Here is a 108,922-nt window from a genome sequence, read left to right on the forward strand (position 1 = left end):
CGCTGGGCTCCAGCTCGTTGTTATTCACAGTTAGATAATGTCGCTTTTTTACAGGCACGGGCTTCACATGAGTCAAACAGCCTGGGGCGGCGTGTGTGTGTGTGTGTGTGTGTGTGTGTGTGTGTGTGTGTGTGTGTGTGTGTGTGTGTGTGTGTGTGTGTGTGTGTGTGTGTGTGTGTGTGTGTGATCCACTATTCTTCTCTGTCTGAGGACATCTGTGTAACACTTTCTAATGAGGCTACATGACTAAGTCATATGCTAATGCAGCGCTACATGTGCAGCTTAGGAGGAATCCATGCAGGAATAATGCAGGAGAGAACTGTGCTTTCTTTTCTGAGTCAAAAGCGCTGCACTTTATTAGAATATGCAATGTAGGGCTCAACCCTTCCCTCTCGTAGTTTAAATACTTTTCACAACAACAGCCTTTTATTTGGGAAAGCGGTGGCTGAATAGATGAATAAATGGAGAACTGTACTGGGTTCTACTGTAATGAATGATTGAATCATTCTCTGTGCGAAATGAGGAAACATTGTTATATAAGTCTCAATACATGCAGGTCAAATACAGTTAAACAGTCACTCTATGAATGAATGAATGGAAGAGGTCTGTTCTTGTCCTACATCTTTAGATTTTTGATTTAGGTAATAGGGCCCCCCCCCCCCCCCCCCGCCCTCCCTCCTCACCATGTCCTCCATTTGAGCCGCCGCGGGCTGAGGATCAGCGAGGGAGCGAGCCATCAGCATCACAGCCCATTTCTGAGATGTAGGATAAAAAGTCAAAAAGGATCCGCGTTCAAGTCAACTTGCTCTGTTCTGGTGGAAGGAGGCCTCATTATTTTCATCGAGTGAGTGTGTGAGTGGAGGGCGGGGGGAGCGGAGGGGGGGGATGTGGGGGTGGGGGGATGGGGGGGGGATGAAAATTGATAGAGGACACAGTTTATCTAATGTCCCAAACAAAATCAAGGAAGTGTAAAATATCAACTTCAAAACTCGTTTGTGTGACTTGTTGTCACGCCACGGCATGATGGAGAGTGTGTGTGTGTGTGTGTGTGTGTGTGTGTGTGTGTGTGTGTGTGTGTGTGTGTGGTAGGGGTTATCAGGAGATTAACTGCGGTGGGAAATGATCAACGGCAGTTAACCGACACTCTGGATAACACGGTGAAGCATGTTTGCATACATTGACATGAGTGTGTGATGGTTTCATTTATATGACGCCCAGAGGCAAAAAGAAAGTAGGCTGGTGTCAAATTACAACAACATGCTCATTCGTGTGAATAGCCTGAGCACAGATCAAAGTTTTGTCAAAGGGTTTGAGTTTGAGCGGATAGAGAGACATCGCTGCCAAATTCACACGAAACACCGCGAGCCGCCGCTTCCTGATCAGACTCTGAACTCTGAGGGTTTTTTTTGGTGTTTCAGTTGCTCACAAAGCTCAAGTTGTACAACTTATCGGTGTCAAGTTCCTGGTGAAGCTGAACGTGGGATCATGTGTCACAAACGGCCAACGTAGCAGTGCAACGCATGATGGGATCGATCCACTGACTGAATTGGACGGTGTATCAGTGGAATATATTTAGGGTGCTTTCACAACAGGACAGTCTGGTCCTCGCTTCCATTGGAGGCGGTCGACGAGAGTTTTCATACCTTTGGTTTGTGTTTACGCTGCATTTCAAGAGCCGATCAAACAACTGCCTGGATAACGCCATGCAACAGCTGCTGGTTTGGGGGCGCTACCGCCTGAAACAAACACTGACCAGAGGGGAAACAAGTATGACAATGTAGGAACACGGATCATCGGTTGGTCCGGAGCGACAGAAGAATCCTGACTATTTAGCTGGCCAGTGGCTAAAGGGGCTAATTAGCATGTTGCTAACAGGAAGCCACAAGCAACTGTGATGTACAGTCTTCAGTGTTCAATATGTCAATGGGCACCTTCCTCACTGCTTCTTTCTCGCCACTCGATGTCGACCTGCTAAACTTGTTCTTTCTGCTTCGTTGGATTCGCGCTGTTAGCTTGGGTTGTTTACTAGCCAAAACGCACTGCGTCACATCCTCTCGCTCCGTCTGCTGGAATAGTCCCTGACATCTTCACATTGGCCCTGAACCAGACCTCAGTTCCCTTGTTTGATCGGGATCAGCGTTCACACCTGACCAAACAAAACGGACTTTCCCTGAAAGTCCCTGAATTGCACTCAGTTCTGGATCAAACAGGTCTGGTGTGAACGCGCCACCATCTCCACGTCAACGTGATTGTTCAGTGTTCAGGGGAACCGGATAGGCTGATCGCTCAGATTGTATAAAGCCGTGACTGAACCTATTTCATCTCTTTGAGTCACAAATGAAATCATAGAAATAAAACCAGAGGACTGTTTTAATTGAACACAATCGTTTCTTATGTGAATTTGAACACTGAACCATTCAAAAGGTATTTTAAGGAGTGCCCTGTAGGTAACAATGTGCTTTGTTACTTTCCACTGTCAGAAATAGACTAATCCTGAAAAGAAACAAGGAGCGTACAGAACGAACCAGGCTTTATTTAACCCATGACTCATTAGAAACCCCCAGGTTATCTCTGCCTGTAGATTGAACTCCTCACTGAACACTGTCACTCAATAACTGTTTATTGGAATACTATTTCATTGTATACCTACTGTCGTCACCAACAGCAGATTTTTAAATTAAAATGATTTAAGTCTTCATCCTAGAGACATGAACTTTTCTCTCTTTTAAATACTTTTTTGAGCTTGTGCTGATCATTTGTCCAAGATTGATAAAAGTGAGAAACAATACTGTGAAAATCCTTACAACAGAACTTCCTGGAGTCCTCGTTGTTCTGGTTTTATTTTGTAGTTGTAGTTCCTGACTGGTTTGTGTTCATGCGTCCCCTGTCTATCCTAATCCTTTATGTTTGGTTGTCCCTCTCACTGATTACCCCCGATTGTTGCCGGCTGTGCCTTGTCGTCTCCCTGCTTTCAGCCACAGGCTCGTCAGTTGTCGGTTCGTCTGTGATTTCATTTTCTGTTAACGCTCATCAGTGTTCTTCGTTGTCCTGCGTCCTTGCATCTCTTATTCCCCCTGGGATGTTTATTTCATAGGTTGTTACTTTAGGTTCAACTTTAGTGAAGTTTTTTGTTGCTTTGTATTTCCTCTCTGCAGCCTGCAGACTTCTGACTGGTATGATTTACAGGATTCGCCTCTCCTTCTCGTCACAGTGTGGTCATCGCCAGTCAAATGTACTTTTTGTCTTGCTGTAATTTAGGGAAGCTTTGAGTTTGCTAGTTCCTACTGGAACAAGACCATCGTTAGAAATATTGATAGAATACTCCGTCATTCTATATTTCTTGATGAAGTCAAGAAACCATAACATAGTAAAATCTGCAAAGTATTTGTCTATTCTATTCGTATAACTTTTGGGCTAGGCATTTGTTGACAAATACAGTCTTTCTCAAGACAAATGATTTGATGATGAGTCCTTTTCCTTTGTCCTAGTATTTTTTTTAAATCACTCTTTAGTGTAATTTGACCTCGTGTGCGTCGTCACTCTGATAGCTTATTGTCATCATGAGTATGTTTTGTCTCACAGCGTCTCCTGGTCTCAGTCCATCATATTCCTGCATCAAGGCGAGAGGTTCATGATGAATCCAGCAGTGGTTGCAGCTTGTGATTGGTTGGGTTAGGGTTAGGGTTAGGCTGGAGGTTCACTCACTGCATTTCCTTCACGGTGCACTGGGGGAGCCAACAGCGTTGTGTTGTGTTGGTGCTGTTGCCTGATGACAGGAAGTTTGTAGGTTTGATTCCTTTCTCTGTAGCGTTTGCACATTTTTCTCTTATGTCTGATGGTTTTTCTCCTCCGGGTCCAAAGGCATGCATTTCAGGCTAATTGGTCATTCTAAGGCAACGTGCACACTGCAGGTCTTGAAGCTCAATTAAAGTATTTTGCTGGGATCTGATTTTGTTTGCGTGATCGTCCTCACTACATTCTAAACACGACCTATCAGACTGCATTGGGAAGCTGATTGGAACTCAGACGTTATTAGACTCCAGGGCGCATGCGCAGAAGACGGCGTGGCATCTCAGCATGCTGTTTACAGAATTAAATATGGATGCCATGCCAGGGTTGTCAGATCTCACTCAATGTTTTCAGCCCCCCACACCACGTAAAAACAGAAAAATATCGACAAAAACCAGCCCAAATCTCAGCCTCTGTAGGAATCATGTTAAAGACTTAAAACTGTTATATGTGTTACACTGAGGAACACGATGGGCTAACTCATCTCCTGTGAAACATATTTATTTATACAGTAATGTCATTATTTGACCAATGACATTACCGTATTGACATTTATCAACATATATCACAATTCTGAACAAAATCGCAATACATATTCTACTCTATAAACAAATACCTTGATGAACTACAAATGCACTCTTAGAACCCTTTTAACCATTGTCCTTTATTACTGTGTTCTCCTTTTGACGTTTACTTTAATGAACTCTTACTGTTTTACTCTAATCCTATTCTATTCACCTTCAATGAAATAAACCTAACGCATTTGAACTAGGGATGCTCGATATTGGCTTTTCTACCGATATCCGATATTCCGATATTGTCCAACTCTTCATTTCCGATACCGATATCACCGATACCGATATATGCTGGCTTTTTACATCAAAACTGTTCGGTAACAACAACATAAAATATCTCCTACTGTGGAATTAACACATTATGCCTAATTTTATTGTGACGCCCCACTGGATGCATATGTGAATCAAACATGGCTTTCCAAATGTACATACTGAGAAAAATAAGAGAACAACAATTTAAATTATGGAAAAAAGTGCCATATTTATTTAGTGTTAGAGAGAAACCTCAACAACAAACTCAACAACACCACAGACAATATAAAAAAAAAGGAAGAGGCATATCTTCAGTCCATTAGTTGTAAACAGTCAATGAATGAATAACTGGCCGATATTATCGGACATCCCTAATTTGAACCCTTTCGCTGATTTCCAGTGAAAAACATGCATCTTTAACCTAAAGTACAGGTGCAAAATACAGACTTTCATCACAGCCTAATCACAGGATTAGCACTGATATAGAACCACATGTCTGCTGTTTAACTTACACTTTGCTCTGTAGTTCAATTTACACACACTCACCTCCTGATCTGACACATTTACTCCGCTTCACTTAAGTTCTGGCCGCAAATTCCTGCTTCAACAGAAGTTATATGCATCAGGGTTCAATTTCATAGTACGCACAAAAAAACCTTATTTTGCCCTCTGTTAGAACATATTACACCTTTAAAGGTATATTTACCAACAGAAAGTGATCTTAAACATAAAAACAAAATGGTAGGGAAACTATTTTCACATATTAAACTTAATCACAGTGCCACATACACTATGTGTAAAAAAGATGTCTGAAGCTCACTAATGCACTAAATTAACTTTTAACATTATGGTGGCTCTGTTTCCTCCGGCGCTTATTCATGACGTCAGTGCCATATCCATGACGAGACATGTTTGTGACTGGATCGTTCAGACGGCGACATGTTGAACGACTTCAGACACATGTACTGAATCGGTACCACAGATGATGGAGGCCTGGGCCTGGTGGGGAAACATCAGATTCACACATTCATAAAACAGATGGGTTCTGAGTCACTTGTGAGCAGAAAATTGTTCTTGGGTATGAATGTACAGTGTTGCTCCTCCAATATGTGGCTCATCATGAATCAGCACAGAATATCCACCAGACTGTTGCTCCTGGTCTGAGTCGTACCAGCATGGAGTAGATTTACAACTTCAAACTCAAAAACACTGGGACACAGTCAAATATCAACAAATCACAGAATGAAAGGGAAATATTAATGACTTAAAGCTTGTCATCCTGAGAACAGTGCCTGCTAACGGCCATGCAAAGTGGTCAACATGTAACTGAAACTTGCTTTTTAAAGCGGCGACACACTGTGATTTTGAGCCATTTCCAACCTTCAGTCAAGATCAGTGGTCCAACGCAGCTAGTAGAGGCTAACAAGTATTTACATTAAGCTCCCAAGAGGACCTCTTCCTTCTGAGCCAGGTACAGACACATAAATACCACAACAGCGAGGCCTCCGGTCATCTTATTCAATATTCTTATGCAATGATACAGACTCACGTTGTCGTAAGCTGCGATTCAGTCTTCTTTTCGTCGTACAATCTGCCCTCAGCAAACTTCATGTCGTGGCCTGAACATTAGATCTGTGTGGTACAGTGTGACAGGATGAGACGTTAGATTCTTAAAATCCTACAGCCTTTACAGGCGGGGCCTTTTTACTGGATTGTTCTTTAGTATCAGTACTTTTACTTGGAATTATATAGAATTTAAGTACGTATTCAACTCTAATCCAGACCTCAACTCTGGCACAATCACAGTTCATAGGAAGCCCCACAATGACCTGTTTACTCTCTACAGGGAGTCCAGTGACGGACTCTGAGCCGTTGCGTGTTCACTGTTCGCTCACGTCTCCCCTGGTCAGTGGCTGCAGCTTTTTTCTGTCCTGTCATACATTCCTCAGCAGGGAGTTGGAGTCCGGCAGTATTGTCCTTCTAGTCCCTGCGGATTACAGCCCGCTGCTGATTAGTTACATTCCCTCTCGTATCATCACATTCCCCCCTTTGACTATAAAGTGAAGCTAATCTCTTCATGCTCACCACTTCAAAAGCCAGAGGGAAGAGGAAGGGAGGGAGCGAGGGAACCGGAGCAAGAGAAAGGCAAGCCAAGTGAGAGCTGTTTAACTGTAACATGTGCTTTTATCAACTTGCAGCCAATGAACTTGGATTAAATTCTCAAAAAAAATAAAGAAATCACATAGCAAGGCAAGGAAACCAAAACGAGAAGAAATCCTGAACAACCTGAGTAAAATATAGTGAGGAGATGGAAACTAGCCAAAGGAGGCATGGAAGAAAAAAGGTGAGACTGAGTGTGGAGTAAAAGGTGAGGAATGACCAAAAGAAGACTCCAACAGACAGATTTAGAAAACACAAGACTTTATTCATCAAACGACCACAGAATGGCAGCAGATTGGAGAAAAGTAACTAAAATACACATTTATATGACCTTCTCATATGTTCTTGCACTGAGGGAGGAAACCAGAGCTTAAAGTCCTCACAGAGGCCCTGAAGAGGAGCTGGGTGACATAACAATATTTATGATACGGTGGCCCCTCCTTTATCGTGGGGGTTACGTTCTAAAAATAACCAGCAATAAGCAGAAACCGTGAAGTAGTTAACTTTTTTTTTTTTTACAAGTATTATTTATGTTTTAAGGCTGTAAAACTCCTCACCACTTTATACACTTTTCTCAGACAGGAATGAACATTTCCTCACATTTCTCTCTTGTTTAAACACTCCCAAAGGTCAAACCTTGCTAGCTTTTAAAACATAAACACACCTCTGCCTTTTGGCTGCGACCACAGTAGTCTGTGTCGGTGCAGAACAAAACATACAGCACTTCAGAGTCGCACTGTTGTCGATCAGACATTGATGTATATGCAATATATATATATGTATATGCAAGTCCAACGCATTCGCGTTCATGAGACACGGCATAGAGATCGATTGACAAGAGTCTACAGTCCTTTAGCCAATCAGGACGCAGAACACTGGGCGTTCATACGCTGTAAAAAAAAAAAAAGTAGGCAAAATTACACACAAAAAAATCCACGAAAGGTGAACCGCATTATAGTGAGGGACGACTGTATATCAAGATTATTCTTGAATTTGGTAGTGAAAAGCACAATATCGTCTTAACTGATATTGCTTTTTGCCTTAACATTTTTTATTTTAAAAGCTGCTTAGTTTTAAGATGGGCCCCACCTGAGTCCATGGCCACGCTCTTATTTAATTCATGGCCCCGCCCCTACTTGAACTAGTGGCCCCGCCCTAACCTGAGCTCATGGCCCCGCCCTAACCTGAGCTCATGGGATCAGTGCTGAACTTTGTGGTAAAACTTTATTGAGAGAAACATTTTGAGTTTATATCACTTAACAGTATTTTGGGGAAATAAACTGAGATGTGAATTTGGAGCCAACGTGAGGCTGATTAACAGGAGTGATCGACTCCAAATATTCCTTTCTTAAGAATCACAATACAAATCATAATAAAATGCATAGTTATTGAAGGTGTAACTATAGATGTATTATTATTATTATGTAGCAGTAAATATTTCACATTTGTATGGTCTCCACACAAACGAATAGAAGTTCCAGACCTTTCAACTTCTTGTTTTAGCCATTCTTTCATCGAAATGCTTTGTTAATGGATTGTTTTCCTCCTGCAAATACCAGCCCAAAGGTTTGCATTTGAATCAGGTCTAAATTATCCACAGACATGTTAAAACAATCCATTTTCCCCATACAAGCATTTTACAACCGTTCCCAAAACATCTCAGCATCTTCAGACTTCCTCATTAATTTGATGTTGATGATGAACATGATGTTGCCTCCACCAACATCATGTTCTGTGCTCGTTGTAACTTGGTGTCCTGAAACGACACACTGATCTGTAACATCCTGTGAGCTTCCACTGCCATTCATTTTCTCTTAAATGTTCTTTTGTCATCTTGATAAAAGCAGCCGGGGCACAGTACAGAGTGAATACATTACTCTGTGGCTGAACAACATTGTAGTTATCACACATTTAGGAAGATTTCTATGACGTCTTTTTTTTCTGGCACTGTGCACTGAAGTGACCGGAAGGTTTTCAACAGTTATAATAACGTCAGTGACAGTGAAAGGAAATAATCACCTCACAGTCAGACTGTTGACACTCAATGGAGATAATGGAACTCTGGGTGGGAGAAGAAACTCCAGACAACACTGCAAATGTTTTAACCTATATTTGGATATTTTGCCCTGCAGTGACTCAGACTCCTCAGATACACTCTGGTACTGGTATTTTTAGATTCTTCTAGCACGTCCTGACCTCATGTTGTTTGTACATTGACACCAAGGCAGCATGGCAGGTATGAAGAGAAGCGACAAAAACATGAGCTCAGGAAGGAAGGATCTGCGTTTGGTCTGACGAATGTATCAGATGTTCACTGGAGACAAACCACCTTCATCAGTAATCGTATTTATACTAATCATCAGAGGGTAAACAAAAGCTTTGAAGGCTTTGAGTGGCTGATATAGACCCTTTTCATATGACTTCACTCAACTTCCGCTTTCTCATGAAGCAGAGTATGGTCGGCTGGTCGCACCCTTTTAATGTGGAAATGCGGAACGTCAGACAGCGTTGAGCAAAACTTAACGTGAGTTCTAAAGGTACTGTTGGTGATCGTTATTGTTCTGTAGCGCAGCTTTATCCTCCTCTCAATACTTTGTAAGAACATGATTTACAGTCGGTCTGATGTTTGTCATTCTCAATAATATTGAAGAATCTCCAAACTGTTGACGTCGCTTGTCCTTTATTGTCTACCTGCTGCTGATGTTGCTGACCGATGACGTCACGTTGTATCAGGGATCTTTTAGGGGTAACCTTGATACCCGATACTGGTACTGGTATTGGTTTGTCTCTTCATAAATATGACATTTATCGGTTTTTCTTTTAGGACTGATTCTAAAAAGCCACAAGTGTATAAAGCAAGGTCTTTAAATTTCATACTGTGAACGTCCATGGATGAGCTGCAGGTCCACAAGTATCCATTCTATCTTAAAAGTTTTCATTATCATAAGACAGTTCTGACAGTGGAGAATAGTGTGTGTGTGTGTGTGTGTGTGTGTGTGTGTGTGTGTGTGTGTGTGTGTGTGTGTGTGTGTGTGTGTGTGTGTGTGTGTGTGTGTGTGTGTGTGTGTGTGTGTGTGTAACATGCAGAAATGATATTTCCCATGGCAGTCTTGTGTCTGTCAGTGTGTCCTTGTCAGGAAGAGAAGTCACACACTCTCTGAGCAGAGTTACAGCCACCAGGCTTCAACAGTGTTTTCACAGCGGCTGCCGGCAGCATCACACACACACACACACACACACACACACACACACACACACACACACACACACACACACACACACACACACACACACACACACACACACACACACACACACACACACACACACACACACACACACACTCCCTTTTCCCTCCTGATTTCCGACTCAACTTTCCCTCCTTTAATGTGAAGCTGCAGGGTCCACACACGTTTCAGTTAAAAACAGTTGATCTTAATATGAAAAATCAAGTCATTGATGATAAAAGTTTTGTTTGGCAGGGAGCATGAAGACATGTCATATTCATGTTACCTGGTTCTGCTCCTGTTCTTTGGGTCACTCAGGGCAGGAATGTGCTTGTGTTTGTTCTGACAGTGCCAGTGTGATTTCTCCGTCTCTCCATCCTTCACTCCCATCCAGGCCCGTTTCACACCCCGCAGCTTCGTCTGCACCGCACACAGCTTTCATCATGCTTCCACTGCCTCCTCTCATCCCTTTGTCTTACAGTCACATTCTGTCGTGGCGCGTTGCACTGAGCGCTGCAGGAAACCTCAGGAAGCAGCTGCAAAACATCTCCAAAGTGCATTTTTACTCATTTTGGCTCCGCGTCCCCACAAATAAGACTCACAGCTTTGTTTCCACTCCTGATCATGTGATCGCAGCTCCAGTGTGCTACTGAATTGTTCTGGATGGCAAAGCTTCTCTGTTCTGACAGATTCTTTTGACCAGGGGATTTTAAAATGTTGGCACCCGAGAGCTGGAGGTGAGCCGGCAGTAAACGACCTCAGGTTCCGTTTCACTACAGACTTCACGACAGTCGATCACGTTGCTCTTTTAAATAGACCCAACAGCTGGTGGCCTGACTGCCACTGCTTTCAAATCGTTCAGCTCATAGATGGAAAATTCCTTGTAAGTATTGATAATTATATATCTGTCTGAAGTCCATGAAATGAAATGTTTTGTCCCCCCAAGGCTTGATCCTGGGCCCATTGCTTTTTAACTTTAATATTACCAAGAGACATCGGATCAACATTCGCAGTCATGCAGATGACACATCGCTGTATGTTTCCACGGATCCTGACAACTGATATTCATTCTAACTGAATCTTAAGTATCAAAACCTGAATTTTAGAGAATCCTTCACAGTTCACCCAGAATTAGCAGTTTCAGTCATCAGTTTATGAGGCTATCCTCAGTGCTCAGCCTTTATAATGCCATTTATTTGGTGTGCATCCAATAACTATTGAACAATCCATCTTTGATCTTGCTTACCCTGTTCAGCGTTGCGGGACACTGGAGCCAATTCCAGCATACTGTGGGCGGGGGCAGCATTCACCCGGACAGAACCCAAGGCTGTAACAGGGCAATTTTATTCAACAGTCACATTTGATTAATATGTCACTTTTAATGCAGGTTAATCCCATTCAAAGGAGTCATATTAGGCAAAGTTTACTTCTAGTGGTTCTCCAGCAGTACTAATCGTCTCCAGACCTGGAACGACACCCAGAGGTGAAGAAAGAGTGTCCTCTCTCTCCCTGGCTTGTTCCAGGTTTTAAAAAGTGCGTTGCTCCAACCAAACAATCAGAAATCAAACCCTATATAGTGTCATCAGGGGTTTAGCCAATCACTATCAAGGTAGGCTCCTCCCTTTGACTCCTCCCACAATCAGGTAGCTCTGCTCTGGCACATGGCACCACGAGAGGAAGTACTTCCTCCTCTTCCCATAGATGGGCGTGTGTGGGCGGAGCCAGTCCAGCTCACACAGACACAGCAGATTCTGAATGTAGCTCCTATGATCCAATATTCTAATGGAGGAGAATCAAGGAGGAGCTGGATTTGGGGCAATACATTTTCAAAACAATGTTTTTGGACAAACGAGACCATATGAAAGTGTTGAAAAGCTGAAGAATATGACTTCTTTAAATGAGTTCAGTTCAAATGAAGTGATTATGAGTATAACAACTTCAATTGCAAGGGTTTAATCTATTTTAGTTTTATTTATACAACACCAAAAGCAATATATTCTGGTACATCTGCTTAGAAAAGCTTGAACAATCATAGAAGTAATATGTGTAAAACGCTCTAATTTAATAAATACAAACAGAAAGAATGACCAAAGAAATTCTTGTTAAAGTGGATTACACCATTGCTCATTTTATTTCTACCCAGATAAGCAAGACATTGATTATAATAGAAACTAATGAATGATCAAAGCTAATGTGCAGATATTGTGATGTAAGTGGGCGGGTTTTCACCTCTCATTGTATCACTGCTGTCCCTTTCATTAACCCTGGACTGACCCATTTCTTCTCCGGGACCTATTACAGGAAGACATTCTTTCTGGCGTAGAAGAGCTGCAGATGCAAATGTTAGCGATGCTCCAGACGTTACTATTCTTATCCCTATTAACACATCTTCTAAAGAGTGACTGTGTACCTTCAGACACTTCATATTTCTGAAGCTTTGTACAACTCCGTTATCATGTCTCTTCTCGGAGGATCCACTTTCAGTCCGTGTCAGCCAACCACTGAGCAGCACTGCTTGTCGTTCAGCATCAGCCTCATTCCCTGCTGCATCTGGAGCCGCTGATCACAGAGACGAATGTGTTTTCATCTCTCCTGTGAATCTGGACCAAACCGAATGATCTCAGCAGTCTAATACTTTCTCTCTCTCTCTTTGAGCTCAAACTGATTTTTTTATTGCAGAATTATTTGCTCCAAGAAAGCCAAGGTGATGCCTGGTTCGAGGCTGGCCCTTAACATCTGGAAGAAAAAACAAGTGCACACACATTGGTGATTAATTCATTTCCCACCACGCAGTACCAGCTCCCTCCTCCTGGGGCAGCATCCATCACACGTCATTATAAACAGTGGAAAGAAACATTCGCCAGTGTTTGTTGTCCTACTTTCCACTTTCAACAATCGTCTTTGTCCCAGAGACGTTCTTTATGGCACAGTTATGTCACGATCAACAAACCAAAGAGAGAACACAGTTTTCTAGACAACATGCAAACACGTCGGCTGTAATTCAGATTCCAAATCCTGGCCTGCTCTCTGACCACAGGACGTCCCATCTACTCTCATGTGATCAGGTTTCAGTGTGCACTGACTGAGTTGAGGTCACAGTGCTGATCACCATGTGCACGTTACAAAACTCATCTTAATGGTGTTGCAGTATTTGTTCTAATTAAATGTTGGACTGACAGCCGCAGTGCCATTGTTTAAACATGGTGACGAGTGACTCTGATCCTCACTGTTGATGACCTTTGTGAATGTTGTGGAACTTTCTTCGTCTCATAGTGGTGAGCTCCCACACACGTACTAGCACAAGTACTATAACCTTCAGTCACGTGCTGATACCGAGTATCAACTAGTACTTATTAACTACTGAAGATGTAAACCCCTTATATAGATGATATGTGACGGCTACGTGTTGCTGGGAACCTCCGTACAGCCTCTGCCTCAAGACTACACACAGTCACCAGCCTATCGATTACAGTATGCATAGCACAGCGTCTGTCTCGCCACTGCTCCTGCGTACTGCAAAGTCATGGTGTGCAATACTACAAGATTAGGTATTGATCCGAATCCAAGTAACTACAGGGCCAGTACCACCGATCCCCATACTTTTTCATGTTCAAGGGTAAGATCTCAAGGGAAAAATCCCAGAAATTACTGTTAATATTCCCTGAAATTACTGTTAATATTCCCAGAAATTACTGTTAGTATTCCCAGAAATTACTGTTAATATTCCCTGAAATTACTGTTTATATTTCCTGAAATTACTGTTAATATTCCCAGAAATTACTGTTAATATTTCCTGAAATTACTGTTAATATTCCCTGAAATTACTGTTAGTATTCCCAGAAATTACTGTTAATATTCCCTGAAATTACTGTTAATATTTCCTGAAATTACTGTTAATATTCCCTGAAATTACTGTTAATATTCCCAGAAATTACTGTTAATATTTCCAGAAATTACTGTTAATATTCCCAGGAATGGATCATTGAATTGCTAAATCTGGACAGATTTTCATGACTTTTAAGTGTTTTTATGAGTTTTCCTTTGGTTTATTTATAAGTTAAAACCGAGAACAGAATTTTGGAAAGGTTGATAGGTAAGTAGAAAATACTTGATCATAATAAAAAAACAAAAACATAACTGAATAAACAAAGTGTATAAAACTATCACTCTAGAACAAATTAGAACTCCATATTATTTCAAGCAGTGTTCAGGATGGAGCAGTATGCATACAGGACAGAAACTGAAACTATCGCTCTCATATCAGTCGACATCGATACCAAAGTAGGTATGGACATTATGGATAGTTGGTTCAGTCCGCCCACCACTACTGTAAACTACAGGCTGATGCACCGAGCTCCATGTGTGCTTCAGTTCTTGATGAGTATAATTAAATACTATTAAAAGTTAAACGTATTTTAGTGTCGGGACTCCAAACAGCCCCGTTCTGTATTAAAGGGGCCAAATCAATATCACAACAGCATAAGAATTCCCAATTACACATTTTTGTTTAACTCTAAATCATTTTCACCGTATTGACGTAAAGACTTCTGAAAATGTTATTTAATGAGTTTCCTTTCATCTTCTTTCTACTTCCCCTTTTCAAACCATGTAATAACTTCTCATTAATACTCATTAATGAAGTCCACAATTCCTCTATTTTCATTCACCCAACTTAAACAGTTCACTCAGTACTCAGTACAACGTTGACTAGTTGGCTGGTTAAATGAATGTTTCATAGTTAACTAGCTGGCTAATTGAGTGGCTGGCTGGATGAATGTCCACATCAGGAGCCAAATACCAACACAGCGCTGCCCGACACAGTAAAGAGCTGGATTCACCTCCAGGCCCCCACTGAACCAGATCTATCAGATCGGCTTTGTCAACGGGGGAGAAAGAGGAAGGAAAAAAAGGACGGGGGATTAAGGTGAAAGATGTTAAATAATGAACATGAAGCAATTACTATTATTATTATTTATTTTATACTTGAATGTAAATATTACTTCTAACAAGTGTGACCTGATTGTGCAGGACATTAATAGTGGGTCCCGGGGACGTGGGCCAGGTGATAAACTGTATGAGCCGCTGGGATCGAGAACGAAGGAGGAGAAGAAACAGACTTCTGACAAAAAGAGGGAAAAAAACATGTTCATTCATTCAGACAGGCTTTGCTTATTTACCACTTTGGACTAAAAGTAAATCAAAAACTGATTAATGGAGGTGGGAATTAAATAACTAGTATTTTTTTAATTTTCTCCCCTCATTTGAGCATAAATGTTTATACTTTTACTCTGCATGTTCTCTAAAGTGGCTCGTTGCAAACAATCACTTGAACTTCCTGTGTTTCAAAGTAAAACGTTTTAGTTATTGAAGACATCTTTCTAATAGCATTTATGGGAGGCTTTTACTTTGAAAGGATTGACAATGCTGTGTTTTTTAACTCGTTAAAGTTGCCTCCTCTGTTCCACTTTGCTTTTGTAATGTATTTCAAAGTTGTTGTGTTTTTTAATAGTTTTTTTTCAAACAACCAACAGAAAGTGAAAACAGTCATTAAATGCGCCATTGAAGAGTCTCTATGCTTTGACATAGGTTCTATCTGGAGTGTGACGTATCTGACACTGTTGTGTTCTTCACTGAAGACACTGAACGCTGAACTGGCTGATTGAATGCAGTGAGAGAGTGAGAGGTTGGTGGTGGTCGGAGGGGCTGATGGTGCAAAATGGCCGCCTCGCTTCCGTCAGTCTGCCCCGGGGCAGCTGTGGCTACAGACGTAGTTCACCACCATCCAGTATGGAGTGAATCAATATGCAATGTAAAGCGTCTTTGAGTGCCGAGAAAAGCACCATATAGAAAACCAATGCATTATTCTTATTATAATAATAATAATAATTTTTATTATTATTATTATTATTATTCAGTTTTGGCAGAGCGTCTCTTATTTGAAAGTATTGAAATATACCTAATACTATTGCACATTATGAGATCATAATTGATTTCAGCCATATATTTTGAAATAACTTAGATATTTGTTAATTACACACTTGATACTTTAATGGTCTTTGTTATTAGGCCAAAAATTCATGGTTACAAAGATATTTGAACAAATGATGAATAATAATGTGACGTATGTGACATGGAGTATGTCAGTTTCACTTTAAGAAAATGCGTTCGATCAGTGCGTTCCGATCCATACTTTTACCACCTTTGAGTAAAAGTAAGTAACTTTATAATTTTACGGTGATGTCCAGTAAGTCGTCAAACCATTAGCATGGTTACTTTATAGCTCCAACATTTTCCTGAACGGCTCAACGTGCAGATCAGTGTTTGACCTTTTCAGCAGAGGAGTCGTGGATGTGAAGTGTAACATCCACAAGAGCTCCAGTGACTTTAATCTGCTCCGAGCTGAGCGGACGAGCTCCAGGAGGGGGAGGTGGATCCTCCTCAAAGTTCACCGCTGCCCTCAAGGGTCCAGAGTTCGCTTTTGATATTCCGAGAAAACGCTTCAGACTGATGAGGCTGTGGCCAATGACGTGCATTCCACTAAATATGACCCAACGATGTGTCCCATCTCATGAACAGAACCCAGAGAGCACGTTCTATCTATCTATCTATCTACGTATCTATCTATCTATCTATCTATCTATCTATCTATCTATCTATCTATCTATCTATCTATCTATCTATCTATCTATCTATCTATCTATCTATCTATCTATCTATCTATCTACCTATCTATGTATCTATCTATATATCTCACATCCCCCTATATCACAATATATTGACTTTCTTCACTGGTTTCACATTAAAAAACATCACTTTAGTGGAATTTCTCGCATCAAAGATTAACTCACAAACGGTCATTTTCAAAGTAAAAGCTTTTTTGGTTGTTTTTATCTCCACCATTACCTTGTCAGGACCTGTTGATGGAAGAGTTTCAGTTCACGTAGTAGCTGCACTGAGTTTTAGTTTTCTTATAAGACTTCAAGCACTTGTGTTTCATCTTGCTCTTGCCTGTCCCTCTTTTATCTTGAGGGAGGGGTCATTAACTCACCAGACGACAATGAGAACAAGTGGTCAAGAGCAGGCGAGGACATGAAACTAAAGCTGAAACATGACTGAGAGAGAACCTGTTGTAGAACATGTTGAAGACTTGAGAGATATCTGCATGAAGATGGAGCCAAATGTTAAACTTCTCGTTACTTTCTGCTCCTCAGGCAACAAACATGATTCTGAAGCACAAGCCAGAAAGTCACATAATTCCCTTTAGTCTCATCCACTAACCCTTTATAGGCTTTTAATGATTACATCAAAACTAAATGAAAGATTTTCACGAAATGTCTGAGTCCTGGTCAACATCTGGCAGATGTCAGAAATCTCTGATTGCTCTTGTTGCCATGTACAAAGGGCCTGAATGGACTGAAGGCTGTTTTATGCTTGACGCATCCGCAAGGTCCGCACAGCTCCGTGTGGTCCAATTCTGTCATTTCAGCTACGACGGCCCTCCGTGCAGCCCTGTTCACGCAGACGTCAACACTCCACGCGCCTCCAAGTGTTTCTGACTACACAGACGAGGGCGTGCGGAACAAAAGGCGGTGCTGAAGAGGAGGAGGAGTGAAGACCTGGTTCACTGGGGAGGAGGGGAGCTGAGAATGTTCACCCCTTCATTTGGTTCAGGTGGCGTCACATTCACTTTAGAGACCAAACCACCTGGAAAATGTCACGCAATTACAACAGCTGCTGGTTAGGGGGCGCTGTCACCTGAAACAAACACTGACCAGAGAGGAGGAAGAGAAGATATCAATGAGAGTCTTCCTCACTACTTCTTCTTCCTCTCTACTTCTTCTTCCTCCCTTCTTCTTCTCTACTTCTTCCTCTCTACTTCTTCCTCTCTACTTCTTCCTCTCTACTTCTTCTTCCTCCCTTCTTCTTCTCTACTTCTTCCTCTCTACTTCTTCCTCTTACTTCTTCTTCTCTTCTTCTTCCTCTCTACTTCTTCCTCTCTACTTCTTCTTCTCTTCGTCTTCCTCTCTACTTCTTCCTCTCTACTTCTTCCTCTCCTCTTCTTCCTCTCTACTTCTTCTTCTCTTCGTCTTCCTCTCTACTTCTTCCTCTCTTCTTCTTCCTCTCTTCTTCTTCCTCTCTACTTCTTCCTCTCTACTTCTACCTCTCTACTTCTTCTTCTCTTCATCTTCCTCTCTTCTTCTTCCTCTCTTCTTCTTCCTCTCCTTCTTCCTCTCTTCTTCCTCTCTTCTTCCTCTCTTCTTCCTCTCCTTCTTCCTCTCTCCTTCTTCCTCTCTCCTTCTTCCTCTCTCCTTCTTCCTCTCTCCTTCTTCCTCTCTACTTCTTCCTCTCTTCTTCTTCCTCTCTTCTTCTTCTTCATTACTTCACGTCTGCCCACCAGATATTTTCTAACTTTTTCTTTGTGTCTAATTTTTCTGATTCATGTGGATCACTTTGTTTGTTCACTACCCAGAATGCATTGCACACTACGTCACCTCCTCTCACTCCGCCCACTAGAAAGAAGGTTTGTAAAAGAAGGAGACGGAGGTTTTGAAGGAGACCAGAGATCACTTGTTGACTCCGGTTCAGAGTTGGTGGGCGTTTTCACGTCGCCCAAACAAAAGTGTTTTTCCCTGAAGAGACTCTGGTCCAGACCAGACAGGACGTGAACATGACCTTATTTAACATATTTAACTGCCTCATCAGACTGTGGCACACCAACATGATGTCCAGTGTCTTGGGGAAACCAGCACCTGAACTCATGCTGCAGCATCTCTCAGGTGGAATCCTGCACTTTAGTCTACAAATATGTGTATTTTTCCTCTTTACCCACATGTTGTGAAGCCCAACGTGTTTGCCTGCTCTGTTAGGGTACCGAGAAGGAAACAGATCTGTCCATGAAGATGTGCTATGTCCTGTACGTCTTCACTCAGTGCTGTGTGACACTAACCAGATCTCACCATGCAAACTGCTGCTGCTGTGCAGGAAGCAAAACAAACATGCACACACATCACCGCTGTGCTTGTGGCTTTTATTTACACAGCCCACAGCGCAGCAGCAGCAGGGGCTGATGGGTGATTATGGCATGCTGCGCTGAACCTTCACTTTAATCCCTCCAGTGAGGAAATGAAGATGCTCTTCCAGAGTGGGTGGCACATTGAGGGAGAGATAAACCCTCACGCGTACACAAGCAACAGAGGCTGGATTGTAGGACTTATCAGAGGACTGCTCACCTGCTTCCTCAGCTTCTTGATAAGTTATTGTCTGAGATTGATTAAATCATTATCATATTCCTAGACACAGTGATGATTTGCAGGAGCTGAGGCCACATTCACACGACAAAAAAAAAAAAATGTCTCCCCGAGGTTCTCCAAAAACATTCCGTCCACACGTCACTATGAGCACAACTCAACACGAGGCTTCAGGGCATGTAGTACACATGCCAGGCCTTTAGGGGCGCTGTGACTCACCAAACACACCAAAAACACAGAAGAAGACAGGGCACATGGAAATCAAGAAGTGTAGATTCTTGCTCATAAACCTGTATATAACTCTAGTTCTACAGGTCTATGGTCCTGCTCTTCGTGCTGCTAGCGTCAGTAGCTTCTGCAGCTCCACCGGAGCTTGTCGTCCCTGGTTGTTGTGGTTATTTGATGACATCACGGACTGCGGTGAGGGAAGGGGGGGGGACTAGGTCATCTTTTTTCCACAGATGATCGTCTTTGCCATCCACACCCCGGGGGGGTTGGACGGCACGAACTGGGGTTATAGAATTTCTCCACTCTGGGACCTGTGTTAAAAAAACAAACAGTTTTCACGCTTCTAAAAACCGCCTCATGTGCACGATAGGCCAGAAACATCTGGTTTAGATGAACCGGTTTCCTGGTGTGGACGGACCCTGAGACATTATGAACCAGGTCATCCAGCTGTTGCTTGGTGACATTTTCTGTTAATATTTTTTATGAGATAATTTCGCACAGTATAAAAAGCCTTGTTAGGTTCATTAACTCATGAAGATGCAGGAAACAGGTTTGACCACTAGAGGCGCCAATATACCTGAAATGGAGACACCAGGCTTCCTTCACAGAAACAAAACCAAAGCCAAATGACATAAACTTCTCCAGGAGGCTGTACCAGGACTCTGGGTGAACACACCCAGGATGTCTCTCTGTTTCCCGGGTCGACTTCCCCCCACATTCACAATCCTGATAAGCTTTAACAGGAAGCAGGAGAACAACCAGGTACTTCAGAGTTTTCCCTTCAGGATCAGAGCGCGTTCACATGAAAGGGGCGGAGTTTGCAGCATCTAACCAATCATACAGGGAGAAACCCTGCAGAGCAGTCGAGTGTTGAATAAGAAACGATTCATTCATTGGATTATATAAACGGACTTTCACTTTATTACAGCAGAAACGTTTCAGGCTGAACTTCCTCACTGCTCTTCTTACTTTATATCTTCCATCCAGTGGTTTTGAGTTTCTCTGGTGGGAATTTGTTTTGTGTTGGAATATTAATTCATCACCGCGACAACAGAGTAGCTCTGCTTTCCATAAAGTCACGTTTCTGCAGTTGTGTCAGTTGTGACTTGTTATGAACCTCATTATAACAGATCAACCCTCGTGGAGAAAAACAGACTTGGAACAAGTCCAGAGCAAAGAATTCCTTCAAAGCCTCAGTGACCAGGATTTATTTTGTTATGTCAAAAGGATTGGTCTAAAATCCCTTTCTGCTCTCGGCTCCTTGATGCTCTGAAGCCGTGCACCAATGAGGATCTTCTAGAAATAGGCAAGGTATTTTCCAAGAGATCTGATTGGTCAGGAGGCGGAGCTCCGGAGCAGGTTAGACATTCAGAGTAAGTTATCAAGGTTATTTATCCTGGTAAGAAGTGAACAAGCATCGCGGCATATGGAGAAGAGGAAATCCAGAGTTGCAGAATAGGCGCCTGGAATATGATTTGCTGCGGCCAGTAGCAGTGATTCCTAAATGGAGCAGAGCGATTGAGGGTCGAGGATCCAGGAGGTTACAAACTAAAAGTTCCCACCATGTCAGTCACAGTCAGATCAGATGAAATGAGTTCATCCTCCCCTCATAAACTGAACACTATGTTGTCAAGTCAGCGTTATTTACATGAGAAGCATTAGCTGAAAATAGTTCAGAAATGTTTCTCCACCAGACATCAACCGGTTTTCAAATCGCCGTACATCTTGGTTAATGCAATACCAGAGTGTTTGCTTCGCGCTCAGGAAGGAGAGCCGGAGGTTTGCAGCTGGTCCTGGTTCACTGCAGCCAATGGGAAAGTTAGTGTGTCACTACTAACTTTTATCATTTTATTTCTGGTTCGTCAAGTAAATCATGAAAATACCAGGAATATATTAAATACTTACTACTTTCTTAAGTGATGAAGTACAAAAATCCCTGCTCAAAAAACCATCAAAAACAACAATAACACACAAGAAACCACTGTCACAAACAATTTCTGTTTATCTGCACAAATGTCTTTTAAACTTCACATGTTGTTTTTTTTAATAATGCTTAAAATGTGACTGTCCACACTGCAATTTCTCACTTGTGGGACTAATTATGGTTCATCTCATCTTATCTGCTCTAATCTAAAACTTTTGGCACTTTTCAGGTTTTCAACCTTTTCAAAACCACTAGATTCTAGAATAGTTATTCTTGTTCATGGAGAAAAAAACCCAACAAAAATGAATTCTTCCACAATTTTAAAATAAGGTATTTTAGAAATGTAGTTTTTCATGCAAAAAAAATAATGCATAGGGTTAGAGTTAGAGTTCTTTTTCCTTTAAAAAGCAAATCTCACAATATCAATAATTTATGTGTTTCTTTAGCAAAATAAACAGTAAAATCAAGTGAAACATTTTTAAATCTTCAAAATGTGCTTAATATAGATTAATGCAGAAAAAATGGAAAAGAATGGTAATCTAGCATTTTAAAGAAATCTATAATAATTAAACATCTAAGGGTTAAATGTAAATGAAGGAACTGAAGTTAATTATCTTTAAAATATAAAACTTCATTAATAAGAAATGGGCTGAAACTATGGCAGTAATGTGATTAACCTCAGTTTGTGTGAAGTGGTGAGTGGAGTGTTGGAGGACGAGTGTTGGAGGACGAGTGTTGGAGGACGAGTGTTGGAGGATGAGTGTTGGAGGACGAGTGTTGGAGGACGAGTTTTGGAGGACGAGTGTTTGAGGACGAGTGTTGGAGGACGAGTGTTGGAGGACGAGTGTTGACTCTTCTGAATGGATTAAGTTCACAGTCTGCCAGCTTAAATTGGAGGCAGCATGTCAGTGGTGGGGGTGGGGGTGGGGGTGGGGGTGGGGAGGGTTGACTCTGTGAGCAAAGTAATGAATCCCAGGCAATTTAAAGTGAAGTGAACTTAAGCAGGAATAGTCGGATACGGAATATTGGAGAGAGATTCAGAACTAGGTTACAGACTTTCACTGTGCAGGAGGATAAATCCAGCTCCAGCCTCAATCCACTCAGCTGGTCCTCTTTAATCCAGATCCATCTTCACTTTACATTCTGCACGCTGTGGAGGACATCCGAGCTTCTGACTGACTTCAGGTTCTGATTAGGGTTTTTTAATCATCTTGTCTTAACAAGGCAGTTTGAAGAATCTTTTCAAAAGTGGAAATCATATTTCTACAAGTGTAGGGAGTAAAAGTATAACTAAATGAAAAATTGATTGAAGTCCATCAAATAAAGCATCAAGTTGTCACCTTTGACAAGCAGATACATGATAAAAAAAAATAAAAAAACTAAACTAGCCAAAATGATAAAATGGTGAAAGAAAAGAGTGCATGGGGGTGTTTGTAGAGACTCCACCTCATGGTTTAAGATCATGATTTGTAATTTTGGTCCATGAACATAGAAAATATCTGTTTTTCTTCATGTTTCATCACAGTAACATTCAACAAAGCAGCATGTACAGATTTTAAAGTACGAATTGGATTATTTTCCATTATAAATACATCAACGCAACCCCATTTTGCTGAATTACTCCCATGAAAAAAGGAGAGATGAAAAAAGAAGCACATACTGTAAGTAATTGCATATTAATTTAAACATTGAATAAATAAAAGGAAAGAGGGAGACAGAGAGAGAGAGATGAGTGGATGTCACTACACACCATCCTGAATAAAGTTCATATATACTGTTATTGTCCCTGTAGGGATTTTCTTTTCCATTTTTAATCAGCCTGGTTCAGCATTACATGGACCGGGTGTAATTTAAGTGTGCAATGGTGAAATAAAGCTGCAGTGAGTCCATTTGAAAAGTGACCCAGTGGTACCTGGAGTGATGTAGGAAGGGACAGGACAGGATCACGGTGCAGTTTGCTGACAACAAATTCATTTGAGTTTTTAGGAAATGTTCTGCCTGTGCAGTAAGATAACATGATTTAAGGGTGGACTTGTGAAAAATGTTGATGTTGTCGATACGTCAATATGGACCACAGACCACAGTGTACACTATTTTTAAAGAAATGAACAAAAGAATTTAAAACCATATTTAAAAAGAAAAACATTTCTTTGTACATATACAGTACAAAGACTTGTCTATAAGTACACGTGTCCACATTGTAACCGGGCATGAATTTCACTGTGGAATTGTGGGTTTTTTCGTCTTTCTGTTTTTAAGAATAACGTTTTTTAAACACTTCTTCCGTGGTGGGGGACGAACTGGACTGGAGGGAAAGAGAGAGAGGGAGGGAGGGCAAGGGAATTTCTGCAAAAATCCACAAACACGGAGGATTTAGCTCTGGTCATATAATATTTGCTGATTGTGATTATGAGGAGAATTGGTTTTCTGCACATTTGCATAAAGTTTTTTTTCTTTAAATTCACATTGTTTTATTTTTCTAATGGTGATTTCTTGTACAAATAACAAAAAGTGAATACTAAAATAAATAAGTCACATACAATTGTGTATAAGTAGCACTGGCTGAATGACAAATACAGTCAGTGTCATTCACTTCCCCTTTTTCTGTTCTTGCTTTTCAACAGTATTAAGTAAAACTGAAAGCATCTCTATTTAAAGTGTGTTTCCATCCAGCTGCTCACAGATTGCCCTCATTCCAGACATCGAAGCTTCAGGACAGCTCCAAATGTCAAGACTCCCAGTGTGTCTCAGTGTTTTGTAACGCTGCAAGAAATGAGTGAAGAGAAGCCAGTTTGTCATGAGATGTTTAATGTGACGCCTCAGGAATATTCCACCTACGAACTACAGTCCGGCGGAGCGTCACTAAGACCCGGACGCTTGCATGGCAGGCGTTTTTAATTTCTCTTTGTCATTTGGGCTGATTAGGACCCGATGAGCATAAAAGCAAAGAAGGATCTTTTTACATGACGTGGTTACCGAGAAAAATGATGTCCACTTATGAGGATATCTATTTAAAATTTCAACAGAACACAATTAATTCACAATTGAGTAATGATGTGCAAAAGTCTTCACTTGGTGCCTTTACATAAACAAACAACTGTGGCCCTTTCAGCGATATGGCTCATTTGACAAACACCGTTACTGTTCTAATGTGTTCATGTCTGAACATTTCACTGACACTCCAGAATTGCTCCCTCAAAGTTTTTGCCCGTGGGAACATGTTTCCACCTACAGTATGTGTGAAAGGCTGCCTGGAAGCAGAGGAACACCTTGCATGTGACACTGCAGCCTTTCGCTCTGAAGCGCTCCTTCATGTTTACCCCCTCTGGCAGACGAGCTTTAGAGGCATGGACTGAAACGTTTGTGTCATCGTCACGCTGAGCCAAGAAGGTCACGGCCACTTCCATACGGTATTCAAGGCACTGCATGATATTGTTCTTCGGTGCCACATGCCGTGAGGTCTTTGCTGTACAGGAGCCAGCTGTTGGTCCAAACCAGATCCATGTGGTGCTTCAGCGCCCACAGTGTCCATTTCTCTGTACGGACATTAATGTCATCGTAACTCAAGACCGCCCATCTTGGAGTTGTATTCCCAGATCATACTTGGCCCCGAGACGGTCCCATGTCAGTTGTGTTCCTTGTCTCATCAATGGCAGGTGTCTTCCTGTCCTCCAGCATCATCAGCACCTAATCAACACCACTTTATTGTCAAACTACTTCACCACACCCTAATCTTTACATCCAGTGTTCACTTGTACTGAGGTTTCTCTTGTTTTGTCCGTTGGTAGCTTCTGCACTGCTGCAGTGACCTGATTCTTCATAACCGTACCCGTTATACGTCTGCTTCTTCACCATGCGCTCCACGCCTCGGGTGGATGTGACAAACCGATCACAGTGAACATTTGTATTTGGATGTAGAGTTTGAGAGAGACGATCGATCCCCAGCTGGATGTGTTGAATGGGTTCTTGCCCGTGAGGAAGCATTAGAGCAATCTGTGATTATTGTAGTCAAATCGTTATCACTATGCAGTCCTGCGGACTCCAGCCCTCACTGTCCGGCACACATTCCCCCTCATGCTCAAACTAGGCTTGATTTGCTGTTAATGGACAAAGCCTCCACTGCATGTCCCGATCTGAACAATATCCAGCATTCAGCATTAGATGTCCATCGCATTAATATCGTCTTATTTCCTGGGCCTTAGTCTTTGTGGACAGGTGTCCTCCACATGCCTGAACCAGTGTGAGGATTAATAAAAACCACCAGGATGAGTGTTTCCATGCTGCAATGTGCATGACAGCGTTAAATGTGATATGAAGGCAGTTTGGTTTTTTGTGTGTGTTTAGTTCTAATGAGTATAAACGATGTTGCCCTTAAAGGAGCCTTCACCAGAAAAGAACATGTGTATTGGTATTGGACCACTGTTAAAACTTGAGTTTTTTCATTTGAGCTCTTTGTTCAAACCAGAGATGCCCACAAGGGGGCGCAGCTCAAAATGGCAATTTTTGATTGTGCTCCTGTGTTGTTGTCAACACAGGAGCCTAAGATCACAAACCCATCTCGTCAAATTTAGCTGGTAGCAGCTAACGGCTAACCACTAACTGCTAACGGGACTCGTATATATTTTGAACCTCACGAGATTCACAAATGAGCCAGTATTTAGTTTTTAAACCTCTGGGGTGTGTTGCTCTGCTGCGTGGACGTTTGTAGACGGCTCCACGATTAGTTTTTGCATGTGAGCAAATGACTATTGCTATGCTATCGCTATCTATGATTGTCAAAATCTCACATGTAGTCTCATGAGCTCTATGTTTGATTTTTTTTTACCCCCTAAATTATAAGAATTGATTTAAAGACTGGAAGACTGGATACATGAGAATACCAGGTGCTGACTCCGTTAAGAGTCAGTAATATTTTCCTCAATAAAACAGGATGAGGCGTCATTATTAGTAATTTAAAAGTCGGCAAAGCAAACTTTGGGAAACATTAGAAACGGAAATGTTTTCTTTTCCTCCCTGTGAGTGTCTGTCCTGTATCTGCTTATGTCTCAGGCCATGTGTCCTGACTCTTTCCCTGCCTCTTTCCTCCCACTCAGATCCTGGAAACTCCCCATCCAGAGTCTCTTCTTCTTCCTCTTCTTCCACTGCGGGGGACAACGGCATAGAGCACCTCCTGCAGAAGCAGCAGCACTGCACCAGTAGCCCAGCCTGCAATCCGGAATTCCCGTCCCCACGCTCTGCCAGCACCTTGCCTCGGAGCTGTGCCTCGTCTGCCGGCGGAGACAGAGACAGAGACAGAGACAGAGACAGAGACAGAGACAGAGACAGAGACAGAGACAGAGACAGAGACAGAGACAGAGAGAGCCAGCTGGACAGCCTGATGCTGCAGCACTGTGACGTGGAGAGGAGGAAGGAGGTGCTCCTCGACCACCTGAGGCAGAAATACCCTCAGCATGCTGCTTTCCTCATGGGACACCAGGACCACAGGAAGGAGCAGGTGAGGCTGGATGTTGCTCTGGTTGCTGTCCAGACACAGAAGCTTCTGGGTTTGTGTTTTTTCGGAACGCTGCTTTCATAATTTGCTCAGACTCTATAAATCATACAAAGGTTTTTAGCACAACGTTATTTATGGTTGAACTTGTAATGAGGATGAATCAGAACTGTTCAATTAGCCCCAGTGCTTCTTACTTAATATTTCTCTTTAAAACCACGAAGAAAAGTTATATATCACTTGTCGCGGGATCACAGTAGCTGTTAATATTTTAGAATGTGTTAAACACATTTCTGGTCTCCAAATTAAAAACGGGAGCAAAATGCTATTTCTGCTATGAGCCACAACATTAAGGCCACGGGCAGGAGAGGTGCTCCGGGGAACTGCTTGGATGTGTTCCAGCTAACAATCAGCAAAAACTCCACACTGTTGTTGAAAACACTCTGGAAAAGGTTCAAACATATGAGAGACTTGGAAAGTGGAGAAATCATAGTAGACATCTGCAAATCTGCAGCTCAGCAGAGTGTGGTACTGGATCTGAGGCCGTAGGTCCAGAGACTCTAAACAAAAGACTGTAAGTCCATTATTTCCCACCTGGGTGCCAAACCCAGCTTAGATTCAGGGGCTGCCCCACACCAGCTTGCTGGTTCACCTAAATGTGCTATTTCTGGCCTGTCATCTCCATGAGGCGGTTTTAGAAGTGTGAAAACAGGTGTTTTTGAACACGAGTTGCAGAGTGGGGAAATTCGTTCGAAATCGTTTTGCTTGGTGTGGATGTGGCCTCAAACTCACACCAACTATGGGTCAATGAGTGACTGGAACTGACGCCAGCCGGAAGCCCGTGACTGTAAAAAACAAGCGAACGCCGGCTCCTCCACGCTTTCTGGATGTGACCAGCTGTTGAGAAACTCAGTTCTGAGCCGCAGACCCTGAAAAGAGGCAAAATTCAAACGTTTGAATCCACGGCCAACGAGTCTGCAGTTTCACGCTTTGCTGCCTGGGGTGCTTCGTTTGATGGCCTGTGGATCCCCGGGAGACGTCACGGCAACCAGCTGATTCTCTGCCCTCATCTGCACACGTCAAGTTCCCCCCGTCCTCCAGAAGAGACCTGCCTCTTCACCTGACTGGACTCAATGGTTCCTTCACAGTCGCTGCAGGGGGGGCCATAGAAGACCGATTTCATACGGGACCAACCGTACCAACACGAAACACGTCACCGTGGTGACGGACGCACGCGACTTCACGGAGTTAGCCTGAAGCAATTTGCTGTGCTTGTTGGTTGTCCCATTACTGAACATAGAAGGACAAACCGTATGTACATTTTAAATTAAATAAAGCAAAGTAATGTTCAGAAGAAATTCATAGCGTTGAAATGAGACGGTTTGTAACAACATCATTAAAACTATTCTGTCGATAAGCCCTCATTGACCCTTGAATCGACACAGTTCAGTTTGTGACTCAGTAGGTTTGTTCTTTTCTCAGAACGTTCCATGACATAATAGATGGATCTGTCGGTGTAACGTCCCTCGCTGACACGGTGTAGATGCACAGAGGTCGGCTGTGACTGTCCAGGCCTCCGGTCACAGAACATTTCACATTCAGCTGCTTTACATAAACTTAAAACGTCGTCTCAGACTTCTGGGACGAGATGATGAAACTGTGCGGACATTTGGTTTTCACATATTCTCAGTCCTCATCACTCTCTCAGGAAATGTTCTCCTTTACTTATATTTCTGCAGTTTTCAGCTTCCTCAACTCGACCCGAACAACTCTATTTATTTCTACTGGTTTCCCTTCGCGAAACCAGTTGCATTTTAGAGAAAAAACAAATGAATCACAACCTTTCAGGATCACAACCTTTAAGTTAGAAAAAAAACAACAACATGTTAATTAAATCAGTCTGAATCAGTTCACCAGATTCATTATGTACATCACTTTAAGTCAAGTCAAGTCAAAGTCAAGTTGATGATCAATACTACAGTATGTACAGGACATACAGAGTTTTGAAATGCCATTTTTCTCTGGCCCGTGGTGCCAGAGAACACAGTCACATAACTCACAGCAACATACATACAGTAAACATAAAAATATAAAATTAATAATGTGAAATAACATTACAAGTGAAATGTTCATCTTAACCAGTTGCTGGTTAAAAAGTATACCCAATCATCAGATTAAACCTCATTAATTGATTTTAACCTCCAGTTTCAAGCTATACAGAGCATTTCTTTCACATTTATGATGGTTTTTATATTATTATTATTAATAATAATAATAATAATAATAATAACAAGTATTACTATTATTGCTATTATTGTTGTTATCATTATTATTATTATTATTATTATTATTATTATTATTATTATTATTATTAGGGTTGTCAAAATCGATCATCTCATCTCATTAAAATGTTTTCTACAATGAAGTCATCTCAGAATGACTGGATGGACATAAAGTATTATGCACACTCAGCAGGAAGGAGTTTTCTCTTCACATTAACGTGAAGCAACGTTAGTCGGGGATTCTGCTGACGGTGCTCAGTTGCAGTCAACATTGTAAACAAGAAGCGTTCTGCTTTCCTGGTCTCACTGATCAATTCATGTAAACCCCCAGAGAACATTAAGGGGGTCCCATAAAATGTTTGCAAAGTCACAAACTGATGCAACATAAATGTTTGTGACCTCTGGTTGGCATGATCATCAGTATAGATCACCAGCATAGATCACCAGTATAGATCACCAGTATAGATCTCCAGTATAGATCACCAGCATAGATCACCAGTATAGATCACCAGTATAGATCACCAGTATAGATCACCATTATAGATCACCAGTATAGATCACCAGCATAGATCACCAGTATAGATCACCAGTATAGATCACCAGTATAGATCACCATTATAGATCACCAGTATAGATCACCAGTACAGATCACCAGCATAGATCACCAGTATAGATCACCAGTATAGATCACCAGTATAGATCACCATTATAGATCACCAGTATAGATCACCAGCATAGATCATCAGTATAGATCACCAGCATAGATCACCATTATAGATCACCAGTATAGATCACCAGTATAGATCACCAGTATAGATCACCAGTATAGATCACCAGTACAGATCACCAGCATAGATCACCAGTATAGATCACCAGTATAGATCACCAGTATAGATCACCAGTATAGATCACCAGTACAGATCACCAGCATAGATCACCAGCATAGATCACCAGCATAGATCACCAGTATAGATCACCAGTATAGATCACCAGCATAGATCACCAGTATAGATCACCAGCATAGATCACTGGTATAGATCACCAGTATAGATCACCAGCATAGATCACCAGTATAGATCACCAGCATAGATCACCAGTATAGATCACCAGTATAGATCACCAGTATAGATCACCAGCATAGATCACCAGTATAGATCACCAGTATAGATCACCAGCATAGAGCACCAGTATAGATCACCAGTATAGATCACCAGCATAGATCACCTTATAGATCACCAGCATAGATCACCAGTATAGATCACCAGCATAGATCACCAGTATAGATCACCAGCATAGATCACCAGCATAGAGCACCAGCATAGATCACCAGTACAGATCACCAGCATAGATCACCAGTGTAGATCACCAGCATAGATCACCCGAATAGATCACCAGCATAGATCACCAGTACAGATCACCAGTACAGATCACCTTATAGATCACCAGTACAGATCACCAGCATAGATCACCAGTATAGATCACCAGCATAGATCACCAGCATAGAGCACCAGTATAGATCACCAGTATAGATCACCAGCATAGATCACCTTATAGATCACCAGCATAGATCACCAGTATAGATCACCAGCATAGATCACCAACATAGATCACCAGTACAGATCACCAGCATAGATCACCAGTATAGATCACCAGCATAGATCACCAGCATAGATCACCTTATAGATCACCAGTATAGATCACCAGTATAGATCACCAGCATAGATCACCAGTATAGATCACCAGCATAGATCACCAGTACAGATCACCAGTATAGATCACCAGTATAGATCACCAGCATAGATCACCTTATAGATCACCAGTACAGATCACCAGTATAGATCACCAGTATAGATCACCAGTATAAATCACCAGCATAGATCACCAGTACAGATCACCAGTACAGATCACCTTATAGATCACCAGTACAGATCACCAGCATAGATCACCAGTATAGATCACCAGCATAGATCACCAGCATAGAGCACCAGTATAGATCACCAGTATAGATCACCAGCATAGATCACCTTATAGATCACCAGCATAGATCACCAGTATAGATCACCAGCATAGATCACCAACATAGATCACCAGTACAGATCACCAGCATAGATCACCAGTATAGATCACCAGCATAGATCACCAGCATAGAGCACCAGCATAGATCACCAGTACAGATCACCAGCATAGATCACCAGTATAGATCACCAGCATAGATCACCAGCATAGATCACCAGCATAGATCACCAGTACAGATCACCAGTACAGATCACCAGCATAGATCACCAGCATAGATCACCTTATAGATCACCAGTATAGATCACCAGTATAGATCACCAGCATAGATCACCAGTATAGATCACCAGCATAGATCACCAGTACAGATCATTAGTATAGATCACCAGTATAGATCCCCAGCATAGATCACCTTATAGATCACCAGTACAGATCACCAGTATAGATCACCAGTATAGATCACCAGTATAAATCACCAGCATAGATCACCAGTATAGATCACCAGCATAGATCGCCAGTATAGATCACCAGTATAGATCACCAGCATAGATCACCAGCATAGATCACCAGTATAGATCACCAGCATAGATCACCAGTACAGATCACCAGCATAGATCACCAGTATAGATCACCAGCATAGATCACCAGTATAGATCACCAGCATAGATCACCAGCATAGATCACCAGTACAGATCACCAGCATAGATCACCAGCATAGATCACCAGTACAGACCACCAGTATAGATCACCAGTATAGATCACCAGCATAGATCACCTTATAGATCACCAGTACAGATCACCAGTACAGATCACCAGCATAGATCACCAGCATAGAGCACCAGTATAGATCACCAGCATAGATCACCAGTATAGATCACCAGCATAGATCGCCAGTATAGATCACCAGTATAGATCACCAGCATAGATCACCAGCAAAGATCACCAGTATAGATCACCAGCATAGATCACAGCATAGATCACCAGTACAGATCGCCAGTATAGATCACCATTATAGATCACCAGCATAGATCACCTTATAGATCACCAGTACAGATCACCAGTATAGATCACCAGTATAAATCACCAGCATAGATCACCAGTATAGATCACCAGCATAGATCACCTTATAGATCACCAGCATAGATCACCAGTATAGATCACCAGTAGAGATCACCAGTATAGATCACCAGTATATATCACCAGTAGAGATCACCAGCATAGATCACCAGTAGAGATCACCAGTATAGATCACCAGTATAGATCACCAGTAGAGATCACCAGTATAGATCACCAGTATAGATCACCAGTATAGATCACCAGCATAGATCACCAGTATAGATCACCAGCATAGATCACCAGCATAGATCACCAGTATAGATCACCAGCATTGATCACCAGTATAGATCACCTGCATAGATCACCAGTATAGATCACCAGTATAGCTCACCAGTAGAGATCACCAGTAGAGATCACCAGTATAGATCACCAGTAGAGATCACCAGTATAGATCACCAGTATAGATCACCAGCATATATCACCAGTATAGATCACCAGTATAGATCACCAGTAGAGATCACCAGTATAGATCACCAGTATAGATCACCAGTAGAGATCACCAGTATAGATCACCAGTATAGATCACCAGTATAGATCACCAGCATAGATCACCAGCATAGATCACCAGTATAGATCACCAGCATTGATCACCAGTATAGATCACCTGCATAGATCACCAGCATAGATCACCAGTATAGATCACCTGCATAGATCACCAGTATAGATCACCAGTATAGATCACCAGTAGAGATCACCAGTATAGATCACCAGTATAGATCACCAGTAGAGATCACCAGTATAGATCACCAGTATAGATCACCAGCATAGATCACCAGCATAGATCACCAGTATAGATCACCAGCATTGATCACCAGTATAGATCACCTGCATAGATCACCAGCATAGATCACCAGTATAGATCACCTGCATAGATCACCAGTATAGATCACCAGTATAGATCACCAGTATAGATCACCAGTATAGATCACCAGCATAGATCACCTGCATAGATCACCAGCATAGATCACCAGTATAGATCACCTGCATAGATCACCAGTATAGATCACCAGTATAGATCACCAGCATGGCCTCTGAGACATACTGAACTCTGGACCCTGGTAGGTTCAGGTTGAAGGGGAAAAGCGATTCGAAAAACTCTGAATACATTTTTATGTGTTTTTGGCGAAAGATTTTATTCTTTCAAACAAGCCATAATCTTAAAAAATAAAAATAATCATTCAGTCCTTAAAATGAAATCTGAAACAGATTAAATCTTCTTGTCTTGTCGTCATTAAAAGCTGAGCAACAAACTTCAGCACAAGTTGAACCGGTTGTAATGTTGTCTTTTGATGAGATTGCTCAAAACATTCCTCTGATAATGATGAGAGGAGATAAAAGGACATTTCGGAGAGATTTAATCAAAATCAATGTTAAATTTGCAGTCTTACATGACTGATAAAAACACAGCAGATGAGTTGTTTATAGGTCAGATCGCTATCGGCCTAAACTCTACAAACCTTCAGGGCCTGAATGTCAACAAATGTCACTGACATGACCAGATGAACACTTATTTTAGCTCTATTATATTACGATTTGTGTCCAACACTGTTTCAAAGCAAAGGAGGAAAAGGGATTATTTTACAGTCTCACTCCATTAAAAGAAGACAAAAATATAAAAATGATAATTTCTTGACGTTTATATGGTGATTGTTCTTCACAATCTGATGGTGAAACGTCAGTAGAATTCATCAAAGCTACATGGAATTATATTCATTATTACAAAATATATAGATTTTTAACTATTAACGTGACTGATTGTATTAAGTAACTTCCTTATGTTTTTACATTTCCTACAGACTAATTATAAAACATTGTACATGAACAGTAGATACATAGAGATATTAAAGCTAGATTACACTTTCTTTTAAAAGTAACACAAATATTGTTCTGTATAATATCTTCTATTTGCGACTTTAGCTCAGTTTTTCTGTGAGTGTAGAAAAATGCTAAATACCATCATGCACAGTAATATTTCCATTAAATGAGGTCATTTCTACAAGTAAGAACTTAAATCGTTGATCTTTAAAGGAGGTTTTTTTTTTGCTTTGAATTGTAAAACATGAGATGTCAAATTTAAAACAGATTCTTATTGTTTGTTACAAAGTTAAAAGAGCTGCTCCTTGCTTCATTCTTCCATGAAGTCTGAACTCTTCATTCTGAGAAGTATTTTAATTGTTTCCTGAATGGAGTTGATTCCATGTCTGCTCTGAGCTGAGAAGAGGAAAAGAAAAGCAAAGTTCGGCTCGTCAAACCGGTAAATCCAGCAGTATTTGTCGAGGTGGAGCTGAGTTCTATCAGCAGGGGAGGAGAGGTGGAGTCTCACCGACAGTTAGCTGCCGCATGACACACACACTCAGACACACATACACATATATATATATACACACACACACACACACAGGTGAAATAGAGAGGACAGACGCCGTAGACACACACACCTACACACACACACACCTCTGGACTGTATTTCTCTTCCCAGCTGCTGGACACTGACACTCGACAGGCAGACTTGTACCTGCAGGCTCCGCCCCCTCAGGTGAGCTCGCCCTCTCTATGTGGGCAACATGATTCTGCTGAGGTGGTACACACACACACACACACACACACACACACACACACACACACACACACACACACACACACACACACACACACACTGTGGTTGGTTTTTAACCTGCTCAACTGGAAAACCTGCCCGTGTGTACACCTGGACCAACGGACCGCTCCATCACTGACTGTGTGTGTGTGTGTGTGTGTGTGTGTGTGTGTGTGTGTGTGTGTGGGTGTGTGGTGGTGGTGGTGGTGGGTCTGACTTGGTGTCTGTTTGGTGAATTGTCCACATAATTTTTTCTCCCCGGCGTTTTTAAAAAAACCATTCCGGCCACACAACACTGTGAGCATGGCGCAACACATTGTAATACATATGCCAGGCCTTGAGGGGGCAGTGTAACTCTCCTAATACACTTATAAAGGCAGAAGAAGAACATGGAACACGGAAGGAGACTCCTGCTTCTCCTCGTACCAGAGAAATCCAACATATTGCCTTATTAAACCTTCTTCCACCAGTCGCTTCTGTAGCACGATCTGGGGAATGTAGTCCGCCATTGTTGTTGTTATGTGATGTCGCGGAGCGGGAAAGGGGGTGGTGATGACATCATCTTTTCCCACACAAGTGGATCTTTGACCGTCCAGAGATCGAAGCCGAGATGGCATTTTAAAATGTCCTCCCTCTAGAAACTGTGTTAGAAAAAAGTTTTCGGGTTCCTAAAACTGCAATATTTGCAAACAGCCAAAAACGATGCATTAACAAGGAACTGTGTTCTCGTGTGGGCAGGCTCATTTTCTGTGTGTGTATTTAATCAGGCATTTGAATGAGCTTTTGTGGACCTTCAGTGAATTTGTTCCTCAGCTCTCCACATCGTGTTTTTAGCCGATGATCATCCTCCTTTGTTTTCTTCATCTCACACTCTCTGAATTCTTTCTGAAGCGCTAAACTTCTTAATTGTGCGATGTAGATCTTTCTTTGGGCGACATTTAGCTCATGCTGTCAGTTGGTTATGACAGTAATGGAGGTTGTTTTTCTGTGTAGCAGCATTCTGTTGTCATACTGTGACATCTAGTGGTCACACATGGTAACCAGTATGTTTCAATATATCAGTCGCTCTTGACCAGTCAAACAACAAGCAAAAAAGTGTGAATGATAGTCAAGAAAATATGGTATTGTCAAAAAAAACTGGTGGAGTGAGACGCAGCTCGTTTCGTGAAAAGAAAGTGAAGAAGCAGAAGGTTTAAAGGTGAACACAGTTGTGGTTGAAGCTCTTGAATCCAGTTCTGTATTCCACATGTTTACTTCTGCAACTAGGCAGTAAAAGAAGATTTAAAATGACAGACGGTTGCTATAGTGTCTCAACACTGCCACCCAATGTCCAACCGAGGCATGACTTAAATACAGATTGTGTCGCTTTAAGTTCTCTTGTATCTGGAGTTATTTTATACGTTCAGTTCATGTGATACAATAAATTCCAACATTAAACTGAGTATTTGTACCACGTGGCGACTGAACAAGACTAGAAAGAAGCCAGAAGCTGATGTTTCGGCCCAGCCTACATTCTCATCATTCTGGGCCTGCTGGCAGAATAAACTGCCTCACAAACACTAACCCTAACCCTTCCGTCCTAAAAGTGACTTGTTTCTCGTGTATGAGCGACCTGACGTCAGAGACTTAACCGCACAGAGGGAGAGAAGACTCCAGAGAGGACTCCAGAGAGGACTCAGAGAGGACTCAGAGAGGACTCCAGTGAGGACTTAAGAGAGGACGTCAGAGAGGATTCCAGAGAGGACTCCAGAGAGGACTTAAGAGAGGACTTCAGAGAGGACTCCAGAGAGGACTTAAGAGAGGAGTCCAGAGAGGACTCCAGAGAGGACTTAAGAGAGGACTTAAGAGAGGAGTCCAGAGAGGACTCCAGAGAGGACTTAAGAGAGGACTTAAGAGAGGAGTCCAGAGAGGAATCCAGAGAGGACTTAAGAGAGGACTTAAGAGAGGACTCCAGAGAGGACTCCAGAGAGGACTTAAGAGAGGACTTAAGAGAGGACTCCAGAGAGGACTTAAGAGAGGACTCCAGAGAAGAGTCCAGAGAAGAGTCCAGAGAGGACTCCAGAGAGGACTTAAGAGAGGACTTAAGAGAGGACTCCAGAGAAGAGTCCAGAGAGGACTCCAGAGAGGACTTAAGAGAGGAGTCCAGAGAGGACTCCAGAGAGGACTTAAGAGAGGACTTAAGAGAGGAGTCCAGAGAGGAATCCAGAGAGGACTTAAGAGAGGACTTAAGAGAGGACTCCAGAGAGGACTCCAGAGAGGACTTAAGAGAGGACTTAAGAGAGGACTCCAGAGAGGACTTAAGAGAGGACTCCAGAGAAGAGTCCAGAGAGGAGTCCAGAGAGGACTCCAGAGAGGACTCAAGAGAGGACTTAAGAGAGGACTTAAGAGAGGACTCCAGAGAAGAGTCCAGAGAGGAGTCCAGAGAAGAGTCCAGAGAGGAGTCCAGAGAGGACTCCAGAGAGGACTCCAGAGAGGACTTTGCTGAAAAGCTTTGTTGTTCTGCTGCTGCTCTTTGACTCACGTTAGGCTGGACTGACGTCAGACCCAGGGGACGACACTAATGTCTATCATCAGACCTTCTTTCAGACATTGTTGGAACAGTTTCCTACAATGTGATTTAGCCCACAGTGTGACAGCTGATAATAATGACAACTCACCTCTAATTTGACCAAAAAGTCTCCATTCCACTGCGTAACATTCAATCATGGATGCATGCTGTGCCCATAAAAACTGAGAAGTCTTTCCCCTCACAGGCAAAATGTCCTTTTCCCCTCCTCAAACAATATAAATAGAATATCCAGCATGAGGTAAATCTGGCCTGTCAGCTTCCCCCAGGTCTCTAATTAACACTTCTCACAGCTTATGTTGTCATTTTTAAGTCATAAAAAAAACACTTAGCAGGATTTAGCGTGTGTGTGTGTGTGCGTGCGTGCGTGCGTGCGTGCGTGCGTGCGTGCGTGCGTGTGTGTGTGTGTGTGCGTGCGTGCGTGTGTGTGTGTGAGACCAGAAGTGCCAGTTTGACTTCACATGCAGAACAATTAGATCTCTACAGAGCCGAACTGGTAAAATTAGAATCTATAAACAATCACAATTTCATTCAGTGTTTTTCCTCAAAAGCTGATAAAGTTGATGTTTACAAGCAGTAAAATGTCGTTTTTAACGATACAAAATACCACGAAATATCCCAAATCCATGTTTTCTATCTAAAACAAGTCTTTTTAGCTATAAATCAATTGACCGTTTCTTCTTTATTTGGTCGTCCAAATCTTCATTAATGTCTGAAATCGTCTTTGCAGCTCGATGTTGCAGTGAGTTTTCTGCAGCCGCTAGCATGCAGTTCCGTTTGTGCACCTTGCAGGTGACTCACTAAGAATAACAGCGTCACGCGCAAACAGGAGCGTTTAACCAGGTATTTGTGTGTTTAAAACCCTGTTTACCAGTCAGACTGAGGCATCACTCCTGTGTTTGCTTATTGACGTTCCCTGTGGAGCGATCGGCCCGAGCAACTTCATGCTTCTGTGTGCCAAACTGACATTTTTGTCCTCCATTGTCCATACAGTGAAAGTCATATCTGAATGAATGAATAAAGGTTTATTCGGTTACAAAACATTGAACAAAATGTATGTACAGCAAATTCATTTCAAACAGGGAAGGTTAACCGAGAAGGTGTCGGCTGCAGCTCATTGTTCCCACCCTACCTGACAGTCTTTGTGCTGTCGCTATTGCTCAGTTAGCTTATTCAATAAACTTTGTGGGACTTTTGTGGTTTTTACCTCGTATTATGAAGGATTATTACCACTAAAGTGTCAGATTAGATGACTTTACCTTGATTTCTCCCTCAATTTAGTTTTTCTTTTGCTCAGGCAATGGCTGAAAAGTTGGGTGTTGCTGCTGTAGCAGTTATCTGGTGTCTTAAAACCTTCTGAAATGTTGTAATATGGATATGAAGAAAATCTCCAATACAATCCAGGTCTCTTGTGTGTGGCTTACACAACCACATCCAAAGCTTCTCTAAATGTCAGATAGGTGTGTGTGTGTGTGTGTGTGTGTGTGTGTGTGTGTGTGTGTGTGTGTGTGTGTGTGTGTGTGTGTGTGTGTGTGTGTGTGTGTGTGTGTGTGTGTGTGTGTGTGTGCTGGTTTGTCCGTTCAGGGTGTGACCGGCTGCCGTCACACGTTGTGAGCTGGGATCGTCTCCAGCGCCAACACACACGTCTTAAAGAGGTCATGGCTGCTCTAACCTGTTCACGTCACATTCAAACTCGCCTGCAGCTGCTCTGATGATCCACGCACCAATCAGGATGCTGTTGGAATGGGCAGGTGACTCTCTTATACTCGTTGATCTCTTATCAGAGCAGGTTAGTTATCCAGCACAAGTTACCAGGGTAATTTATCCCGGTAAGAAGTGAACCAGTGTGGGGAACCCAGAGTTAACCCTGAAGTTACACTGAAAAGAAAGAATTCTGCTTCAGGCCTCTCATGTGTCTCTAAATGCCAATCCATGTTGAAGCTCAGTGATGTTGAACACGTACGTGTTTATTCCCTTTGTATTTCTGCCCTCCTTCTCTCCGTATTTCTCCAAAACTTAAAGAACTGTTGGTGCGACCAACCATGCAGTACCACCAGTAGCCACAGGGGACATGATTGACTGATTGAGACTCAAACAAAGAAACAAAGTTGCTTTAATTTCTGCATTGTATTTTACAACCAACTGTTTTATTCCCCTTCCTAAACATGATTACCGTCACGTCAACGGACATTATGTTTATTAACACAGTATTAGCTGCTCAGTGCTGCCCCCCTAGTGGCGGTCAAGTGCAACATCCAATGTAAAGGGTGTATGAAGGCAGTAATGAAAACGTCCTTTTCATGACTTTGGGAAAGCATAAAAGAGCCTTTCATCCTCATTTGTGCCGTCTTGTTGAATAAATGTTCTGAAGGTCCTGGAGGGGTGTTATTAGGTCCTCTGTATGAAGCCTGACCACCAGTCTCAAGAGAAGAATAAGAAAGAGAGGAAATGTATAAAGACATCCAATGTAATTTCTATTATATAACTATTATATTGCACTTGAAATTGTTTTTGAATGTGCTCACTGTTGTTTTATAAGTGAAAGTAATCAGCACAACAACCATCATCAAGCAGAGGAGCTGTCAAATACTTCAACTGCTTCTGATCTGAAACATCAGTCGTCTCTATTGTCATCGTTAAAAACAGCAAAACTAAGAGCAGTCTGTGCATGCGCCACAGCATGATTATTTAAAAAGAAATATAAAAACACTTTGATATGGAGTAAAAGCCATTTCTCAGTCAGTTTGTTCTGGCTTTTAGAAGCTTGTGGCAGAGGGGAGCTGTGGGATCGGGGTTGCAGGGTGGGATCTGTCTGAGACGAGGAGCAGTGGAAGCTGTAAAGTCCCTCTGGTTTACAGGAGGGGCAGCCAGTGATCAGCTGGGGAGAACATCTGGAGTTCTCTTCTGTCTGCTGCTGGAGAAACACACAAAGCGTCCGTCACAACTTTCTCTCTGGAGCCACAGTAACAACACCAGCACTTCCTCAGTGAGGTGCTTGTTCCTCAGAGTCCATCATGGAATAAAGTCTGTGCCGGGCCTTGTCCATGTTGGTTCTGGTCAGACCCGGCTCCAGCTCAGTACGGGGGGGGGGGGGGGCTGCATAGTATGAAAAAACTTAGGCAGCCCAATAATCTGAACCACATAGAAGAGTGATAAGACACAAGTTGCAATGACACACTGCTACAAGTAAATAGACAGATAATTATACAATTTAATAGTTTGTTTTCCCTTTGTCCATTTTATGCTGCTGTGAGTGAGATGGTGGACTTTCCACTCCTGTTGAACTGGTCTCTCAGGGGGCTTTTCCGCCTGAAAGAACCAGGTTCTAGTTCGGAGCCAGGGCCAGCGTTCGCACCAGTTCTTTGTCTTTCTTAACAGGGGCTAAACTGGTGCTACGCTGGCTCCACTTCTTTCCTGGGCCAGCAAGGAACCATTCTGGAGCCTGACACGTCATCAGGTGGGGGCGGAGTTACCGCCGGAGTGATCGCCACTTACAAGGCGGAATAAACGTCACCTGCTTCTCCGGTTCAGCCCGAGCCGGCAGATGCTCCTTGGCTTCTCCGGCTATCTGCTTCCTGCTGCCAGGATGCAGGGACGTCACAGACGGTGTAGTTTTGTTTGGGCTTGTTTCGCCATTTTCATTGTGATATCAGTGATACGTTAGAGGTCACTGAAAATATACAGCCGCCGACTACTTTAGGTGGCGGATTGATACGATTACTTCAGGTGCGTGATCATGTGGGGTCAGGTTCTCCTATTCATACAGACCCAGGACCAAGAAGCTGGAGAACCTCTCCACCAATGAACAGGAGCTGAATGTCTTTTCTCCTTGCACCACACCGATGACTGCACTGGATTGGCAATGGCTATGGCAATGTTGTCCTCTTGGATCTGTTGGACTCGTTGGCAAACCGTTGAGGGTCGAATCCAGGGAGAAGTCCAGAGGCTATGTGGATTCTGACCAGGTCCTCAAAGTACTTCATGATGATCGGTGGGAGAGCCACAGGATGATACTTTCTGAATCTGCTGCTGGTGTTATTCTTGGGATGATGATGGAGAACTTCAAGTTAAGTCAAGACCTCTATTTGTCACAAGCATAATTATACACAGTGTGACATGCAGTGAAATGTGTTTTAGCACCACATTTGCTGACGTGTTCTGATGTTGTAGTTGCAAAGCATCTATTTGGGATCAGCGCCAGTGTTGCACTGCTCAGTTCGTTGGCATAGGTCACAGCAGTCGCCACCATCACCCAAACATCTGACACTGTCTGGATTTTATTGCAGGTTGTCTTTGGTCGCAGGACCGTCACAACGTCCGCCTTTGAACCGGAGTCACAGTGCGACGTTGCATAATCGATTCAGAGCCAAAAACAATGATATCGCCACGATTTTTTCAAAATTATAATCTTTCATCTGGGATGACGGAATATTGCCCAGCTTGTAGCAGGCATTAGAAGAAAGACAGTCGGTGTTGCAGTCAATGTTTCCAAAAGTTGACATCACACTGAGACTGTTTGACTTTAACCAATGCCAGTGGGGGGCGCTCATTGACAAATGTGAGATCCACAATGAATCAGCTCTCTGTGGGCCTTTGACATTGATGTTCTCAGAAAAGTGACTTCACCATCCTCCTCAAAGGCAGGAAAAGAAAGGAAGAGAGCCCTGGAAAGGTAAAGTGTCTCTCCTGTGCTGCTGTTGTCTTAGTTCAGGATAAATCTAATTCTCACAATGACACTCATGCTATGAGTCATCTTATAAAAAGCTGCGGCGACATGGAGGATACAACTTCTCACTCACTCGCTCAGAGTGTGTGGTTCTGTCCCGGCTGGTACTTGGTACTGTGGAGCTAATGATAATTTTGTAACCGTGCCGCCACACGTGTCCAGACACGTCTGCATGTTGACAAAAGGTTGGCCGCATTCAGCTGAAGTGGCCCTCATGTTCACTGGGAGAAATCTTATCTGCGTTCATTCAGGGATCGTTCAGCTTTACCTCCGTCTGCTGTGCCTCCTCTCAATGCAGCTGTTGTGTCTTTAGAGAAACAAGTACTGGTGTTGGCTGTCTGCACGTCTCCAACAACCAACTGGCAACGGCTCCTCGTCCCTTCAGCAGAACTCAGGCTTGGTGATGCATCATTAGCGCTGAAGCTTATCTGCAGAACTTCCTTCAACCTCAGACCCACACAGTTTGTGTCTGTGTGGTCCCAACTGGACCTTCCCCCAGCAGTTCAGCATCTTTCAGTCCCTCCTCAAATTCCTGATCATGGGATTGTTGTAACCGGTGAAAATAGCTCACAATCATTCCAGAGGTGAAAGATGTTTTTAACAGATCTTTGACTAATCATCAGCGGCCCAAAAGTGCTTTGCAGATCTCATGAGAAGTTTTGCCAAACATCAAAACACTAGCAAACAAACATAACCAACAATCACATGGAGTTCTCAGTTTTAATGTTTTACAGTGGGAACACAGCAACCCTACATTTCGCAGTTATGATTGAGTTTCAGCTTTGAGTTTCATTTCCTTTTCATTTTACAATGATACAATCAGTGGTAAATAGCCACTAGAATTGACATCAGTTTGAACTGACGGCTCATCCACATGACGTCTTTAAGACGTCTCCAGGGAGGCGAGAATGAACGTTTCTTTCCTGGACTGAACGTGGACGTCCTGTCTGGACATCATATAAACTTCGAGACCAGACCTCTGGATGACGTGACACAATTAAAATAATTAATAAATAAGACAACACCACCTTGGAGTGAACCCAGACCTCTTTCATGACGGGTTTGACTCCTAACCACTAGACCAGTGCAACCGTCCTGATCGATGTTAGCTAGAGCACACATTTAGTCACAATTTTTCATTCTGGCGTCCTTGAAGACATCTTGAAGATGGAAGGAAATGACGTCTTAAAGGCGTCTTCTGGACTGCTCTTTGCTCAGTGGGTAACATCATGTGTCGCTATAGAAGCTTTGCTTCGACTTCTTCTTAAGGACTTGTATAAAAAATGGAAAACCACCAAAATGACTTTTTTTATGCAATAAATGATAGAAAGTATTTGAAAGAATTGAGCACTATCCTGGAGTTTCTGATATTGACTGGTAGAAGACATGAAGCACCCGACACTGACAGTGGGCCGGACCTTCTGCACTGTGGATTATGGACCTTGTCATTACAGTGAGTGACTCAGTGACGATATGTGCATCCACATAAACGTACTGTGTGTTTCCATGTGTAAGTAGCACATGTCCGGCAGCAGACATCGGTTTAATGGCCCTCCACCTTGACGCCTGAGCTGCTTCATCCACATCAATCCTTCACGCTTTGTCCGTCCCACACAGAGAGAAAGATATTTACACTCACATTAGGACATACGGGCAATTTAGAAACACGTATTTATCCAATCACAACCACAGTATCTTGTTCACTCGCTCATGCAATCACAAAGCTACTCACTAGGTTACACACATTTGGTCTCTCACGCGATTGGTTGTTTCTGCATCAACTGTTTTGCTCAGCAGTTCATGCAAAGAGACGACCGCAAACTTACTCAGTCACTCGTGCAACCAGTAGTTTAAGCAGTCGCTCATACATGCAGACGCTTGTTTACACACTCAGACGCTCATTTACACATGCAGACACTTATTTATGCACTCAGCTGCTCGTTTACACGTTCATTCCCTTGTTTATGCTCTCAGTTGTTTTCACACACAGTCCCTTTTTTACACACTCAGCCATTTGTTTACGCACTCATCTGCTTGTTTACACAATGATTACCTTGTTTACGTCCTCGGAGGCCTGAACTACGATGCAGGATTTACATACTCAGAATATCTCTCTGTTGTCCGGACTGACAAACCCTTATCAACTCTGGAGATCAACCCAGGCTTTTCTGAATCAGGATCAGTGGATATTTACATAAAGTGGGTGGAGTTTGCAGCATCTGACCAATCACACAGCCTGCAGAGCAGCTGACTTTAACCATGGAGTAGCAGGCCGTTATTCTTCTGAACTATGAAGAATTCAAACTCATCATCCAGGCCAAAAGCAACGCTGTTGCTGCAGAAAAATCCAGAAAGGAATACTGGAACAAAATCTGAATGTGTAACTTTGTGAGATTATGAGATTATGCAATATTAATTCATCCGACAATATAACGGAACAGCATCCTGATCATTTACTTTTTTATTGGTCAGTTTCTGTCCTTTCGTTTTGTAGGGCGTTTCCCTTTGACGTGTTTTCACTTGTAACAGGTGAGTTGACAGAGGCGACGTTTGACCTTCTTAAGTTTTGATTTATGAGCTTTAATCTGAGCAAAGAGAAAAACCTGAGGAGAGGAAGATGTCAACTGTGTGTCTGCTGAACGGTGGAAGCGACTGTGAGGAGGGAATAGAAAGGGTGCTGTATTTTGCAGAAGATGTAGCAGTGAGGAAGATGAGGATGAGGATGAGGATCAATCAGCAAGTCAACTGCGTAGAGCAGCAGCTGAGGTGGAGGAAGCCTCCGAGCATCTTTCTGTGTCACTTCTTCTGCAAGTGTAAAGACAAGTGAAAAGTGAAAGTGACAGAGAAGAGGTGGAGAGGTTGTGAGGCAAGTGAAGACAAACGTCATAGTATATATATGTTAGATTTTATTTAATGCTAAATAATAATGATAGGTTTTGTTTGAAGGGGCCTTCCTGGTCACTCAGGGACACAGTACAAACACACATTTTCACATGTACAGAGTAAAACCATTACAAGCAGTACAAGAGGCTGAGCAATTGGCGTCAGATGGAATATGCAGTTTTGAACAGGCGTGTACAAGTTGTGATTTGAAATGGTAGAGTGGATCCATATTTCTTAGATGAGTTCCAGAGCCGGGGAGCAGAGCAGCTGATGGGTGAAGCTACTTTACATTTTGCACCAAAAAAAGTGAATCCTACCATAAAAGTTAAGGTCCTTAAATATTAGCCACCGTTGATGTTACCAAAATGACAAATGACCTAAACCACAGCTGTAACATGCCGTTATTGGCATCAATGATATATGTTACTTTGCAGTTAGTATATCAACAGGGAACACAAGAATAAAAAGCAGTGACTCACTGCTGTGTAGTTCATGCCTTCAGGTTTGAGTTAAATGTCCTAAGAGGAGAGGAGGCCTGGCAGTGGAGGTCTGCAGCCGCTGGGCGTTTTTGGCCTTCTTCTGCACACCAGGTCAAATTGTCTTTGAAAGAAGTTTTACAGATAACATCATGGTCTTTGAAGCACGACCACATAGCTTATAATTGTAACTTGGATATAAGTATGTAGTCACCCTTCATTCCACTCAGCTCTCGTCCTTGTGGTTTGTGGTTTCCAGTGAACACCTGCGTGTCATGAGGTCACAAGAGTCTCAAAGGTTTTTTTCTCTATGATTCATCTCGTGTCAGCTTCATCATATGGAAGAAATGTTGTGATTCAGTCTTCAGGTTATAGGTGTGTGATTTTACAGACGTTAGTAGAGAAACTGATCATTGTGATGAAATCATTAATGTAAAATATTCTACTGCTTCAGCAGTTTTAACATTTTTTAAATGATCTGTCCCATTCACCTGTTCTTGGCCTTGACTTGCACAAAAAGGTCTTCCTTTTACTTCCACTTCAGTGAACCTCTTCGGGGTGATCACACCAGGGGCCTCATTTATAAAACTGTGTGTAGGATTGACGTCAAAATTGGCGTACGCACGAAACACAGAAAGTGCGTACGCACAAAAATATCCTGATTTATAAAACAGTGCGCACGCACGTCCTACGCCGATTTCCCTTTATAAATCACAATCCACTCTAAATGTGGCGCACCTGTGTGCGGGTCAGACCACGCCCATATTGGCCTATAAATATTCAGAGGAACGCCTCTCATGAATATTGATTCATGACTGACAGCATGCCGAAAGCAGAAAGAAAAACCAAGAAACGCAATTTGACCCAGTGTGAGGTGGAAGTTCTGGTCGGGGAGGTGGAGAAGAGGAAGGCGATATTATTTGTGGACACAGTGTTGGGTTAGGGTTAGGGTCAGTGTTGGGTTAGGGTTAGGGCTAGGGTCAGTGTTGGGGTCACCAATGCCAAAAAAGCTCTAGAGTGGCAGCATGTGGCGGATGGTGTCAATGCTGTGGCCTCAGAAGGTCGGAGTGTGGCTGAGGTGAAAAAAAAGTGGTCCGACATCAAAGTAGACACAAAAAAGCGCCTGGCGTCACACAGGCAGAGCGTCTGTTCCACGGTGGGGGGACGGGCCCTCCGGAGCTCACCCCGCTGGAGGAAACACTGGCGGGGGTCATCGGGGAATCCCTCCTGAGTGGAGTGGTGACGGAGGTGGAGGGGGACACCGCCACCTGCCCTTCAGGAGCCCGATGGAGCGCTCCACAATACTATAGATTCTAGGTCCTCTCCTCTGCGCCTTGTGGGTGAGGAAAAGGGGTGAGCAGCCACCGCTTGAGGGTTAGGGTTCTCCACTGTCGCCTGCAAGGTCGGTGAACGGGTTAAACACTCCTACAAAATTGCAAGTCTCAGGATTTCCACATTAATTCTCCGTACCTAGAAGCCACCCATCACGTACAGCCTCCAGTCTGCGCCCAACACTGCTATATGGGCTATATGATATAGGATATTACACTGCATTCATATCAGTGTAAACATAATACTGTTGTCTTACTATTGTCTTAATCATATGTTTCCCGTGTGCACTCCAGGGAGTATGTTTGTTTATTCATTGTAGAAATTAAATTTTTTTACTATCCACTTCTTGCAAATAAACTGTCCATATATGAGAGGTCATCTAACTATTTATTTTACACGATCAGTTTCACACAGTTTCTCCCGTTTCTTTCTTCTGCCATCAGTGGCGCAGTTCCTCCTTCCCCCAGTTATGTGCGTACGCATGGGTCAGAGTTGGTGTGGAGGACCGCACATTTTCCCGTCAAGTTCTCTTTTTATAAATCCCACGGTTTGCGTAGAGAGTGGCGTACACATTCTTTTGTGCGTACGCAACGTTTATAAATGAGGCCCCTGGTCCAGGATGGTTGAGAGCCGGATTCTCTCATATAGCACCTGCTTCTGACCTTACTGCTCCTCTGGATGTATATTAGAAAAATGTCAAGATGCTTAAATGGTAAAAACTGCACAGGGGAGACCGACTCCATCTTATTAAGATGGATTGTGAATGAGACGCTCTTAAGATTTGTGTTGCATAAGGCAACCCTTACAAACTGCAGGGAACTTCCCTTTCAACATCTTTTGTTTTCCGTCTCATCTTTGCAGGTCCGGAGTTCCCGGCCGTCTGAAGGCGGCCCGTGTGCGGGTGTGCTGGGCCTGGTGGAGGAGCAGGACCCTCTGGCTTCAGACATGTCTGATGGAGATGTGCTGCCTCCATCTGTTCCCTTTACCAGGGGCACTAAAGCCAGAGCCAGTCTGCCTGCAGGACGCTCCAGTGGGCAGACCAGAGACCGGCCACTGGGTACGTAGTGGTCTGCAACAAGTCCTTATGGTTGTACAATATGGAAGGTCTGACTTGCTGTAATATCATTTCATTTTCATTTTATTCTTCACAATATCATAGTTTCCAGATACATGTATCTGGATGATAGTTCCATCACGCAGTTCAAGCACTACTCACCTCGACCCGGTCCTTTTCCATCACAATACAGTACCCCCTTGGTGTGGGTGGAGTCATCATCGCAAGGCGTCCCTGGTCGGCCATCAGCTCGGAGACGTCCCAATACACTTTGTTGCGGCTCGCTCCGCCCAGCTGGTCGGCCACCAAACAAAGAAACGTCTGCACCTCATCCACCGGGTGGATTTCTGTGCATCTGTCTCTTTTCTGTTCATCTTGTTGTGATTGGGTTTTGACAATGGTTACCTCTTATGGTTGAGCCGCTCTACTGACTCATATGTGTCCTTACGCTGCGGCCAGCAGTGTCCTGTCGTCTACCATCATAGTTTGGCTCGCCTCAGTTCGCTTGGAACCGTGGTGAAGTAGGTACTAGAAAAGTACCGGGATCAGGTACTAGAAAAGTACCGGTATCAGATACTAGAAAAGTACTGGTATCAGGTACTAGAAAAGTACCTATAACAGGTACTAGAAAAGTACCGGTATCTGGTACTAGCATAATGGAAAAGACCTTCCTGAATACAATTGTCAGGAAACAATGCATGTGGTTTAAAGGCTTCTTATTCTTCCTGGGCTCCAGAATATCTGTATGAGTCCTACAAGACTCTGTGATAGCTGCTTCCTCTTTTCCATCAATAATGACTCACTGACTGAACTCACAACGTGGGGAATTTTACATTGACTCAAACAAAAGTTGAATAGTCTATGTTAAGGCTATTGATTCAATAATATAGTAAAGATTGAACTCGGGCGATGTACGTGGGATTTGTAATGTGACTTCAGATGAATAAATATGGTCAACTTTTGTGCATGTGGCCAATGCAGGCTCCTTTGTGGGTTTGACCTTGACTTCCACATGGCTGCATGCCAAATGCCCACGAGGGCTAAATGCAGCATTTATTTAGTCAATCCATGTGGTACCATCATAGGCTTCCCGATCTGGAAACATTTCCTATTATTGAGCGAACTCCGACCCATAAAGAACCCACATGGGTGAACTATTATGCAGAATTCTTGGTTAGCCCATGAGGGTCCCACGTAGACTGTTCATCTTTAGCTCATGTCCACTTTGTACCCAAGCACCCCACCAGAACACATGTGGGACCACAGTCGCATGTTTGTCCAGATGTTTCTAAAGCAATAGTCTTTCTCTTGTTCCACCAAGTTTAACCACACGCATTCACAACTGTGGTATATTACCTTGGTAATAAATCATGTTTCCATTTAATTTGAAAGAAAAATGTGTAAAAGTGGCTCATTCATATAAATGTGTGATAAACTGAACAGCCTGACTAAATTCACACCTGGTGGCCACGGGAAGAAATCAGTAGCATGAATGCACATAAGTCAAAGGCAGAAGAAATGAAGTAACAGCAAAACACCAGTTACAGTTGGTGTAAATTAGGAGCAGCAAAGTAAGTGAATCATTTGCTTTTTGCTTTACTGAATACTCTCAGTATTCAGGTCCTAGTGCTGACTTTCAGAGCCTTAAACGGTCCGGCCCCACAGGACATCCTGGACCTCTTGAAGCCGTACTCCTCTGGCCGTTCTCTTCGGTCATCTGGCCAGAACCTGCTTGTGGTCCCTAAGACCCATTATAAGACCCGAGGGGACCTGTCTTTTCAGCCTGTTGCCCCTAGACTGTGGAACACTCTGCCCCTGTCTCTGCCCCTGTCTCTGCGCCTGTCTCTGCGCCTGGAAGACTCTGTTATCTCTTTTAAAAAGGACTTGAAAACATGTTTATTTAGGAGCTTTTGGTTGATGGGTTTTTCACTAGTGTCACTTTAATTTTACACACGTATATACATTTTATATTGTTGTTTTTCCCTTTCCTCCTGTACAGCACTTTGTGATATTATCTGTGAAAAACGCTTTATTAATAAATTTTACTTACTTACTTACTCTCGTCACAATAACACAGGGTCACATGATCTAGTCTGTATGTAAGTTATGACGAGCCTCCACTGTGTGTCTGCCGGCTCAGGTGTGCTGTTCCTGCAGTACGGAGAGGAGACCAAGCAGGTGAGGATGCCTGCTGAGCTCAGCAGTGTGGACACTCTGCAGGCTCTGTTCGTCACGGCCTTCCCCCATCAGCTCACCATGAAGATGCTGCAGTCCCCCAACATGGCCATCTACACCAAAGACACCACCCGCAATGTCTACTACAACCTGGAGGACATCCGGTGAGCCGGCAGTTCCGCTGATGTACTCTATTACAAATTGAATTTCTTTTGCTGTACATCTGCAATGTGGTGCTATAAAATAGAATTTTGTGCTCAAACAGTAGATGAAGAACGATGTCAGCTAATTATTATTTTGCCAAGTTGATGACATACAAAACACCAAAAACAAAAGGCCAAATGACTTCATTTGCATATAGCATTTCAGGAATAGGACAAGTCAAAGTACTTTATATTAACAGACATAAACATCTTGAAACAGAATGAATGAGAACAGTTAAAAAAAATATACACAGTAAAGATAAATTAAAATAGAATGAAAACAGACAGAGATATTCAACAATTAGGCATAAAAAACTGTGAAACATAAAATAAAATGTTGCAGCAAACAATGGTCTTCAGTACTCAGTCAGTTTGGTACATATTCAATTAATCAAATGCAGGCCAAAGACTTTTATTCTGAAAGCTCTGAATGTGTGTATGAGTTCAACTTGGGCATTAAAAAGGTCTGCAAATGGTCTGAAAACAATGGAGCTTCAGAGAAAAGACTTTAAGGATAAAAGAAGTCCCTGCATTGGCTGAAAGGTCCGAGGGTGAAAGTTGAATTGGCATAAGTTCCTGTGTATTTTCCCTCCGGTTGTAGAAACATCACGCCGCACTCCTGTCTGAAGGCGTACCACAAAGACCCGGCACACGTCTTCAACCGCCACGCCAGGCCCGCCAACCCCGAGGGACGGGTGAGTCCATCAAACCCTCAGCTTCACAACGACACTTTGAAGTGGGTGTCAGAGCCCACTGACGAACCCTGTCTTTGGTATCGTGTAAAAATAGTTAAGGAGCTCAATTTCTTGTTATTGCAGTCGCATTTATAATATACTGCAAATAGCAAACAATGGAAGTGTTGGGATCCCCCCAATTTTTTTTTTTTAGGTTTTTTAGTTTAGAGAATTGATTTAGGTGTCAAAATGTAACAGTACATACCATACAGTACCACTAGATGTCAATGTATGACAGCAGAAAGCTGCTACAGTACAAGACAAAAACCTCCATTAATATTAGAAAAATGTCTCCAAACAGAAGAAGAAACACAGCAGAATTGGAAAAAAATTAAATAAAACGTGCATCAGAAGACAGAAAGTGGGCAGCACAAAAACTTGTGATTGTCTGAAGAAATGAAAACTAGGAAGGATAATCGTGGGTTAAAAACAGGATGGAGAGGTCTCAGGAATACGTTTAAAGGAGAATTCAAAATATAATCAAATAGAGTCGTCACCTCTGGGCATGGAAAAATAGAGGTGTCTTGTGAAAGTGTTTTTCCTTTTCACTGTGCAGTTTTTTGTTTACTTTTGATAACGATGTTGGTTATGACGCAATGTTTTTGTGTCTGTACGCTGACGATACTGCTCTTCAACATCGGGCTTGTATTGTTGTGTCCTGGCCTTTAAACAATTAATTATTGGAGGAAATGGATGTAACTCAGAGCTCAGTTCAATTTGATTTGATTTGATTTGATTTGATTTGATTTGATTTGATTTGATTTGATTTGATTTGATTTGATTTGATTTGATTTGATTTGGTTCGATACAGTTCAGTTCAGTTCAGTTCAGTTCAATTCTATTCTATTCTATTCTATTCTATTTTATTCTATTCTATTCTGTTCTTTTCTATATGCATTGCACCAGCTACAATACAATCCTTTCAAGGCACTTTTACAGAGAAAAAACAAAAATTCCACTGAATACTTTTTTAATGCCAGAAGGAAACACAAGATTCTACATTTTCTTCCTGCATCGCCCCGTCCGATGTGTCGGATGTGTCGGATGTGTCGGATGTGTCGGAAGTGGAGGATGTGGAGGATGTGGAGGATGTGGAGGATGTGGAGGATGTGGAGGATGTGGAGGATGTGGAGGAAGTGGAGGATGTGGAGGATGTGGAGGATGTGGAGGAAGTGGAGGAAGTGGAGGATGTGGAGGATGTGGAGGATGTGTAGGATGTGGAGGATGTGGAGGATGTGGAGGATGTGTAGGATGTGGAGGATGTGGAGGATGTGGAGGATGTGGAGGATGTGGAGGATGTGGAGGATGTGGAGGAAGTGGAGGATGTGGAGGATGTGGAGGATGTGGAGGATGTGTAGGATGTGTAGGATGTGTAGGATGTGTAGGATGTGGAGGATGTGGAGGAAGTGGAGGATGTGGAGGATGTGTAGGATGTGGAGGATGTGGAGGATGTGTAGGATGTGGAGGAAGTGGAGGATGTGGAGGATGTGTAGGATGTGTAGGATGTGTAGGATGTGGAGGATGTGTAGGATGTGGAGGATGTGGAGGATGTGGAGGATGTGGAGGATGTGGAGGATGTGGAGGATGTGTAGGATGTGGAGGATGTGGAGGATGTGGAGGATGTGGAGGAAGTGGAGGATGTGGAGGATGTGGAGGATGTGGAGGATGTGGAGGAAGTGGAGGATGTGGAGGATGTGGAGGATGTGGAGGATGTGGAGGATGTGGAGGATGTGGAGGATGTGGAGGATGTGTAGGATGTGGAGGATGTGTAGGATGTGGAGGATGTGGAGGATGTGTAGGATGTGGAGGATGTGGAGGATGTGTAGGATGTGGAGGAAGTGGAGGATGTGGAGGATGTGTAGGATGTGTAGGATGTGTAGGATGTGGAGGATGTGTAGGATGTGGAGGATGTGGAGGATGTGGAGGATGTGGAGGATGTGGAGGATGTGGAGGATGTGTAGGATGTGGAGGATGTGGAGGATGTGGAGGATGTGGAGGATGTGGAGGATGTGGAGGATGTGTAGGATGTGTAGGATGTGTAGGATGTGTAGGATGTGGAGGATGTGGAGGAAGTGGAGGATGTGGAGGATGTGGAGGATGTGGAGGATGTGTAGGATGTGTAGGATGTGGAAGATGTGGAGGATGTGGAGGATGTGGAGGATGTGGAGGATGTGGAGGAAGTGTAGAATGTGGAGGATGTGGAGGAAGTGTAGAATGTGGAGGATGTGTAGGATGTGGAGGATGTGGAGGATGTGGAGGATGTGGAGGATGTGGAGGATGTGGAGGATGTGGAGGATGTGGAGGATGTGGAGGATGTGTAGAATGTGGAGGATGTGGAGGAAGTGTAGAATGTGGAGGATGTGGAGGATGTGGAGGATGTGGAGGATGTGGAGGATGTGGAGGAGCAGCCACGTTGAGGCTGTGGGGGACCTGGTGAGGGTGAAGACGGGTCAGGTGGAGACGGCCTGCTGCTGTGGTGCTGCTTCAGGGAGAGAAGGAGAACTCAGACTGTGTCTCAGGACTGATGTTGATCATGTTATGAAGCGATGCATGAGGATTTTCCCTGCATGGCTGCTGGTTGATTCTGGCGTTACTGTGTGTCACCCTGCAAACTGCTGTGTTTGCTCTGCTCTCCAGCCGTCTGACTCTGCCGGGGAGAAATGTGGGGCGACAGGTTCCACAAGGCCGCAGTAAACATGTTGTGTCTCTTAAATGATGCAGTGGCCTCCGGGCCAATCAGCAACACACTTGTCTTTCACTTTTAACCTATTAGTACATGTAGCCTCTGAGCTAATCCCAGTCAAACGATTTCCTCACTCACGGTTGGGATGTGTCAGCGACGCTAAAATCACGATCGTGATCCGAGGTGAGAGGAGGTGGAAGGTTTTGACTCTAATAGATCTTGTCAGTCATGTTTTGGTTTTTTCATCCCACCTCAGGATTTAACCAGCACTAACCACATTTTTCCAGCAGTAGTTCAGTCATGTTCTCTTTGTTGATGGATCTCTAATGAAAGCAGAACACAAACACACAAACTCTGGCCCGCAGGCCTCCACATGTTGCTAATGGGCTCCTGGTGACTATCAAACAATATTTACCTACAATAGACCCTTGTATAAAAAGCATTAAATATACAGTAAGGAGACCAAAACATGAAAGTGAAAAAGAAGTTCATATTTGAACGACAGATTATACATTTGTTTAGAAATTAAAAGTTGAAAAATGTGAGTCTGTTTCACAGCTGTGGACCATAATAATAAAAATCTGCTTCATATGTTTAAGTCCCAACCCCTCAAGCCCTCTATAGACCTGACAATAATATATAACTTGGACTGAGATCATTTAAAGCTTTATAATCCAATAAGGGAAAAACTGAATCGACCTGTGTTGTATAATGTACCGGAGGGGAAACCTCCAAGTTATGTTTTTGGGACTGTTCATGAAAAGCGAAGTACCCATAGAAAACCTACATATACAGTCACCTCAGGAAGAACATATCAACACCACACCTCTACCCCTGTATCACTGTGCAGCCTGTACAATTCAGAGGATTTGTTCTTCGTAACTATTAAAGTTTTTTAACATTCTGTCTTCGTCCAGATCCAACCTGTTCACGCTCACAGAGAATAGATAGATACAATATATTTATGCAACATAGATACAACATAGTTTCCACATAATAAACTTATTCGTTAAACATTTTAGAGTTTAAAGTGTTTAGGGTAGAACGTTTAGACATGAATGATATTGTTCCTTTCATGTGGAAGTTTATCCTTTGAAAACCCGACGTGCTGCTCCGTTCCCATGTTTCCTGTATTATAGAAGAATTATAGCAAAACAAGAACAATCAGTAACTTCTGACGTCCGCCAAAGGTTGACCTGGACTCGGAAAAAGAAAAAGATGTTTCCAGATCACCTCCTAAATTTAATGGAATCTTCCATGGCCTAACATCTTTCTGTGGTGAAAGTTTCCACCATATCCTTGCAGTAGTTTTGACGTAATCTTGCTCACAGAAATACAGACAGAAAAATCAACATACTCCAATGATTTAATTTTGCTGGACGTAATAAAGTGTGTGAGTGTGCGTGTGTGTGTGTGTGTGTGTGTGTGTGTGTGTGTGTGTGTGTGTGTGTGTGTGTGTGTGCGTGTGTGTGTGTGTGTGTGTGTGTGTGTGTGTGTGTGTGTGTGTGTGTGTGTGCGTGCGTGCGTGTGTGTGTGTGTGTGTGTGTGAGGAACATGTAGTCTGCTTCCTGTGTGCAGACGATCAGAGGTCGTCCTCCTCGGCTGCTCACAGGACGACTTTGACAAAAAGCAGGCTTGGTTTTGTCCCGGTCGTCCTGATAACACTGATAACACACTTTAAAATCAGGTCCATTCACCTCTTCTGTTTATAAACGGCTTCAATCACCAGCGTGGGGCTAATTACTGTGATATGAGCTATTTGTGCCGAAGAAGGGAACTGAGACTGAGAGTTGGTTTGAGAGATAAGATGTTGACGGAGGACTTTCTCCTTCCAACCACTGACTGCTCTTTATCTTCACACACATTAATTCTCTGCTTTAGCCGGTGGAATGTCTTCTGTCTCCATGCTCCACAGGTTAAATACTTGAAGACAGATATGTTGAAATGCTTTGACATGAACGTGGATGAAAGTTCAGAAATGATCACGTTTCTTGTTGTTGTTGAACACCCTGGGTGTGTCGGTTCCGCTCCACAGCCTCCCTGAAACGCTTTTGAGTTCAGTTGTGTTAACGGTTATATAACGGCTCCCCGGGTGGGAAGATTCTTTCACGGTGCGATTCCAGTGAAGGAATCTGCGCATGCACATCTCTCCGCCCCTCCCCTCACGTTGAAAATAGTTCCTTTTGGTTAGTGGGCATGTAAACAAACATGGTGGACCCATAGTGGTTTGACTCACGGTCCGTATTCTAGTTTTATCATCCATATCAGTAGTTTTATAGTTGAGACTCTCCCCTGATAGCAGCTATACGGATGTCGGGGGCTCTCCATTTTCTTTACATTGACAGCGTATTGTTCTCTGCACACACATCTGTGTAGTTTCATTACAAAATCAAGCAACAGCGCCCTCCCGTGGCCCGGCAGACTAACTCCATCGCTGTCTCTGTATCCGCTGCTGCAGTGGAAACACTCTTTTTTTAATGGATTCGGTGTTGTCGTGTGTGTGTGTGTGTGTGTGTGTGTGTGTGTGTGTGTGTGTGTGTGTGTGTGTGTGTGTGTGTGTGTGTGTGTGTGTGTGTGTGTGTGTGTGTGTGTGTGTGTGTGTGTGTGTGTGTGTGTGTGTGTGTGTGTGTGCGTGTCCTGAGTGCAGTGAGGTTTGACTGACAGGCCGCTCTGCCTGTGGAGCTGGTTGAGACGTTACACTGCAGGCCGTGTTTCGCGCAGCTTCATGTGTTGTGACATGTCGGCTCTCTGCAGGTTCAGAGATCAACGCCCTTCTAGAATAAAGACACGAGACTTTGATTGTCACTCACTCACTCACACACACACAGACTGCTGTGCACGTCTCGTCTGCACGGCTGCGGGAATACTGACTGTGTTCATGCACAGGTGAGTGAAGAGGAGCACACACACTCCGCACACACCCCACACACACACACACAGCTGTGTGTTTTTCTGCAGGTTCCATGTGAGGAGCAGTGAAGTCCGCCTGGTGGAAATCAGCTTTATTTTGAAAAGCTGATGCACTGAGAGGTTGTCTTCTGAAATGGAGAGAAGGCAGCGTTCGCTGTTCATTGTTTTGAGTTTTTGTTTCACTTCAGCCAATAATCAACTTCACGTATTGGAATAATAGTCTAATGTGTATCTGCTTGCACTTATCATCTCAATAAGGTGTGTGTGTGAACACACACTCTCTCCTGCAGGCTTGGTTCCCTGGGCGTTGGTCTCTTCACGTCTGTTATTGACGCACCACATGGTTGTTGTTGTTGTTGTGAGCTTTCAGCTTCAGAGTCAATGATGCTTGACTTGAGGTTGACTGAAAGGAAGAGTCCAGAACTCCCTGCAGGTCTGAAGCTCATCATGACGCTGCTCCTCCTGCTCCAGTCACACTGTTTCAGTCCAGCCAGCTGAGGCTGCAGGAGGGGCTGAGGAAATGATGTCAATAGGAATAAAAAAAGGTTTATTCTTCTAAATTATTGTGTAAATTGATGGTCTATTGCTGATTGTGACATTCTGCTGAGTGTGTTTAGAACCAGAGGTTGAAGAAGCATGATGCTCGCTGGTAGAGATGAGAGGAGAATTATGAAACGTTTCTGTTGCTCAAGGACATCCTCACATGTTTGGGATCAAACTGGGAATTGAACCACCAACCTCCAGAGTTGTCCAAGCCTTTTTTTGGAAATATGACCACCTTTACTATCTTCTTTTATTTTTTTACTCACGGTCACTAAACACATGATTAAAACATTGTGCTAAATATATCTCATATATAAGTGCTGTTTTGTTCACTTTTTGTGGAAATTGTTGCAAAATGTTATTGAACTTTCTAGTGTGACCCTCAACTTAAGTATCGAATATAAATTCACGTTTCATCACCGCAGAATTAAACCTGATACACGTGACAGGAGGTCACTTTTCATTCTTTATGTCCATTTAAACCCAACCTGAGGCCTTTTGTAAATTAATATCACATTATAGGCAGAACAGTGTTTAACAAGAAAACAGCATTTCACAGAAATACAATATGACATTTTGCAGTATATATGGCAAAGTAATTGTTTTTAGTCGGTTTTATGTTTTTTCCTGTGTTTATTTCTACTGTTTTAGTTAAGTCACAAATACAAGTAAAATAAAAGCTCTGTAATTCTTCAACAAGATCCAAATTTACTTCATTGAATGACCTATGAAGGGTTAAGTTTCTGGTATTTACTGTTTTTCAGTCTCTGGCTGATTTTGACAGAACGAGTCTCTGAGAACAAACATGAAAATGTCCTCCAGCTCTTCAAGAGCCGTAACAAAGTTTACGTCTTCAGTTCTTCACAGAACTATAAATCAGACATCAGTATGAAACACGTCTGTCACATTAGTGTGTAAAAGACACAATTATCTTTACATTTGTTTCGTAAGAGTGCGTGAGAAAATAAACTGTACTGCTACAAAATTAACACTTATGTAATTTTCTCATCATTGAATTTATTCCATTCTTCAACTTCAGCCATTGTTGCAATAGGAAGCTGTTGATATTTGATGTGTGTAACGCTGCTGTCAGCACGATTCATGGTAATGGAGATAAACCGAGTTAATGAGGAGTGAACGAGGAGTAAACACAGAGTGAACGAGCAGTAAACACTGAGTGAAAACTGAGTGAACGAAGAGTAAACACTGAGTGAACGAGGAGTTAACACAGTGAACGAGTAGTGAATGAAGAGTGAACGAGGAGTAAACACTGAGTGAACGAGGAGTGAATGAAGAGTGAACGAGGAGTAAACACTGAGTGAACGAGGAGTAAACACTGAGTGAAACACTGAGTGAGTGAGTGAGTGAGTGAGTGAGTGAGTGAGTGAAGAGTGAATGACTCAACGAGGAGTGAACGAGGAGTGAGTGAAGAGTGAAGGAGGAGTGAATGAAGAATGAACAACGACTAAACAAGGAGTGAAGGAGGAGTGAATGAAGAGTGAACGAGGAGTGAATGAGGAGTGAGTGAAGAGTGAAGGAGGAGTAAATGAAGAGTGAGTGAAGAGTGAAGGAGGAGTAAATGAAGAGTGAAGGAGGAGTAAATGAAGAGTGAATGAGGAGTAAATGAGGAGTGAGTGAAGAGTGAAGGAGGAGTAAATGAAGAGTGAATGAGGAGTAAATGAGGAGTGAATGAAGAGTGAATGAAGAGTAAATGAGGAGTGAGTGAAGAGTGAAGGAGGAGTGAGTGAAGAGTGAAGGAGGAGTGAATGAAGAGTGAATGAGGAGTGAATGAGGAGTGAGTGAAGGAGTGAGTGAGGAGTGAAGGAGCGGTTGACTGGCGTGTTTGAGGATCTGCAGCTTCTTGTGTTTGTTGACTGAAGGAATGAACGATGTTTTCTGAGGCTTTGATTCATGTCGTGTTCCGACAGGCCACAATATTCCTCCACTCATCACCATGACTCATGTGCTTCAATGTTTTGAGGATTAATTTGTATTCCTGTGTGACGACAGTGACATTTGGCTTTAATGTTTGAATTCAACTGAAAAGAAAAACAAGACTTTTCAACGTATCGTGAGGTGTTTTGTCTTCATTGGTTCTGTTTTGACATTTTGTGGAACTGATTTGATGGAGGAGCATTGTAATTCTGATGTGGTTGATTAGAGCCACACACACACACACACACACACACACACACACACACACACACACACACACACACACACACACACACACACACACACACACACTAAGTAGCAGGCTCGTTCAGATGAACAGCGTCAGTATTTCTATCAGTGAAATATCTGACAATACTACGGAACCTTATTGTGTGACTCATAAAGTGAAGGAGCAGATTTCAGAAGTTCATGCTGAGCAGTTTGAATATTTGAGGATGTGGAACAAACGAGAAGTTTGCCGTCGAGCCTCGCAGCGTCGTTGCTTCCAGTTTATGCACAAAACGTCAAAATACAAGTGATTCGAACGAGGCAAAGAAAAAAACTTCCACATTTACCATCCGAGGTAAATACGTTTAATAAAGCTAACATTTACACACAAAATCATAGAAAAATACTAAAAGTTGAAGTAAAGTGTGTTAATCTAGTGTCTTATTGTGGCTGTTTAACAGTTTATATTCTTAAAATGAAAGACAAAAGACTTGTTTCCTGAAAATAAGAGCATTATTCCATACGTCTGCCTTCATTTGTACAGTCGTGCTTGAAAATGATCAGATTGTTTGGTTGTATTTTTTGGATTTAGCAAATATTACTTCTGTCATTTAATTCCAGAGAATCGTAGCTGATTGATGAAGAGATTATTACCGATAATAAATCATTTAGTTTGACGCACCTGTCAAGTGGGATTAAACTCGATCGTCCTTTCCAGTAATTTCACGGCGGCGTGACACTCAAATGAAAAGGATTAATGGTTTCTGGCCACATTAACTGTAGAAGAACGAGACAAGAACAGACATGGCGACACGATGAGAGACGGGATCGAAGACGCAGAGTTCAGACTGAGACGTTTGGCTGTTATGGAACACGTGACAGTTTAAACAGTTACATTCTGTTTTATCCAGAAGTCAATCTACTGACTCTGATGTAAACACAAAGTATAAATGAGGATCCATTATGAAACGCTCCTCGTCTGTGTGGGCTTTTTTTTGTTTTTTTAAATCATATTCTAAATTATTACATTTATTTATATTATATTTATTATAATTAAAGTGATAAGCTAAGCACTGAAGTAAAATCCTGTTATTTGTTTCATTCATCAGTCCACAAATAAAACCTGTTTCTGTGAAAGTTCCTCATAAAGTGGTTTGGTAGTGAGACGGGGTGTTTGTGGGGATTTGGGTTTGGAGCCTGACTTCCTCTCTGGATGCATGAGACGTGACAGCGACTTGGATTTTAATGTTTCATTAAATGTTTTGTCAAAACAGAGGACGATTCCCCTCGAGGGAAAAATCCTATCCTGAACTGACTTTATACCAGTTCCTCAAACATCGCAACCTTTTTAAAGCGCAATTTAATGCTCCAGCAGTGTGATTATGTAACTTAGTGTTTATTGTCCCAGTCAGTCAGGCTCTTGGATTTCTGATGTTAATGATTCACATCAGCACCAACAACAATAATCCTGGTCTTTATAAATGTAATAAATCGAATAACTGGCCGATATTGGAATAAAATATTAGAAATATAATCAATCATATTGAGAAACTAGTATGTATTCCCTGTGGATTAATTTAACATTTATGAATTCCACTGTATCTATTTTTAACAAGCAAACTGCCCAAATACTGCAAGATAATACATGGCAGAAACAAAATGTCATCATGTTGGTTTGGCTACTTCAAATGTAATGACGCCGATAATGTAATAATGTCAATAGCGTGCCGTGATGCTTGTTCCATTATTGTAAAATCATTTTGACCATAATCTAATAAGATATCATTAAAGAACTGCAGCTATATTGTGAAAACACATAAATAGGTCTGCAGTTCATGTAAATAAAAGTTTGTTTGTGGTATTGTTTTTTATCTGATCATAGTTATAGTAAATACAATAGTCCTGCCTTCACTGAAGAGTCATACTCTGCAGCTCCCTCAATTATGGTTTTATTATTTATGTTTTGTTTTTGTTTTTCCGGTATTATATTACATTTTGGTCCTTATTGGTGACTACATTATTGCATTTAAAATGCCCCAAATTATCACATTACTGGCTATCATTACATTTTATTTTCCTGCTCTATGACTATTGGCTGCAGTTAATTAAAGTGTTTTTAATGCTAATAATGTGCAGACCTTTTTAAAACATTAAACAGAAGGTTATTAAGGTGACAACAAGGATTTTTATGACATTATTAGCTTTGGTACATTTTATAAGGGCTGAACTAATTGCTTTACTAGTTGTTACAAGATGAAAAGGTGAATGACACATTACAAGTTGAAACTGGAGAACCGAGAAAAAAATAAATAAAAAAAAAAGGTTCCTTGAGGAAAAAGAGGGACTGAAGCTTCTTCAGTCGAGCTCCACAGAGGCTCCACCCTGTGGGTGGAGGGTGGGGGCGGGGGTGAGTGCAGCAGGGGGGTGAGTGGAGGGGGGGGGGGGGGGGGTCCTGCAGGTTGGTGTAGGGTGGGGGGGGTGATCCTGCAGGGACCCTGGGCCAGAGAACTGTTACGGTCTCTCATGTAAACACTTAGGTCAGGGGTGTCCAACATGAGGCCCGGGGGCCAGAATCGGCCCACCAGAGGATCTGATCCGGCCGCCATGGGATTTGTTTTTTTTTAAGTATAAATATGAAAACTGACAGAGGCTGATCTGAAAACACCAGATTGGCCAAAATGACATTGAAAACCGCCCTTGGTCAGAATTTGACTCCCGACATTAATGCATCTGTGGAGGTCACATGATACAACGCCTTTCACAATAAAACAACAAGTCCAATTTATGTGAAATGATACTTTAGACACGTAAACTCAAAAAAATGTTTCCAGATGATGACAAATTTTTTAATCCTGAATAAAAATACAATATGCAGATATAGGTGATTGGGGTTTTTTTTTTTGTGTGTGTGTTTTTTTGGCAAATATAATAATATCTGATTAACTTTAATGTGTACATTTCAGAATAGACTGGCAAATTCTTGCAGTTACAAAAGGATCAAAAGAAGGAAAGACTTTGACGTTTGTCCATATCTGCAGTTTAACATGTTCTGTCCCTCCAGAGGTCAGATCAGGTTGATGTGGTTCCTCAGCTGAAATCAGTTTGACGCCCCTGATCTAGAGGAACCAGTTCTCTGTCGATCCTCTGGCTCCATGACGGCGTGTTTCCCACAGTTCATTGCTCCTCACCTCCTCCTCCTGAGCCTCCTCCTCCTGCGCCTCTTCCTCCTGCACCTCCTCCTCCTACGCCTCATGTCCCATGCAGTCACATGTGTGTGGGATGTAGCTGGTGACCCAGTGTTTCCTCTCTGCAGATCTCCAAGGAGGTGTTGTACGGCAGCCACAGTCCCGTCCACAGCCTGACCTCGTCCAGCCGGCTGCACGGCCTGCAGGGCTCCATGTCGCCCCCCATGGTGCGCTCCATGCCCTCCTCGCCCTCCAGGGTGGCGTACGCCGCAGGGGGGGGAGTGCGAGGGCGGGGGCCGGCCCTGGCGGAGCCTCCAGGAGCCTCCACGTTACCCAGAGAGACCTCGACAGGCCCGGGGCGGACCGGAGGACTCTGCAGCAGCAGCAGCGCCATCCTGCAGAGGAGGGACGTCAAACCTGGTGGGACACACACACTCACTCACACACACACGCACGCACACACACACACACACACACACACACACACACACACACACACGCACACACACACACACACACACACACACACACACACACACACACGCATCTTTTACATCTTTTAGGACTTTTAGCACTCAAATTTTTTTTACCTTGTTTTCTTTGTTTTTCATTATTGTTCTTTCTTTTCCCCATTTTCTTTTATTTCCACTTTTGTCTTTTTATTCCTTTTTGAATTTTTATTTTTTTTCCCTTTTTTGTTTTCTTCCAAGAAAATATTGGCTGTTTTGAATGATTTTGTGGTTTATTTATTTATTTTATTTTATGTGTTTCTTTAGTTTTTTCCTTATTTAGTCGTTTTCAACCTGGAGATTAGGCCACTTTAAAAAAAAAAATGCATTTGCATTATATTTTCTAAAAGCTTCATGTAGCCGCTCTGGAAGAGCTGATGAGCCACACGGCTCCGTAGGAGATGATGAGACACATTCCTCCAGAGTTGCTGATGAGACACATGCTCCAGAGTTGCTGATGAGCCACATGGCTCCAGAGTTGCTGATGAGCCACTTGGCTCCAGAGTTGCTGATGAGCCACATGGCTCCAGAGTTGCTGATGAGCAACATGGCTCCAGAGTTGCTGATGAGCCACATGGCTCCAGAGTTGCTGATGAGCAACATGGCTCCAGAGTTGCTGATGAGACACATGGCTCCAGAGGAGCTGATGAGACACATGGCTCTAGAGTTGCTGATGAGACACATGGCTCCAGAGTTGCTGATGAGCCACATTTCTCCAGAGTTGATGATGAGACACATGGCTCCAGAGTTGCTGATGAGAAACATGGCTCCAGATGAGCTGATGAGTCACATGGCTCCAGAGTTGCTGATGAGCCACATGGCTCCAGAGTTGCTGATGAGCAACATGGCTCCAGATGAGCTGATGAGCCACATTGCTCCAGATGAGCTGATGAGCCACATGGCTCCAGAGTTGCTGATGAGCCACATGGCTCCAGAGGAACTGATTGACCAGAACTGGGTTGGATGATAGAAGGAGAGAAGAGGATTGTGGGGGTTCAAACCCAGGTTCAGCCCGAGGGGCCAGACTCTCCACTCTATTCAGCAGACGGTCAGATCTGAGCCACTTGTGCCTGAACAGAAAGAAAAGAGGGAATCAATGTAATATACTCTTTCACCCCAGTGGGATAAAACTAAGTATCTGTGGACTATGGAAGGAAAACATCATCATCTTCTGCACTGAAGCATTAGAAGATCTTTCACAATAACAACTTGGCGGGACGCTAAACCCCTGACTTTACCAGGAATCTGCAGCAGAGGCTTTTATCAGACCATGAGACGACCAAGAGGATGAAAAGAGGAACACAAAGAAGAATGAAAGTGTGACAAACTAATGTGCGTCTGGGACTTTGATCTTCTCCTCCTGATAATGAATGTTCCAACTGCTTTGATTTGGACTGAGAGTGAGGGAGTGACGCTGCTGCAGGCGGAGAAGGATGGAGGACAGCAGGACGGGGGACAGTAGGACAGAGGACAGCAGGACAGAGGACAGCAGGATGGGGACAGCAGGATGGGGACAGCAGGATGGGGGACAGCAGGATAGAGGACAGCAGGACGGGGACAGCAGGATGGGGGACAGCAGGATAGAGGACAGCAGGACGGTGACAGCAGGGTGGGGGACAGCAGGGTGGGGGACAGCAGGACGGGGACAGCAGGATAGAGGACAGCAGGACGGGGGTCGGAAGCGTGGGGGAAAGCAGGATGGTAACAGCAGGACGGGGGACAGCAGGACGGGGGACAGCAGGATAGAGGACAGCAGGATGGGGACAGCAGGGTGGGGGACAGCAGGATAGAGGACAGCAGGATGGGGACAGCAGGGTGGGGGACAGCAGGATGGGGACAGCAGGATAGAGGACAGCAGGACGGGGGACAGCAGGGTGGGGGACAGCAGGACGGGGACAGCAGGACGGGGACAGCAGGATAGAGGACAGCAGGATGGGGGACAGCAGGATAGAGGACAGCAGGACGGGGGACAGCAGGACAGAGGACAGCAGGACGGGGACAGCAGGACGAGCTCTGGAGGGAAGGCGGGGACTGGAGGCTGCCACGAGCTTAAAGTACAAAACCAAACGAAGAGTTTTCAGATGATTTCCTCTGCAGACCTGAGTCACTGCTGGTCGTTACCATGAGTTACAACAGGAACCTGGTGAAGCTGTGAAACATCCAATACTGTCATGTTTTCATGTTTTTCACTGTTATTGTCACAATTCGTGCTCATTACAAAATTTGCAGTTATTACATTATTGGTGAGCTATTATGGTATTGGCACATTATTATCTTATTGGCGTGTTATTTTATTATTTTATTATTTATAATTATATATTTTCAATAACAAAAACATTGAAATACAATCTTAAGAGCAAGTTTAAATGAAATCTTAGTTATTTCACATCTCTGCTGGTCAATGTTGGTGGTTTAATGTGAAGCTTCACGGAAACTCGGGATCGTGTGTTTTGTTTTAAACACTGACTTTTCAGTATTTCAGTACCTCCTTCAAGTCTTTACTGACTTTCATGGCAAAACCAACCAACACATTCTACAGCTGAAGGGAATAAAAGTGTTTAAAACAAGGATCCACAAGCACATGGAGTTCCACATCCCAACTCTAATCTGGTGACTGAAACTTAACATCATTACATTTAAAACTGCCAAATAAACAAGACAACAGACAACAATTCAAATATCCATGTGAAATCCACAAATCAGGAGAGACATTTTGTTTTCTTTTTTTTTAAATTTGTATTTATGAAGTACAAGACTCAGACATAAAGTGCATTTTATTCAATAGCATTTCTTGAACTCAATAAAATGCACCCTCCCCCGCTATACAGGATCCTCTCATACAATTTAGGTATATTATAAATTAGTAAATAGAATTACATACATGTTAGGTTTGACAAAAAAGAAAAAAATATATAAATGAATGTATATGGACATACTCTTATATAAGCATACCAACATAGTTAGAATTGTAAATGTAGGTAGAGACCTATAGCTGTGAAGTTATTAAATGTACAAAGTAAATATCCTTATCATCAAATCAGATTTGTTATGCTGGAGGTAAAGAGGTTTTTGTGCCCCCCCCCCCCCCCCCCCCCCCCCGGTTAATGTTTACGTTGTTTGTGTTCCAGATGAAGACCTGGGCGGCAGTAAGAGCATGGCCCTGGTGGTGCGCGGTGACGGAGCACACTACCCAGACTCCTGCTGCTCCTCCCTGCTGGATGGGGCGGGGGGCCGCCTCAGCATGGCCTCCTCCCAGTGCAGCGGGCCCCCCTCCCTCACCGGGGACGTGATGGACGCCGGCGCCACGGGGATCCCGGGGGGGCTGCAGCAGTACCGCGCCTCCGTCAAACCTCTGCTGGGCTACGGGGAGAGCCAGACCGGCTCCCTCCACAGGTACACACACACACACACACACACACACACACACACACACACACACACACACACACACACACACACACACACACACACACACACACACACACACACTAAGTAGCAGGCTCGTTCAGATGAACAGCGTCAGTATTTCTATCAGTGAAATATCTCACAATACTACGGAACCTTATTGTGTGACTCATAAAGTGAAGGAGCAGATTTCAGAAGTTCATGCTGAGAAGTTTGAATATTTGAGGATGTGGAACAAACGAGAAGTTTGCCGTCGAGCCTCGCAGCGTCGTTGCTTCCAGTTTATGCACAAAACGTCAAAATACAAGTGATTCGAACGAGGCAAAGAAAAAAACTTCCACATTTACCATCCGAGGTAAATACGTTTAATAAAGCTAACATTTACACACAAAATCATAGAAAAATACTAAAAGTTGAAGTAAAGTGTGTTAATCTAGTGTCTTATTGTGGCTGTTTAACGGTTTATATTCTTAAAATGAAAGACAAAAGACTTGTTTCCTGAAAATAAGAGCATTATTCCATACGTCTGCCTTCATTTGTACAGTCGTGCTTGAAAATGATCAGATTGTTTGGTTGTATTTTTTGGATTTAGCAAATATTACTTCTGTCATTTAATTCCAGAGAATCGTAGCTGATTGATGAACAGATTATTACCGATAATAAATCATTTAGTTTGACGCACCTGTCAAGTGGGATTAAACTCGATCGTCCTTTCCAGTAATTTCACGGCGGCGTGACACTCAAATGAAAAGGATTAATGGTTTCTGGCCACATTAACTGTAGAAGAACGAGACAAGAACAGACATGGCGACACGATGAGAGACGGGATCGAAGACGCAGAGTTCAGACTGAGACGTTTGGCTGTTATGGAACACGTGACAGTTTAAACAGTTACATTCTGTTTTATCCAGAAGTCAATCTACTGACTCTGATGTAAACACAAAGTATAAATGAGGATCCATTATGAAACGCTCCTCGTCTGTGTGGGCTTTTTGTGTGGGAGCCGGTCTGAGCCAGACCGGCTCCCTCCACAGGTACACACACACACACACACACACACACACACACACACACACACACACACACACACACACACACACACAGGTTGGTTTTAGGTTTAGGGTTAGGGTTGGTTTTAGGGTTAGGGTTGGTTTAGGGTTAGGGTTGGGGTTAGTGTTGGTTTTAGGTTTAGGGTTAGGGTTGGTGTTAGGGTTGGTTTAGGGTTAGGGTTGGTTTTAGGTTTAGGGTTAGGGTTGGTGTTAGGGTTGGTTTATGGTTAGGGTTGGTTTTAGGTTTAGGGTTAGGGTTGGTTTTAGGGTTAGGGTTGGTTTTAGGTTTAGGGTTTGGGTTGGGGTTAGGGTTGGTTTAGGGTTAGGGTTGGGGTTAGTGTTGGTTTTAGGTTTAGGGTTAGGGTTGGAGTTAGGGTTGGTTTAGGGTTGGGGTTGGTTTTAGGTTTAGGGTTAGGGTTGGTGTTAGGGTTGGTTTAGGGTTAGGGTTGGTTTTAGGTTTAGGGTTAGGGTTGGTGTTAGGGTTGGTTTATGGTTAGGGTTGGTTTTAGGTTTAGGGTTAGGGTTGGGGTTAGGGTTGGTTTTAGGTTTAGGGTTTGGGTTGGGGTTAGTGTTAGTGTTGGTTTTAGGTTTAGGGTTTGGGTTGGGGTTAGTGTTGGTTTTAGGTTTAGGGTTAGGGTTGGGCTTAGGGTTGGTTTTAGGTTTAGGGTTTGGGTTGGGGTTAGTGTTGGTTTTAGGTTTAGGGTTAGGGTTGGGCTTAGGGTTGGTTTAGGGTTGGGGTTGGTTTTAGGGTTAGGGTTGGGGTTGGGGGTTACATTACACAAGCTGTAAATCCAATAATTGAAGATTGTGTGTAGAAAAGTCAGAGCATATTGCAGCGTTTAATGTTTTTTCCATGAACTGTAGAAATACTAAATCTCAGTCTTATTAAATGTGGTACAAACATGTCCCAGTGTAAAACAAACAAACGTTTTATTCTCAGAACTACAAATGTTTCCCAAGAGGAAACATTTGAATGATCACGTCCCAAACATTTAAAGAAGAGGAGATGAAACACGGTGTTGCACTGAGAAAAACAAATCTGAGGAGAAGCAGATTTAACTTGAATCTGTGAAATCACCAATAAAAAATCAAGTTTATTTTTACAAAAACACATCTATCGAAGTCAAAAGTATTTATTCAAAGACACTTTTTTTTTCCTTTTTTACCCCAGAGGGTTAGGGTTAGATATGAATAATTTAAGTAATATAAGTCAATGTATTCAAATGCAGTCACATAAACAGCCAGGCATGCCAGCCATGTGGTATTTCTAAATAATGAATACTACAGTACCCATAAGCCACAGCGTTATTTGGAGGTTGGTTTTCATGTCAAACAAAACAGGTCAGTAGTTCAAACAACGAACAGTCTTGTTGATAGAAGTAGATCTAGATCAGGGGTCGGCAACCTTTTACGCTCAAAGAGCCATTTGGTCCCGTTTCCCACTGAACACAACACCCAAAGAGCTGCACACATTTTATTTTGACAGTCCCAAAGGAAGACCATGCCAGGAGGACACGACACACAAAACCTTCTTCACTGCTGGTTGACAACTTACAAATAATTAACTAAACTACATGAATTAGCAACACAACACAATTATTACCGACACTACAAACCTAACATAACCCCAATAATTACATTTAAAACACGACAAACAGAAAGTCCCATAATGCATTGCAGCTCTCAGCTCCTTTATTGCTACACATTATTAAAATGGAAGATAAATGTGGGAGATGTGGATTGTTAGAACCATGAGTGTGATGGTGTGTCTTTAATGTCCTGTAGTTGTTGTGTAATTCACTAGAATGTTCCGTCACTCTCAACAAGTCTGCAATGAACCTCCTGGAACTGTCGGCTTTTACTGTGAAAGGTACAGGAAGCTCCCAGCTTCAGACACCAGTTGAGCCGCTGTCATGACCTGCAGCCGCTATTCTACGTTCTTCATCCATTATTGTTGTAATGACGTCACATCGCTGCGTCGTTCACGACCCGCCTACATTTTACCACTCTTTGTAGCGGGACTGCGCTCTGGGTGGCTTTGCCTCCTTACGTCCCTCTCTGGGTGGCTTTGCCTCCTTACGTCCCTCTCTGGGTGGCTTTGCCTCCTTACGTCCCTCTCTGGATGGCTTTGCCTCCTTACGTCCCTCTCTGGGTGGCTTTGCCTCCTTACGTCCCTCTCTGGGTGGCTTTGCCTCCTTACGTCCCTCTCTGGGTGGCTTTGCCTCCTTACGTCCCTCTCTGGGTGGCTTTGCCTCCTTATGTCCCTCTCTGGGTGGCTTTGCCTCCTTACGTCCCTCTCTGGGTGGCTTTGCCTCCTTACTTCCCTCTCTGGGTGGCCTTGCCTCCTTACGTCCCTCCGGGATGAACTGCAGTGGGACGGAGGCAGTGGAGGGACCAAAGAGCCGCGGGTTGTCGACCCCTGGTCCAGTAGAATCCTACTATCATTTAAACAGAACTATGACACCTTTGAGAGACGGTTTGCTGTCACACTGAAAATGAGCTCAGATCCTCATGACCTGGCTCAGTTCCAACATCTGGGGGTTTTAGGGGAGATACAAATCTTTGTATCGTCACAATGTCTTGGATGTAGAGCTGGGAGTTTTATAATACGGTTCAGTTTCAGTGTTTTACACCAGATCAAACACACGACCTGACCCAGGGCCTCCTGTGCTCCATTCCTCCTGGTTTCACCATCCAGACAGAAGAACAGGAAGTATGGTGACAGCCAGCTGCCCTCTCTGGGGACCAAGACGCCGCCGGCCTCCCCGCACCGCGTGGCCGAGGTGCGGCTGAGCGAGGGCCAGATCATCGGGGGGGTGGGCCTGGTGTCCCCGGACAGGATGTCCCCGCTGCGCCGCTCGCTGCGCCGGGAGAGTAACGGCGCCACGGTGGAGGTGGTGAGCCGGAGCCGGGGCTCCTCGTCCTCCACCTCCTCCGTCTTCGTGGACAGTCCTCTGGGACAAACTGACCGTCACCTCCAGGCCCTTGGGACGCCCAGCAACTCTCAGAGGTGGGGAAGAACAACCGTCACCGAGTCAGTGTGAGATGAAATAGGGACATTTGGCTTGCTTTCTTTTAATTACAACCATGTTTCATCAAAAACGAATTTACAATCTTTTATTTACCTAAACGCATGAGAAAAATCTAATTCAAGCTCTAATATAAACGCCTTCAAACAAACGATCTAGAGCTACACTCGGTAGAGCACCGGCCTTCGCCAACGCTATATTTTTTTTGCGGAATCGAGTTGATAGCTGTTAGCTCATATCAATGCTAACTCGGTAGGTCAGGAAGGTACATCATTGAGCAGGCAATAGACAGAAATGTTTATTAGTTAACATCCCAAAATCTGATGGACTGATCCTTGGATGAGGACAAATCATCCCTGAAAATTTCATGCAATTTGGGAGAATAGTTTTTGTGAAAATCTGGTAAAATACATACAAATCAATAAATAATGCATACATACAAGCAGACGAAAACAAAACCTTCTCAGCCAACTTCATTGGTCGCCCAATGAAGTTGGTAACAAAGCTAATTCTTCAGTGGAGTTGTTTGGATGCTGATTTTGCACCACTTTCACTCATAATTGCAAAATATAGAGTTAGAATATATAAAAAGTCATCTCAACCAAGTTGCTTCAGATTTTTTTTAAGAAAATGTACAGGAATTTGAACAAAGGCTTAAAAATGGAAGAATTCAGTATTTTGGATCCTGTTTATGAAAATATTGCAAATTTCATTGTAAAATAATATTTAAAGTTTTTTGAACTGTTGCTCATCGTCATTTCCACTGAAATAATAACTAAAAGTATTGGAACTTGTTTGGTGCATTTAAGCCGGGAAGGTGAGTTCCTTAAACATTCAATTAAATTATATTCAATTTGATTAAATTTAATTAAATTGTAATTTATCAGATTGAACCTCTTGAGAAAGTTTGCTTTAGTTTGTCTAAATCAGAAAATCAAAAGAACTTTGTTCAAGTCAATTTTATTTGTATCGCGCCAAATACAACACTGTCATTCTATTCTATTCTATTCTATTCTATTCTATTCTATTCTAGCAGTTTTGACAAGTATTTTCACATTTGTGCAGACATGCTGATGAAGTGATGAAGTGATGAAGTGATGAAGCGATGAAGTGATGAAGTGATGAAGTGATGAAGTGATGAAGTCCTTGTGATGCTTTGTGAATTAATGTCACAGATGTTAGAAATGTGTTTCTTGTCTCACCTGCTGACTTCAGGTCGTCTCAGTTGAGTTTTGGTGCAGAGGGCGGTGTAGCAGGGTAGGTATGAGTACACACACACACACACACACACACACACACACACACACACACACACACGCACACACACACACACACACACACACACACACACACACACACACACCCTCTGTCTCAGTAGTTAAAGAGCAAAGAGTTTGGTCTGGTTCTGGAAGTTTCCGATCGTTGCTCAAGTTCATACCTGAAGCCAAACCTGAAGCTTGCAGATGTTTAAGGTTGCAGTGATCAACAAATCCTTCGAAACACTCAGCCTGAGAAATGGTGTGTTTAGTGGGTTTTGAATGCTCTGTACCAAGAAAAACAAGGCTAAATCACGGTTCAACCAACTGATCAAAGCTCAAGTCAACAGCCACATTGACATGTTTCCTCTCTGATTAGTGTCCTAAACAAGGCTCCTCCTCCACTTCCTGGAGTGTTTGGGTTAGGGTTAGAGTTGGGTTAGGGTTAGTTGATTTCTAATATCTGTTCTTACATGCTTAACATCCATGTACCATAAATCACAATTGTATGGACTCAGGATGTAGAAAACCTTTAAAAAAGGGAAGTGACTTCAGGGTTTGACAAGATTTGAACAAACACATTTATCTCTCAAACTGTGTTTTCTTTTGAAGTATTGTACAATAATACATAACTGCATCCTTTATCCTTAATGTTAAATATCTAACTGAAGGATTTCAGTGAGCCAACAAATCTCCCGACATGACGCCACTAATACTGGTGTTTTCTATATAACTGACAAAATAAAAAAGCTACACATTGTTGTTTTCTACTTTTTGGAGTCATTGAAAAATTCTGCTTCTCACCAATTTCTATACAACATTCATTTCTCTTCTTTTCAAGCGTTGACTTTTCACAGCGACGTCTCTTATCATTTAAACTGAACAGAAACATTGATTTGAATTGTCTGGAGAGTAAAAGCACACGACTGAGAGGAAGAGGAAGCAGGTGATCTTCACTCATCAGAGAACCTGCCAGTCTCACGTTTGCTCTTCATCACAATCAAGTCACACACGTTCTGGAAGTGCTTGGTTGCACAACGGCCCTCCGCTGGGTTTTAATTGCACAGCTCTCTTTAGCGGTCTTTATTTATTTATTTTTGCCCCTGTCCCAATTATTTCAAGACGAGAGAGACGCTGGAGGCAAAATTCAAATGAGCGAAGATTGTTACTGAAAGTGTGAAATACTTTATTTCTTTTAATCGTGAATAACTGAAGGCCTCGGTTGTTAAAGTTGGGGGGCGTTGAAGGTGAGCCCAGCACCGGGAGGGGGGGGGCTTTTTCATTTCATTGAGAAAAATCATGATTTAAAGAAAATACGTGGAGGATCATGTGTAAAACCATGAAGACCACAAGAGCAGATTTCAAATTAAAAGCTTCTAACACAGGAAGCACTTTTCTTTTCAATGCCTGTGGCCCCGGTGTAGAATGTGGCTGCAGCTCTGCCACTACACACTTCTTGGACTGAGGATGTACAGGAAGTACAAGAGCCACATGGCAGCAGTGTTGACATGTGTGTCTGGATTTCCCAGAGAGAGAATGAAAGCCATGGAGGAGCAGATCGCCAGCCTGGCCGGCCTCGTGCACCACGCGCTGTCCATGGGGCCAGACGGGCCTGCAGGGAAGGAAGCTGCCAGGTCTGTCACATCTGCTGAAACATCTGCTGAAACATCTGTGCATAAACACATGCATGATGCACTATAGCCACTTATATATGTCTATAATATGTAATCGACTTCAAATCTAGTGACGTAAAATTTGCTTAAATGGTGAAAATGCTTTGATAATGTCTTAATCCAGGGCTCTCAAACTACTGGCCTAACTTTATAGAATAGAATAAAATAGAGTAGAATCATTTTGAAGAGATTTGATTTTGAAGCCCCTGGTTGAAGCTATATATTATTCATTTTAATTTATTGTTTTTGTATGAATATACTGTAACATTTATTTCTTAAGTTAAGTTCGCTTTATGCTCTTGCAACAGCGTCACATCATGTCAAACTCATCAAACTTGAAATATGCTCTAATTTTACAGCATAATTGTGAGTAACTTAAAGATCTCAGAAGAATATTTCAATATGTTATAAATCTTGCACAACCTGTATTGTACAGAGTATTTTCCAAGCCGACTGCATATGTGATGTTGAGTGTGTTCGTATCTGGGCTGAGAGGAGAAAGAGTTGGTTCATGTTCACTGTCTGTTCAACTCTTTACGTGATTTTGGTTTTCAGTGAGAGTCCTGGAAAACTCTGCGGCAACAAACCGGGTGAGCATTTCACTTTGAGTCGTCACTCTCTTCCTGCAGACGCCTGCCGCCACTCAGTCACCGTCACCATTCAGAACAGGCTGTCCGACATGCAGTGTGAGACAACAAGTTCAACTGTTTCAAACTCATTGGGACTCGACTGTGAAACAGAGCAGAGGATTTTACACTGCGACCAAAACCTGATAGATTCAACCTTTTTCACATCCTCCCATCAGGTTTTCATTGTTTTTGTCAGAATAGATTTCAATTAATTTCAGAATACTACTGTACTATATTTACTGTATGATTAAAGCTATCTTATTGCTAACAAGCGTTAGCATCAAGCGTGTGTCCGGGGAAGCAACGTGTTTTCACCGACAACTGCCTGCAGAGAAACATTTTTCATTTTCTTGCAGGTTTTATAACAACAAAAAGCCCAAAGTGAAGCCATTTCTTGTATTTTTGGTATAATATGAGAATAACACAATCCACAAATGAAAGTCTAACTCTTTGCAATTGAAGATAATGTAAAGAAAAAAATGTAAATAGCCTAATGGTGATTATTGTGTGATTTTCTTTTTCCATTCAGATTGAGATTGATGATTGATTCAGTCCAGTAATAGCAGCTTTTAGCGTTAAAGCAAAGACCAGCACTGTGGCTGTTTTCCTTCAGATTGAATTGACCTCTCCGTGACCCCCCCCCCTCCCCCTTCATGCACCTGTCTTGACCTTCAGGAGGACCGTCTGACCCCGGCCCTTCAAGCCCCGCCCCCGCTGCTCTGCGGAGCCCCCCATTGGACGGCGCGCTGCAGCAGCGTCTGGTGTCTGCCAAGAGAAATGTGTGTGAACTGCGGGAGCAACTCAACCAGCTCAAGTGTTTACAGGTACTGGCGGGAATGCAACATGAGCCAAAGCAGTCGTCATGGTAACCTTCACCCCACCAAGGAAACTCAGTCACAGTCTGAGAAAATATAGAGATTTTTACCTTTTTTAAATTTGTTTCAAAAAACCTCATTCACAGTTTATACCACAAATCAAACACATTGCACCCTCTGTAGAAACTCATGTCAAAACCATGGAAGTGTTTTATGTGTTACAAAGAACACGTCACAAACACACAACTGCACTACAGAAATTAAATGTGTAACACAAACAGACTTGTCGAGAAGCCCAATTGTGCAGAAACTTGCCCAATCTGGCAACACTGGTCTTCTCCTGAGACAGGTCGGCAGACACACACACACACACACACACACACACACACACACCACTGTAAAACGCGGGACCTTTCCAGCGACTTACGTTGAAGCAGTATATGAGTAATAGCAGCAGAGCTGGTGTGAAACCTGCAGTGGAAGCTGCGTCCAGGCGGCTGCTTTCAGAGAAACGTTCCTGTGCCGCAGCTGAGCCACCAGAAGAGCATGAGCTCCCTGCTGAGGATGGCGGGTCAGGAGCTGGTGGGGCTGATGTGCGACCACCTGGCCCAGTCGGAGGAGGCTGCGTACGGCCGGAGAGCCCAGATGGAGGAGGAGAGGACCAACTACCTGGCCACTGAGGAGCAGATCCTCACACAGCTCAGGTCAGTGTCAGCGCAGGCTCAGACAGGAGGGATTGTGGGTAACACACTGGATTCTGGGCTTTCACTCACTCCACTTAACAATCCACTCCAAACGTTTCCAGTTCACGTGGAAACGCTTCGCTCTTCACTGGAACACGGTGTGCAGCGACATTCTGTGGGGAACTTCTCCGTGTTCTTGCTGTGGAGGCAAGGCAGCTTCATTGGTAATGGAAAGGGAAGGTCAAGATAGAAACAAGAAGCACAATGAAATAGAACAGTGAGCATAAGAGATAAAATAGACGTCTTCACTGAAAGGTCTTCAGTCTGGTTTGAAATTCATTCAGATTTGGAGCCAGTTTGCATGTTAAATAAATATATCTAAATATAATATTAAAAAAAGTTATAATTTTTTATTTTATTTGCATATTGTAGTTTTAAAAAAGAAAAAAAGATTCTTATCTTTTGGCTAAAAACAGCTGAAAGATGGTAGTGCAGGCCAACAGGCTAAAATTGCATCAACAACAACAATAAAAAAGTTAAAATGGCAAAAAACTAAAATGCTAAAATGCCTCAAATCATGACAATATTATATATATATATATATATATATATATATATATATATATATATATATATATAGAGAGAGAGAGAGAGAGGTTCCATCTGCAGTGCCCGGGCAGCATACAAGATTATTGTACATATTACAAATATACCTTACAGTAAAAATGAGTAAGATTAGCGATAATTGTTAAAATATATCAACTGGTTTCATGAAATTCCTACAGAATACCAAAAGATCTTATGTTTACACATCATACTAACAACGCAATAAACAGGATCACTACGTTACAATACACATTATAAATATAACCTACAGTCATATTAGTAACATTATTATTAACATCAGCAATAACCATTAAAATTCCTCACCTGTATTCCTAAAATTCAAACGGTTTACTAAAATATATTACACAACAATGAAATGGACAATTTAGCAAATCCCTGCTTGGTGGTTTGTGGGTCGGTTTTGTCCTGTTTGACTCCCTGGTGTGGCGAGGTGGAGCTGAGAGGAGTCGCTGCGCGGCGTTTCAGGGAACGTGGTGATTATTCACCTCAAGATTAACACCACAACCACCAAATATTCAGATTATTGTTTTGTTTTTTTTTCTCAGTAGAAGTATTTTGGTTTAGTGTGACTCAGCTTGAACTCTGAAGTGGTGATTTAGCCTTCTTCTCTTTTTTTCCCCCAACTTGCTGCAGTGAAATGTTTGGTGGCTCGCAGCGCAACGTGAAGAAGCATCTTGTTAAAAATAGAGGCGGGGGACGGGAGCTGATGTGATGGGGCGCGACGTGGGTTTCAGCATGTTGCACGTGCTGCTCCGCCGGCCGGCGTTCAGCCGCCGTGCAGGAGAGACGCCAAGCCATCGTGTCTTTGCACATGAATCTACGTTAGTGAGTCAGAAAAACAGCGTTTCTCTCTTCTTGGGGAAATCTGTGAAAAACAGCAAGTAAAACATTTGTATTCATTTGGCAAATTAAAAGACATTGACGCATTTTTACGGAATCGTTCTCATTTAACGCGTCTGAATTTGTCCCAGAAACACTAGAACAAGTAAACTTGTCTATATTTCTATATGTTGTGCTGTCCAGTATATTTTAGCAGGTCAAGGGTGGTGGGTTGTTTCGCCCAGTATGTGTTGAATATTTTGAGAATTAATTGTGATGAAATGACAATAAGTGAACACAAACACTCACATTTTTACAACCAAATGCAAATAAAATAGAATCAATGTATAGTACAATAAGCTGCAATGCAAAATCAGACATTTAACGTTATTAACGTCTACCTCGTTTTTTAAATAAAAGCCTCGAAGTAGCGCACTATTTTTTGAGATGATAACTTTTTGAACTGAAATATTATTAATTATTAATTATTATAGGATAAAGTCCCCTGGGTCTTTGTATTAAAGCTCCAATTGGATGAAAGCAGAGGAAAATTCCAGCATTCAACCAACATTTTCTGAGTCACTTCATATTTGTTACCTTGATTCCAGTGCAAAGCTGTCAAACTCTTTATTTTCCATGATCATCTCAAGTGAGTTGCACCAGTATAATAGCAGCTGCTGTATAATCAATTTTAAATGTTTTCCTTTGTTGTTGTGTACAGAGAGTTTAAAAAAAAACTGATGGAATTTCATCTCTTTGCTTTTGTGGTGTTCCGTCGTGTTGTAAGATAAGGTACAGTTGTGTCTAAATTCACCCTCACAGCATCTCTCATGTCTGTTAAACTTAATGTCTTCCACCTCACATCTAGAAGATATTAAAAAATAGAGAGTCAATATATTGTCAGAACAAATATATAAATGTAGATGCGTTTCTGTAAGAGGTGTTAGTCTTTGGAACCACCTTGAGAATAATTTTTAAAAAAACGAATAGGCTTAAAACATTTAAAAGGCAATTAAAAAAAAAAAAAATATCAAGGATGGATAGGATTTAAAAAGTCAGTGTGTTCCCGAAGAGAACAGTTTGTTTGGTTTCTCTGGAATTGCAAAGAAAATTGAAGTTTTTGTTTTTGCTCCTTCAGTTGTAGAAGCTTTATGTATATAATGTACAAGATTGAGCAAAATTAATTTCCCTTCAGGTTGAACCCTGCAGTCACAAGTTATAAGTTTTATGTTGTGAAAATATATTGACAGTTGAAATTCTTTCTTACTCTTACTGTTTTTTTGCATTTTCTATTATTGCATTGTGTATTTGGTTGAACTAATATACTATCACTATTACTGTGTGTGTGCGTGCGTGCGTGCGTGCGTGCGTGCGTGCGTGCGTGCGTGCGTGCGTGCGTGCGTGTGTGTGTGTGCGTGTGTGTGTGGCCTTGCAGAAGGGAACATTAAAGGTATACAGGAGGATTTTCAGGAATTTTAGGAAAGAACCGCCCTCTCCACCGTTTGAAAAAAATGCGCATGCGCAACGCTGTACCTGCTCCCGAGACGGAACGCCTACTAAAACGCGTGCGAGAGACGTGCACGAGCCCAGTTCTCCTCGTGCACGCTCTGTTTACAAGTCACAAGTCGGCATCGCTCACATAAGCTCACTTTACAAGAAGATTTGCACCAGAGGGGGTGAAACTGTGTAAAAATGTCCGAGAATAATGCGTGGGGTCGGCCACCGGCATGATGAGGACCGTGTGGAGTGAGCTGCGCGCAGGGACGAGCACGTACGACGGGCTTACGTCATATATCACCACAATGATTGACAATTGGGAGGACCAGTTGTTTTGATGATCCACCCGGAAGAAGAAAATCCTCTACTATACCTTTAATGTGCTTGGTGTTTGTAAAGCCCTGCTGGTCTGGGAGCCAAACGGCAGTTAAAGAAGTGATGAACAGTTTGACAGCAGTGAAGTTGGTTGTGAGCCTCCAGCAGAAACTCTGCAGTGAATTACTGGTTTTGCTCCGTGTTGCACCGTCGTGTCAGAACACCGTGGTCACAGTAACTGTGGTGTCTCCACACCGGTCCGACTGTTTGGTTTCAGACTCCACTGAGGTCAGCTGAGGACGGTCCTCCCCCCCCCCCCCATCCCCTCTCCCGTCCTCGTCTTCTGTCAGAGCAGCTTTGCTTCCCTCCATGCCGACGCTGTCGTGTGTCTCTTGCTCCCCTCAGTGAACTGGAGGATTACGTGGACGGTCTGCAGAGGAGCTCCGGCCCGAGCCCGGCCAGCTTGACTCTGAGGGACGTGGAGGAGGGGGCGGTGAACCTGCGGAGGATCGGCGAGGCTCTGGCTCTGCTCAAAGGTCTGAGAGCCGGGACGTGTCCTCGCCGTCTAGCCTCCAGGCGTCAGCTGAACCGCCCACCCGCTGGAATTATCAACAACCATACTGCAAAAAAAAACTGGATTATTTTTGATTAACTTCAGTCATGAACACAGCTAATAATATCTGAAATAATTATCAGGGTTTTAACCTTTGAAAATATTTTCTTAACAAAAAGAAATAATAATAATAATAATAATAATAATAATAATAATAATAATAATAATAATAATAATTTAATATAGCAATTATTTGTGTGTTTGTTTATTTATTTGTTTGTTTATTCATTCATTAGCTTCAAATTGAATATTCATGACAATGACACCTTTTTTTCAACCACATAGCCAAGATGTTATTTAAATAAATGTAGTACATTGTCCAATATTTGGTTTGAGAATCTGAAAAACAAATAAAAAATGTTACCACTGAAATCAGCAATTTCCTCATCAGACATGTAAAAACACTGTAATAACACGACTTGAATATCTAAATTACCGTCAGATTTATCAATACGTAATGATTTTACATGTTGAACCACCGTCATTCCTCAAATTGAGCGTCAAAACAGTGACTGATATGTATATTTTGGTGAACACGTGACGAGCTAAACTCTCAAAGTTCTAGATTTGGTGTCAGACTGGGTTTTATTGAACGTCAGCTGTTCATTGAATAGAATCAGAAAGGTGTTTCCTGTATGAGACGGTGTTTGTGCTGGCTGCCTGTGGTTCAGGAGAGTTTCCGGAGCTGCAGCTGAAGATGCGCTCGGTGCTGCGCCTGGAGGTGGAGGCGGTGCGTTTCCTCAAAGAAGAGCCTCACAACATGGACTCCATGTTGAAGAGGGTCAAAGCCCTGACGGAGACGCTCAGCTCCCTCCGCAGGTACTCAGCTCCCCTCACGCCCTCACACCCTCACACCCTCACACCCTCACACCCTCACGCCCTCACGCCCTCACACCCTCACGCCCTGCCTGCAACCAGGGGAACGTTACCCTGACGTGTGTCTTTGTCCTCATCCGTCCTTCCTGTGTTCACCAGGCACGTGTCAGAGTCTGTCCAGCAGACTGCAAACACCAAGAGCCCTCACAACTCCCCCAAACCTCAGCCCCGGTCCTCCGTGCGACCCCCCCTGTCCGGCAGCCAGGCCGAGGCGGGCCCGGCGGGCTCGGTGGACCTGGCGGGCTCCGCCTCTCCTGTCATGGCCCGCAGGAAGAAGGGCCCGGTGGCCCCGCCCTCCCACCACCACCCCAGCCCCCCTCTGACGCCCACACACGGCCGGGACGCTCCGTCGGTGGCGAAGGTAGGGGCGGTCCGGTCCAGGTGACGGGGTCCTTGTAGCGCCAGCAGAAGTCTGAGTGTGAGTGTGTCGGTGTGCAGGTGAGTCCTCACAGCAGAGAGGGAAGCCCCGCCCTGCAGAGGAGAGCCGGACCGCCGCCGTCTGGTCCAGACCACCATGTCCTCGCCGCACCACATCAGACCACGGTCAGTGATCCAGACCCCCGTCTGATCCAGTCCAGCAGCTTTCTACCATTCTACCACTCGTCCTCTTCTTCACTGGGCTGGACTTGATGCCATCCACTCACATTTTGGGGTTCCAGGTTAGGGGTTAGGCTACACATTGAAAACTTGCTGGAGTGTAATACTACACAGTGCGTGTACTCTTGTAGTAAAAAGAACATATTGCAGCTATAATGTTCTGAATCATGGAGATTTAAGAAGCTTCTTCCTCCATCAAGCACAAACTTTCTCGAGTGTCACTCCTGGATGAGTCAAGTCGTGACTGTCAAAGCTTGTGTGTATATCCTGTACATATCTTTTATTATTTCACTTCACATCCCCTCCTCGTGTTTCTGCTTCATTCCCTCTGGGCCGTGGCAGCTCACGTCCAGGTCTCGACACAACTTTATGAAAAAACATAACCATTCGGGAACATTTTCACTGTAAAGTCAAATTGATTTGGTGTTTTGTTTTGTAAGAATGTTGAAAAGGTGACTTTCACTTTGACTTTCAAAGTGGATTGACTGTCTTGAAATGTAGTCTGGCCAGATTCATTCACACAAACTAAATGGAACAAAATCCAAATGTCTGAGAACTACATTGAAATGTTAACTTTGTGTGTGTTTGGCAGTATTTTATTAAAGAGTTAAAATGTTGGATCCAGATCAATTCTGTTCATATTTGTCAGTAAAATAACCTACAAGCGAGAAACTATTAGAATGAAAGATAAAATGGTTTGGCTTTATATGTATACCCGAGGAATCAGCTGCTAATTTGTTTTCCCAAATCATGAAGCTCTGTGCTCTCAGTGGCTGGATCACAGTCACAATCAAACTTATTCATTAAAGAAAGATTTAGCCTCATTTCCCTTTTCGCTGAACTGTAAAAGCAGAACCCCCCTCCTGCTCCTCCTCCACAGATCACAGAGAGACAAAACCCAGAGGGCAGCCTGAGGGCAGAAACCAGCACCAGTCAGTCCAACCAGTCCAGCAGCAGCAGCAGGGACCTGGACCAGGTCCTCCAGAAGACCCAGGAGAGCCTGCTGAAGTCCATCCCTCACCTGGAAGTGTCCGATCCCACAGAGAGTCGGTCGGACCCAGTGTCCGGACAGGAGAACCCGCCGAACCTCACACCGCATGGTAGACCTGCACACCCCAACACACACACTGAGCTCCATGGGGACAGTTCGGTTGGTGTTTGATGATGTCAGAGCGCAGCGCGGCCTCCACCTTCCTGACAGGGTTTGATTCCTTTGTTCCTCAGTGGAGCCGCCGGCTCGTCTGTCTAAATCCCAGCAGAGGCCTTCTCCCAAACTGAGTGATGAGGTGGACACCGCCCACTTGAAAGCGTCAGGCACTGGTAAGAAAATGTTTTTATCAATTATTTTTTCACGTTGAAGTGACACAAATCATATGTTTCCACTGCAATTTCATGCCCTGCATGAATAAATATTTGGCCAATCAGCTGAAGCCCTGCTGCATTACAATATGTTCATTCAATTGTTAGATCGTATTACATTTTTTTACATTTCAAAATGACACCATACTTGGTGGAAAAAGACCATTTATCACATATTTTTCTTACTTATATCAGAAATGTCAAACATAAGTTGATCAGATCATCGAGGTTCCAAGCTGGAACCACAAATTACAATAAACTACCCACTGAGAGGCTTTCTGAGCAGTGGAGGATATAGCACAGATATCAGTGAGAAAGCTCGCTACCCAGGGCCGCCCCTGGCCAAGTGGGGGCCCTAAGCAGGATTTTATTTTGGGGGCCCCCTTCCAATAACATAATAATTATTATTATTATTACTATTATTATTGTGTTGACGTTTGGAAGCCATCTCTCTCTCTCTCTCTCTCTCTACCTGTAAACAACTGCCTGCCGGCCCATCTGACCGCTGATTGGTCAGATGGTGATGCTTCGAGCTTTCGTCTCTTTTTTCTCTCTCTCTCTCTCTCTCTCTCTCTCTCTCTCTCTCTCTCTCTCTCTCTCTCTCTCTCTCTCTCTCCTGCCTCAGGCTGACTTGGTGACGGTGTTCTACGTGCCTCTCGGCAAAATGCACGCGCATCCTTTGCGCATTTACAGATTATGATGATACTTTATTGATCTCGAGGGAAATTCAATTCACTTGAGCAAAATGGGGCCCCCATGGATCGCGGGGCCCTACGCACAGCGCGTGTTCTGCGTGTAGGGAGGGGCGGGCCTGTCGCTACCATTAAAAAGCTATGATTTGCCTCAAAGCCGTGCTGTCAGGGTGAGTTTGTAAAAAGAGGTATGCGGGGAAAAAACTGCAAAATGCAGCTGTTTTTAGGAAAGTGTTCTGTGTTTAGTGCCAGGAAATAGCTTTAAACTTTCACAAGTGTCTCTTTGGTCCAGAAATGTTGTATTCATAGTTTCTTGCCCCAAATCCAGCTCCTCCTTGATTCTCCTCCATTAGAATATTGGATCCTAGGAGCTGCATTCACAATCTGCTGTGTCTGTGTGAGCTGGACTGGCTCCGCCCACACACGCCCATCTATGGGAAGAGGAGGAAGTACTTCCTCTCGTGATGCCATGTGCCAGAGCAGTGCTGCCTGACTGTGGGAGGAGTCAAAGGGGAGGAGCCTACCTTGATTGTGATTGGCTGAACCCCTGATGACACTATATAGGGTTTGATTTCTGATTGGCTGGTTGGAGCAACACACTTTTTAAACCCTGGAACAAGCCAGGGAGAGGGAGGACACTCTTTCTTCACCTCTGGGTGTCGTTCCAGGTGTGGACACGATTAGTACTAATGGAAAGCCACTAGAAAGTAGGGATGGCTCCATACCACTTTTTCACATCCGATACCGATATTGCAGCCTTGAGGATCGGCTGATACCGATCCGATACCGATGTATTCTGTTCCTGCAGAGACAACGGAGCCTCTGCCATCAGCTGCTCCATCAGCTCCTCCATCAGCTCCTCCATCGGCCTCTCCCATCCCGGAGCGTCGGCCTCATGTTGAGAAGCCTCGCCGCTCCAGTCTGGACAAGGAGATGAAGCAGAGTTTGGACAAGGCCATCAAGTCTCCGCCTCCTCCTCCTCCTCGGAGGTCCGTCACTCACTGGTCGTCAGAAGCTCTCCATTCGGGTCTAAACGGGCTCTGATGTGTTGTTGTGCTGCTGCTGTCCTCAGGGTCCACGCTGTCACTTCAGGGAAGTCTGGAGAGCTGCTTCTCACCACCAGGACAGAACCTGTGGGAGCACAGGTAACGTCGCCCCCTGCAGAGATGGGGGCGTTAACAGGGTGCAATCTGCTGATGTGGATGTAGATTACTGAAACTATAGATTATATGTATTGTCTTCTGCTAAATCATTACTAGTACAGGGGAGTAGAAAATGTTTCTCCCCTTCAGAAAGGTTAAAGCCACCACACCAGCATGGAGGACAGCAAATACATCACTTTAAACTCTTTTGAATTCTGGGTAAATTTCATCTGAAAGCTAGATTTCATGTATTTTTACAAAACAGATAGAAAGTTTGCCAGTGTAGAAATTTCTAAAAAATGAAATAGACTCTAAGAAGCCTCTTGATGGTTTTAAAAAGTAAGAAACATCTTTTTTTTAAATGTTGCAACCTGTTACTTCTATATTTTCGTCAGCAAATAACACAACTTGATCAATTACAAATTCTAAAATGTGAGCGTTTGAGTCAAAAGGTATAGAAAGTAGCATGCTCTTATTTAATCTGCACCTTTCAGACATTCATACTGCACTGTAATTTTTTTTTTATTTAAAAATCCTATTTAGAATGTCTTCACATGTACTTTATGTGTGTAAAAGGACGAAGCCAAGGTGAAAGAGCCACCAGCCGTTCCTCAGCCCAAACCACCCAGACAGCCTCCAGAGATCAAACCCAAACCCCAGATGTGTGCGGCGCTGCTGGCTGCCTCCACTGCCCCCCCGGCGGCAGCCCCGGCACCGAGGCAGCGGAGGCAGGAGGAAGAGGAGGAGGAGGAGGAGGAGGAGGAAGATAACAAGTTCATGAAGGAGCTGCAGGTACGTTCCAGTAACTGGGAGATTATTTTCTTTGATCAAAATGATAATCCTCCCTGATGCAATTACTTTAATTCTTTTGTACAGGTGCAATACGTAAAATCTTAGGTAATACCACCTTTGTTCTTTAGGCGGCAGTAGTGAGTCAATTGATGTATTTGTTTTTTATTTTAGGAACTACTAAAAGTTCTGTCGTGTTTATTAATTAATCACATTTTTATTATATTTGGATGGAGGACAGCTGCGAGCTGCTTAGTTTTGTAACCCTGGTGTTTGTATCGCCGTCTCCGGGGCAACGGGTACAGCAGGTTACAGTTATCTTGTGTACTTGTTGAGTTTTACTCTCTTCCCTGCTAAATAGATCACCAAAATGGTTTTCAGGCTGTTTAATGTTTACTCTCTGTACTTCACTCACCTGTGCGTCACTTAATGGGGCTGTACCAACAACAGCAAGTAGGAACTAACATTTGAAACAGAGCAGGGTAAAGTAAACAAAAAATAAAGAAATATCTGACCCTACAATTAATGAAACGATATGTAAGGAACATGCATTGATACCAAAAATAATAAATAGAATTAATCAAAAGCAAATTAGGTATACAGACATCTCGTATTACAGTTATAAAATATGAATACTGCTGTGTACTGAGGCAGTTTCTACTCCATCAACACATTGAAGCAGAGCGTTTTAGAATAAACAAGTTAAAATAGAAAATATGTACAATGAGAAATATATGTATAGTCTGACAATGTGTGATTCTATAAATAGTTTCAATCTTTATTATGATTTCTTCAAAATGAATAAGAAAATACAAATGGTGCTGAGAAAAGGCAAGTGTCTTCTGCACTTTCATACTGGAGAGATTCCTCCCACACTTAAAAAAATAGCACAATTAGTAGTTTGAGGAGCTTTTATTCATTTATATATAATACATGTATGTTGAATCCCCCCAAAAACCTTTTTACCTCACGAGGGAGAGAAAGTGTCCATATCAGGTAGATAAATATGAAATGCATCTACGACAACTGTTAAACAATTATAAATATTAAATACGTACTTCTGTTGGATTAATCTGCTGGCTCAGCCAACTGTAGAACAAATTGTTGCGAAGACATTCCTCAGATCAGATGTGTTCCCTCGTCTTATTTGTCTCTCTGGGAACATAAAGCCTCCCGTCTGCCCTCCTTCTCACCATGAATCCTTCCTCTGAGTCCGTGACCGTCACCTCTGCCCCTCTCACTCAGGTGTTTCAGAAATGTACCCTGAGGGATTTAGAGAGCAGAGGCAAGAATAAACTTTCAGCTTCTGAGCTTCACAGTATGAAGCCTCAGGTAAAAAAACACAACTGAACTCTACTAATAAGCCCACACTTTGTGACCTCTGGATGTGTAGCGCACTGTGATGTTAGCATGTTTCTGCAGGAGCTGCAGTTTTGGACATGCTCTCACTCATTTCGCCATCATGGTTCGGCCATTTTCAAAACTCGGCAAATTCCTTAACGGTGTCGCTTTGTCTGTTTCTAGTGCATCAACTTTAAAGTTAAAATTGCTGGTGCCATGATGAAGACACGTTCCGTGTATTTCACGTCACTTGTCAGTGGTCATAATGTTGTGGCTGATTGGTGTAACTGCACTGATCACTAACAATGAATCTGTTTGAAATAGAAGCATTGAGGAGCACTCTGCCTCCAGCCTGCTGTGATGCTGTACAGCCACTGCTGACACAGCAGTTTTCTAATGAATTGAAACGTTAATTCACTACTAACTCAACTGGACTCACCTTCTCTTTCACTAATGGTTTTGGGTTTGTAGTGTTCCGTTTCCTGCTTCTAACTCACAACAGCTGAAACACCTCAGGTTGTTGTTGTGTTGCTTTCCTCTGTACCTGCTCACATTTTCACTGGTTCATATTTTGAGACTGTACCTATTCCAGACGCCAAGCGTCCACTAACATAAACGGATGAAAGTAAATCTGACATTTACAGTCAGATGATCATCTTTGCCATCCTGGCTTCCATCATGTTCCATTGGCGCAGAACCAACTTCTTCAAGGTCTTTAAACTTCCCAGTCATGTGTTGCCACTCTTCCATCCCCGTCTAAAAGTGTTCCATCACATGAACTGTAAATACTCAACAATCGTCCTTGTGGATAATTAAACTTCTAATCTCTCTTTGACTTGCTGAGTCTATCCTTTCCATTTGAATCAACGAGACGTCATTTTTGGAAGTCTTGGGTTGAAGCCCTCCTGAACGACCACTCGTTGTTTTGTCATGCTTTTGTTTTGAAATATCTGAGAAGTTTTCACGTGTATACTGCCACCCTGGCGACTTTCCACTGTTGCTTATTTCAACATTTGCCTTCGTCTATTACATTTAGAATGCATTCGGTTCTTAAAAGGTCTTGTAAAATATTTCATAGTTGCACATGTGCTGCAGGTGGTTTCAATCCATCTGGTCCAATTCTTCTTTTCCCCTCTGATGCTCCATCAGTTTGGCCAAAACTGTCAAGTTTTCGATCACAGCTCTCACCCAGGCCGTGCTGTTTGTCCTGCTAGGTCCAAACTTCTCATGATTGTTTCTTTCTTAATACTGAGATCACCGAGGTCCTGTAAACAACACCCCTAAAGGTTCTACATTATGCCAAATTAACTTTATCATGGATTCCAAACAGTGATGTGTTTCCCCATGGCCTGTGTATGAGGCCCCAGGAGTGAATGTGTGCTCATACAGGTGATTCAGTGATTTTCCCTTCATGATGTCATGCAGGGAAATAACCACTTCCTCTGGTGCTGGAGCTCAGCCTTACTGATATACTTGATGAATTCTAAATAATATAGAAAAACGTTTAGTAGGGGCTACAGGGATATCCACACATTTTTCATGAAGTGCTCCAAACAAAATATAGAAATTCAGGGCCACTTGCTAAAAGTGCATTACTGATAATGTCGCACCTTTTCTGCAGATACTTGCTGCCTTGTGGTTCTTTTTTTTTTCTTCTTTTTTTACAATTTTTGATTGCCAGAAACTTTTTTTAATGTTTCTTTGATTAGCTTGGTTCATGTTAAGAAGCTACTTTTTTCGATAAAGTCACAACGGAATTATCGAACAAGTGTAATGATTTAGGGTTTGTTCACGTCCTGTCTGGTCTGGACCAGAGTCTCTTCAGGGAAAAACACTTTTGTTTGGGCGACGTGAAAACGCCCACCAACTCTGAACCGGAGTCAACAAGTGATCTCTGGTCTCCTTCAAAACCTCCGTCTCAGTTCCTTTACAAACCTTCTTTCTAGTGGGCGGGGGGAGAGGACGTGACGTAGTGTGCAATGCATTCTGGGTAATGAACAAACAAAGTGATCCACATGAATCAGAAGAATTAAACAAAGAAAAAGTTAGAAAATGTCTGGTGGGGAGACGTGAAGTAATGAAGAAGAAGAAGAGAGGAAGAAGTAGAGAGGAAGAAGTAGAGATGAAGAAGAAGAAAGGAAGAAGAAGAGAGGAAGAAGAAGAGAGGAAGAAGAAGAGAGGAAGAAGTAGAGAGGAAGAAGAAGAAAGGAAGAAGAAGAGAGGAAGAAGAAGAGAGGAAGAAGAAGAGAGGAAGAAATAGAGAGGAAGAAGAAGAGAGGAAGAAGAAGAGAGGAAGAAGAAGAAAGGAAGAAGAAGAGAGGAAGAAGAAGAGAGGAAGAAGAAGAGAGGAAGAAGTAGAGAGGAGGAAGAAGAGAGGGAGAAGAAGAGAGGAAGAAGTAGAGAGGAAGAAGAAGAGAGGAAGAAGCAGTGAGGAAGACGCAGTGAGGAAGAAGAAGAGAGGCAGAAGAAGAGAGGAAGAAGTAGAGAGGAAGAAGAAGAGAGGAAGAAGCAGTGAGGAAGACGCAGTGAGGAAGAAGAAGAGAGGCAGAAGTAGAGAGGAAGAAGAGAGAAAGAAGAAGTAGAGAGGAAGAAGAAGTAGAGAGGAAGAAGAAGAGAGGAAGAAGCAGTGAGGAATAAGAAGAGAGGCAGAAGGAGAGAGGAAGAAGCAGTGAGGAAGAAGCAGTGAGGAAGAAGAAGAGAGGCAGAAGGAGAGAGGAAGAAGCAGTGAGGAAGAAGAAGAGAGGAAGAAGGAGAGAGGAAGAAGCAGTGAGGAAGAAGAAGAGAGGCAGAAGGAGAGAGGAAGAAGAAGAGAGGCAGAAGTAGAGAGGAAGAAGAAGAGAGGAAGAAGTAGAGAGGAAGAAGAAGAGAGGAAGAAGAAGGAGAGAGGAAGAAGAAGAGAGGCAGAAGGAGAGAGGAAGAAGAAGAAGAGAGGAAGAAGTAGAGAGGAAGACTCATTGATATCTGGTGTGAAGACGATACACTGTGTTGTGTGTGGTTACCCATTAGAATTTGCTCTCAGCCAGTAACGAGGGACGTGAGCCGTGTCACCAGTCGACACACATGTGAAGATGAGTTCAAGAGGAATTGTGTCTGAGGTGTTTGAAGCACCACAGTGGGAGTTGAGTTCGTCTAAACCAGAGGTGTCCAGCCTCGGTCCTGGAGGCTCCTGTCCTGTAGGGTTTAGCTCCTCCCAGCTGCAGCTCATCTGATTGTAATGAAAATCTCCTTATTGGACTTTTTCACAACCTTGGTGATGACATCATCATTAGATTCAGGTCTGCTGAAGCAGGGGGAGACCAAACATGCAGGACAGGAGGTCAGGTCTAAACACTTTTCAATAAATCTCATTTATGATTCTGACTTTTAAAAGCATGTAACTGGCAATAACTCTTACTTGTTTATAATCCATTGTTGTATCTGTTGTTTTGCCAGTTTTGATTTTTCTTGCACCATTAACTCTTTAAAATATTACTTTTACCTAACTAAAAAATACGTTTCAATAAATATAGGGTTATCATAGTTTAATTTGGTTTACATTTTACACTATTTCCCTAACAGTTCCAAAAAGGCTAAATATGAGCCATTTATTCCTAAGTTACAGTTGTGTGCAGATGTGTTCATTGTGGCTTTTTTGTAATTGTAGGTGAAGACAAAAGGGTTAAAAGCAAGTCATTCATCAGGTGGAAATGATCAAAAGGCAGAAAGAAAGGCATGGAAACCTTCAACAAACCTTTATGATTTAACAACAAGTGGCAACCAGCCAACTCCCCAGACAGGAAGGACAAATGGCTCCCCTGTTAAACACAGACCTGTACTGACAGAATACAGTGAAAGTGGGAAAAACAGAGTAAATCTTCCTAAAAACATGGTGGAAGACAAATCAGTCAAACTGGGGCCTCCTTTAGACTGTGCTCCAGTGTGGGTGCCACGGTCGCAGCAACCCGTCGCTTCACAAGAACCTCATTCTCATCACACGAAAAAGGAGATTCCAACTCCAACCGCAAAGGAAGCCAAGGAAACTGAGTCACCAGAGGTTTCAGTTTCACTGGCCGAAAACAATGAGACTATAACGAGTCCCAAGTCAATTGTTGAACCAGTTTTCTCCCCAACCACCACAGAGAAAAAGATCAAGTACACAACAATCGTGACTCTGCAAAAAGAAAACATCCAAGAACCTGTGACCAGTCCTAAATCCACGCCTGAAAAAGCTTTCAAAGAAGCACCAACTGAGAAGAAGTCCAATATCACTGTTGTGGTGACTTTAGAAAAAGACAATCCTTCAGAAGACACATCAAATGAGCCGTCGTCGGTTGTGCAGCAGAATAAATCTGTGAGCTTCTCTCAGGATTCCCTTCCGGTCCAGAAAAACTCCCCTCTTTCACCCAGTTCCCCCCACTTCAATGCTTTAACTGAGCCGTCATCGGTTGTGCAGCAGAATAAATCTGCAAGCTTCCATCAGAAGTCGCCTCCAGTCCAGAAACCCTCCCCTCCTCCACCCAGCCCCAGCCCCAGCTCCCCCGACAGCCACAGCAGCACACTGCCGAACCAGGAGGCACCTATACAGGGATCCACAGACCAATCACTGAGTGACCAATCACTGAGTGCCGAGGACGGAGGAACTCTCAGCCCCACTGGCTGTGACGATGAAGGACCACCTCCTCCTCCTCCTACCATCGGTAAATTCAGATTGTCTAAAAGCAAAAAAAGGACACAGCCTAAAGAAGACCAAGGCAAAACAAATGGCTCTGGCGTACCGAGTGGCGGGCTCGACAGTGCTGGTGACATCATGATTGTGGGACAAGAGAACCCGAGCTTTGAAGACCTGGACGAGTTTGACAACCGTCCCATAATTGTCATTTTAAATGAGCCTATGGACATCCAGTCAGCCTACAAGCGTTTGTCAACTATATTTGAAAGTGAGGAAGATCTTGAAGCTTTATTATCAGAAAGTATCATGGAAGAGGAAGAGACCATCCAGGAAGAAGACGAGCAGGGTGTGAGGACATTTTGCTTGGACGGAGGCAGCGTTGTTTTAGGAAATGGCCAGAATTCGCCACAAATCCAGCTTGAAAGATCCTCAGCAGGTGATACCTCAGCTCCTGGAGACCAGAATAATACGGGTACGTCTCAAAAGAACGAGACCAAACGGAAATTCAAATTCAAGTTCCCCAAGCACAAGCTAGCTGCACTTAGCCTCGCTCTTCGAGCTAACAAATCGGAGAAAAAGACTCTTGAAGTCGTTGTGTATGAGGAAGAAGTAGACACGGGAGCAGACGTCAAGTCACCCAGGGACACCAAGAAGTCCAAGAGCTTTGAGATCATCAGCAGAAAACCATCCAGTGTCGATACAACCAATGCAAACAACAGAGACATCAAGGTCTCACCGACCATGTCTCATACCAGAGTGGAGGAGCTCCGCAAGAACACATTTGATTCTATTCACAGTCTAGAAGAATCCATCAAGCAGCTGGAAGTCAGTGTGGACAGTATAAAGGCCCCCACTTCTCCATCCTCCACTGTCTCTTCACCTCCACAGAGCCCCGATTCTTCCTTAGAGGGCAGAGACAGGTCTCAGGTCAAAGGCAGGGCCAGAAGGGACAGAGAGAAGAGTCCATCCAAAAGGCCGGCCACTCAGGTTCTCAAGGGTCCGGATCCTCCAGAGAGTAAGAGAGCCAAACCCCAGCCTGCAACCGACACGGTGAAAAGCAGCTCCAGGAAACAGGTCTGATGTTCCTCTTGCTTCACTGGTGCTTCACTGGTGCTGGGCTGGTGCTTTACTGGTGCTTTACTGGTGCTGGGCTGGTGCTTCAATGGTGCTTCACTGGTACGTCACCGATGCTTCACTGGTGCTGGGCTCTTAACTCTGACTCTACGAAGCTTTCGTTCAAAGCCAGGTCTTATTCTGACGGCACTGAATCTGTGTCCTTGAACGTGGGCTCAGACTGGGAGGTGGGCACTCCTGGTCCTATAGCGCCACCATGCTGCATGTTTTCCACGTCACTCTGCTCTAACACAGACACACACAGCATTGTTATTACTGTCATGTTCCTCCGTTTTCATTTCATCAATTTCTCAAATCTCTTTTCACACTAATCATACTTTCCAAACCCTTTGCATCTAATAACATCCACACTGATGCTTTTGAATGTACTTTGTCCATGAAATAACAGAGTATCTTTGAAGGATACAAGACTGTTTGACTGTTGATTTCCATCTGTGTGTTGCAGTGGTTAAATAACTTTGATTGCTTTTTGCTATTTTATGCTGACGTCTAACAACCTTTTAACAACTAACCTTTTGTTGTCAATGATCACCTTGTCAGACCTCCAGCAGCAGCTCCAGCTCTTCTGTTCTGCGATCACACACCAAATCCCGCCACTCAGCCTCCTCTGGCTCACCGGAGAAATCCACTAAAGGCCAACAGCAGAAGCAGCCCAGCCAGGTAACTCCATCCAGAGGACACCCCATGTTTACTGCTCACAGTCACATGAGCATCAGGTGCATCGTTTGACTATTTTTACTTCTGAAATGACTCAAATAGCCCAGAAAACAACAGAAGCGTTGCCGCCTCTCACGGTTCTCTACAGTCAGAATGTCCCAGTGGCTGTTTCTGGACAGTTGGCAGTTCAATGCTATTGGTTTGTGTTTGGGGGGGCGGGGTTAAGGGTATTACATTAGCAACACTATGATCATGGCTTATCTGTAAATAGCAAAAAATCTGGCAGTTCATTCCAACCATTCATTCCAGGATACGGTTGTTCTGCTATCATGAATGCAGAGCAAACATTAGGACACAACTCCTCCTGAAAACAACACACACACAAACACAAATTTCATGACGGATGTTAATTAAACACATCTGATTTCTGTTGGCAACCGACGCCATGGCAAAATAGACCATTTGTGCTGAAGCACAACCCATTGTCAGGGTGTGGCGGCCATTCAGAAGAAAAATGTTAAACAGGATTCTGTTCATTCTGACTCATTGCATCAGACTATCTTTCAACTTCAGTAAGTTGTTTGTACTTTACTTGAAAAACCCAGTATAGTATCAAATAATTGTGGAGGGTCGATGGGCTTAAGATCCTAACATTCAAGGGTCAATTTCATCTTGTGCTTGTAATTCAAGAGTCGAAATAAAAACATTATGTTGTATTTCCTCCTCAAGAAACAGTTTAGTTCCATACGAAGCACTGAAGCAAAACACGATTTACTAAGGTCTTACTGAGAGCCTGCTGCATTTCCAGCTTATTATTGATGTGCGAGTTTGAACGAATTGTTCAAAACCCAAGAGGGACTTTATTAAACGGTGACTCATGAGTCTCACGTTCATTAACTCATTCACTCGTTCTTGCTACAGCCATACAGCTGCAGAGAGGAAAACACAAATCTCACTGTTGTGCTGCTGTAATGTGATATATTTATCACATTACTGCCCTGTGATAAAAGCAGCCATGCTACTACTGCTAGCACCTGCTAATCGTTGCTATTAGCAGCGAGTAGCATCTAGAGTTACTCAGAGTATTAATGCAATCAAATATATCAGAACATTACTTCAACTAAGTCTGGTAGAAGAAAAGAAAGCAAAGTGGGAGAAGAATAGCCAAAAGTCTAAATTTGAGGTACAACGTAGAAAATATGTTTAAAGGAGTGATGACGAATGAATGTTTTCAATCACACACTGATGTTGTCCATTACCTAGCATGAACTGCTCTCATTATTTTGTACCACCTGGAGACATGGAGTCTGATTTTCTATACTCAAGACAGGAAACATACTAAATGGATGATGTGTGTTGTTTGAATCCCGTCAGTGGATCACCGTCAGCACATCCACATGATTGTTTGTTTTTATACTCAAATAGCTTCAGTAGCTCAGGCCCTTCATGCATTGGGTGGGTAGGTGATAAAAGAATATATGTACATATTAAAAACAATCGGACAACGTGTCCTGGAGGACAAACAAGTGAATGGTGCCATTTGTCATTTTACCATGTTTCCAGTTTTATATGTTTCTGCTATAAATGTGTGTCTTCCTCACACCCTGTTGGCTTGCTTGTGGCTTTGCTCTCATCTGTGTTGCCCCCCAGCCCCACCCCCCCACCCCCCCACCCCCACCTGCTACCACCACCACCACCACCACCACATGAGAAACATGTGCTTTGAGTGACTTTAGTGTCACGTAGATTAGAAACCAGTGAGACAACTTACCAGTGAATATATTTATAGTATGTCTTCTTTCAGTGTGAATCTTTATTTAAGTTGTAAACATATCAAAACGAGAAGCAGCTTGTCTTAGCATGTCTTATTTATAAGTTGTTTGTATTTGTATGATTTTGTCTTAGTGAATAAGGATTGATTAAATTAAATACATTTAATTTAATATGTATAGCATAAACACTAACACATTGATCTGATTGGACAAAACATTTTTAACAATGAAACAATCTGCTACTGTTGAAGACATTTCAGATTCTACATCTTTAATGTTGTTCTGCCCGTTTCACACATTGTAACGTTAGTATCCTGTAATTCACTAAAAATAACATTTTTCACATGTGTTTTAAACAGATGTTTAATTAGCATAGAAATAACGTAAAAAAAACTATGAAATAAAACAAACTGAAACTATTAAACTCATAAACACAAATTTCACATCTGCAGGTTGGTAAAAAATTTGAATACTTATGATTAAAAAATATATAAATTTTATTAAGCAAAGATTCAAAATATTAAGTCCAAATATAGAAATCCTGGGTTAAAAATAGTGGAAATATCCAAACGTGCCTTCAACATGAAAGGATCCTTTATGTTCTGGATCACTTCTATTATGCAGCTTGTCTCATGTTGCAGTTTGATCCGGTGTGAGAGTCTCACATGGAACTGGATCTATTATCCACTTCACACATTGTGAGTCTTGTTGCTGTTAATTCTGAATAATTCTGAATGCAGCCTTGGGGTTAGAGAAGGTTAGAGAAGCGACCATGACCTTTGACCTCCCGAAACGCTGTACTGTGGCCACAGGACAGACTCATGTGGCAGAAAGAAATCATGGAGCCATTTGTGTGTGAAACAACTATGTTTTGCATGTTTGAGATCAGTGAGGAGAGTTTAACCCCCGTGCACCCGCTCTTCATCAGTAGTGCTACACAGCTACCAACATAAATCCATATAGTGTACATGTGATGTCATTGTGTGATCGTTGCATGGGCCTTCAGGGTTTTGCTTGATTGATTTTCTTATTCCTCATGAAGAAAAACTCACATCTGACGTTTGGCTGTTTTCACATTAACCATTTCTTTTTCTGAAACTTTTTAACTCCTGAGAAACGGCACAGAATGTTTCATCTGTTACTGCTCTGTCTTCGGCCAGCTGGTTTAGTTCAAATGAACTTTATTGAGAATGTAAAAGAAAACTGATGCAGCACAAAGATACAAACACACACTGTCCGTGTCCCAGTCGGGAAAAAATGCTGCTCAGGTATTTGTTTGTGTCAAACCTAAAGTTTTTTTTGTTATCTTTTTTAATATAAAATGATAAAGGAAGACTTGAAGTAAAACCCTCATGGCTGATTGGACATTCAAACATGTGAAAAGCACAAACAACTGCGTCAGTTTTCAGTTGAAATCAAACTCCATCAAAAGTAGTGAGAAAGTTTGAAGTTTGGCTCAAAATGAGTTTGTTTTGCTGGAAGTTTACAGATACAGATCAACTGAGCAGTTCCTTCAGTGACCACGGGGGGCAGTCTCAAGGAAGGAAAGAAAGAAAGAAAGAAAGAAAGAAAGAAAGAAAGAAAGAAAGAAAGAAAGAAAGAAAGAAAGAAAGAAAGAAAGAAAGAAAGAAAGAAAGAAAGAAAGAAAGAAAGAAATGTGTTTCCTGTCTGTGTGACGTCGGGAGGTTTTCACTAACATCACGAACCTTCTGCTGCTCACATCCTAGATATAAAACACCAGATGCCTCACGGTGCCACCTGTGACGTGCCCACAGCGCCGCCATCTTGGGGAGGTCACCCGCTCATGCTAAACACAAAGATTCAAACACATTTGAGGCTCGTTTGCTAGTCCACAGAGCAACACAAGTAATACCTTGAGGCTGAGGGAAAGCTCTATCCCGTGGAAACCTCGTGGAAAAGTTATTGAGAAGGGGGAAAGTCTTCCACGGGATAGAGCTTTCCCTCAGCTTTGAAATGAGTTATTACTTGTGTTGATACGTGGACGAGCAAGCGAGCGACGAATGTTTTTGTGGATTTTCCAGCCCGGGATCTATACATTCAGCACAAGCAGGTGACCTCGCCAAGATGGCGGCGCTGGAGGCACATTGCGTCAACAGGCGCTGATAGGCTGTGCGGCATCTTGTGTTTATATATCTATGGCGCACATGGTTGACATCTTCCTTCTTCTTCTCTAGAAAAGTAACCTCTACTCTTCCTCTGTGTGTCCGGTCCGTTCAGAGTGCTGCCCCCTGCTGGATTCAGTGCTAAGCGCTCATCTCAGTGGCTTCAGTGTAGAAGCAGTGTTGCCTGCAGGGAGCGGCTGGCCGAAGCCTCGGGACTAGCAGAGTGGAGGCTGTGCCGCTGTTCTGCCGTGCGTTGCTGCTGTTGACTTGCTATCCTCCGTGGTGTCTGTTTGCAGGCGGACAGCAGAAGCAGTAGAGCCGCCGGCGAAGGCGAGCATTGTGCGGTTGCTTTGCGTTGGTCTAAGATCCCGGCGTTGAGCCATAGTCCCGGGAAGCAGGCGCCTGCCTCTCTGTCCCCCCCCCTCTGCTCAGACACCACCGATAGCCTCCACAACCTCTCCTCCTCCTCCTCCTCTGCTTCTTCGCCACCAGCTTCCTCCGCCTCCTCCTGCGACAAGAACTCTCTGCTGTCTCCTCCGTCCACTGTGTCCAAATGTCCGTCCTGCTCCCCCCCCTGCTCCTCCTGTCCCCCCCCGCCGTCGCCCTCTCCGTCCCGCCGCTCTCACAAGTCTTTTATCCCGTCTCTGAATCTGAGTCGTCTCCTCCCCTCGTCTAGCCACGTGTTGTCGCCGTCCCGCGCTAACCTGGGCCCGGCCCGCCACGGGCCGCGTGGCGCCGGCAGCAAGCGCCAGCAGCACCTGGTCCTGGCCTCCACCCCCACCACCTGCTACTCTTCCTCCTCCTGCTCCTCTTCCTCGCCCTCCTCCTCCTCCACGTCCTCCTCCCTCTCCCCCACCTCCTCCTCCTCCTCCCCGCCCTCCCCGTCCTCGTCCCTCCTCCCCGCAGCAGCCAGGACCCTCCGGACGTCGGCGTCCACTCCCGGCTCTCCGGCCCGCAGCAGGAAGCGCAGCGGCGGCCAGGCCGTCCGCGCGGCGGCGCAGCGCCCGGCGGCGGCGTCCAAGGAGGCGGCGTGAAGGCTTCACTATTTCATCCGTGACTTTAAAGATGCACGCCGCGGAACATCCCGCAGGCGTGCTGATAGACTAAAGGAAGAGCTGAATTGCACTGCGTTCCTACAGCAATATTCTGTCTTTGCCTCCTGACTCGCCGGGAGGTTGTGGACGGCCTCGGGCCTGCAGGTCAGCCGCTCTGGACTCTGATTCATCAGAACAAACCTCCACTGATCCAGACGTCCTCCATTCATCCAACTCTCACCTCCTGCAGGTCTCGCACATTTAGCAACGTTCTCGTCATTCTGTTCGTTGATTCAGTCTGGAGCTTTGACACATTCTAGATCAGTGAGGGTCTGGAGCTTTTACTGCGTCATACCTGAAGAAACATTTCATGGAGTTTTGTTCCATTTACACACCAGAGTCATATTCAAAAGACTAAAAAGGTCAATGGAGTTCAATTCTATAGCATTTTTCAACTGCTTGAGCAGTACCAAAGCGCTTTACATCATTTTACTACATTCATCCATTCACACATTAACCTCCTTAGACTCGAGCGAGTTCAGTAATGAGGTTTCAACAACTGAAAATAATGTCCACATATGTGGACGCCAGGTCCTGGAAGGTCAAAATGACCAGAAATTGCTTAAAAACAAGGTTCTTCAGTGACAATTGTTCTCTAAAGTTGTAAAAAACAATAATCCAGCTGCACAACCCAAATATATGTTCCACATACATGGTTGTAGTCGAGGCTGCCGTTCAAGGTGCTCGGTCCATCCAGTGGGAGCAGTTTGAGGTTGAGTTTCTTGCTCAAGGGCACTTTCACTTGTAGACAGGGAGAGATGGGAATCGAACCTGCAAAAAAGCTACGCTTATGATGAGGGGGGAAAGAGCTAAAACCGCAAGAAATGGAGGGGAAAAAAGATCACATCGGCTGAAAAAAGCTCAGAAAAGAAATTTAAAAAAGGGGAAAACATTCTTCAAAAAGAGTCAAAATAGTTAAAAGAGCTCAAATGTTAAAATTGTCCACCAAAAAACAGCTGAAAAGGAAAAGTGAAACAACTAAAATTTATTAAAAAAAACAAGTCAGATGTAATGAAATGTTCACATGAATTGTGATTGAAACTTCATATAAGCAACATTAAAAAAGGTTTTTGCATCAAAACTACATTAAATAGGAAACTTTAGAAGCTGCATTCGTCTCATTTTAAAGGTTAAACGTGTTTCGCAGCTCCAGTTAAATTTGATTTGGTGGAAAATCACCAAAAAAACACTCTTTTTGTCCATAAATGCTGCAGTTTGGATGGAGGACGTCAACATTCTACGACTTTCACCGACTGATTTGTTTTAAACCCAAACGAATCTGCCTGTAAAAACTTTGTGTGACAAATGAGTTACACTTCATGGCCGTTTTAATTCACATGGTTTTGTGTCATTGGAGCTGGACAATGTTTGTTCTGCTCGTCCGTTTGGGAGCGTTGGTCTCGGCCGCTCAGCCCTCCTCAACCCCCCCAACAACACCTCTGGAAACGGTGTTGCTCACATTTTGCTGTGGAAGCTTCCGGGTGTTTCAGTAGACAATCAGTTTGTGAGGGAGGTTTTCTCTCTGTCGCTTCATTAAATCAAGGTTTTCAAAGTGTGGGTGGAGGAGGAAGAGGAGGAGGAGGAGGTGCTCACATCGTACTCGACTAGTCCAGAAGTCCCAGTGTTTTTCCACAATATAAATATTTTTAATAATCAACAAAAAGTAACTCAGATGAATCCATATGAAGCATATTGTGGGTCAGTATATAACGCCTGCTACTGTCGTAGCTTCATAACTCTTACGGTTTTGCACTAAAGCTCATTAAATCATTCTAATTTGTCTGTCTTGTATTTACCAGTAAGTTTGTGGCTCTCTGGCGCCCCCTAGTGGATCCCCGCCCCACACTTTGAAAACCAAATATGGTTTAAAACATTTTTTTGACTTGTTTGATGTGTTTGCAGCTTTGAGTGACACACACACACACACACACACACACACACACACACACACACACACACACACACACACACACACACACACACACACACACACACACACACACACCTCATCAGTCCTAAATGATGCAGTAGAAATGCTACTTTTGGATTATTTTTGTTTGTTGATTTTTGGAAATGGAGTAAGTGTGTGCGTGCTTCTTCTTCACAATGTTTAATATATTTCTATGAAAAAAAACAGACTAGAGGTTTTAAGAATCAATATGCAGAGTTTACCTGAAGACAGTCTATCCAGATGTGCGTCTGTCAGTGTAAAGTCTCCATGCGGAGGATAGAGAGAATATTCAGCTTCCGTTCACTTTCAGGTCTGTGCGAAGCTTCAGGCTCAGGAAGTGAGGAGACTTGACCTCACGGACCAGGTCCTTGTTTTTCTATGCAGCGGGTGGCGTAGTGGTTCGCGGCCTCGTCTCAGGGCGAGAAAATGACCCGGTTTGACTCCAGGATTTGTTTGCATGTTCTCCCTGTGTAAAGGATTCCTCCCCCAATAAAGTGTGTGTTGGTGAGCCCACCATCAGTCACATCAGAGCGTGCCCTGTCTGGAGCTGCTGGCTTCTTGATCCCACATGGCTCCGACGGGAGCTTTTATTTCCTCGCACTTTTAGGTTAAATGGTGTGTTCCTGTGTCGGCCCTTCTCAGTGGCAGAATTTCTCTCTTAACCTGGCCGACAGGATTAAGACGTGTGGACATGCAGAAACTGTTGTGGATTAAAGAGCAGGCTTGATATTCTAACACTTCACAACACATTTATATTAGTCTAATAAAGAGAATCACGAGATCAAAGCATTATCAAAGCATTAAAGCTGCAGCAGAACAAACAACAATCAGCAGAACACACAAACATATTTACGCTATTGTTTACAATGTCCTTTAAGTTACATGGAATTGATCATGAAGATCATGTGGCGATGTGATTTAGAGCACAGTCACATGAGGCGAGCGCTGACTGTTTACACTCCTTCTCATCACGTGTTTGAACCAGTGGCAGCTGGTGATGATGAGCTAAAGGTGAGGCTCTTCATTATTATTCAGTTCCAGCCAATGTTAACGTTGTTTTAATACAGTAAAGTATATAATTACAATCTTGCCCTTTTTTGATTAAGAGACCCCTAGGGGTGAAAATTATTGTACTTTTAATCAGCTGGAGAACAGGGAGCACTTATTAATATGACTTATATGAATATACTTGTAAACAACAATTTGATACGTTGTTAATCAGTGGTTGGTGGAACTGCTACTAGACCCGCCTCCATCGGGGCCTTTCTGCAGCGCCCCCTGCTGTTTGTACAGTCACTGGAGAGAAATCTGCTCTGTTATTCCAGATTATCTGTAGGAAATGAAACAAATACAGTTCAGGGGCCATTGTTAGGTTGTTGTTATAAACATATTGTATATGGTAAACATAAACATATATAAACATGTTGAACACTGGTTTTAGGCTAACCGCGAGACGTAGGATTGTGTCACTACCTCGACTTTACTAAAGGTTGTTGGCGACGCCTGCTGTTCAGGCTACCAGGTGGTCAGACGCTCACTGACCGCCTCGAGTGGCTGGACTGAAAACACTTTGATGTCTGATCACAGTCGTCACTTGTGATCTGATCACCTGAAACATGTTAACTGGTCTGAATGGAGCCTGAGAGACTTGTAGGACCTGTAGGACCTCTAGGACCTGTAGGACCAGTAGGACCTGTAGTACCTCTAGGACCTGTAGAACCTCTAGGACCTCTAGGACCTGTAGGACCAGTAGGACCTGTAGTACCTCTAGGACCTGTAGAACCTCTAGGACCTGTAGGACCTGAAGTACCTCTAGGACCTCTAGGACCTGTAGGACCAGTAGGACCTGTAGTACCTCTAGGACCTGTAGGACCTCTAGGACCTGTAGGACCTGAAGGACCTGTCGGACCTGTCGGACCTGTAGGACCTGTAGGACCAGTAGGACCTGTAGGACCTGTAGGACCAGTAGGACCAGTAGGACCAGTAGGACCTGAAGGACCTGTAGGACCTGTAGGACCTCTAGGACCTGTGAGACCTGTAAGACCTGTAGGACCTGTAGGACCTGTAGGACCAGTAGGACCAGTAGGACCTGTAGGACCTCTAGGACCTCTAGGACCTGTAAGACCTGTATGACCTGTAGGACCTGTAGGACCTGTAGGACCTCTAGGACCTGTAGGACCTGTAAGACCTGTAAGACCTGTAGGACCTGTAGGACCTGTAGGACCTCTAGGACCTGTAAGACCTGTAAGACCTGTAGGACCTGTAGGACCTGTAGGACCTCTAGGACCTCTAGGACCTGTAAGACCTGTAAGACCTGTAGGACCTGTAGGACCTGTAGGACCTCTAGGACCTGTAAGACCTGTAAGACCTGTAAGACCTGTAGGACCTGTAGGACCTGTAGGACCAGTAGGACCAGTAGGACAGCCAATAGCGGCTCTCCTAAACAAAGAGTGCGCAGTGTGAGTTCCTGTTGGTCCCTGTGTGTTCACCCTCAGTAAACTGAGGGATCCTAACTCTGTAGACTTCCAGAAAACTCTGGACAGTTCAAGTTCACTTCTTGAGCAAATTCTCTTCTCAAGGTCCAGTAACAAGAGGGAAGTAACGTGATGAGATATAATGGAGTGGAAAGGACACTGGAGGGTATCATTGGGCTTTTCCATTTATTTATTCTTTAAGTATAAAACATTAATTGGTTGAGAAATGTTGAAATGCAATGTTATTACAGTTTTCAAAAACACACAGCATTATTTATTCCTAATAACAATAGCAACTATAGTGTGGGTCATTTTGCACCAGTGACCATTAAAGTTAGGTCAAATCAATCTTCCTGCCTTTCAACTTGCTTTCCCCCTCAGATTGCTTCTGACAGCTTTTCAAGTCTGATTTATCAAAATAAAGCCGAAGTGGAGCCAAACGCTGGTGAACACACTCCAAAGCTCCAAACAACTCACAGAGGCTTCGTAGTGCGCGATGACTGTTTTCTAACAGTTGTTCTATGCTACTTTATTATGACCTCTGTTCAAACGAAGATGGGTGGAAAAGTGAGAAGCTTCAGTTTTGTAGCTTCAAACTTCAGAAATGTTGGTTTCTATCCTCTTCAGTTGTGTTGTTGTGTCTCATGGCCGCAGGATCTGCAGATCAGGAAACCCTGACTTTATATGTGTGATTAAATATAGAGTGTGTGTGTGTGTGTGTGTGTGTGTGTGTGTGTGTGTGTGTGTGTGTGTGTGTGTGTGTGTGTGTGTGTGTGTGTGTGTGTGTGTGTGTGTGTGTGTGTGTGTGTGTGTGTGTGTGTGTGTGTGTGTGTGTGTGTGTGTGTGTGTGTGTGTTTCCCACCGTGTTCTTTTATAAACTGTGTCTCAGGCTTCAGTTTCCTTTGAAGACGGAATAATAAAGAATTGTTCAATCAGCAGATTCTCTTCGTCTTACTGTCAACGTGCCAGCAGAGGGCAGCCGAGGGCAGCAGAGGGCAGCAGAGGGTGTACATTCGGGCACGTGAAGCAGGGGGTAAAAGTACTGTATCTACTCCAGTACAGACCTTTGGACCGGATGTAGAATTATTAGGGCGGTGTAAAGACCCTATTATTATTATTATTATTATTATTATTATTATTATTATTATTATTTAATAAATGTATGCAGTGGAACTGCCACATTTGCTCAAATTTACATGAACATTTCCACACACGCCTTCATGTGTCTGTCCGAATGGCTCCATAGCGCCCCCTACAGTTTCACACACCTGTAAGTTCCACTACAGGAAGCATATTTCACCTCCTCCCATGAAACGTGGGCGGCAGCATGTTGGGCCACACAGAGAAGTGTGTGGCGGCCAGAGGGTCAGACCAACAGGAAGTAACTAGTTATTCACTCTCAGGGCCAAGCGCCTCTCAGCCGCTACCTGCAGCAGGTGTCAAGGTGAAAGGGGGCGGCCATGTTGGCCCCCTGGAGTTCTGATGGCTCGCCATGAGACAGGAAGTGATGTGGAACTGCTCTACATGCTGCAATGTGCATCAAACTCCCCATGTGTGACCACAGAGTCGTACCCTGATGACTTCCAGACCAATATACAGTGAAAGCGCCACCTGGTGGACGGACAGGAAGTGCCGCTTCCTCTGCCTCCTCAATCGCAGCGCCACCTGGAGGACATGCATCCGATCGCTGACCAGCAATGAGATGAGGACCCTTCAACGCTGCTTGAGCTTTTATTATATTGGTCTTTTTTTATATTGTTGAATTATTAAAAACTGGTTGAACTGGACAATCTCAAACTTTTCAATTATGACAAAAGTAGTTAAAGATAAAAGATGTTAAATTGTAATTAAATTAAAACTGTAAGTGTCACAACAGTTTCAAAATAAAAGCTTTTTGTGACCACAAATCAAAGAGTTGCTTAAAAACAGTTGTAATTTTATTTATTTTTTTAATGTAAAAAAAAAAAATGTGGGTACAGAAGTAAATTTATAATAATGAAAATGAAATTTCACACTAACAATAGTGATTTCTAAGAATTACTTTTATTAGATGCTTTAATTTTGGGAAGTACAACACCTGCAAACTGTCATTTATTACTATTACTGTATAATTCATCATCATAGGTCATTTGCTTTTGCTTTTTTTAAATGTATTTGTGATTAAAAATCTTTTATTGGATTTAGTATTTATAAATTAATATAATTTTTCTTTGTAATCATTGAATTTAATCTGAAAAAGACTTTTCTTCTGCATCACAAAACGATGCGTGAGCTGAGATGAACAATGTTATAAAGCTCACAATCATCCACAGAAGCTCTTGTCATGACTTCCGTGTGAGAAAACCAGCATCAGTAAGACAACCAGCAAATAACGTTTAAATAAATAAAGCTTGATAGAGACAGAGGAAAGTCATTCATTTTGAAGATTTATTCATAAATCTGGTGTTTGTTGAAAAATGATGATAAAAAGTTTCTTTCCAGTGAAACTTCTAAATGATAAAATGATCAGTAAAAACACAGATCATTATGTGAGGATTGTTATTTGGCAGATTTAAAGTGGTTTTTGCTCCTTCTCTCATTAAAGATTAAAAAAAAAAATACAGTTTTCACTGCTTCGATTTCTAATTAGAAATGTGTTACAAGAGCACATGTTTCTATTAATCATAACTCTCAGATCTTTGTTGAGATCTTAACATTTGGAGGAGTACAGAAACTTCGTGTGCACATATTAAACATTAGAACACTGGTATTGTCTGATCACAGAAGATTTCTGTCACTTTCCTCAGTACAGCCAAGAACAGAAATGCTGACGATGTTAAAGGCTGAAGTGCTTCAAAATACATAAACCCTCACACGTTTGCACACTTTGAACAATTCCACAGACATAAATCACAAATAAATTCATTCTCCAGCAAAAACAGTGCAGGCGTGTTGGTGCGTGGGAAATCTAGATACAGACGTCGATCCTCATATGAGGGAATGATACGGTTGATCAAAGCAAGACGAGTTTGAAAACAATCAATATTATAATACCTTTATATCTGAATTCAAACTGATGATGTGAAATGGGTCTGAAACCTGCAGGTCTGGAGCCACATGAGGCTCTTCTGGAGTGAAGCTTTCACTAAATCAACATTTACACACCAGAGTTGTTTTCAAAATGACTTTCATCTCTTGAATATAAGAGGCTTTAAAAGGGGGTGGGGCTTAAAATGTAGATTAAATGAGCAAAACTGTTTAGAAAAGAGATGAAATGGTTAAAATGTCCTTCCATCCTTCCAGCAGCCACATTGATGTGTTTTGATCCATTTCATCCTTTCTGTGTTGATATTAGTCACTGTTAATCCTTATTCATATTCATATTTAAATGATTGTTGTTCATGTTAATATCTAAAATTACTCATTTAATCTTTATCCTGTCATTTGATATTCTTTCTATTTATTCTCTGTGGAGCAATGCTGAAAGACGGAATTTCTCTCTGGGATTAATTGATCATTTCTATTCTATTCTGTTCTATTCTATTCTATTCTATTCTATTCTATTCTAAACTGTCAAAATCGTGAAAATCTTTCTATTTTAAATTGTAATTGAAGCTTCATAAATGCAACACAAGAGCCAGTTTGTGTTTTGACGCTAGCTTATATCTAACACTTTAGAAGCGGTTTTACACTCATTTTAAAGGTTCAGCATATTTTGTGACTGGAGGTAAAAAAGTCTCTTTTCAACGTCATCAGGATTTAAGCCTCACCTGCACACATTATATATTATATACATTTTACAATATGTTCTCACTCCTCGAGCTTCATGTTCTGCTCATGATAATCTGTGGCATTTGAAATTCCAACAAATGTGTAATTTATTTATTAATTATGTTTCTCTGCTTTGAGACTAAAGTCAGTATACAGACACAGTATTAATAAATACATCCAAAGTGATTTGAAACTGACCAAAGCGACTCGTGTTTCACCATCAAGACTCACTGCATTAATCAGGTTTCATTCATAAGAAATATTACAACTATATGATTATTTTCTCTCTGTATCCTTGTAACTCCTTGGATGTTGAAGTCTAGTGAATGTTTGTCACCAGAATCTTTTTTAACTGACAGATATACAATGAAATTATTGGCAAATTAATCAATTACAAAGGCTGTGAAGGCAAATGTATCCTAAGCCAAAGTGCACATGCAGCATCAGAGAATTAAAATGAGTCATCGTCATTCATTGACCTGAGTAGAGTGATCTGAGGAGAGTGATCTGAGGAGAGTGACCTGAGGAGAGTGATTTTAGGAGAGTGAGCTGAGGAGAGTGATCTGAGGAGAGTGACCTAAGGGGAGTGATTTTAGGAGAGTGACCTGAGGAGAGTGACCTGAGGAGAGTGATTTTAGGAGAGTGACCTGAGGAGAGTGACCTGAGGAGAGTGACCTGAGGAGAGTGACCTCAGGAGAGTGATTTTAGGAGAGTGACCTGAGGAGAGTGACCAGAGGAGGGTGATCTGAGGGGAGTGTGAGGGGATTAACCAGAGACACAGTCTCATCATCCTCCTCCTCATTCATACATAGAACACAAGGGGCCGAGGACAGAGCCCTGGGGGACACCACACAAGAGCTGGTCTGAATGAGAAGATACAGTTATAACAATTATAACAGCTGGAGAAACAATGAAGGGAGTGACCAGAGACATTGACACCTCTGAACATATGAATAAGACTGGCAGTAGAGGAGTGAGTGGCAGAGTGAGTGGCAGAGTGCGTGGCAGAGTGAGGACCCGGCGCTTCAGCCGCCAGGTGAGGATTTCTTCACCTCCAAACTGCTGGAGCCCTACCTCCTCCAAGCGTCGTCCTTCCACAGGAGTAATGAGACGGCCGGCGCTGTAATTGGTTAAATGATTACTCATTAGCTGCAGCCTCTGCTAATTAGTTCATATGTTAATGTGTGTGGTGGATGAATCCCAGCGCCCACCTCTGTGTAATTAGTCTGTAATTCCTCCGCATGCACAGCAGGCAGCCCGACGCCACGGAGGGAGGGACTGGGGACTAATTACAAAAAGCTCGCCAAGATTTTCTACGTTAATTACAACATTTCCTGTGTCCCCGTACTTTCTTTCCTCCCTTCCGCCGTGATTCTCCCCACGACTGGGCTGATCGGAGGAGGACATCACAAACCAACAAGGAGCCCGACCACGCTTAACCAAAGATCTGATTTGCATTTCTAATTGGAATTAATTAGGGTTGCCCAAATACTCTGTGTGTGTGTGTGTGTGTGTGTGTGTGTGTGTGTGTGTGTGTGTGTGTGTGTGTATTCACTGTACTCTCAGATATTCATATTAATATGATCATCAACGTGGTCACTGGATGTTTGGAGTTCTGATGAGTTTATGAGTAACTGGTTAAGTGGGAGTGGGAATAATCCATCTTCCCAACAGGAAGTGGGAGTTCCCAGCAGTGGATCCAATGTATGATCCTCCGACCTGGCAAAACTGTTCACATACGTTTTAAAGGATACTCTGGGAAAATTAACATGGACACACACGTTTTGAAAAGGAAACAGGAAGTCTTGGCAATCACTAAATTGAATATAAATTCAAATAGTGCAGCTGTCAGAGAGCAAACGGAGAGAAAGAGTTAAAAGTATGAGAAATGTGTGCTCAGGTACAATAATGGAGAACAGGAGGAGTTCATTGTCAGAACTTCCTGTTTCTGCTTCACACAATGTTCAAGTTTTGAAGTGAATTGATGCTGATTATCTTGATTTACCTTCCAAATCATACAAACTTAATGATAAATCTGATAAGACTGATAAAGTGTGTGTGTGTGTGTGTATAGACCAAAAAAGTTTAAGATAACTAAAATTAAAAAAAAGAAAAGAAGCATTTCTACTTTTGTGATTTGCTCTTGTTACTGAGGATTAATCTGCACTGGAGGAAGTTCACCGATTTATACTTTCAGATTAAACCTCCTCATTCAAATGTAACCCAATAAATAAATCACCATAATCAATGTTTTGGGGTTTTGATTAATTCCCGACTGGAGACAGAATGCAATAAATCAGCTGGTTCCATCTGATCAAGCCGTCGCAGACAGAACCGTAACGTTCCGGGGCCTCCTGTTTATCAACAGCAAGTCAATGAACAGCCAACAACGGGTTGACGTCCCGGCTCTTTGTCAGTGAGTGAATGAATGTGTGGAAGTTCACATGAAACTTGAATAAAAGTTCAGATTCTTCCATCAACCTTCCAATGATTTGGAAGTTGCAGGTTTGATCAGCAGTGTTGACGGGAAGGGTTCAATCAAGTGTTGACATGAGAAGCAGGAGTCCTGAAGCTTTCACATTCTGTGAAGAACGACACACACACACACACACACACACACACACACACACACACACACACACACACACACACACACACACACACACACACACACACACACACACACACACACACACACACACACACACACACACACACACACACACACACACACACACACACACACACACACACACAGTATGTAGCACATGACCTTGGCTCAGGCTGTATCTAATTCAGTCTGAGGTAGTTTTTTTGAGGGCAGCACCGCAGGCGACGCCACCATCACCACCCCCCCCCCCCCCCCCCCCCTCCCCCTCCCCCCCCCAAAACGACCCCGGGCGGCGCGCCTGACAGCCAGCAATTAGAACTTCACCAGTAACTACCCCAGACCCTCATTAAGAGTTAATTAAATCCAGTCTATCAGGAATTGGACGCTCAGACCGGAGAGGAGAAGCTTTCAGAGCGTCTGAAGTGACGGAGAGCTTTTGTTCTCCTCCAGGAAGCAGGACCT

General features: G+C 43.1%; 1 protein-coding gene across 1 annotated transcript; it reads left to right on the forward strand.

The window, feature by feature from the left end:
• Positions 1–26,780: 26,780 nt before the first annotated feature.
• LOC308135568 (uncharacterized protein) lies at positions 26,781–100,156 on the forward strand (the record flags this gene model as incomplete). The annotated part of the gene is given in 25 exon segments (XM_080503619.1): positions 26,781–26,897; positions 47,743–47,938; positions 50,076–50,274; positions 50,915–51,008; positions 62,660–62,951; positions 66,169–66,433; positions 70,193–70,504; positions 71,739–71,780; positions 73,309–73,413; positions 74,008–74,042; positions 74,757–74,905; positions 75,425–75,600; positions 79,243–79,373; positions 80,122–80,269; positions 80,426–80,687; positions 80,765–80,869; positions 81,804–82,023; positions 82,148–82,243; positions 83,783–83,963; positions 84,047–84,119; positions 84,693–84,908; positions 89,890–91,968; positions 92,569–92,688; positions 97,257–97,275; positions 97,277–100,156. Coding segments are annotated over 25 exon segments (5,970 nt in total). The 3' UTR covers positions 97,615–100,156.
• Between the last annotated feature and the right edge of the window lie 8,766 nt (positions 100,157–108,922).

This window comes from Blennius ocellaris (genome assembly GCF_963422515.1).
Source record: "Blennius ocellaris genome assembly, chromosome: 10".
NCBI lineage: Eukaryota > Metazoa > Chordata > Actinopteri > Blenniiformes > Blenniidae > Blennius > Blennius ocellaris.